The sequence below is a fragment of the Haliotis asinina genome, chromosome 4, assembly GCF_037392515.1.
Source record: "Haliotis asinina isolate JCU_RB_2024 chromosome 4, JCU_Hal_asi_v2, whole genome shotgun sequence".
Classification (NCBI taxonomy): domain Eukaryota; kingdom Metazoa; phylum Mollusca; class Gastropoda; order Lepetellida; family Haliotidae; genus Haliotis; species Haliotis asinina.
This window is the reverse complement of record NC_090283.1, coordinates 36,688,426-36,832,604: the sequence shown is the minus strand read 5'-3', so window position 1 is coordinate 36,832,604 and position 144,179 is coordinate 36,688,426.

Here is a 144,179-nt window from a genome sequence, read left to right as displayed (position 1 = left end):
TTTTTCTTCACAAGAGCACATGGGGTAAGTTCACTTATTACTTTATCTGGAATCTTAGGTTGGTCTTTATTTATTTTAAGCATTGTTATATATACGAATCATTTTGTTAGTAGTGAATTATGCTGTAAGGTAATGTTTATTCAACTTACTTGTGTACATGCCAGAGGTATAGGCCAAGTGTTTTTTTCATAAGATATATCTATATGTATATGTACATTGTGTCTGTGTAAACGGGTTAGAAGTTTCTTATGTATCATGTATGTTTGTATATTATATCGGGAATTATATAGTGTAATACGTACATACTGGCGTGGGTGTTCCATAACCTTTATCCTATTTCTTATAGTATGTTTAATTGTGTAGGTCTTAGATCACTGTACAGCTGAGATAATCCAGCCTGCATCCCTAAGACGAGGTGACATATTGGAAAGACTTCCGCCCGTATCCCCCCGAGCTTTTAATATCAGGCTATTTCTCCTTTCTGCCAAGGAGCAACTTTTCTTCACAAGAGCACATGGGGTAAGTTCACTTATTACTTTATCTGGAATCTTGGGTTGGTCTTTATTTATTTTAAGCATTGTTATATATACGAATCATTTTGTTAGTAGTGAATTATGTTGTAAGGTAGTGTTTATTCAACTTACTTGTGTACATGCCAGAGGTATATTTCGAGTGTGTTCTTCATGGGATATATCTACATGTATATGTACATTTTGCTGTGTAAACGGGTTAAAAGTTTCTTATGTATCATATATGTATGAATATTATTTCGGGATATTGCATGATGTAATATGTACATACTGGCGTGGGTGTTCCATAACCTTTATCCTATTTTTTATAGTATGTTTAATTGTGTAGGTCTTAGTTCACTGTACAGCTGAGATAATCCAGCCTGCATCCCTAAGACGAGGTGACATATTGGAAAGACTTCCGCCCGTATCCCCCCGAGCTTTTAATATCAGGCTATTTCTCCTTTCTGCCAAGGTGCAATTTTTCTTCACAAGAGCACATGGGGTAAGTTCACTTATTACTTTATCTGGAATCTTAGGTTGGTCTTTATTTATTTTAAGCATTGTTATATATACGAATCATTTTGTTAGTAGTGAATTATGCTGTAAGGTAATGTTTATTCAACTTACTTGTGTACATGCCAGAGGTATAGGCCAAGTGTTTTTTTCATAAGATATATCTATATGTATATGTACACTGTGTCTGTGTAAACGGGTTAGAAGTTTCTTATGTATCATGTATGTTTGTATATTATATCGGGAATTATATAGTGTAATACGTACATACTGGCGTGGGTGTTCCATAACCTTTATCCTATTTCTTATAGTATGTTTAATTGTGTAGGTCTTAGATCACTGTACAGCTGAGATAATCCAGCCTGCATCCCTAAGACGAGGTGACATATTGGAAAGACTTCCGCCCGTATCCCCCCGAGCTTTTAATATCAGGCTATTTCTCCTTTCTGCCAAGGAGCAACTTTTCTTCACAAGAGCACATGGGGTAATTTCACTTATTACTTTATCTGGAATCTTAGGTTGGTCTTTATTTATTTTAAGCATTGTTATATATACGAATCATTTTGTTAGTAGTGAATTATGTTGTAAGGTAGTGATTATTCAACTTACTTGTGTACATGCCAGAGGTATATTTCGAGTGTTTTTTTCATAGGATATATCTACATGTATATGCACATTTTGCTCTGTAAACGGGTTAGAAGTTTCTTATGTATCATATATGTATGAATATTATTTCGGGATATTGCATAATGTAATATGTACATACTGGCGTGGGTGTTCCATAACCTTTATCCTATTTTTTATAGTATGTTTAATTGTGTAGGTCTTAGTTCACTGTACAGCTGAGATAATCCAACCTGCATCCCTAAGACGAGGTAACATATTGGAAAGACTTCCGCCCGTATCCCCCCGAGCTTTTAATATCAGGCTATTTCTCCTTTCTGCCAAGGAGCATCTTTTCTTCACAAGAGTACATGGGGTAAGTTCACTTATTACTTTATCTGGAATCTTAGGTTGGTCTTTATTTATTTTAAGCATTGTTATATATACGAATCATTTTGTTAGTAGTGAATTATGTTGTAAGGTAGTGATTATTCAACTTACTTGTGTACATGCCAGAGGTATATTTCGAGTGTTTTTTTCATAGGATATATCTATATGTATATGTACATTTTGTCTGTGTAAACGGGTTAGAAGTTTCTTATGTATCATATATGTATGTATATAATATCGGGAATTATATAGTGTAATACGTACATACTGGCGTGGGTGTTCCATAACCTTTATCCTATTTTTTATAGTATGTTTAATTGTGTAGGTCTTAGATCACTGTACAGCTGAGATAATCCAACCTGCATCCCTAAGACGAGGTAACATATTGGAAAGACTTCCGCCCGTATCCCCCCGAGCTTTTAATATCAGGCTATTTCTCCTTTCTGTCCAGGAGCATCTTTTCTTCACAAGAGCACATGAGGTAAGCTCACTTATTACTTTATCTGGAATCTTAGGTTGGTCTTTATTTATTTTAAACATTGTTATATATACGAATCATTTTGTTAGTAGTGAATTATGTTGTAAGGTAGTGTTTATTCAACTTACTTGTGTACATGCCAGAGGTATATTTCGAGTGTTTTCTTCATAGGATATATCTACATGTATATGTACATTTTGCTGTGTAAACGGGTTAAAAGTTTCTTATGTATCATATATGTATGAATATTATTTAGGGATATTGCATGATGTAATATGTACATACTGGCGTGGGTGTTCCATGACCTTTATCCTATTTTTTATAGTATGTTTAATTGTGTAGGTCTTAGTTCACTGTACAGCTGAGATAATCCAACCTGCATCCCTAAGACGAGGTAACATATTGGAAAGACTTCCGCCCGTACCCCCCCCGAGCTTTTAATATCAGGCTATTTCTCCTTTCTGCCAAGGAGCAACTTTTCTTCACAAGAGCACATGGGGTAAGTTCACTTATTACTTTATCTGGAATCTTAGGTTGGTCTTTATTTATTTTAAGCATTGTTATATATACGAATCATTTTGTTAGTAGTGAATTATGTTGTAAGGTAATGTTTATTCAACTTACTTGTGTACATGCCAGAGGTATAGGCCAAGTGTTTTTTTCATAGGATATATCTATATGTATATGTACATTTTGTCTGTGTAAACGGGTTGGAAGCTTCTTATGTATCATATATGTATGTATATTATATTGGGAATTATATAGTGTAATATGTACATACTGGCGTGGGTGTTCCATAACCTTTATCCTATTTTTTATAGTATGTTTAATTGTGTAGGTCTTAGTTCACTGTACAGCTGAGATAATCCAGCCTGCATCCCTAAGACGAGGTAACATATTGGAAAGACTTCCGCCCGTATCCCCCCGAGCTTTTAATATCAGGCTATTTCTCCTTTCTGCCAAGGAGCATCTTTTCTTCACAAGAGCACATGAGGTAAGTTCACTTATTACTTTATCTGGAATCTTAGGTTGGTCTTTATTTATTGAAAACATTGTTATATATACGAATCATTTTGTTATTAGTGAATTATGTTGTAAGGTAGTGATTATTCAACTTACTTGTGTACATGCCAGAGGTATATTTCGAGTGTTTTTTTCATAGGATATATCTACATGTATATGTACATTTTGCTGTGTAAACGGGTTAAAAGTTTCTTATGTATCATATATGTATGAATATTATTTCGGGATATTGCATAATGTAATATGTACATACTGGCGTGGGTGTTCCATAACCTTTATCCTATTTTTTATAGTATGTTTAATTGTGTAGGTCTTAGTTCACTGTACAGCTGAGATAATCCAACCTGCATCCCTAAGACGAGGTAACATATTGGAAAGACTTCCGCCCGTATCCCCATGAGCTTTTAATATCAGGCTATTTCTCCTTTCTGCCAAGGAGCAACTTTTCTTCACAAGAGCACATGGGGTAAGTTCACTTATTACTTTATCTGGAATCTTAGGTTGGTCTTTATTTATTTTAAGCATTGTTATATATACGAATCATTTTGTTAGTAGTGAATTATGTTGTAAGGTAGTGTTTATTCAACTTACTTGTGTACATGCCAGAGGTATAGGCCAAGTGTTTTTTTCATAGGATATATCTATATGTATATGTACATTTTGTCTGTGTAAACGGGTTAGAAATTTCTTATGTATCATATATGTATGTATGTTATATCGGGAATTATACAGTGTAATACGTACATACTGGCGTGGGTGTTCCATAACCTTTATCCTATTTTTTATAGTATGTTTAATTGTGTAGGTCTTAGATCACTGTACAGCTGAGATAATCCAGCCTGCATCCCTAAGACGAGGTAACATATTGGAAAGACTTCCGCCCGTATCCCCCCGAGCTTTTAATATCAGGCTATTTCTCCTTTCTGCGAAGGAGTATCTTTTCTTCACAAGAGCACATGAGGTAAGTTCACTTATTACTTTATCTGGAATCTTAGGTTGGTCTTTATTTATTTTAAACATTGTTATATACACGAATCATTTTGTTAGTAGTGAATTATGTTGTAAGGTAGTGTTTATTCAACTTACTTGTGTACATGCCAGAGGTATATTTCGAGTGTTTTCTTCATAGGATATATCTACATGTATATGTACATTTTGCTGTGTAAACGGGTTAAAAGTTTCTTATGTATCATATATGTATGAATATTATTTCGGGATATTGCATGATGTAATATGTACATACTGGCGTGGGTGTTCCATAACCTTTATCCTATTTTTTATAGTATGTTTAATTGTGTAGGTCTTAGTTCACTGTACAGCTGAGATAATCCAACCTGCATCCCTAAGACGAGGTGACATATTTGAAAGACTTCCGCCAGTATCCCTCCGAGCTTTTAATATCAGGCTATTTCTCCTTTCTGCCAAGGAGCAACTTTTCTTCACAAGAGCACATGGGGTAAGTTCACTTATTACTTTATCTGGAATCTTAGGTTGGTCTTTATTTATTTTAAGCATTGTTATATATACGAATCATTTTGTTAGTAGTGAATTATGCTGTAAGGTAATGTTTATTCAACTTACTTGTGTACATGCCAGAGGTATAGGCCAAGTGTTTTTTTCATAGGATATATCTATATGTATATGTACATTTTGTCTGTGTAAACGGGTTGGAAGCTTCTTATGTATCATATATGTATGTATATTATATTGGGAATTATATAGTGTAATATGTACATACTGGCGTGGGTGTTCCATAACCTTTATCCTATTTTTTATAGTATGTTTAATTGTGTAGGTCTTAGTTCACTGTACAGCTGAGATAATCCAGCCTGCATCCCTAAGACGAGGTAACATATTGGAAAGACTTCCGCCCGTATCCCCCCGAGCTTTTAATATCAGGCTATTTCTCCTTTCTGCCAAGGAGCATCTTTTCTTCACAAGAGCACATGAGGTAAGTTCACTTATTACTTTATCTGGAATCTTAGGTTGGTCTTTATTTATTGAAAACATTGTTATATATACGAATCATTTTGTTATTAGTGAATTATGTTGTAAGGTAGTGATTATTCAACTTACTTGTGTACATGCCAGAGGTATATTTCGAGTGTTTTTTTCATAGGATATATCTACATGTATATGTACATTTTGCTGTGTAAACGGGTTAAAAGTTTCTTATGTATCATATATGTATGAATATTATTTCGGGATATTGCATAATGTAATATGTACATACTGGCGTGGGTGTTCCATAACCTTTATCCTATTTTTTATAGTATGTTTAATTGTGTAGGTCTTAGTTCACTGTACAGCTGAGATAATCCAACCTGCATCCCTAAGACGAGGTAACATATTGGAAAGACTTCCGCCCGTATCCCCATGAGCTTTTAATATCAGGCTATTTCTCCTTTCTGCCAAGGAGCAACTTTTCTTCACAAGAGCACATGGGGTAAGTTCACTTATTACTTTATCTGGAATCTTAGGTTGGTCTTTATTTATTTTAAGCATTGTTATATATACGAATCATTTTGTTAGTAGTGAATTATGTTGTAAGGTAGTGTTTATTCAACTTACTTGTGTACATGCCAGAGGTATAGGCCAAGTGTTTTTTTCATAGGATATATCTATATGTATATGTACATTTTGTCTGTGTAAACGGGTTAGAAATTTCTTATGTATCATATATGTATGTATGTTATATCGGGAATTATACAGTGTAATACGTACATACTGGCGTGGGTGTTCCATAACCTTTATCCTATTTTTTATAGTATGTTTAATTGTGTAGGTCTTAGATCACTGTACAGCTGAGATAATCCAGCCTGCATCCCTAAGACGAGGTAACATATTGGAAAGACTTCCGCCCGTATCCCCCCGAGCTTTTAATATCAGGCTATTTCTCCTTTCTGCGAAGGAGTATCTTTTCTTCACAAGAGCACATGAGGTAAGTTCACTTATTACTTTATCTGGAATCTTAGGTTGGTCTTTATTTATTTTAAACATTGTTATATACACGAATCATTTTGTTAGTAGTGAATTATGTTGTAAGGTAGTGTTTATTCAACTTACTTGTGTACATGCCAGAGGTATATTTCGAGTGTTTTCTTCATAGGATATATCTACATGTATATGTACATTTTGCTGTGTAAACGGGTTAAAAGTTTCTTATGTATCATATATGTATGAATATTATTTCGGGATATTGCATGATGTAATATGTACATACTGGCGTGGGTGTTCCATAACCTTTATCCTATTTTTTATAGTATGTTTAATTGTGTAGGTCTTAGTTCACTGTACAGCTGAGATAATCCAACCTGCATCCCTAAGACGAGGTGACATATTTGAAAGACTTCCGCCAGTATCCCTCCGAGCTTTTAATATCAGGCTATTTCTCCTTTCTGCCAAGGAGCAACTTTTCTTCACAAGAGCACATGGGGTAAGTTCACTTATTACTTTATCTGGAATCTTAGGTTGGTCTTTATTTATTTTAAGCATTGTTATATATACGAATCATTTTGTTAGTAGTGAATTATGTTGTAAGGTAGTGTTTATTCAACTTACTTGTGTACATGCCAGAGGTATATTTCGAGTGTTTTTTTCATAGGATATATCTACATGTATATGTACATTTTGCTGTGTAAACGGGTTAAAAGTTTCTTATGTATCATATATGTATGAATATTATTTCGGGATATTGCATAATGTAATATGTACATACTGGCGTGGGTGTTCCATGACCTTTATCCTATTTTTTATAGTATGTTTAATTGTGTAGGTCTTAGTTCACTGTACAGCTGAGATAATCCAACCTGCATCCCTAAGACGAGGTGACATATTGGAAAGACTTCCGCCCGTACCCCCCCGAGCTTTTAATATCAGGCTATTTCTCCTTTCTGCCAAGGAGCAACTTTTCTTCACAAGAGCACATGGGGTAAGTTCACTTATTACTTTATCTGGAATCTTAGGTTGGTCTTTATTTATTTTAAGCATTGTTATATATACGAATCATTTTGTTAGTAGTGAATTATGCTGTAAGGTAATGTTTATTCAACTTACTTGTGTACATGCCAGAGGTATAGGCCAAGTGTTTTTTTCATAGGATATATCTATATGTATATGTACATTTTGTCTGTGTAAACGGGTTGGAAGCTTCTTATGTATCATATATGTATGTATATTATATCGGGAATTATATAGTGTAATATGTACATACTGGCGTGGGTGTTCCATAACCTTTATCCTATTTTTTATAGTATGTTTAATTGTGTAGGTCTTAGTTCACTGTACAGCTGAGATAATCCAGCCTGCATCCCTAAGACGAGGTAACATATTGGAAAGACTTCCGCCCGTATCCCCCCGAGCTTTTAATATCAGGCTATTTCTCATTTCTGCCAAGGAGCATCTTTTCTTCACAAGAGCACATGAGGTAAGTTCACTTATTACTTTATCTGGAATCTTAGGTTGGTCTTTATTTATTGAAAACATTGTTATATATACGAATCATTTTGTTAGTAGTGAATTATGTTGTAAGGTAGTGTTTATTCAACTTACTTGTGTACATGCCAGAGGTATATTTCGAGTGTTTTTTTCATAGGATATATCTACATGTATATGTACATTTTGCTGTGTAAACGGGTTAAAAGTTTCTTATGTATCATATATGTATGAATATTATTTCGGGATATTGCATAATGTAATATGTACATACTGGCGTGGGTGTTCCATAACCTTTTTCCTATTTTTTATAGTATGTTTAATTGTGTAGGTCTTAGATCACTGTACAGCTGAGATAATCCAACCTGCATCCCTAAGACGAGGTAACATATTGGAAAGACTTCCGCCCGTATCCCCATGAGCTTTTAATATCAGGCTATTTCTCCTTTCTGCCAAGGAGCAACTTTTCTTCACAAGAGCACATGGGGTAAGTTCACTTATTATTTTATCTGGAATCTTAGGTTGGTCTTTATTTATTTTAAGCATTGTTATATATACGAATCATTTTGTTAGTAGTGAATTATGTTGTAAGGTAGTGTTTATTCAACTTACTTGTGTACATGCCAGAGGTATAGGCCAAGTGTTTTTTTCATAGGATATATCTATATGTATATGTACATTTTGTCTGTGTAAACGGGTTAGAAATTTCTTATGTATCATATATGTATGTATGTTATATCGGGAATTATACAGTGTAATACGTACATACTGGCGTGGGTGTTCCATAACCTTTATCCTATTTTTTATAGTATGTTTAATTGTGTAGGTCTTAGATCACTGTACAGCTGAGATAATCCAGCCTGCATCCCTAAGACGAGGTAACATATTGGAAAGACTTCCGCCCGTATCCCCCCGAGCTTTTAATATCAGGCTATTTCTCCTTTCTGCGAAGGAGTATCTTTTCTTCACAAGAGCACATGAGGTAAGTTCACTTATTACTTTATCTGGAATCTTAGGTTGGTCTTTATTTATTTTAAACATTGTTATATACACGAATCATTTTGTTAGTAGTGAATTATGTTGTAAGGTAGTGTTTATTCAACTTACTTGTGTACATGCCAGAGGTATATTTCGAGTGTTTTCTTCATAGGATATATCTACATGTATATGTACATTTTGCTGTGTAAACGGGTTAAAAGTTTCTTATGTATCATATATGTATGAATATTATTTCGGGATATTGCATGATGTAATATGTACATACTGGCGTGGGTGTTCCATAACCTTTATCCTATTTTTTATAGTATGTTTAATTGTGTAGGTCTTAGTTCACTGTACAGCTGAGATAATCCAACCTGCATCCCTAAGACGAGGTGACATATTTGAAAGACTTCCGCCAGTATCCCTCCGAGCTTTTAATATCAGGCTATTTCTCCTTTCTGCCAAGGAGCAACTTTTCTTCACAAGAGCACATGGGGTAAGTTCACTTATTACTTTATCTGGAATCTTAGGTTGGTCTTTATTTATTTTAAGCATTGTTATATATACGAATCATTTTGTTAGTAGTGAATTATGTTGTAAGGTAGTGTTTATTCAACTTACTTGTGTACATGCCAGAGGTATATTTCGAGTGTTTTTTTCATGTGATATATCTATATGTATATGTACATTTTGCTGTGTAAACGGGTTAAAAGTTTCTTATGTATCATATATGTATGAATATTATTTCGGGATATTGCATAATGTAATATGTACATACTGGCGTGGGTGTTCCATAACCTTTATCCTATTTTTTATAGTATGTTTAATTGTGTAGGTCTTAGATCACTGTACAGCTGAGATAATCCAACCTGCATCCCTAAGACGAGGTAACATATTGGAAAGACTTCCGCCCGTATCCCCATGAGCTTTTAATATCAGGCTATTTCTCCTTTCTGCCAAGGAGCAACTTTTCTTCACAAGAGCACATGGGGTAAGTTCACTTATTACTTTATCTGGAATCTTAGGTTGGTCTTTATTTATTTTAAGCATTGTTATATATACGAATCATTTTGTTAGTAGTGAATTATGTTGTAAGGTAATGTTTATTCAACTTACTTGTGTACATGCCAGAGGTATAGGCCAAGTGTTTTTTTCATAGGATATATCTATATGTATATGTACATTTTGTCTGTGTAAACGGGTTAGAAATTTCTTATGTATCATATATATATGTATGTTATATCGGGAATTATACAGTGTAATACGTACATACTGGCGTGGGTGTTCCATAACCTTTATCCTATTTTTTATAGTATGTTTAATTGTGTAGGTCTTAGATCACTGTACAGCTGAGATAATCCAGCCTGCATCCCTAAGACGAGGTAACATATTGGAAAGACTTCCGCCCGTATCCCCCCGAGCTTTTAATATCAGGCTGTTTCTCCTTTCTGCCAAGGAGCAACTTTTCTTCACAAGAGCACATGAGGTAAGTTCACTTATTACTTTATCTGGAATCTTAGGTTGGTCTTTATTTATTTTAAGCATTGTTACATATACGAATCATTTTGTTATTAGTGAATTATGTTGTAAGGTAGTGTTTATTCAACTTACTTGTGTACATGCCAGAGGTATATTTCGAGTGTTTTTTTCATAGGATATATCTATATGTATATGTACATTTTGCTGTGTAAACGGGTTAAAAGTTTCTTATGTATCATATATGTATGAATATTATTTCGGGATCTTGCATGATGTGATATGTACATACTGGCGTGGGTGTTCCATAAACTTTATCCTATTTTTTATAGTATGTTTAATTGTGTAGGTCTTAGATCACTGTACAGCTGAGATAATCCAACCTGCATCCCTAAGACGAGGTAACATATTGGAAAGACTTCCGCCCGTATCCCCATGAGCTTTTAATATCAGGCTATTTCTCCTTTCTGCCAAGGAGCATCTTTTCTTCACAAGAGCACATGAGGTAAGTTCACTTATTACTTTATCTGGAATCTTAGGTTGGTCTTTATTTATTGAAAACATTGTTATATATACGAATCATTTTGTTATTAGTGAATTATGTTGTAAGGGAGTGATTATTCAACTTACTTGTGTACATGCCAGAGGTATATTTCGAGTGTTTTTTTCATAGGATATATCTACATGTATATGTACATTTTGCTGTGTAAACGGGTTAAAAGTTTCTTATGTATCATATATGTATGAATATTATTTCGGGATATTGCATAATGTAATATGTACATACTGGCGTGGGTGTTCCATAACCTTTATCCTATTTTTTATAGTATGTTTAATTGTGTAGGTCTTAGTTCACTGTACAGCTGAGATAATCCAACCTGCATCCCTAAGACGAGGTAACATATTGGAAAGACTTCCGCCCGTATCCCCATGAGCTTTTAATATCAGGCTATTTCTCCTTTCTGCCAAGGAGCAACTTTTCTTCACAAGAGCACATGGGGTAAGTTCACTTATTACTTTATCTGGAATCTTAGGTTGGTCTTTATTTATTTTAAGCATTGTTATATATACGAATCATTTTGTTAGTAGTGAATTATGTTGTAAGGTAGTGTTTATTCAACTTACTTGTGTACATGCCAGAGGTATAGGCCAAGTGTTTTTTTCATAGGATATATCTATATGTATATGTACATTTTGTCTGTGTAAACGGGTTAGAAATTTCTTATGTATCATATATGTATGTATGTTATATCGGGAATTATACAGTGTAATACGTACATACTGGCGTGGGTGTTCCATAACCTTTATCCTATTTTTTATAGTATGTTTAATTGTGTAGGTCTTAGATCACTGTACAGCTGAGATAATCCAGCCTGCATCCCTAAGACGAGGTAACATATTGGAAAGACTTCCGCCCGTATCCCCCCGAGCTTTTAATATCAGGCTATTTCTCCTTTCTGCGAAGGAGTATCTTTTCTTCACAAGAGCACATGAGGTAAGTTCACTTATTACTTTATCTGGAATCTTAGGTTGGTCTTTATTTATTTTAAACATTGTTATATACACGAATCATTTTGTTAGTAGTGAATTATGTTGTAAGGTAGTGTTTATTCAACTTACTTGTGTACATGCCAGAGGTATATTTCGAGTGTTTTCTTCATAGGATATATCTACATGTATATGTACATTTTGCTGTGTAAACGGGTTAAAAGTTTCTTATGTATCATATATGTATGAATATTATTTCGGGATATTGCATGATGTAATATGTACATACTGGCGTGGGTGTTCCATAACCTTTATCCTATTTTTTATAGTATGTTTAATTGTGTAGGTCTTAGTTCACTGTACAGCTGAGATAATCCAACCTGCATCCCTAAGACGAGGTGACATATTTGAAAGACTTCCGCCAGTATCCCTCCGAGCTTTTAATATCAGGCTATTTCTCCTTTCTGCCAAGGAGCAACTTTTCTTCACAAGAGCACATGGGGTAAGTTCACTTATTACTTTATCTGGAATCTTAGGTTGGTCTTTATTTATTTTAAGCATTGTTATATATACGAATCATTTTGTTAGTAGTGAATTATGTTGTAAGGTAGTGTTTATTCAACTTACTTGTGTACATGCCAGAGGTATATTTCGAGTGTTTTTTTCATAGGATATATCTACATGTATATGTACATTTTGCTGTGTAAACGGGTTAAAAGTTTCTTATGTATCATATATGTATGAATATTATTTCGGGATATTGCATAATGTAATATGTACATACTGGCGTGGGTGTTCCATGACCTTTATCCTATTTTTTATAGTATGTTTAATTGTGTAGGTCTTAGTTCACTGTACAACTGAGATAATCCAACCTGCATCCCTAAGACGAGGTGACATATTGGAAAGACTTCCGCCCGTACCCCCCCGAGCTTTTAATATCAGGCTATTTCTCCTTTCTGCCAAGGAGCAACTTTTCTTCACAAGAGCACATGGGGTAAGTTCACTTATTACTTTATCTGGAATCTTAGGTTGGTCTTTATTTATTTTAAGCATTGTTATATATACGAATCATTTTGTTAGTAGTGAATTATGCTGTAAGGTAATGTTTATTCAACTTACTTGTGTACATGCCAGAGGTATAGGCCAAGTGTTTTTTTCATAGGATATATCTATATGTATATGTACATTTTGTCTGTGTAAACGGGTTGGAAGCTTCTTATGTATCATATATGTATGTATATTATATCGGGAATTATATAGTGTAATATGTACATACTGGCGTGGGTGTTCCATAACCTTTATCCTATTTTTTATAGTATGTTTAATTGTGTAGGTCTTAGTTCACTGTACAGCTGAGATAATCCAGCCTGCATCCCTAAGACGAGGTAACATATTGGAAAGACTTCCGCCCGTATCCCCCCGAGCTTTTAATATCAGGCTATTTCTCATTTCTGCCAAGGAGCATCTTTTCTTCACAAGAGCACATGAGGTAAGTTCACTTATTACTTTATCTGGAATCTTAGGTTGGTCTTTATTTATTGAAAACATTGTTATATATACGAATCATTTTGTTAGTAGTGAATTATGTTGTAAGGTAGTGTTTATTCAACTTACTTGTGTACATGCCAGAGGTATATTTCGAGTGTTTTTTTCATAGGATATATCTACATGTATATGTACATTTTGCTGTGTAAACGGGTTAAAAGTTTCTTATGTATCATATATGTATGAATATTATTTCGGGATATTGCATAATGTAATATGTACATACTGGCGTGGGTGTTCCATAACCTTTTTCCTATTTTGTATAGTATGTTTAATTGTGTAGGTCTTAGATCACTGTACAGCTGAGATAATCCAACCTGCATCCCTAAGACGAGGTAACATATTGGAAAGACTTCCGCCCGTATACCCATGAGCTTTTAATATCAGGCTATTTCTCCTTTCTGCCAAGGAGCAACTTTTCTTCACAAGAGCACATGGGGTAAGTTCACTTATTATTTTATCTGGAATCTTAGGTTGGTCTTTATTTATTTTAAGCATTGTTATATATACGAATCATTTTGTTAGTAGTGAATTATGTTGTAAGGTAGTGTTTATTCAACTTACTTGTGTACATGCCAGAGGTATAGGCCAAGTGTTTTTTTCATAGGATATATCTATATGTATATGTACATTTTGTCTGTGTAAACGGGTTAGAAATTTCTTATGTATCATATATGTATGTATGTTATATCGGGAATTATACAGTGTAATACGTACATACTGGCGTGGGTGTTCCATAACCTTTATCCTATTTTTTATAGTATGTTTAATTGTGTAGGTCTTAGATCACTGTACAGCTGAGATAATCCAGCCTGCATCCCTAAGACGAGGTAACATATTGGAAAGACTTCCGCCCGTATCCCCCCGAGCTTTTAATATCAGGCTATTTCTCCTTTCTGCGAAGGAGTATCTTTTCTTCACAAGAGCACATGAGGTAAGTTCACTTATTACTTTATCTGGAATCTTAGGTTGGTCTTTATTTATTTTAAACATTGTTATATACACGAATCATTTTGTTAGTAGTGAATTATGTTGTAAGGTAGTGTTTATTCAACTTACTTGTGTACATGCCAGAGGTATATTTCGAGTGTTTTCTTCATAGGATATATCTACATGTATATGTACATTTTGCTGTGTAAACGGGTTAAAAGTTTCTTATGTATCATATATGTATGAATATTATTTCGGGATATTGCATGATGTAATATGTACATACTGGCGTGGGTGTTCCATAACCTTTATCCTATTTTTTATAGTATGTTTAATTGTGTAGGTCTTAGTTCACTGTACAGCTGAGATAATCCAACCTGCATCCCTAAGACGAGGTGACATATTTGAAAGACTTCCGCCAGTATCCCTCCGAGCTTTTAATATCAGGCTATTTCTCCTTTCTGCCAAGGAGCAACTTTTCTTCACAAGAGCACATGGGGTAAGTTCACTTATTACTTTATCTGGAATCTTAGGTTGGTCTTTATTTATTTTAAGCATTGTTATATATACGAATCATTTTGTTAGTAGTGAATTATGTTGTAAGGTAGTGTTTATTCAACTTACTTGTGTACATGCCAGAGGTATATTTCGAGTGTTTTTTTCATGGGATATATCTATATGTATATGTACATTTTGCTGTGTAAACGGGTTAAAAGTTTCTTATGTATCATATATGTATGAATATTATTTCGGGATATTGCATAATGTAATATGTACATACTGGCGTGGGTGTTCCATAACCTTTATCCTATTTTTTATAGTATGTTTAATTGTGTAGGTCTTAGATCACTGTACAGCTGAGATAATCCAACCTGCATCCCTAAGACGAGGTAACATATTGGAAAGACTTCCGCCCGTATCCCCATGAGCTTTTAATATCAGGCTATTTCTCCTTTCTGCCAAGGAGCAACTTTTCTTCACAAGAGCACATGGGGTAAGTTCACTTATTACTTTATCTGGAATCTTAGGTTGGTCTTTATTTATTTTAAGCATTGTTATATATACGAATCATTTTGTTAGTAGTGAATTATGTTGTAAGGTAATGTTTATTCAACTTACTTGTGTACATGCCAGAGGTATAGGCCAAGTGTTTTTTTCATAGGATATATCTATATGTATATGTACATTTTGTCTGTGTAAACGGGTTAGAAATTTCTTATGTATCATATATATATGTATGTTATATCGGGAATTATACAGTGTAATACGTACATACTGGCGTGGGTGTTCCATAACCTTTATCCTATTTTTTATAGTATGTTTAATTGTGTAGGTCTTAGATCACTGTACAGCTGAGATAATCCAGCCTGCATCCCTAAGACGAGGTAACATATTGGAAAGACTTCCGCCCGTATCCCCCCGAGCTTTTAATATCAGGCTGTTTCTCCTTTCTGCCAAGGAGCAACTTTTCTTCACAAGAGCACATGAGGTAAGTTCACTTATTACTTTATCTGGAATCTTAGGTTGGTCTTTATTTATTTTAAGCATTGTTACATATACGAATCATTTTGTTATTAGTGAATTATGTTGTAAGGTAGTGTTTATTCAACTTACTTGTGTACATGCCAGAGGTATATTTCGAGTGTTTTTTTCATAGGATATATCTATATGTATATGTACATTTTGCTGTGTAAACGGGTTAAAAGTTTCTTATGTATCATATATGTATGAATATTATTTCGGGATCTTGCATGATGTGATATGTACATACTGGCGTGGGTGTTCCATAAACTTTATCCTATTTTTTATAGTATGTTTAATTGTGTAGGTCTTAGATCACTGTACAGCTGAGATAATCCAACCTGCATCCCTAAGACGAGGTAACATATTGGAAAGACTTCCGCCCGTATCCCCATGAGCTTTTAATATCAGGCTATTTCTCCTTTCTGCCAAGGAGCAACTTTTCTTCACAAGAGCACATGGGGTAAGTTCACTTATTACTTTATCTGGAATCTTTGGTTGGTCTTTATTTATTTTAAGCATTGTTATATATACGAATCATTTTGTTAGTAGTGAATTATGTTGTAAGGTAATGTTTATTCAACTTACTTGTGTACATGCCAGAGGTATAGGCCAAGTGTTTTTTTCATAGGATATATCTATATGTATATGTACATTTTGTCTGTGTAAACGGGTTAGAAATTTCTTTTGTATCATATATGTATGTATGTTATATCGGGAATTATACAGTGTAATACGTACATACTGGCGTGGGTGTTCCATAACCTTTATCCTATTTTTTATAGTATGTTTAATTGTGTAGGTCTTAGATCACTGTACAGCTGAGATAATCCAGCCTGCATCCCTAAGACGAGGTAACATATTGGAAAGACTTCCGCCCGTATCCCCCCGAGCTTTTAATATCAGGCTGTTTCTCCTTTCTGCCAAGGAGCAACTTTTCTTCACAAGAGCACATGAGGTAAGTTCACTTATTACTTTATCTGGAATCTTAGGTTGGTCTTTATTTATTTTAAGCATTGTTACATATACGAATCATTTTGTTATTAGTGAATTATGTTGTAAGGTAGTGTTTATTCAACTTACTTGTGTACATGCCAGAGGTATATTTCGAGTGTTTTTTTCATAGGATATATCTATATGTATATGTACATTTTGCTGTGTAAACGGGTTAAAAGTTTCTTATGTATCATATATGTATGAATATTATTTCGGGATCTTGCATGATGTGATATGTACATACTGGCGTGGGTGTTCCATAAACTTTATCCTATTTTTTATAGTATGTTTAATTGTGTAGGTCTTAGATCACTGTACAGCTGAGATAATCCAACCTGCATCCCTAAGACGAGGTAACATATTGGAAAGACTTCCGCCCGTATCCCCATGAGCTTTTAATATCAGGCTATTTCTCCTTTCTGCCAAGGAGCAACTTTTCTTCACAAGAGCACATGGGGTAAGTTCACTTATTACTTTATCTGGAATCTTTGGTTGGTCTTTATTTATTTTAAGCATTGTTATATATACGAATCATTTTGTTAGTAGTGAATTATGTTGTAAGGTAATGTTTATTCAACTTACTTGTGTACATGCCAGAGGTATAGGCCAAGTGTTTTTTTCATAGGATATATCTATATGTATATGTACATTTTGTCTGTGTAAACGGGTTAGAAATTTCTTTTGTATCATATATGTATGTATGTTATATCGGGAATTATACAGTGTAATACGTACATACTGGCGTGGGTGTTCCATAACCTTTATCCTATTTTTTATAGTATGTTTAATTGTGTAGGTCTTAGATCACTGTACAGCTGAGATAATCCAGCCTGCATCCCTAAGACGAGGTAACATATTGGAAAGACTTCCGCCCGTATCCCCCCGAGCTTTTAATATCAGGCTGTTTCTCCTTTCTGCCAAGGAGCAACTTTTCTTCACAAGAGCACATGAGGTAAGTTCACTTATTACTTTATCTGGAATCTTAGGTTGGTCTTTATTTATTTTAAGCATTGTTACATATACGAATCATTTTGTTATTAGTGAATTATGTTGTAAGGTAGTGTTTATTCAACTTACTTGTGTACATGCCAGAGGTATATTTCGAGTGTTTTCTTCATAGGATATATCTACATGTATATGTACATTTTGCTGTGTAAACGGGTTAAAAGTTTCTTATGTATCATATATGTATGAATATTATTTCGGGATATTGCATGATGTAATATGTACATACTGGCGTGGGTGTTCCATAACCTTTATCCTATTTTTTATAGTATGTTTAATTGTGTAGGTCTTAGTTCACTGTACAGCTGAGATAATCCAACCTGCATCCCTAAGACGAGGTGACATATTTGAAAGACTTCCGCCAGTATCCCTCCGAGCTTTTAATATCAGGCTATTTCTCCTTTCTGCCAAGGAGCAACTTTTCTTCACAAGAGCACATGGGGTAAGTTCACTTATTACTTTATCTGGAATCTTAGGTTGGTCTTTATTTATTTTAAGCATTGTTATATATACGAATCATTTTGTTAGTAGTGAATTATGTTGTAAGGTAGTGTTTATTCAACTTACTTGTGTACATGCCAGAGGTATATTTCGAGTGTTTTTTTCATAGGATATATCTACATGTATATGTACATTTTGCTGTGTAAACGGGTTAAAAGTTTCTTATGTATCATATATGTATGAATATTATTTCGGGATATTGCATAATGTAATATGTACATACTGGCGTGGGTGTTCCATAACCTTTTTCCTATTTTTTATAGTATGTTTAATTGTGTAGGTCTTAGATCACTGTACAGCTGAGATAATCCAACCTGCATCCCTAAGACGAGGTAACATATTGGAAAGACTTCCGCCCGTATCCCCATGAGCTTTTAATATCAGGCTATTTCTCCTTTCTGCCAAGGAGCAACTTTTCTTCACAAGAGCACATGGGGTAAGTTCACTTATTACTTTATCTGGAATCTTAGGTTGGTCTTTATTTATTTTAAGCATTGTTATATATACGAATCATTTTGTTAGTAGTGAATTATGTTGTAAGGTAATGTTTATTCAACTTACTTGTGTACATGCCAGAGGTATAGGCCAAGTGTTTTTTTCATAGGATATATGTATATGTATATGTACATTTTGTCTGTGTAAACGGGTTAGAAATTTCTTATGTATCATATATGTATGTATGTTATATCGGGAATTATACAGTGTAATACGTACATACTGGCGTGGGTGTTCCATAACCTTTATCCTATTTTTTATAGTATGTTTAATTGTGTAGGTCTTAGATCACTGTACAGCTGAGATAATCCAGCCTGCATCCCTAAGACGAGGTAACATATTGGAAAGACTTCCGCCCGTATCCCCTCGAGCTTTTAATATCAGGCTGTTTCTCCTTTCTGCCAAGGAGCAACTTTTCTTCACAAGAGCACATGAGGTAAGTTCACTTATTACTTTATCTGGAATCTTAGGTTGGTCTTTATTTATTTTAAGCATTGTTATATATACGAATCATTTTGTTATTAGTGAATTATGTTGTAAGGTAGTGTTTATTCAACTTACTTGTGTACATGCCAGAGGTATATTTCGAGTGTTTTTTTCATAGGATATATCTATATGTATATGTACATTTTGCTGTGTAAACGGGTTAAAAGTTTCTTATGTATCATATATGTATGAATATTATTTCGGGATATTGCATGATGTAATATGTACATACTGGCGTGGGTGTTCCATAACCTTTATCCTATTTTTTATAGTATGTTTAATTGTGTAGGTCTTAGATCACTGTACAGCTGAGATAATCCAACCTGCATCCCTAAGACGAGGTAACATATTGGAAAGACTTCCGCCCGTATCCCCTCGAGCTTTTAATATCAGGCTGTTTCTCCTTTCTGCCAAGGAGCAACTTTTCTTCACAAGAGCACATGAGGTAAGTTCACTTATTACTTTATCTGGAATCTTAGGTTGGTCTTTATTTATTTTAAGCATTGTTATATATACGAATCATTTTGTTATTAGTGAATTATGTTGCAAGGTAGTGTTTATTCAACTTACTTGTGTACATGCCAGAGGTATATTTCGAGTGTTTTTTTCATAGGATATATCTATATGTATATGTACATTTTGCTGTGTAAACGGGTTAAAAGTTTCTTATGTATCATATATGTATGAATATTATTTCGGGATATTGCATAATGTAATATGTACATACTGGCGTGGGTGTTCCATAACCTTTATCCTATTTTTTATAGTATGTTTAATTGTGTAGGTCTTAGATCACTGTACAGCTGAGATAATCCAACCTGCATCCCTAAGACGAGGTAACATATTGGAAAGACTTCCGCCCGTATCCCCATGAGCTTTTAATATCAGGCTATTTCTCCTTTCTGCCAAGGAGCAACTTTTCTTCACAAGAGCACATGGGGTAAGTTCACTTATTACTTTATCTGGAATCTTAGGTTGGTCTTTATTTATTTTAAGCATTGTTATATATACGAATCATTTTGTTAGTAGTGAATTATGTTGTAAGGTAATGTTTATTCAACTTACTTGTGTACATGCCAGAGGTATAGGCCAAGTGTTTTTTTCATAGGATATATCTATATGTATATGTACATTTTGTCTGTGTAAACGGGTTAGAAATTTCTTATGTATCATATATGTATGTATGTTATATCGGGAATTATACAGTGTAATACGTACATACTGGCGTGGGTGTTCCATAACCTTTATCCTATTTTTTATAGTATGTTTAATTGTGTAGGTCTTAGATCACTGTACAGCTGAGATAATCCAGCCTGCATCCCTAAGACGAGGTAACATATTGGAAAGACTTCCGCCCGTATCCCCCCGAGCTTTTAATATCAGGCTGTTTCTCCTTTCTGCCAAGGAGCAACTTTTCTTCACAAGAGCTCATGAGGTAAGTTCACTTATTACTTTATCTGGAATCTTAGGTTGGTCTTTATTTATTTTAAGCATTGTTACATATACGAATCATTTTGTTAGTAGTGAATTATGTTGTAAGGTAGTGTTTATTCAACTTACTTGTGTACATGCCAGAGGTATATTTCGAGTGTTTTCTTCATAGGATATATCTACATGTATATGTACATTTTGCTGTGTAAACGGGTTAAAAGTTTCTTATGTATCATATATGTATGAATATTATTTCGGGATATTGCATGATGTAATATGTACATACTGGCGTGGGTGTTCCATAACCTTTATCCTATTTTTTATAGTATGTTTAATTGTGTAGGTCTTAGATCACTGTACAGCTGAGATAATCCAGCCTGCATCCCTAAGACGAGGTAACATATTGGAAAGACTTCCGCCCGTATCCCCCCGAGCTTTTAATATCAGGCTGTTTCTCCTTTCTGCCAAGGAGCAACTTTTCTTCACAAGAGCACATGAGGTAAGTTCACTTATTACTTTATCTGGAATCTTAGGTTGGTCTTTATTTATTTTAAGCATTGTTACATATACGAATCATTTTGTTATTAGTGAATTATGTTGTAAGGTAGTGTTTATTCAACTTACTTGTGTACATGCCAGAGGTATAGGCCAAGTGTTTTTTTCATAGGATATATCTATATGTATATGTACATTTTGTCTGTGTAAACGGGTTAGAAATTTCTTATGTATCATATATGTATGTATGTTATATCGGGAATTATACAGTGTAATACGTACATACTGGCGTGGGTGTTCCATAACCTTTATCCTATTTTTTATAGTATGTTTAATTGTGTAGGTCTTAGATCACTGTACAGCTGAGATAATCCAGCCTGCATCCCTAAGACGAGGTAACATATTGGAAAGACTTCCGCCCGTATCCCCCCGAGCTTTTAATATCAGGCTGTTTCTCCTTTCTGCCAAGGAGCAACTTTTCTTCACAAGAGCTCATGAGGTAAGTTCACTTATTACTTTATCTGGAATCTTAGGTTGGTCTTTATTTATTTTAAGCATTGTTACATATACGAATCATTTTGTTAGTAGTGAATTATGTTGTAAGGTAGTGTTTATTCAACTTACTTGTGTACATGCCAGAGGTATATTTCGAGTGTTTTCTTCATAGGATATATCTACATGTATATGTACATTTTGCTGTGTAAACGGGTTAAAAGTTTCTTATGTATCATATATGTATGAATATTATTTCGGGATATTGCATGATGTAATATGTACATACTGGCGTGGGTGTTCCATAACCTTTATCCTATTTTTTATAGTATGTTTAATTGTGTAGGTCTTAGATCACTGTACAGCTGAGATAATCCAGCCTGCATCCCTAAGACGAGGTAACATATTGGAAAGACTTCCGCCCGTATCCCCCCGAGCTTTTAATATCAGGCTGTTTCTCCTTTCTGCCAAGGAGCAACTTTTCTTCACAAGAGCACATGAGGTAAGTTCACTTATTACTTTATCTGGAATCTTAGGTTGGTCTTTATTTATTTTAAGCATTGTTACATATACGAATCATTTTGTTATTAGTGAATTATGTTGTAAGGTAGTGTTTATTCAACTTACTTGTGTACATGCCAGAGGTATATTTCGAGTGTTTTTTTCATAGGATATATCTACATGTATATGTACATTTTGCTGTGTAAACGGGTTAAAAGTTTCTTATGTATCATATATGTATGAATATTATTTCGGGATCTTGCATGATGTGATATGTACATACTGGCGTGGGTGTTCCATAAACTTTATCCTATTTTTTATAGTATGTTTAATTGTGTAGGTCTTAGATCACTGTACAGCTGAGATAATCCAACCTGCATCCCTAAGACGAGGTAACATATTGGAAAGACTTCCGCCCGTATCCCCATGAGCTTTTAATATCAGGCTATTTCTCCTTTCTGCCAAGGAGCAACTTTTCTTCACAAGAGCACATGGGGTAAGTTCACTTATTACTTTATCTGGAATCTTAGGTTGGTCTTTATTTATTTTAAGCATTGTTATATATACGAATCATTTTGTTAGTAGTGAATTATGTTGTAAGGTAATGTTTATTCAACTTACTTGTGTACATGCCAGAGGTATAGGCCAAGTGTTTTTTTCATAGGATATATCTATATGTATATGTACATTTTGTCTGTGTAAACGGGTTAGAAATTTCTTATGTATCATATATGTATGTATGTTATATCGGGAATTATACAGTGTAATACGTACATACTGGCGTGGGTGTTCCATAACCTTTATCCTATTTTTTATAGTATGTTTAATTGTGTAGGTCTTAGATCACTGTACAGCTGAGATAATCCAGCCTGCATCCCTAAGACGAGGTAACATATTGGAAAGACTTCCGCCCGTATCCCCCCGAGCTTTTAATATCAGGCTGTTTCTCCTTTCTGCCAAGGAGCAACTTTTCTTCACAAGAGCACATGAGGTAAGTTCACTTATTACTTTATCTGGAATCTTAGGTTGGTCTTTATTTATTTTAAGCATTGTTACATATACGAATCATTTTGTTATTAGTGAATTATGTTGTAAGGTAGTGTTTATTCAACTTACTTGTGTACATGCCAGAGGTATATTTCGAGTGTTTTTTTCATAGGATATATCTATATGTATATGTACATTTTGCTGTGTAAACGGGTTAAAAGTTTCTTATGTATCATATATGTATGAGTGTTGTTTCGGGATCTTGCATGATGTGATATGTACATACTGGCGTGGGTGTTCCATAAACTTTATCCTATTTTTTATAGTATGTTTAATTGTGTAGGTCTTAGTTCACTGTACAGCTGAGATAATCCAACCTGCATCCCTAAGACGAGGTAACATATTGGAAAGACTTCCGCCCGTATCCCCCCGAGCTTTTAATATCAGGCTATTTCTCCTTTCTGCCAAGGAGCAACTTTTCTTCACAAGAGCACATGGGGTAAGTTCACTTATTACTTTATCTGGAATCTTAGGTTGGTCTTTATTTATTTTAAGCATTGTTATATATACGAATCATTTTGTTAGTAGTGAATTATGTTGTAAGGTAGTGTTTATTCAACTTACTTGTGTACATACCAGAGGTATATTTCGAGTGTTTTCTTCATAGGATATATCTACATGTATATGTACATTTTGCTGTGTAAACGGGTTAAAAGTTTCTTATGTATCATATATGTATGAATATTATTTCGGGATATTGCATAATGTAATATGTACATACTGGCGTGGGTGTTCCATAACCTTTATCCTATTTTTTATAGTATGTTTAATTGTGTAGGTCTTAGTTCACTGTACAGCTGAGATAATCCAACCTGCATCCCTAAGACGAGGTAACATATTGGAAAGACTTCCGCCCGTATCCCCATGAGCTTTTAATATCAGGCTATTTCTCCTCTCTGCCAAGGAGCAACTTTTCTTCACAAGAGCACATGGGGTAAGTTCACTTATTACTTTATCTGGAATCTTAGGTTGGTCTTTATTTATTTTAAGCATTGTTACATATACGAATCATTTTGTTAGTAGTGAATTATGTTGTAAGGTAATCTTTATTCAACTACTTGTGTACATGCCAGAGGTATAGGCCAAGTGCTTTTTTCATATGATATATCTATATGTATATGTACATTTTGTCTGTGTAAACGGGTTAAAAGTTTCTTATGTATCATATATGTATGAAAGTTATTTCGGGATATTGCATAATGTAATATGTACATACTGGCGTGGGTGTTCCATAACCTTTATCCTATTTTTTATAGTATGTTTAATTGTGTAGGTCTTAGTTCACTGTACAGCTGAGATAATCCAACCTGCATCCCTAAGACGAGGTAACATATTGGAAAGACTTCCGCCCGTATCCTCCCGAGCTTTTAATATCAGGCTATTTCTCCTTTCTGCCAAGGAGCAACTTTTCTTCACAAGAGCACATGGGGTAAGTTCACTTATTACTTTATCTGGAATCTTAGGTTGGTCTTTATTTATTTTAAGCATTGTTATATATACGAATCATTTTGTTAGTAGTGAATTATGTTGTAATGTAGTGATTATTCAACTTACTTGTGTACATGCCAGAGGTATATTTCGAGTGTTTTTTTCATAGGATATATCTATATGTATATGTACATTTTGTCTGTGTAAACGGGTTAGAAGTTTCTTATGTATCATATATGTATGTATGTTATATCGGGAATTATATAGTGTAATACGTACATACTGGCGTGGGTGTTCCATAACCTTTATCCTATTTTTTATAGTATGTTTAATTGTGTAGGTCTTAGTTCACTGTACAGCTGAGATAATCCAACCTGCATCCCTAAGACGAGGTAACATATTGGAAAGACTTCCGCCCGTATCCCCATGAGCTTTTAATATCAGGCTATTTCTCCTCTCTGCCAAGGAGCAACTTTTCTTCACAAGAGCACATGGGGTAAGTTCACTTATTACTTTATCTGGAATCTTAGGTTGGTCTTTATTTATTTTAAGCATTGTTATATATACGAATCATTTTGTTAGTAGTGAATTATGTTGTAAGGTAGTGTTTATTCAACTTACTTGTGTACATGCCAGAGGTATATGCCGAGTGTTTTTTTCATAGGATAAATCTGTATGTATATGTACATTTTGTCTGTGTAAACGGGTTAGAAGTTTCTTATGTATCATATATGTATGTATGTTATATCGGGAATTATATAGTGTAATACGTAAATACTGGCGTGGGTGTTCCATAACCTTTATCCTATTTTTTATAGTATGTTTAATTGTGTAGGTCTTAGATCACTGTACAGCTGAGATAATCCAGCCTGCATCCCTAAGACGAGGTAACATATTGGAAAGACTTTCGCCCGTATCCCCCCGAGCTTTTAATATCAGGCTATTTCTCCTTTCTGCCAAGGAGCAACTTTAATTCACAACAGCACATGGGGTAAGTTCACTTATTACTTTATCTGGAATCTTAGGTTGGTCTTTATTTATTTTAAGCATTGTTATATATACGAATCATTTTGTTAGTAGTGAATTATGTTGTAAGGTAGTGTTTATTCAACTTACTTGTGTACATGCCAGAGGTATATTTCGAGTGTTTTTTTCATAGGATATATCTACATGTATATGTACATTTTGCTGTGTAAACGGGTTAAAAGTTTCTTATGTATCATATATGTATGAATATTATTTCGGGATATTGCATAATGTAATATGTACATACTGGCGTGGGTGTTCCATAACCTTTATCCTATGTTTTATAGTATGTTTAATTGTGTAGGTCTTAGTTCACTGTACAGCTGAGATAATCCAACCTGCATCCCTAAGACGAGGTGACATATTGGAAAGACTTCCGCCCGTATCCCCAAGAGCTTTTGATATCAGGCTATTTCTCCTTTCTGCCAAGGAGCAACTTTTCTTCACAAGAGCACATGAGGTAAGTTCACTTATTACTTTATCTGGAATCTTAGGTTGGTCTTTATTTATTTTAAGCATTGTTACATATACGAATCATTTTGTTATTAGTGAATTATGTTGTAAGGTAATGTTTATTCAACTACTTGTGTACATGCCAGAGGTATAGGCCAAGTGTTTTTTTCATAGGATATATCTATATGTATATGTACATTTTGTCTGTGTAAACGGGTTAGAAGTTTCTTATGTATCATATATGTATGTATATTACATCGGGAATTATATAGTGTAATACGTACATACTGGCGTGGGTGTTCCATAACCTTTGTCCTATTTTTTATAGTATGTTTAATTGTGTAGGTCTTGGATCACTGTACAGCTGAGATAATCCAGCCTGCATCCCTAAGACGAGGTAACATATTGGAAAGACTTTCGCCCGTATCCCCCCGAGCTTTTAATATCAGGCTATTTCTCCTTTCTGCCAAGGAGCAACTTTTCTTCACAAGAGCACATGAGGTAAGTTCACTTATTACTTTATCTGGAATCTTAGGTTGGTCTTTATTTATTTTAAGCATTGTTATATATACGAATCATTTTGTTAGTAGTGAATTATGTTGTAATGTAGTGATTATTCAACTTACTTGTGTACATGCCAGAGGTATATTTCGAGTGTTTTTTTCATAGGATATATCTATATGTATATGTACATTTTGTCTGTGTAAACGGGTTAGAAGTTTCTTATGTATCATATATGTATGTATGTTATATCGGGAATTATATAGTGTAATACGTACATACTGGCGTGGGTGTTCCATAACCTTTATCCTATTTTTTATAGTATGTTTAATTGTGTAGGTCTTAGTTCACTGTACAGCTGAGATAATCCAACCTGCATCCCTAAGACGAGGTAACATATTGGAAAGACTTCCGCCCGTATCCCCATGAGCTTTTAATATCAGGCTCTTTCTCCTCTCTGCCAAGGAGCAACTTTTCTTCACAAGAGCACATGGGGTAAGTTCACTTATTACTTTATCTGGAATCTTAGGTTGGTCTTTATTTATTTTAAGCATTGTTATATATACGAATCATTTTGTTAGTAGTGAATTATGTTGTAAGGTAGTGTTTATTCAACTTACTTGTGTACATGCCAGAGGTATATGCCGAGTGTTTTTTTCATAGGATAAATCTGTATGTATATGTACATTTTGTCTGTGTAAACGGGTTAGAAGTTTCTTATGTATCATATATGTATGTATGTTATATCGGGAATTATATAGTGTAATACGTAAATACTGGCGTGGGTGTTCCATAACCTTTATCCTATTTTTTATAGTATGTTTAATTGTGTAGGTCTTAGATCACTGTACAGCTGAGATAATCCAGCCTGCATCCCTAAGACGAGGTAACATATTGGAAAGACTTTCGCCCGTATCCCCCCGAGCTTTTAATATCAGGCTATTTCTCCTTTCTGCCAAGGAGCAACTTTTCTTCACAAGAGCACATGGGGTAAGTTCACTTATTACTTTATCTGGAATCTTAGGTTGGTCTTTATTTATTTTAAGCATTGTTATATATACGAATCATTTTGTTAGTAGTGAATTATGTTGTAAGGTAGTGTTTATTCAACTTACTTGTGTACATGCCAGAGGTATATTTCGAGTGTTTTTCATAGGATATATCTACATGTATATGTACATTTTGCTGTGTAAACGGGTTAAAAGTTTCTTATGTATCATATATGTATGAATATTATTTCTGGATATTGCATAATGTAATATGTACATACTGGCGTGGGTGTTCCATAACCTTTATCCTATGTTTTATAGTATGTTTAATTGTGTAGGTCTTAGTTCACTGTACAGCTGAGATAATCCAACCTGCATCCCTAAGACGAGGTAACATATTGGAAAGACTTCCGCCCGTATCCCCAAGAGCTTTTGATATCAGGCTATTTCTCCTTTCTGCCAAGGAGCAACTTTTCTTCACAAGAGCACATGGGGTAAGTTCACTTATTACTTTATCTGGAATCTTAGGTTCGTCTTTATTTATTTTAAGCATTGTTACATATACGAATCATTTTGTTAGTAGTGAATTATGTTGTAAGGTAATCTTTATTCAACTACTTGTGTACATGCCAGAGGTATAGGCCAAGTGCTTTTTTCATATGATATATCTATATGTATATGTACATTTTGTCTGTGTAAACGGTTTGGAAGTTTCTTATGTATCATATATGTATGTATGTTATATCGGGAATTATATAGTGTAATACGTACATACTGGCGTGGGTGTTCCATAACCTTTATCCTATTTTTTATAGTATGTTTAATTGTGTAGGTCTTAGTTCACTGTACAGCTGAGATAATCCAACCTGCATCCCTAAGACGAGGTAACATATTGGAAAGACTTCCGCCCGTATCCCCATGAGCTTTTAATATCAGGCTATTTCTCCTCTCTGCCAAGGAGCAACTTTTCTTCACAAGAGCACATGGGGTAAGTTCACTTATTACTTTATCTGGAATCTTAGGTTGGTCTTTATTTATTTTAAGCATTGTTATATATACGAATCATTTTGTTAGTAGTGAATTATGTTGTAAGGTAGTGTTTATTCAACTTACTTGTGTACATGCCAGAGGTATATGCCGAGTGTTTTTTTCATAGGATAAATCTGTATGTATATGTACATTTTGTCTGTGTAAACGGGTTAAAAGTTTCTTATGTATCATATATGTATGTATGTTATATCGGGAATTATATAGTGTAATACGTAAATACTGGCGTGGGTGTTCCATAACCTTTATCCTATTTTTTATAGTATGTTTAATTGTGTAGGTCTTAGATCACTGTACAGCTGAGATAATCCAGCCTGCATCCCTAAGACGAGGTAACATATTGGAAAGACTTTCGCCCGTATCCCCCCGAGCTTTTAATATCAGGCTATTTCTCCTTTCTGCCAAGGAGCAACTTTAATTCACAACAGCACATGGGGTAAGTTCACTTATTACTTTATCTGGAATCTTAGGTTGGTCTTTATTTATTTTAAGCATTGTTATATATACGAATCATTTTGTTAGTAGTGAATTATGTTGTAAGGTAGTGTTTATTCAACTTACTTGTGTACATGCCAGAGGTATATTTCGAGTGTTTTTTTCATAGGATATATCTACATGTATATGTACATTTTGCTGTGTAAACGGGTTAAAAGTTTCTTATGTATCATATATGTATGAATATTATTTCGGGATATTGCATAATGTAATATGTACATACTGGCGTGGGTGTTCCATAACCTTTATCCTATGTTTTATAGTATGTTTAATTGTGTAGGTCTTAGTTCACTGTACAGCTGAGATAATCCAACCTGCATCCCTAAGACGAGGTAACATATTGGAAAGACTTCCGCCCGTATCCCCAAGAGCTTTTGATATCAGGCTATTTCTCCTTTCTGCCAAGGAGCAACTTTTCTTCACAAGAGCACATGAGGTAAGTTCACTTATTACTTTATCTGGAATCTTAGGTTGGTCTTTATTTATTTTAAGCATTGTTACATATACGAATCATTTTGTTATTAGTGAATTATGTTGTAAGGTAATGTTTATTCAACTACTTGTGTACATGCCAGAGGTATAGGCCAAGTGTTTTTTTCATAGGATATATCTATATGTATATGTACATTTTGTCTGTGTAAACGGGTTAGAAGTTTCTTATGTATCATATATGTATGTATATTACATCGGGAATTATATAGTGTAATACGTACATACTGGCGTGGGTGTTCCATAACCTTTGTCCTATTTTTTATAGTATGTTTAATTGTGTAGGTCTTGGATCACTGTACAGCTGAGATAATCCAGCCTGCATCCCTAAGACGAGGTAACATATTGGAAAGACTTTCGCCCGTATCCCCCCGAGCTTTTAATATCAGGCTATTTCTCCTTTCTGCCAAGGAGCAACTTTTCTTCACAAGAGCACATGAGGTAAGTTCACTTATTACTTTATCTGGAATCTTAGGTTGGTCTTTATTTATTTTAAGCATTGTTATATATACGAATCATTTTGTTAGTAGTGAATTATGTTGTAATGTAGTGATTATTCAACTTACTTGTGTACATGCCAGAGGTATATTTCGAGTGTTTTTTTCATAGGATATATCTATATGTATATGTACATTTTGTCTGTGTAAACGGGTTAGAAGTTTCTTATGTATCATATATGTATGTATGTTATATCGGGAATTATATAGTGTAATACGTACATACTGGCGTGGGTGTTCCATAACCTTTATCCTATTTTTTATAGTATGTTTAATTGTGTAGGTCTTAGTTCACTGTACAGCTGAGATAATCCAACCTGCATCCCTAAGACGAGGTAACATATTGGAAAGACTTCCGCCCGTATCCCCAAGAGCTTTTGATATCAGGCTATTTCTCCTTTCTGCCAAGGAGCAACTTTTCTTCACAAGAGCACATGAGGTAAGTTCACTTATTACTTTATCTGGAATCTTAGGTTGGTCTTTATTTATTTTAAGCATTGTTATATATACGAATCATTTTGTTAGTAGTGAATTATGTTGTAATGTAGTGATTATTCAACTTACTTGTGTACATGCCAGAGGTATATTTCGAGTGTTTTTTTCATAGGATATATCTATATGTATATGTACATTTTGTCTGTGTAAACGGGTTAGAAGTTTCTTATGTATCATATATGTATGTATGTTATATCGGGAATTATATAGTGTAATACGTAAATACTGGCGTGGGTGTTCCATAACCTTTATCCTATTTTTTATAGTATGTTTAATTGTGTAGGTCTTTGATCACTGTACAGCTGAGATAATCCAGCCTGCATCCCTAAGACAAGGTAACATATTGGAAAGACTTTCGCCCGTATCCCCCCGAGCTTTTAATATCAGGCTATTTCTCCTTTCTGCCAAGGAGCAACTTTAATTCACAACAGCACATGGGGTAAGTTCACTTATTTTTTTATCTGGAATCTTAGGTTGGTCTTTATTTATTTTAAGCATTGTTATATATACGAATCATTTTGTTAGTAGTGAATTATGTTGTAAGGTAGTGTTTATTCAACTTACTTGTGTACATGCCAGAGGTATATTTCGAGTTTTTTTTTTCATAGGATATATCTACATGTATATGTACATTTTGCTGTGTAAACGGGTTAAAAGTTTCTTATGTATCATATATGTATGAATATTATTTCGGGATATTGCATAATGTAATATGTACATACTGGCGTGGGTGTTCCATAACCTTTATCCTATGTTTTATAGTATGTTTAATTGTGTAGGTCTTAGTTCACTGTACAGCTGAGATAATCCAACCTGCATCCCTAAGACGAGGTAACATATTGGAAAGACTTCCGCCCGTATCCCCAAGAGCTTTTGATATCAGGCTATTTCTCCTTTCTGCCAAGGAGCAACTTTTCTTCACAAGAGCACATAAGGTAAGTTCACTTATTACTTTATCTGGAATCTTAGGTTGGTCTTTATTTATTTTAAGCATTGTTACATATACGAATCATTTTGTTATTAGTGAATTATGTTGTAAGGTAATGTTTATTCAACTACTTGTGTACATGCCAGAGGTATAGGCCAAGTGTTTTTTTCATAGGATATATCTATATGTATATGTACATTTTGTCTGTGTAAACGGGTTAGAAGTTTCTTATGTATCATATATGTATGTATATTACATCGGGAATTATATAGTGTAATACGTACATACTGGCGTGGGTGTTCCATAACCTTTGTCCTATTTTTTATAGTATGTTTAATTGTGTAGGTCTTGGATCACTGTACAGCTGAGATAATCCAGCCTGCATCCCTAAGACGAGGTAACAAATTGGAAAGACTTTCGCCCGTATCCCCCCGAGCTTTTAATATCAGGCTATTTCTCCTTTCTGCCAAGGAGCAACTTTTCTTCACAAGAGCACATGAGGTAAGTTCACTTATTACTTTATCTGGAATCTTAGGTTGGTCTTTATTTATTTTAAGCATTGTTATATATACGAATCATTTTGTTAGTAGTGAATTATGTTGTAATGTAGTGATTATTCAACTTACTTGTGTACATGCCAGAGGTATATTTCGAGTGTTTTTTTCATAGGATATATCTATATGTATATGTACATTTTGTCTGTGTAAACGGGTTAGAAGTTTCTTATGTATCATATATGTATGTATGTTATATCGGGAATTATATAGTGTAATACGTACATACTGGCGTGGGTGTTCCATAACCTTTATCCTATTTTTTATAGTATGTTTAATTGTGTAGGTCTTAGTTCACTGTACAGCTGAGATAATCCAACCTGCATCCCTAAGACGAGGTAACATATTGGAAAGACTTCCGCCCGTATCCCCATGAGCTTTTAATATCAGGCTATTTCTCCTCTCTGCCAAGGAGCAACTTTTCTTCACAAGAGCACATGGGGTAAGTTCACTTATTACTTTATCTGGAATCTTCGGTTGGTCTTTATTTATTTTAAGCATTGTTATATATACGAATCATTTTGTTAGTAGTGAATTATGTTGTAAGGTAGTGTTTATTCAACTTACTTGTGTACATGCCAGAGGTATATGCCGAGTGTTTTTTTCATAGGATAAATCTGTATGTATATGTACATTTTGTCTGTGTAAACGGGTTAAAAGTTTCTTATGTATCATATATGTATGTATGTTATATCGGGAATTATATAGTGTAATACGTAAATACTGGCGTGGGTGTTCCATAACCTTTATCCTATTTTTTATAGTATGTTTAATTGTGTAGGTCTTAGATCACTGTACAGCTGAGATAATCCAGCCTGCATCCCTAGGACGAGGTAACATATTGGAAAGACTTTCGCCCGTATCCCCCCGAGCTTTTAATATCAGGCTATTTCTCCTTTCTGCCAAGGAGCAACTTTAATTCACAACAGCACATGGGGTAAGTTCACTTATTACTTTATCTGGAATCTTCGGTTGGTCTTTATTTATTTTAAGCATTGTTATATATACGAATCATTTTGTTAGTAGTGAATTATGTTGTAAGGTAGTGTTTATTCAACTTACTTGTGTACATGCCAGAGGTATATTTCGAGTGTTTTTTTTCATAGGATATATCTACATGTATATGTACATTTTGCTGTGTAAACGGGTTAAAAGTTTCTTATGTATCATATATGTATGAATATTATTTCGGGATATTGCATAATGTAATATGTACATACTGGCGTGGGTGTTCCATAACCTTTATCCTATGTTTTATAGTATGTTTAATTGTGTAGGTCTTAGTTCACTGTACAGCTGAGGCACCCGTGGCGAGCCACCTCCTCGTGGTGGGTGCTGGGTAACGCCAAGAGCTCGCTGACATCCCCGTAGTGGACCCGGGAGGATATTTGGTCCACCAACCCGTTTGCCGTGGGTTGCAGCCCTGTGTCGGCGGAGGAGGGGATCCTGGTGGTTGAGAGCAATAGGAGCTTGCAACCGTGTTCCTGTTGCTCAATACACCACTTCGGCCCTGACTTCGCCTAGACGGGTGGTCGAATAGGCCCGGTTCGACCAATCGGCTGGTCATGCCAAGCCCTGTGCATGGGGCATTATTATATTTATCAATGCACATATATCATTTGGAATCGTTGTAAATTTGGACTTGACTATATAATCTAAAACATTTTGAATTTGAAGTATGTTGTTCTGTAATTTGCCTAGAGTCCTATGCCAGAAGGCGGTGGCTCATGGGCCAATCTGGTAGAATTATTAATCTCTTAATTCTTCTGCTGGAGTATATCATCCGGGTATCCTTGGTGCTGCAAGCTGGAGGCCCGCTTGCTTTAGCATTGTCCTTGTGATACTCCATGGTGGGTGGGGAGCTCGGATGATGAATCATATGACACCAATCATGGCTTATGAAATACCCCTCAAAAAAACTAAACGTCCACTTGAAATTGATCCCGTTGATACTTCTCATAGACCGTCTCTATCGATTGAGTATTGGCCACGTTTCCTCGTTATTGAGACTCCGGACAAGACACCATTGAAGTTGAACCCTTTCGCAGTATCTAAGGGCATTCAAGGTATTGCTGGGGATGTCAAGAACATTAGACGCTTGCGTTCGGGTGCATTACTAATAGAGTGTGGCAAGAAACAGCAGACAACCAATCTGATGAACATTGAATCTTTTGTGGGCATTCCGGTCACGGTCTCTGCTCACAAGACCTTGAACACAAGTAAAGGTATCGTCAGAGATCGTGATCGGTTGTTTGCTGACATGTCCGAGCTTGATATAGCATGCGAAATGAAGGATCAAGGTGTGCTGTATGTGAAGCGCTTTTCCACCCGAAAAAACAATGAAACAATCCAAACAAATACCTGTTTTCTTTTTCATTGCCAAATGCTCCCAAATCAGTAAAGGCGGGTTACTGCAATATCCAAGTTGAAACCTACATCCCCAACCCGCTCAGGTGTTTTAAATGTCAGAAATATGGACACGGTGTATCTACCTGCACATTGTCTGTTGTGTGTGCTCACTGTGGTGAGAAGACACACACAACAGAAGATTGTGACAGTGACTTTAAAAAATGCACTAACTGCTCTGGCGACCATTCATCTTCGTCAAAACAGTGTCCAATATGGAAAGAGCAAATGGCGATTAACAAAATAAAGTTCACCCAAAATATCTCTTTTTCTGAGGCAAAGAAACTGGTGAAGAGATCTGACCTTCTAGAAAGTTATGCTACAGTAGCAAAATCATCATCTGAATCCAACTCTAAAATAACAAAATCATCCACAGGATGCCAAACTACCTTGACTTGGGTCAGTTCCGACTCCCCACAGGTTTTATACCCTGCTATATCATCCCAGACTGAGGAATCACTTCCTACTACATCAAAGTCCTCTGATCATAAGTCATCTTCACAGTCACGCTCTGAGTCTCATTCAACAGCTGATAGACAACAAATTGTTAAAACTAAACCCAAACCTAAGTCTGATGCTTCAAAGCAACAAAGTGGCAGAGCTCCTAAGGGGTCACAAAATAAAATTCAATTGTTTAATAAATATGGGTCTCTTGAAGATATGGACGTTTCTGAAAACGTCCATTCTAGGGCACATAGCTTGTCGCCCTCCAAAAGAGTGCGGGGTAGATCCCCAAAAAATCCCCCCAAAAGATAGTTTATTCCAACAATATTGTACAATGGAACTGCAGAGGTTTGAGGACTAATTTACATGAATTACAGCTATTAGTCCAAGATTTCACACCTTCAGCGTTATGTCTCCAAGAGACATATTTAAAACAAACAGATGCATTTGACCTTCGCCATTTTAATGCATATCATTCTTTTTCACCTCCGGGTGATAGAGCCACTGGCGGGTCATCCGTTCTAGTCAGACAAAACGTTATTCAAAGCCCTGTATCACTTAATACTAATATGCAGGCTGTTGCTGTGAGAATTACTTTACATGTAGCGTTTACGCTATGCTCGCTGTATATTTCGCCGTCTTCGACGTTTGCCAAAACTGATCTGCAAGCTCTCTATGACCAACTCCCGAAGCCCTGTATTATAATGGGAGATTTAAATGGGCACAACCCTCTCTGGGGTAGTGTAAATATAAACGCTAAAGGTAAGTTGTTGGAGGACTTCTGTTCTGACAACGATTTATGTATTTATAATGATGGCTCCAATACGTATTTACACCCTGGGACAGGGACCTATTCTGCTCTTGACCTGTCACTCACAAATTCAGAACTACTTAATGAATTCGAATGGTCAGTCCATGATGACCTCTGTGGAAGTGACCATTTTCCTACTATATTAAAAGCTGTAACTCCATCCGATGTTCCTCCATCATCAAGACGGAATTTTAAAGAGGCTAACTGGACTTTATATGAAACACTGTGTGCTGAAAAGCTTAAACCTGAACGTTTTACTGACGTTCCTGATGCTATTAAATGTTTTTCTGATGAATTGAACTCCATAGCTGATGAGTGTATACCAAAGTCCTCTGCAGTTCCACACATAAGAAAACCATGGTTCAACGATGAATGCAAACAAGCTAGGAAGGCAAGGAAAAAAGCAGAACATTATTTCCGTTGCCATCCTATGGTGCATAATTTGAATAAATTTAAAATTTTAAATGCTAAAGCACGGCGTACTTTTAAACAGAACAAACGCCAATCTTGGCAAAATTATGTATCTAAAATAAATTCTCGGACACCCATGTCCAAGGTATGGAATATGGTCCAGAAAATTAAAGGTAAAGGTACTAAATCTACTGTCAATCATCTTAAACATGGAGATCAAGTACTTACCGATAAATCAGATATCGCAAATAAACTGGGTGAAACCCTTGCTAAACACTCTTCCTCTTCTAATTATTTACCTAAATTCCAGCAGTATCAAAAACAACAAGAAAAGAAAACTATTAATTTCAACTCAGATAATGGGGAAGATTATAATGAAACTTTTTCTATTCATGAGCTCCATACTGCTCTTGATCAAGCTCATGATACTGCTACAGGAGCTGATAACATACATTATCAACTCCTGAAGCACTTACCAGAATCCTGCCTAGAAACTCTCCTAAATATTTTTGATGATATTTGGACATCGGATAACTTTCCTTCATCATGGCGTGACGCCATAGTAGTACCCATACCTAAACCTGGACGTGATCATACCGATCCATCCAATTATCGTCCGATTTCGTTAACTAGCTGTGTTTGCAAGACCATGGAACGCATGATAAATAATCGACTTGTTTGGTACTTGGAAACAAATAACCTTATAACTGATATACAGTGTGGTTTCCGTAAAAACAGAAGTACTGTCGATCACTTAGTGCGACTGGAATCATTTGTTAAAAATGCACTGATTAATAATCAACATGCTGTGTCTATCTTTTTTGATCTTGAGAAGGCATATGACACAACCTGGAAATATGGTATTTTAAGAGATTTACATGACTTCGGCTTGCGAGGTCGTTTGCCTCAATTTATTGCCAACTTTTTAAATAACAGACAGTTTCAAGTTCGAGTGGGTTCTACCCTGTCTGATCATTACAATCAGGATCAGGGTGTTCCACAAGGCAGTATTCTGTCTGTCACACTTTTTAGCATCAAGATAAATAGTTTATCAAAAGTTTTAAACGATTCAATTGATGGATCGTTATTTGTGGATGATTTTAATATTTCTTGTCGTGGGAAAAATATGCATACCATTGAACGGCAACTGCAGCTTTGTTTAAACAAAATAAATAAATGGTGTCTTGAAAACGGCTTCAAATTTTCTAAATCGAAAACTAACTGCATACATTTTTGTCGTAGATATAAACCCCATAAAGATCCTGAACTGTCTCTAGATGGGACGCCCATTAAAGTTGTGAAGGAAGCCAAGTTCTTGGGTCTAATCTTTGATTCACATTTAACTTTTTTACCACATATTAAATCACTTAAAACTAAATGCCTGAAAGCACTTGACTTGTTGAAAGTTGTTTCAAATTCAAAATGGGGAGGGGATCAAGCTACCCTTCTCCATCTCTATCGATCACTAGTTCGTTCTAAACTTGATTATGGCTCAATCGTTTACGGGGGAGCCTGCAAAAGCAATCTTAAACTTCTTGATCCTGTCCATCATCAAGGTCTGAGACTTTGTCTTGGATCTTTTAGAACTTCACCTATTGACAGTCTCTATGTTGAAGCTGATGAACCTTCTCTTGAGCAGCGCCGTATAAAGTTAGCTTTACAATACATTACTAAATTATACTCTAATCATTCTAACCCTGCATATAACTGTGTTTTCAATCCCCTTTATGAGGATTTATACAACAAAAAGTCTTCTCTTGTCCCGCCTCTGGGACATAGAATTACACTTTTTCTTTCTGCTGCTGGGATTCAGCTGGAAAACATAGCTCCCTCCCGTCTTCTTTCTTCTACTCCCTGGCAGTTGGTCAGGCCTCAAGTAGACCTAACATTGACCACATTTAAAAAATCAGAGACTAATGAATTACAATATAAGCAAAAATATAATCAATTAAAACATAAATATAGCAATTATAAATCCTTATTTACAGATGGGTCCAAGGATGGTGGCGCTGTGGCTTGTGCCACTGTCATTGGATCCAGAACAATATCTTCTAGATTACCAGTTAGTAGTTCTATTTTTACAGCTGAAGCTAACGCCATATTAACAGCTCTCAAATATATTCAAAGACACCCTAAACGTAAACAATATATAATCTATTCAGACTCTCTTTCTTGTCTCCAGGCGATTAAAAATTTATCATGTAAACATCCACTTTTAATTGACATTATTGAATTGTATAATAATCTTGCTACTGGCCAATACGACATCGTCTTCTGTTGGTTACCCAGCCATGTAGGCATTTCAGGGAACACAATGGCCGATCTTGCTGCCAAGGCAGCACTCAACAAATCTGTGACACCGCTTCTTATTCCCTACAGTGATTACAAAGCCACCATTAGATCTTACATCCGTGATCTGATGCAAAAGAAGTGGGACACCCAAGTGGGTATAAATAAATTACATGAGATAAAACCTTACATTGGTTATACCCACTTGGGTTGTCAATCCAGATTTGAAGAGGTCATACTACGACGATGTCGTGTTGGCCACACTAGATATACTCATGCATACCTGTTGAAAGGTGAGGATCCTCGATTTTGCATCCCTTGTGATGAGAGAGTCACGGTCAAGCATATTCTGCTTGACTGTGTTGAATTCTCCATCACAAGGGATAAATATTTTACAGTTAAAACAATGAAGGATCTTTTTACCAACGTTAATTCTCATTTTATTATAGGTTTTTTAAAAGAAATTGATTTTTTGGGTGAATTTTGAATAGTATGTTTCTGTAAATAGATGTATTTTAATGATTGGTAGTTTGAATTAGTAACTTGAATTGTTGGTGGCTGTACCCTCAAAGGGGGTTGAAGTATTGTAAAATTATTGTCCTCCTGAGAGGGTACGTAAGTCCACAAACATTCACAGTAAATTTAAGTCTGCCAGGTTTTTAATCGTAGTATTCATGTTGTTTTAATTTTGGCTAACCTTTCGTACAATCGCCAGCAGCTGAGGGGATGATGTAAATCCAACTAGGGTCCATGCAGGTAGCAAAGGTACTGTAAGTCCCCATGGTCCCTAGTGTGGTGATCTACCTTCAGTTGTTGGCGATCTATAGTCTGTTTTTATTATGTATTGTCTAAATAGTGCTATTAGTTTTAACTTTCCATACTAGTTTTACTTAAAACTGTGATATGCTAGTTGTTTTACTGTCCTCCGTTGACAGATTTTTCCATATGCATATATTTAATTTAAATGTTCTCGTCACGATATGGCTGAGATATTGCCGATGTGACGTTAAACATTAACTCACTCACTCACTGTACAGCTGAGATAATCCAACCTGCATCCCTAAGACGAGGTAACATATTGGAAAGACTTCCGCCCGTATCCCCAAGAGCTTTTGATATCAGGCTATTTCTCCTTTCTGCCAAGGAGCAACTTTTCTTCACAAGAGCACATGAGGTAAGTTCACTTATTACTTTATCTGGAATCTTAGGTTGGTCTTTATTTATTTTAAGCATTGTTACATATACGAATCATTTTGTTATTAGTGAATTATGTTGCAAGGTAGTGTTTATTCAACTACTTGTGTACATGCCAGAGGTATAGGCCAAGTGTTTTTTTCATAGGATATATCTATATGTATATGTACATTTTGTCTGTGTAAACGGGTTAGAAGTTTCTTATGTATCATATATGTATGTATATTACATCGGGAATTATATAGTGTAATACGTACATACTGGCGTGGGTGTTCCATAACCTTTGTCCTATTTTTTATAGTATGTTTAATTGTGTAGGTCTTGGATCACTGTACAGCTGAGATAATCCAGCCTGCATCCCTAAGACGAGGTAACATATTGGAAAGACTTTCGCCCGTATCCCCCCGAGCTTTTAATATCAGGCTATTTCTCCTTTCTGCCAAGGAGCAACTTTTCTTCACAAGAGCACATGAGGTAAGTTCACTTATTACTTTATCTGGAATCTTAGGTTGGTCTTTATTTATTTTAAACATTGTTATATATACGAATCATTTTGTTAGTAGTGAATTATGTTGCAAGGTAGTGTTTATTCAACTTACTTGTGTACATGCCAGAGGTATATTTCGAGTGTTTTTTTCATAGGATATATCTACATGTATATGTACATTTTGCTGTGTAAACGGGTTAAAAGTTTCTTATGTATCATATATGTATGAATATTATTTCGGGATATTGCATAATGTAATATGTACATACTGGCGTGGGTGTTCCATAACCTTTATCCTATGTTTTATAGTATGTTTAATTGTGTAGGTCTTAGTTCACTGTACAGCTGAGATAATCCAACCTGCATCCCTAAGACGAGGTAACATATTGGAAAGACTTCCGCCCGTATCCCCAAGAGCTTTTGATATCAGGCTATTTCTCCTTTCTGCCAAGGAGCAACTTTTCTTCACAACAGCACATGAGGTAAGTTCACTTATTACTTTATCTGGAATCTTAGGTTGGTCTTTATTTATTTTAAGCATTGTTACATATACGAATCATTTTGTTATTAGTGAATTATGTTGTAAGGTAATGTTTATTCAACTACTTGTGTACATGCCAGAGGTATAGGCCAAGTGTTTTTTTCATAGGATATATCTATATGTATATGTACATTTTGTCTGTGTAAACGGGTTAGAAGTTTCTTATGTATCATATATGTATGTATATTACATCGGGAATTATATAGTGTAATACGTACATACTGGCGTGGGTGTTCCATAACCTTTGTCCTATTTTTTATAGTATGTTTAATTGTGTAGGTCTTGGATCACTGTACAGCTGAGATAATCCAGCCTGCATCCCTAAGACGAGGTAACATATTGGAAAGACTTTCGCCCGTATCCCCCCGAGCTTTTAATATCAGGCTATTTCTCCTTTCTGCCAAGGAGCAACTTTTCTTCACAAGAGCACATGAGGTAAGTTCACTTATTACTTTATCTGGAATCTTAGGTTGGTCTTTATTTATTTTAAACATTGTTATATATACGAATCATTTTGTTAGTAGTGAATTATGTTGCAAGGTAGTGTTTATTCAACTTACTTGTGTACATGCCAGAGGTATATTTCGAGTGTTTTTTTCATAGGATATATCTACATGTATATGTACATTTTGCTGTGTAAACGGGTTAAAAGTTTCTTATGTATCATATATGTATGTATGTTATTTCGGGATATTGCATAATGTAATATGTACATACTGGCGTGGGTGTTCCATAACCTTTATCCTTTTTTTTTATGGTATGTTTAATTGTGTAGGTCTTAGATCACTGTACAGCTGAGATAATCCAACCTGCATCCCTAAGACGAGGTAACATACTGGAAAGACTTCCGCCCGTATCCCCCCGAGCTTTTAATATCAGGCTATTTCTCCTTTCTGCCAAGGAGCAACTTTTCTTCACAAGAGCACATGGGGTAAGTTCACTTATTACTTTATCTGGAATCTTAGGTTGGTCTTTATTTATTTTAAGCATTGTTGTATATACGAATCATCTTGTTAGTAGTGAATTATGTTGTAAAGTAGTGTTTATTCAACTTACTTGTGTACATGCCAGAGGTATATTTCGAGTGTCTCTTTCATAGGATATATCTATATGTATATGTACATTTTGCTGTGTAAACGGGTTAAAAGTTTCTTATGTATCATATATGTATGAATATTATTTCGGGATATTGCATAATGTAATATGTACATACTGGCGTGGGTGTTCCATAACCTTTATCCTATGTTTTATAGTATGTTTAATTGTGTAGGTCTTAGTTCACTGTACAGCTGAGATAATCCAACCTGCATCCCTAAGACGAGGTAACATATTGGAAAGACTTCCGCCCGTATCCCCAAGAGCTTTTGATATCAGGCTATTTCTCCTTTCTGCCAAGGAGCAACTTTTCTTCACAACAGCACATGAGGTAAGTTCACTTATTACTTTATCTGGAATCTTAGGTTGGTCTTTATTTATTTTAAGCATTGTTACATATACGAATCATTTTGTTATTAGTGAATTATGTTGTAAGGTAATGTTTATTCAACTACTTGTGTACATGCCAGAGGTATAGGCCAAGTGTTTTTTTCATAGGATATATCTATATGTATATGTACATTTTGTCTGTGTAAACGGGTTAGAAGTTTCTTATGTATCATATATGTATGTATATTACATCGGGAATTATATAGTGTAATACGTACATACTGGCGTGGGTGTTCCATAACCTTTGTCCTATTTTTTATAGTATGTTTAATTGTGTAGGTCTTGGATCACTGTACAGCTGAGATAATCCAGCCTGCATCCCTAAGACGAGGTAACATATTGGAAAGACTTTCGCCCGTATCCCCCCGAGCTTTTAATATCAGGCTATTTCTCCTTTCTGCCAAGGAGCAACTTTTCTTCACAAGAGCACATGAGGTAAGTTCACTTATTACTTTATCTGGAATCTTAGGTTGGTCTTTATTTATTTTAAGCATTGTTATATATACGAATCATTTTGTTAGTAGTGAATTATGTTGCAAGGTAGTGTTTATTCAACTTACTTGTGTACATGCCAGAGGTATATTTCGAGTGTTTTTTTCATAGGATATATCTACATGTATATGTACATTTTGCTGTGTAAACGGGTTAAAAGTTTCTTATGTATCATATATGTATGTATGTTATTTCGGGATATTGCATAATGTAATATGTACATACTGGCGTGGGTGTTCCATAACCTTTATCCTTTTTTTTATGGTATGTTTAATTGTGTAGGTCTTAGATCACTGTACAGCTGAGATAATCCAACCTGCATCCCTAAGACGAGGTAACATACTGGAAACACTTCCGCCCGTATCCCCCCGAGCTTTTAATATCAGGCTATTTCTCCTTTCTGCCAAGGAGCAACTTTTCTTCACAAGAGCACATGGGGTAAGTTCACTTATTACTTTATCTGGAATCTTAGGTTGGTCTTTATTTATTTTAAGCATTGTTGTATATACGAATCATCTTGTTAGTAGTGAATTATGTTGTAAAGTAGTGTTTATTCAACTTACTTGTGTACATGCCAGAGGTATATTTCGAGTGTCTCTTTCATAGGATATATCTATATGTATATGTACATTTTGTCTGTGTAAACGGGTTAGAAGTTTCTTATGTATCATATATGTATGAATGTTATTTCGGGATATTGCATAATGTAATATGTACATACTGGCGTTGGTGTTCCATAACCTTTATCCTATTTTTTATAGTATGTTTAATTGTGTAGGTCCTAGATCACTGTACAGCTGAGATAATCCAGCCTGCATCCCTAAGACGAGGTAACATTTTGGAAAGACTTCCGCCCGTATCCCCCCGAGCTTTTAATATCAGGCTGTTTCTCCTTTCTGCCAAGGAGCAACTTTTCTTCACAAGAGCACATGAGGTAAGTTCACTTATTACTTTATCTGGAATCTTAGGTTGGTCTTTATTTATTTTAAGCATTGTTATATATACGAATCATTTTGTTATTAGTGAATTATGTTGTAAGGTAGTGTTTATTCAACTTACTTGTGTACATGCCAGAGGTGTATTTCGAGTGTTTTTTTCATAGGATATATCTACATGTATATGTATATTTTGTCTGTGTAAACGGGTTAGAAGTTTCTTATGTATCATATATGTATGTATATTATATCGGGAATTATATAGTGTAATACGTACATACTGGCGTGGGTGTTCCATAACCTTTATCCTATGTTTTATAGTATGTTTAATTGTGTAGGTCTTAGATCACTGTACAGCTGAGATAATCCAGCCTGCATCCCTAAGACGAGGTAACATATTGGAAAGACTTCCGCCCGTATCCCCCCGAGCTTTTAATATCAGGCTATTTCTCCTTTCTGCCAAGGAGCAACTTTTCTTCACAAGAGCACATGGGGTAAGTTCACTTATTACTTTATCTGGAATCTTAGGTTGGTCTTTATTTATTTTAAGCATTGTTATATATACGAATCATTTTGTTAGTAGTGAATTATGTTGTAAAGTAGTGTTTATTCAACTTACTTGTGTACATGCCAGAGGTATATTTCGAGTGTTTCTTTCATAGGATATATCTATATGTATATGTACATTTTGTCTGTGTAAACGGGTTAGAAGTTTCTTATGTATCATATATGTATGAATATTATTTCGGGATATTGCATGATGTGATATGTACATACTGGCGTGGGTGTTCCATAAACTTTATCCTATGTTTCATAGTATGTTTAATTGTGTAGGTCTTAGATCACTGTACAGCTGAGATAATCCAGCCTGCATCCCTAAGACGAGGTAACATATTGGAAAGACTTCCGCCCGTATCCCCCCGAGCTTTTAATATCAGGCTATTTCTCCTTTCTGCCAAGGAGCAACTTTTCTTCACAACAGCACATGGGGTAAGTTCACTTATTACTTTATCTGGAATCTTAGGTTGGTCTTTATTTATTTTAAGCATTGTTACATATAGGAATCATTTTGTTAGTAGTGAATTATGTTGTAAGGTAGTGTTTATTCAACTTACTTGTGTACATGCCAGAGGTATATTTCGAGTGTTTTTTTCATAGGATATATCTACATGTATATGTACATTTTGCTGTGTAAACGGGTTAAAAGTTTCTTATGTATCATATATGTATGAATATTATTTCGGGATATTGCATGATGTGATATGTACATACTGGCGTGGGTGTTCCATAAACTTTATCCTATGTTTTATAGTATGTTTAATTGTGTAGGTCTTAGTTCACTGTACAGCTGAGATAATCCAGCCTGCATCCCTAAGACGAGGTAACATATTGGAAAGACTTCCGCCCGTATCCCCCCGAGCTTTTAATATCAGGCTATTTCTCCTTTCTGCCAAGGAGCAACTTTTCTTCACAAGAGCACATGGGGTAAGTTCACTTATTACTTTATCTGGAATCTTAGGTTGGTCTTTATTTATTTTAAGCATTGTTACATATACGAATCATTTTGTTAGTAGTGAATTATGTCGGAAATTAGTGTTTATTCAACTTACTTGTGTACATGCCAGAGGTATATTTCGAGTGTTTTTTTCATAGGATATATCTACATGTATATGTACATTTTGCTGTGTAAACGGGTTAGAAGTTTCTTATGTATCATATATGTATGAATATTATTTCGGGATATTGCATGATGTGATATGTACATACTGGCGTGGGTGTTCCATAAACTTTATCCTATGTTTTATAGTATGTTTAATTGTGTAGGTCTTAGTTCACTGTACAGCTGAGATAATCCAACCTGCATCCCTAAGACGAGGTAACATATTGGAAAGACTTCCGCCCGTATCCCCCCGAGCTTTTAATATCAGGCTATTTCTCCTTTCTGCCAAGGAGCAACTTTTCTTCACAAGAGCACATGAGGTAAGTTCACTTATTACTTTATCTGGAATCTTTGTTTGGTCTTTATTTATTTTAAACATTGTTATGTATACGAATCATTTTGTTAGTAGTGAATTACGTTGCAAGGTAGTGTTTATTCAACTTACTTGTGTACATGCCAGAGGTATATTTCGAGTGTTTTTTTCATAGGATATATCTACATGTATATGTACATTTTGCTGTGTAAACGGGTTAAAAGTTTCTTATGTATCATATATGTATGTATATTATTTCGGGATATTGCATAATGTAATATGTACATACTGGCGTGGGTGTTCCATAACCTTTATCCTATTTTTTATAGTATGTTTAATTGTGTAGGTCTTAGATCACTGTACAGCTGAGATAATCCAACCTGCATCCCTAAGACGAGGTAACATATTGGAAAGACTTCCGCCCGTATCCCCCCGAGCTTTTAATATCAGGCTATTTCTCCTTTCTGCCAAGGAGCAACTTTTCTTCACAAGAGCACATGGGGTAAGTTCACTTATTACTTTATCTGGAATCTTAGGTTGGTCTTTATTTATTTTAAGCATTGTTGTATATACGAATCATCTTGTTAGTAGTGAATTATGTTGTAAAGTAGTGTTTATTCAACTTACTTGTGTACATGCCAGAGGTATATTTCGAGTGTCTCTTTCATAGGATATATCTATATGTATATGTACATTTTGTCTGTGTAAACGGGTTAGAAGTTTCTTATGTATCATATATGTATGAATGTTATTTCGGGATATTGCATAATGTAATATGTACATACTGGCGTGGGTGTTCCATAACCTTTATCCTATGTTTTATAGTATGTTTAATTGTGTAGGTCCTAGATCACTGTACAGCTGAGATAATCCAGCCTGCATCCCTAAGACGAGGTAACATTTTGGAAAGACTTCCGCCCGTATCCCCCCGAGCTTTTAATATCAGGCTGTTTCTCCTTTCTGCCAAGGAGCAACTTTTCTTCACAAGAGCACATGAGGTAAGTTCACTTATTACTTTATCTGGAATCTTAGGTTGGTCTTTATTTATTTTAAGCATTGTTATATATACGAATCATTTTGTTATTAGTGAATTATGTTGTAAGGTAGTGTTTATTCAACTTACTTGTGTACATGCCAGAGGTGTATTTCGAGTGTTTTTTTCATAGGATATATCTACATGTATATGTATATTTTGTCTGTGTAAACGGGTTAGAAGTTTCTTATGTATCATATATGTATGTATATTATATCGGGAATTATATAGTGTAATACGTACATACTGGCGTGGGTGTTCCATAACCTTTATCCTATGTTTTATAGTATGTTTAATTGTGTAGGTCCTAGATCACTGTACAGCTGAGATAATCCAGCCTGCATCCCTAAGACGAGGTAACATTTTGGAAAGACTTCCGCCCGTATCCCCCCGAGCTTTTAATATCAGGCTGTTTCTCCTTTCTGCCAAGGAGCAACTTTTCTTCACAAGAGCACATGAGGTAAGTTCACTTATTACTTTATCTGGAATCTTAGGTTGGTCTTTATTTATTTTAAGCATTGTTATATATACGAATCATTTTGTTAGTAGTGAATTATGTTGTAAAGTAGTGTTTATTCAACTTACTTGTGTACATGCCAGAGGTATATTTCGAGTGTTTCTTTCATAGGATATATCTATATGTATATGTACATTTTGTCTGTGTAAACGGGTTAGAAGTTTCTTATGTATCATATATGTATGAATATTATTTCGGGATATTGCATGATGTGATATGTACATACTGGCGTGGGTGTTCCATAAACTTTATCCTATGTTTCATAGTATGTTTAATTGTGTAGGTCTTAGATCACTGTACAGCTGAGATAATCCAGCCTGCATCCCTAAGACGAGGTAACATATTGGAAAGACTTCCGCCCGTATCCCCCCGAGCTTTTAATATCAGGCTATTTCTCCTTTCTGCCAAGGAGCAACTTTTCTTCACAACAGCACATGGGGTAAGTTCACTTATTACTTTATCTGGAATCTTTGGTTGGTCTTTATTTATTTTAAGCATTGTTACATATAGGAATCATTTTGTTAGTAGTGAATTATGTTGTAAGGTAGTGTTTATTCAACTTACTTGTGTACATGCCAGAGGTATATTTCGAGTGTTTTTTTCATAGGATATATCTACATGTATATGTACATTTTGCTGTGTAAACGGGTTAAAAGTTTCTTATGTATCATATATGTATGAATATTATTTCGGGATATTGCATGATGTGATATGTACATACTGGCGTGGGTGTTCCATAAACTTTATCCTATGTTTTATAGTATGTTTAATTGTGTAGGTCTTAGTTCACTGTACAGCTGAGATAATCCAGCCTGCATCCCTAAGACGAGGTAACATATTGGAAAGACTTCCGCCCGTATCCCCCCGAGCTTTTAATATCAGGCTATTTCTCCTTTCTGCCAAGGAGCAACTTTTCTTCACAAGAGCACATGGGGTAAGTTCACTTATTACTTTATCTGGAATCTTAGGTTGGTCTTTATTTATTTTAAGCATTGTTACATATACGAATCATTTTGTTAGTAGTGAATTATGTCGGAAATTAGTGTTTATTCAACTTACTTGTGTACATGCCAGAGGTATATTTCGAGTGTTTTTTTCATAGGATATATCTACATGTATATGTACATTTTGCTGTGTAAACGGGTTAGAAGTTTCTTATGTATCATATATGTATGAATATTATTTCGGGATATTGCATGATGTGATATGTACATACTGGCGTGGGTGTTCCATAAACTTTATCCTATGTTTTATAGTATGTTTAATTGTGTAGGTCTTAGTTCACTGTACAGCTGAGATAATCCAACCTGCATCCCTAAGACGAGGTAACATATTGGAAAGACTTCCGCCCGTATCCCCCCGAGCTTTTAATATCAGGCTATTTCTCCTTTCTGCCAAGGAGCAACTTTTCTTCACAAGAGCACATGAGGTAAGTTCACTTATTACTTTATCTGGAATCTTTGTTTGGTCTTTATTTATTTTAAACATTGTTATGTATACGAATCATTTTGTTAGTAGTGAATTACGTTGCAAGGTAGTGTTTATTCAACTTACTTGTGTACATGCCAGAGGTATATTTCGAGTGTTTTTTTCATAGGATATATCTACATGTATATGTACATTTTGCTGTGTAAACGGGTTAAAAGTTTCTTATGTATCATATATGTATGTATATTATTTCGGGATATTGCATAATGTAATATGTACATACTGGCGTGGGTGTTCCATAACCTTTATCCTATTTTTTATAGTATGTTTAATTGTGTAGGTCTTAGATCACTGTACAGCTGAGATAATCCAACCTGCATCCCTAAGACGAGGTAACATATTGGAAAGACTTCCGCCCGTATCCCCCCGAGCTTTTAATATCAGGCTATTTCTCCTTTCTGCCAAGGAGCAACTTTTCTTCACAAGAGCACATGGGGTAAGTTCACTTATTACTTTATCTGGAATCTTAGGTTGGTCTTTATTTATTTTAAGCATTGTTATATATACGAATCATTTTGTTAGTAGTGAATTATGTTGTAAAGTAGTGTTTATTCAACTTACTTGTGTACATGCCAGAGGTATATTTCGAGTGTTTCTTTCATAGGATATATCTATATGTATATGTACATTTTGTCTGTGTAAACGGGTTAGAAGTTTCTTATGTATCATATATGTATGAATATTATTTCGGGATATTGCATAATGTAATATGTACATACTGGCGTGGGTGTTCCATAACCTTTATCCTATTTTTTATAGTATGTTTAATTGTGTAGGTCTTAGATCACTGTACAGCTGAGATAATCCAGCCTGCATCCCTAAGACGAGGTAACATATTGGAAAGACTTCCGCCCGTATCCCCCCGAGCTTTTAATATCAGGCTATTTCTCCTTTCTGCCAAGGAGCAACTTTTCTTCACAAGAGCACATGGGGTAAGTTCACTTATTACTTTATCTGGAATCTTAGGTTGGTCTTTATTTATTTTAAGCATTGTTACATATAGGAATCATTTTGTTAGTAGTGAATTATGTTGTAAGGTAGTGTTTATTCAACTTACTTGTGTACATGCCAGAGGTATATTTCGAGTGTTTTTTTCATAGGATATATCTACATGTATATGTACATTTTGCTGTGTAAACGGGTTAAAAGTTTCTTATGTATCATATATGTATGAATATTATTTCGGGATATTGCATGATGTGATATGTACATACTGGCGTGGGTGTTCCATAAACTTTATCCTATGTTTTATAGTATGTTTAATTGTGTAGGTCTTAGTTCACTGTACAGCTGAGATAATCCAGCCTGCATCCCTAAGACGAGGTAACATATTGGAAAGACTTCCGCCCGTATCCCCCCGAGCTTTTAATATCAGGCTATTTCTCCTTTCTGCCAAGGAGCAACTTTTCTTCACAAGAGCACATGGGGTAAGTTCACTTATTACTTTATCTGGAATCTTAGGTTGGTCTTTATTTATTTTAAGCATTGTTACATATACGAATCATTTTGTTAGTAGTGAATTATGTTGTAAGGTAGTGTTTATTCAACTTACTTGTGTACATGCCAGAGGTATATTTCGAGTGTTTTTTTCATAGGATATATCTACATGTATATGTACATTTTGCTGTGTAAACGGGTTAGAAGTTTCTTATGTATCATATATGTATGAATATTATTTCGGGATATTGCATGATGTGATATGTACATACTGGCGTGGGTGTTCCATAAACTTTATCCTATGTTTTATAGTATGTTTAATTGTGTAGGTCTTAGTTCACTGTACAGCTGAGATAATCCAACCTGCATCCCTAAGACGAGGTAACATATTGGAAAGACTTCCGCCCGTATCCCCCCGAGCTTTTAATATCAGGCTATTTCTCCTTTCTGCCAAGGAGCAACTTTTCTTCACAAGAGCACATGAGGTAAGTTCACTTATTACTTTATCTGGAATCTTTGTTTGGTCTTTATTTATTTTAAACATTGTTATGTATACGAATCATTTTGTTAGTAGTGAATTACGTTGCAAGGTAGTGTTTATTCAACTTACTTGTGTACATGCCAGAGGTATATTTCGAGTGTTTTTTTCATAGGATATATCTACATGTATATGTACATTTTGCTGTGTAAACGGGTTAAAAGTTTCTTATGTATCATATATGTATGTATATTATTTCGGGATATTGCATAATGTAATATGTACATACTGGCGTGGGTGTTCCATAACCTTTATCCTATTTTTTATAGTATGTTTAATTGTGTAGGTCTTAGATCACTGTACAGCTGAGATAATCCAACCTGCATCCCTAAGACGAGGTAACATATTGGAAAGACTTCCGCCCGTATCCCCCCGAGCTTTTAATATCAGGCTATTTCTCCTTTCTGCCAAGGAGCAACTTTTCTTCACAAGAGCACATGGGGTAAGTTCACTTATTACTTTATCTGGAATCTTAGGTTGGTCTTTATTTATTTTAAGCATTGTTATATATACGAATCATTTTGTTAGTAGTGAATTATGTTGTAAAGTAGTGTTTATTCAACTTACTTGTGTACATGCCAGAGGTATATTTCGAGTGTTTCTTTCATAGGATATATCTATATGTATATGTACATTTTGTCTGTGTAAACGGGTTAGAAGTTTCTTATGTATCATATATGTATGAATATTATTTCGGGATATTGCATAATGTAATATGTACATACTGGCGTGGGTGTTCCATAACCTTTATCCTATTTTTTATAGTATGTTTAATTGTGTAGGTCTTAGATCACTGTACAGCTGAGATAATCCAGCCTGCATCCCTAAGACGAGGTAACATATTGGAAAGACTTCCGCCCGTATCCCCCCGAGCTTTTAATATCAGGCTATTTCTCCTTTCTGCCAAGGAGCAACTTTTCTTCACAAGAGCACATGGGGTAAGTTCACTTATTACTTTATCTGGAATCTTAGGTTGGTCTTTATTTATTTTAAGCATTGTTACATATAGGAATCATTTTGTTAGTAGTGAATTATGTTGCAAGGTAGTGTTTATTCAACTTACTTGTGTACATGCCAGAGGTATATTTCGAGTGTTTTTTTCATAGGATATATCTACATGTATATGTACATTTTGCTGTGTAAACGGGTTAAAAGTTTCTTATGTATCATATATGTATGAATATTATTTCGGGATATTGCATGATGTGATATGTACATACTGGCGTGGGTGTTCCATAAACTTTATCCTGTGTTTCATAGTATGTTTAATTGTGTAGGTCTTAGATCACTGTACAGCTGAGATAATCCAGCCTGCATCCCTAAGACGAGGTAACATTTTGGAAAGACTTCCGCCCGTATCCCCCCGAGCTTTTAATATCAGGCTATTTCTCCTTTCTGCCAAGGAGCAACTTTTCTTCACAAGAGCACATGGGGTAAGTTCACTTATTACTTTATCTGGAATCTTAGGTTGGTCTTTATTTATTTTAAGCATTGTTACATATAGGAATCATTTTGTTAGTAGTGAATTATGTTGCAAGGTAGTGTTTATTCAACTTACTTGTGTACATGCCAGAGGTATATTTCGAGTGTTTTTTTCATAGGATATATCTACATGTATATGTACATTTTGCTGTGTAAACGGGTTAAAAGTTTCTTATGTATCATATATGTATGAATATTATTTCGGGATATTGCATGATGTGATATGTACATACTGGCGTGGGTGTTCCATAAACTTTATCCTATGTTTTATAGTATGTTTAATTGTGTAGGTCTTAGTTCACTGTACAGCTGAGATAATCCAACCTGCATCCCTAAGACGAGGTAACATATTGGAAAGACTTCCGCCCGTATCCCCCCGAGCTTTTAATATCAGGCTATTTCTCCTTTCTGCCAAGGAGCAACTTTTCTTCACAAGAGCACATGAGGTAAGTTCACTTATTACTTTATCTGGAATCTTAGGTTGGTCTTTATTTATTTTAAACATTGTTATATATACGAATCATTTTGTTAGTAGTGAATTATGTTGCAAGGTAGTGTTTATTCAACTTACTTGTGTACATGCCAGAGGTATATTTCGAGTGTTTTTTTCATAGGATATATCTACATGTATATGTACATTTTGCTGTGTAAACGGGTTAAAAGTTTCTTATGTATCATATATGTATGAATATTATTTCGGGATATTGCATAATGTAATATGTACATACTGGCGTGGGTGTTCCATAACCTTTATCCTATATTTTATAGTATGTTTAATTGTGTAGGTCTTAGATCACTGTACAGCTGAGATAATCCAGCCTGCATCCCTAAGACGAGGTAACATTTTGGAAAGACTTCCGCCCGTATCCCCCCGAGCTTTTAATATCAGGCTATTTCTCCTTTCTGCCAAGGAGCAACTTTTCTTCACAAGAGCACCTGGGGTAAGTTCACTTATTACTTTATCTGGAATCTTAGGTTGGTCTTTATTTATTTTAAGCATTGTTACATATACGAATCATTTTGTTATTAGTGAATTATGTTGTAAGGTAGTGTTTATTCAACTTACTTGTGTACATGCCAGAGGTATATTTCGAGTGTTTTTTTCATAGGATATATCTACATGTATATGTACATTTTGTCTGTGTAAACGGGTTAAAAGTTTCTTATGTATCATATATGTATGTATTTTATATCGGGAATTATATAGTGTAATACGTACATACTGGCGTGGGTGTTCCATAACCTTTATCCTATTTTTTATAGTATGTTTAATTGTGTAGGTCTTAGATCACTGTACAGCTGAGATAATCCAGCCTGCATCCCTAAGACGAGGTAACATATTGGAAAGACTTCCGCCCGTATCCCCCCGAGCTTTTAATATCAGGCTATTTCTCCTTTCTGCCAAGGAGCATCTTTTCTTCACAAGGGCACATGGGGTAAGTTCACTTATTACTTTATCTGGAATCTTAGGTTGGTTTTTATTTATTTTAAGCATTGTTATATATACGAATCATTTTGTTAGTAGTGAATTATGTTGTAAGGTAATCTTTATTCAACTACTTGTGTACATGCCAGAGGTATAGGCCAAGTGTTTTTTTCATAGGATATATCTCTATGTATATGTACATTTTGTCTGTGTAAACGGGTTGAAAGTTTCTTATGTATCATATATGTGTGTATATTATATCGGGAATTATATAGTGCAACACGTACATACTGGCGTGGATGTTCCATAACCTTTATCCTATGTTTTATAGTATGTTTAATTGTGTAGGTCTTTGTTTACTGTACAGCTGAGATAATCCAGCCTGCATCCCTAAGACGAGGTAACATTTTGGAAAGACTTCCGCCCGTACCCCACCGAGCTTTTAATATCAGGCTATTTCTCCTTTCTGCCAAGGAGCAACTTTTCTTCACAAGAGCACATGAGGTAAGTTCACTTATTACTTTATCTGGAATCTTAGGTTGGTCTTTATTTATTTTAAACATTGCTATGTATACGAATCATTTTGTTAGTAGTGAATTATGTTGTAAGGTAATGTTTATTCAACTTACTTGTGTACATGCCAGAGGTGTATTTCGAGTGTTTTTTTCATAGGATATATCTACATGTATATGTACATTTTGTCTGTGTAAACGGGTTAAAAGTTTCTTATGTATCATATATGTATGAATATTATTTCGGGATGTTGCATGATGTGATATGTACATACTGGCGTGGGTGTTCCATAAACTTTATCCTATGTTTTATAGTATGTTTAATTGTGTAGGTCTTAGATCACTGTACAGCTGAGATAATCCAGCCTGCATCCCTAAGACGAGGTAACATATTGGAAAGACTTCCGCCCGTATCCCCCCGAGCTTTTAATATCAGGCTATTTCTCCTTTCTGCCAAGGAGCAACTTTTCTTCACAAGAGCACCTGGGGTAACTTCACTTATTACTTTATCTGGAATCTTAGGTTGGTCTTTATTTATTTTAAGCATTGTTATATATACGAATCGTTTTGTTAGTAGTGAATTATGTTGTAAGGTAGTGTTTATTCAACTTACTTGTGTACATGCCAGAGGTATATTTCGAGTGTTTTTTTCATAGGATATATCTACATGTATATGTACAATTTGCTGTGTAAACGGTTTAAAAGTTTCTTATGTATTATATTTGTATGTATGTTATTTCGGGATATTGCATGATGTAATATGTACATACTGGCGTGGGTGTTCCATAACCTTTATCCTATGTTTTATAGTATGTTTAATTGTGTAGGTCTTAGATCACTGTACAGCTGAGATAATCCAGCCTGCATCCCATAGACGAGGTAACATATTGGAAAGATTTCCGCCCGTATGCCCCCGAGCTTTTAATATCAGGCTATTTCTCCTTTCTGCCAAGGAGCAACTTTTCTTCACAAGAGCACCTGGGGTAAGTTCACTTATTACTTTATCTGGAATCTTAGGTTGGTCTTTATGTATTTTAAGCATTGGTACATATACGAATCATTTTGTTATTAGTGAATTATGTTCAAAGGTAGTGTTTATTCAACTTACTTGTGTACATGCCAGAGGTATATTTCGAGTGTTTTTTTCATAGGATATATATATATATATATGTATATGTACATTTTGTCTGTGTAAACGGGTTGAAAGTTTCTTATGTATCATATATGTATGTATATTATTTCGGGATATTGCATAATGTAATATGTACATACTGGCGTGGGTGTTCCATAACCTTTATCCTATTTTTTAAAGTATGTTTAATTGTGTAGGTCTTAGATCACTGTACAGCTGAGATAATCCAGCCTGCATCCCTAAGACGAGGTAACATATTGGAAAGACTTCCGCCCGTATCCCCCCGAGCTTTTAATATCAGGCTATTTCTCCTTTCTGCCAAGAAGCAACTTTTCTTCACAAGAGCAGATTGGGTAAGTTCACTTATTACTTTATCTGGAATCTTTGGTTGGTCTTTATGTATTTTAAGCATTGTTGCATACACGAATCATTTTGTTAGTAGTGAATTATGTTCAAAGGTAGTGTTTTTTCAACTTACTTGTGTACATGCCAGAGGTATATTTCGAGTGTTTTTTTCATAGGATATATATATATGTATATGTACATTTTGTCTGTGTAAACGGCTTAAAAGTTTCTTATGTATCATATATGTATGTATATTATTTCGGGATATTGCATAATGTAATATGTACATACTGGCGTGGGTGTTCCATAACCTTTATCCTATGTTTTATAGTATGTTTAATTGTGTAGGTCTTAGATCACTGTACAGCTGAGATAATCCAGCCTGCATCCCTAAGACGAGGTAACATATTGGAAAGACTTCCGCCCGTATCCCCCCGAGCTTTTAATATCAGGCTATTTCTCCTTTCTGCCAAGGAGCAACTTTTCTTCACAAGAGCACCTGGGGTAAGTTCACTGATTACTTTATCTGGAATCTTAGGTTGGTCTTTATGTATTTTAAGCATTGTTACATATACGAATCATTTTGTTATTAGTGAATTATGTTGTAAGGTAGTGTTTATTCAACTTACTTGTGTACATGCCAGAGGTATAGGCCGAGTGTTTTTTTCATAGGATATATCTCTATGTATATGTACATTTTGTCTGTGTAAACGGGTTGAAAGTTTCTTATGTATCATATATGTATGTATATTATTTCGGGATATTGCATAATGTAATATGTACATACTGGCGTGGGTGTTCCATAACCTTTATCCTATGTTTTATAGTATGTTTAATTGTGTAGGTCTTAGATCACTGTACAGCTGAGATAATCCAGCCTGCATCCCTAAGACGAGGTAACATATTGGAAAGACTTCCGCCCGTATCCCCCCGAGCTTTTAATATCAGGCTATTTCTCCTTTCTGCCAAGAAGCAACTTTTCTTCACAAGAGCAGATTGGGTAAGTTCACTTATTACTTTATCTGGAATCTTTGGTTGGTCTTTATGTATTTTAGGCATTGTTGCATATACGAATCATTTTGTTATTAGTGAATTATGTTCAAAGGTAGTGTTTATTCAACTTACTTGTGTACATGCCAGAGGTATATTTCGAGTGTTTTTTTCATAGGATATATATATATGTATATGTACATTTTGTCTGTGTAAACGGGTTAAAAGTTTCTTATGTATCATATATGTATGTATATTATTTCGGGATATTGCATAATGTAATATGTACATACTGGCGTGGGTGTTCCATAACCTTTATCCTATGTTTTATAGTATGTTTAATTGTGTAGGTCTTAGATCACTGTACAGCTGAGATAATCCAGCCTGCATCCCTAAGACGAGGTAACATATTGGAAAGACTTCCGCCCGTATCCCCCCGAGCTTTTAATATCAGGCTATTTCTCCTTTCTGCCAAGGAGCAACTTTTCTTCACAAGAGCACCTGGGGTAAGTTCACTGATTACTTTATCTGGAATCTTAGGTTGGTCTTTATGTATTTTAAGCATTGTTACATATACGAATCATTTTGTTATTAGTGAATTATGTTGTAAGGTAGTGTTTATTCAACTTACTTGTGTACATGCCAGAGGTATAGGCCGAGTGTTTTTTTCATAGGATATATCTCTATGTATATGTACATTTTGTCTGTGTAAACGGGTTGAAAGTTTCTTATGTATCATATATGTATGTATATTATTTCGGGATATTGCATAATGTAATATGTACATACTGGCGTGGGTGTTCCATAACCTTTATCCTATGTTTTATAGTATGTTTAATTGTGTAGGTCTTAGATCACTGTACAGCTGAGATAATCCAGCCTGCATCCCTAAGACGAGGTAACATATTGGAAAGACTTCCGCCCGTATCCCCCCGAGCTTTTAATATCAGGCTATTTCTCCTTTCTGCCAAGAAGCAACTTTTCTTCACAAGAGCAGATTGGGTAAGTTCACTTATTACTTTATCTGGAATCTTTGGTTGGTTTTTATGTATTTTAGGCATTGTTGCATATACGAATCATTTTGTTATTAGTGAATTATGTTCAAAGGTAGTGTTTATTCAACTTACTTGTGTACATGCCAGAGGTATATGCCGAGTGTTTTTTTCATAGGATATATATATATGTATATGTACATTTTGTCTGTGTAAACGGGTTAAAAGTTTCTTATGTATCATATATGTATGTATATTATTTCGGGATATTGCATAATGTAATATGTACATACTGGCGTGGGTGTTCCATAACCTTTATCCTATGTTTTATAGTATGTTTAATTGTGTAGGTCTTAGATCACTGTACAGCTGAGATAATCCAGCCTGCATCCCTAAGACGAGGTAACATATTGGAAAGACTTCCGCCCGTATCCCCCCGAGCTTTTAATATCAGGCTATTTCTCCTTTCTGCCAAGGAGCAACTTTTCTTCACAAGAGCACCTGGGGTAAGTTCACTTATTACTTTATCTGGAATCTTAGGTTGGTCTTTATGTATTTTAAGCATTGTTACATATACGAATCATTTTGTTATTAGTGAATTATGTTGTAAGGTAGTGTTTATTCAACTTACTTGTGTACATGCCAGAGGTATATGCCGAGTGTTTTTTTCATAGGATATATATATATGTATATGTACATTTTGTCTGTGTAAACGGGTTAAAAGTTTCTTATGTATCATATATGTATGTATATTATTTCGGGATATTGCATAATGTAATATGTACATACTGGCGTGGGTGTTCCATAACCTTTATCCTATTTTTTAAAGTATGTTTAATTGTGTAGGTCTTAGATCACTGTACAGCTGAGATAATCCAGCCTGCATCCCTAAGACGAGGTAACATATTGGAAAGACTTCCGCCCGTATCCCCCCGAGCTTTTAATATCAGGCTATTTCTCCTTTCTGCCAAGAAGCAACTTTTCTTCACAAGAGCAGATTGGATAAGTTCACTTATTACTTTATCTGGAATCTTTGGTTGGTCTTTATGTATTTTAGGCATTGTTGCATATACGAATCATTTTGTTATTAGTGAATTATGTTCAAAGGTAGTGTTTATTCAACTTACTTGTGTACATGCCAGAGGTATATTTCGAGTGTTTTTTTCATAGGATATATATATATATATATGTATATGTACATTTTGTCTGTGTAAACGGGTTAGAAGTTTCTTATGTATCATATATGTATGTATATTATTTCGGGATATTGCATAATGTAATATGTACATACTGGCGTGGGTGTTCCATAACCTTTATCCTATTTTTTAAAGTATGTTTAATTGTGTAGGTCTTAGATCACTGTACAGCTGAGATAATCCAGCCTGCATCCCTAAGACGAGGTAACATATTGGAAAGACTTCCGCCCGTATCCCCCCGAGCTTTTAATATCAGGCTATTTCTCATTTCTGCCAAGGAGCATCTTTTCTTCACAAGAGCACATGAGGTAAGTTCACTTATTACTTTATCTGGAATCTTTGGTTGGTCTTTATGTATTTTAAGCATTGTTGCATATACGAATCATTTTGTTATTAGTGAATTATGTTGTAAGGTAGTGTTTATTCAACTTACTTGTGTACATGCCAGAGGTATATGCCGAGTGTTTTTTCATAGGATATATATATATATGTATGTATATGTACATTTTGTCTGTGTAAACGGGTTAAAAGTTTCTTATGTATCATATATGTATGTATATTATTTCGGGATATTGCATAATGTAATATGTACATACTGGCGTGGGTGTTCCATAACCTTTATCCTATGTTTTATAGTATGTTTAATTGTGTAGGTCTTAGATCACTGTACAGCTGAGATAATCCAGCCTGCATCCCTAAGACGAGGTAACATATTGGAAAGACTTCCGCCCGTATCCCCCCGAGCTTTTAATATCAGGCTATTTCTCCTTTCTGCCAAGGAGCAACTTTTCTTCACAAGAGCACATGGGGTAAGTTCACTTATTACTTTATCTGGAATCTTAGGTTGGTCTTTATGTATTTTAAGCATTGTTACATATACGAATCATTTTGTTATTAGTGAATTATGTTGTAAGGTAGTGTTTATTCAACTTACTTGTGTACATGCCAGAGGTATAGGCCGAGTGTTTTTTTCATAGGATATATATATATGTATATGTACATTTTGTCTGTGTAAACGGGTTAAAAGTTTCTTATGTATCATATATGTATGTATATTATTTCGGGATATTGCATAATGTAATATGTACATACTGGCGTGGGTGTTCCATAACCTTTATCCTATTTTTTAAAGTATGTTTAATTGTGTAGGTCTTAGATCACTGTACAGCTGAGATAATCCAGCCTGCATCCCTAAGACGAGGTAACATATTGGAAAGACTTCCGCCCGTATCCCCCCGAGCTTTTAATATCAGGCTATTTCTCCTTTCTGCCAAGAAGCAACTTTTCTTCACAAGAGCAGATTGGGTAAGTTCACTTATTACTTTATCTGGAATCTTTGGTTGGTCTTTATGTATTTTAGGCATTGTTGCATATACGAATCATTTTGTTATTAGTGAATTATGTTCAAAGGTAGTGTTTATTCAACTTACTTGTGTACATGCCAGAGGTATATTTCGAGTGTTTTTTTCATAGGATATATATATATATATATATATATATATGTATATGTACATTTTGTCTGTGTAAACGGGTTAGAAGTTTCTTATGTATCATATATGTATGTATATTATTTCGGGATATTGCATAATGTAATATGTACATACTGGCGTGGGTGTTCCATAACCTTTATCCTATTTTTTAAAGTATGTTTAATTGTGTAGGTCTTAGATCACTGTACAGCTGAGATAATCCAGCCTGCATCCCTAAGACGAGGTAACATATTGGAAAGACTTCCGCCCGTATCCCCCCGAGCTTTTAATATCAGGCTATTTCTCATTTCTGCCAAGAAGCAACTTTTCTTCACAAGAGCAGATTGGGTAAGTTCACTTATTACTTTATCTGGAATCTTTGGTTGGTCTTTATGTATTTTAGGCATTGTTGCATATACGAATCATTTTGTTATTAGTGAATTATGTTGTAAGGTAGTGTTTATTCAACTTACTTGTGTACATGCCAGAGGTATATGCCGAGTGTTTTCTTCATAGGATATATATATATGTATATGTACATTTTGTCTGTGTAAACGGGTTAAAAGTTTCTTATGTATCATATATGTATGTATATTATTCCGGGATATTGCATAATGTAATATGTACATACTGACGTGGGTGTTCCATAACCTTTATCCTATTTTTTAAAGTATGTTTAATTGTCTAGGACTTAGATCACTGTACAGCTGAGATAATCCAGCCTGCATCCCTAAGACGAGGTAACATATTGGAAAGACTTCCGCCCGTATCCCCCCGAGCTTTTAATATCAGGCTATTTCTCCTTTCTGCCAAGAAGCAACTTTTCTTCACAAGAGCAGATTGGGTAAGTTCACTTATTACTTTATCTGGAATCTTTGGTTGGTCTTTATGTATTTTAGGCATTGTTGCATATACGAATCATTTTGTTATTAGTGAACTATGTTCAAAGGTAGTGTTTATTCAACTTACTTGTGTACATGCCAGAGGTATGTTTCGAGTGTTTTTTTCATAGGATATATATATATATATATGTATATGTACATTTTGTCTGTGTAAACGGGTTAGAAGTTTCTTATGTATCATATATGTATGTATATTATTTCGGGATATTGCATAATGTAATATGTACATACTGGCGTGGGTGTTCCATAACCTTTATCCTATTTTTTAAAGTATGTTTAATTGTGTAGGTCTTAGATCACTGTACAGCTGAGATAATCCAGCCTGCATCCCTAAGACGAGGTAACATATTGGAAAGACTTCCGCCCGTATCCCCCCGAGCTTTTAATATCAGGCTATTTCTCCTTTCTGCCAAGGAGCAACTTTTCTTCACAAGAGCACATGGGGTAAGTTCACTTACTACTTTATCTGGAATCTTAGGTTGGTCTTTATGTATTTTAAGCATTGTTACATATACGAATCATTTTGTTATTAGTGAATTATGTTGTAAGGTAGTGTTTATTCAACTTACTTGTGTACATGCCAGAGGTATAGGCCGAGTGTTTTTTTCATAGGATATATATATATGTATATGTACATTTTGTCTGTGTAAACGGGTTAAAAGTTTCTTATGTATCATATATGTATGTATATTATTTCGGGATGTTGCATAATGTAATATGTACATACTGGCGTGGGTGTTCCATAACCTTTATCCTATTTTTTAAAGTATGTTTAATTGTGTAGGTCTTAGATCACTGTACAGCTGAGATAATCCAGCCTGCATCCCTAAGACGAGGTAACATATTGGAAAGACTTCCGCCCGTATCCCCCCGAGCTTTTAATATCAGGCTATTTCTCCTTTCTGCCAAGAAGCAACTTTTCTTCACAAGAGCAGATTGGGTAAGTTCACTTATTACTTTATCTGGAATCTTTGGTTGGTCTTTATGTATTTTAGGCATTGTTACATATACGAATCATTTTGTTATTAGTGAATTATGTTCAAAGGTAGTGTTTATTCAACTTACTTGTGTACATGCCAGAGGTATATTTCGAGTGTTTTTTTCATAGGATATATATATATATATATATGTATATGTACATTTTGTCTGTGTAAACGGGTTAGAAGTTTCTTATGTATCATATATGTATGTATATTATTTCGGGATATTGCATAATGTAATATGTACATACTGGCGTGGGTGTTCCATAACCTTTATCCTATTTTTTAAAGTATGTTTAATTGTGTAGGTCTTAGATCACTGTACAGCTGAGATAATCCAGCCTGCATCCCTAAGACGAGGTAACATATTGGAAAGACTTCCGCCCGTATCCCCCCGAGCTTTTAATATCAGGCTATTTCTCCTTTCTGCCAAGAAGCAACTTTTCTTCACAAGAGCAGATTGGGTAAGTTCACTTATTACTTTATCTGGAATCTTTGGTTGGTCTTTATGTATTTTAGGCATTGTTGCATATACGAATCATTTTGTTATTAGTGAATTATGTTGTAAGGTAGTGTTTATTCAACTTACTTGTGTACATGCCAGAGGTATAGGCCGAGTGTTTTTTTCATAGGATATATATATATGTATATGTACATTTTGTCTGTGTAAACGGGTTAAAAGTTTCTTATGTATCATATATGTATGTATATTATTTCGGGATATTGCATAATGTAATATGTACATACTGGCGTGGGTGTTCCATAACCTTTATCCTATGTTTTATAGTATGTTTAATTGTGTAGGTCTTAGATCACTGTACAGCTGAGATAATCCAGCCTGCATCCCTAAGACGAGGTAACATACTGGAAAGACTTCCGCCCGTATCCCCCCGAGCTTTTAATATCAGGCTATTTCTCCTTTCTGCCAAGGAGCAACTTTTCTTCACAAGAGCACATGGGGTAAGTTCACTTATTACTTTATCTGGAATCTTAGGTTGGTCTTTATGTATTTTAAGCATTGTTACATATACGAATCATTTTGTTATTAGTGAATTATGTTGTAAGGTAGTGTTTATTCAACTTACTTGTGTACATGCCAGAGGTATAGGCCGAGTGTTTTTTTCATAGGATATATATATATATGTATATGTACATTTTGTCTGTGTAAACGGGTTAGAAGTTTCTTATGTATCATATATGTATGTATATTATTTCGGGATATTGCATAATGTAATATGTACATACTGGCGTGGGTGTTCCATAACCTTTATCCTATGTTTCATAGTATGTTTAATTGTGTAGGTCTTAGATCACTGTACAGCTGAGATTATCCAGCCTGCATCCCTAAGACGAGGTAACATTTTGGAAAGACTTCCGCCCGTATCCCCCCGAGCTTTTAATATCAGGCTATTTCTCCTTTCTGCCAAGGAGCAACTTTTCTTCACAAGAGCACATGGCTAAGGTCACTTATTGCTTTATCTGGAATCTTAGGTTGGTCTTTATGTATTTTAAGCATTGTTGCATATACGAATCATTTTGTTATTAGTGAATTTTGTTGTAAGGTAGTGTTTATTCAACTTACTTGTGTACATGCCAGAGGTATAGGCCGAGTGTTTTTTTCATAGGATATATATATATGTATATGTACATTTTGTCTGTGTAAACGGGTTAAAAGTTTCTTATGTATCATATATGTATGTATATTATTTCGGGATATTGCATAATGTAATATGTACATACTGGCGTGGGTGTTCCATAACCTTCATCCTATGTTTTATAGTATGTTTAATTGTGTAGGTCTTAGATCACTGTACAGCTGAGATAATCCAGCCTGCATCCCTAAGACGAGGTAACATATTGGAAAGACTTCCGTCCGTATCCCCCCGAGCTTTTAATATCAGACTACTTCTCCTTTCTGCCAAGGAGCAACTTTTCTTCACAAGAGCACATGGCTAAGGTCACTTATTACTTTATCTGGAATCTTAGGTTGGTCTTTATGTATTTTAAGCATTGTTACATATACGAATCATTTTGTTATTAGTGAATTTTGTTGTAAGGTAGTGTTTATTCAACTTACTTGTGTACATGCCAGAGGTATAGGCCGAGTGTTTTTTTCATAGGATATATGTATATGTATATGTACATTTTGTCTGTGTAAACGGGTTAGAAGTTTCTTATGTATCATATATGTATGTATATTATTTCGGGATATTGCATAATGTAATATGTACATACTGGCGTGGGTGTTCCATAACCTTTATCCTATTTTTTAAAGTATGTTTAATTGTGTAGGTCTTAGATCACTGTACAGCTGAGATAATCGAGCCTGCATCCCTAAGACGAGGTAACATATTGGAAAGACTTCCGCCCGTATCCCCCCGAGCTTTTAATATCAGGCTATTTCTCCTTTCTGCCAAGAAGCAACTTTTCTTCACAAGAGCAGATTGGGTAAGTTCACTTATTACTTCATCTGGAATCTTTGGTTGGTCTTTATGTATTTTAGGCATTGTTGCATATACGAATCATTTTGTTATTAGTGAATTATGTTGTAAGGTAGTGTTTATTCAACTTACTTGTGTACATGCCAGAGGTATCTTCCGAGTGTTTTATTTATAGGATATATATATATATCTATATGTACATTTTGTCTGTGTAAACGGGTTAAAAGTTTCTTATGTATCATATATGTATGCATATTATTTCGGGATATTGCATAATGTAATGTGTACATACTGGCGTGGGTGTTCCATAACCTTTATCCTATGTTTTATAGTATGTTTAATTGTGTAGGTCTTAGATCACTGTACAGCTGAGATAATCCAGCCTGCATCCCTAAGACGAGGTAACATATTGGAAAGACTTCCGTCCGTATCCCCCCGAGCTTTTAATATCAGGCTATTTCTCCTTTCTGCCAAGGAGCAACTTTTCTTCACAAGAGCAGATTGGGTAAGTTCACTTATTACTTTATCTGGAATCTTTGGTTGGTCTTTATGTATTTTAAGCATTGTTGCATATACGAATCATTTTGTTATTAGTGAATTATGTTGTAAGGTAGTGTTTATTCAACTTACTTGTGTACATGACAGAGGTATATTTCGTGTGTTTTTTTCATAGGATATATATATATGTATATGTACATTTTGTCTGTGTAAACGGGTTAGAATTTTGTTATGTATCATATATGTATGTATATTATTTCGGGATATTGCATAATGTAATATGTACATACTGGCGTGGGTGTTCCATAACCTTCATCCTATGTTTCATAGTATGTTTAATTGTGTAGGTCTTAGATCACTGTACAGCTGAGATTATCCAGCCTGCATCCCTAAGACGAGGTAACATATTGGAAAGACTTCCGTCCGTATCCCCCCGAGCTTTTAATATCAGGCTATTTCTCCTTTCTGCCAAGGAGCAACTTTTCTTCACAAGAGCAGATTGGGTAAGTTCACTTATTACTTTATCTGGAATCTTTGGTTGGTCTTTATGTATTTTAGGCATTGTTACATATACGAATCATTTTGTTATTAGTGAATTATGTTCAAAGGTAGTGTTTATTCAACTTACTTGTGTACATGCCAGAGGTATATTTCGAGTGTTTTTTTCATAGGATATATATATATATATATATGTATATGTACATTTTGTCTGTGTAAACGGGTTAGAAGTTTCTTATGTATCATATATGTATGTATATTATTTCGGGATATTGCATAATGTAATATGTACATACTGGCGTGGGTGTTCCATAACCTTTATCCTATTTTTTAAAGTATGTTTAATTGTGTAGGTCTTAGATCACTGTACAGCTGAGATAATCCAGCCTGCATCCCTAAGACGAGGTAACATATTGGAAAGACTTCCGCCCGTATCCCCCCGAGCTTTTAATATCAGGCTATTTCTCCTTTCTGCCAAGAAGCAACTTTTCTTCACAAGAGCAGATTGGGTAAGTTCACTTATTACTTTATCTGGAATCTTTGGTTGGTCTTTATGTATTTTAGGCATTGTTGCATATACGAATCATTTTGTTATTAGTGAATTATGTTGTAAGGTAGTGTTTATTCAACTTACTTGTGTACATGCCAGAGGTATAGGCCGAGTGTTTTTTTCATAGGATATATATATATGTATATGTACATTTTGTCTGTGTAAACGGGTTAAAAGTTTCTTATGTATCATATATGTATGTATATTATTTCGGGATATTGCATAATGTAATATGTACATACTGGCGTGGGTGTTCCATAACCTTTATCCTATGTTTTATAGTATGTTTAATTGTGTAGGTCTTAGATCACTGTACAGCTGAGATAATCCAGCCTGCATCCCTAAGACGAGGTAACATACTGGAAAGACTTCCGCCCGTATCCCCCCGAGCTTTTAATATCAGGCTATTTCTCCTTTCTGCCAAGGAGCAACTTTTCTTCACAAGAGCACATGGGGTAAGTTCACTTATTACTTTATCTGGAATCTTAGGTTGGTCTTTATGTATTTTAAGCATTGTTACATATACGAATCATTTTGTTATTAGTGAATTATGTTGTAAGGTAGTGTTTATTCAACTTACTTGTGTACATGCCAGAGGTATAGGCCGAGTGTTTTTTTCATAGGATATATATATATATGTATATGTACATTTTGTCTGTGTAAACGGGTTAGAAGTTTCTTATGTATCATATATTTATGTATATTATTTCGGGATATTGCATAATGTAATATGTACATACTGGCGTGGGTGTTCCATAACCTTTATCCTATGTTTCATAGTATGTTTAATTGTGTAGGTCTTAGATCACTGTACAGCTGAGATTATCCAGCCTGCATCCCTAAGACGAGGTAACATTTTGGAAAGACTTCCACCCGTATCCCCCCGAGCTTTTAATATCAGGCTATTTCTCCTTTCTGCCAAGGAGCAACTTTTCTTCACAAGAGCACATGGCTAAGGTCACTTATTGCTTTATCTGGAATCTTAGGTTGGTCTTTATGTATTTTAAGCATTGTTGCATATACGAATCATTTTGTTATTAGTGAATTTTGTTGTAAGGTAGTGTTTATTCAACTTACTTGTGTACATGCCAGAGGTATAGGCCGAGTGTTTTTTTCATAGGATATATATATATGTATATGTACATTTTGTCTGTGTAAACGGGTTAAAAGTTTCTTATGTATCATATATGTATGTATATTATTTCGGGATATTGCATAATGTAATATGTACATACTGGCGTGGGTGTTCCATAACCTTCATCCTATGTTTTATAGTATGTTTAATTGTGTAGGTCTTAGATCACTGTACAGCTGAGATAATCCAGCCTGCATCCCTAAGACGAGGTAACATATTGGAAAGACTTCCGTCCGTATCCCCCCGAGCTTTTAATATCAGACTACTTCTCCTTTCTGCCAAGGAGCAACTTTTCTTCACAAGAGCACATGGCTAAGGTCACTTATTACTTTATCTGGAATCTTAGGTTGGTCTTTATGTATTTTAAGCATTGTTACATATACGAATCATTTTGTTATTAGTGAATTTTGTTGTAAGGTAGTGTTTATTCAACTTACTTGTGTACATGCCAGAGGTATAGGCCGAGTGTTTTTTTCATAGGATATATGTATATGTATATGTACATTTTGTCTGTGTAAACGGGTTAGAAGTTTCTTATGTATCATATATGTATGTATATTATTTCGGGATATTGCATAATGTAATATGTACATACTGGCGTGGGTGTTCCATAACCTTTATCCTATTTTTTAAAGTATGTTTAATTGTGTAGGTCTTAGATCACTGTACAGCTGAGATAATCCAGCCTGCATCCCTAAGACGAGGTAACATATTGGAAAGACTTCCGCCCGTATCCCCCCGAGCTTTTAATATCAGGCTATTTCTCCTTTCTGCCAAGAAGCAACTTTTCTTCACAAGAGCAGATTGGGTAAGTTCACTTATTACTTCATCTGGAATCTTTGGTTGGTCTTTATGTATTTTAGGCATTGTTGCATATACGAATCATTTTGTTATTAGTGAATTATGTTGTAAGGTAGTGTTTATTCAACTTACTTGTGTACATGCCAGAGGTATCTTCCGAGTGTTTTATTTATAGGATATATATATATATCTATATGTACATTTTGTCTGTGTAAACGGGTTAAAAGTTTCTTATGTATCATATATGTATGCATATTATTTCGGGATATTGCATAATGTAATGTGTACATACTGGCGTGGGTGTTCCATAACCTTTATCCTATGTTTTATAGTATGTTTAATTGTGTAGGTCTTAGATCACTGTACAGCTGAGATAATCCAGCCTGCATCCCTAAGACGAGGTAACATATTGGAAAGACTTCCGTCCGTATCCCCCCGAGCTTTTAATATCAGGCTATTTCTCCTTTCTGCCAAGGAGCAACTTTTCTTCACAAGAGCAGATTGGGTAAGTTCACTTATTACTTTATCTGGAATCTTTGGTTGGTCTTTATGTATTTTAAGCATTGTTGCATATACGAATCATTTTGTTATTAGTGAATTATGTTGTAAGGTAGTGTTTATTCAACTTACTTGTGTACATGACAGAGGTATATTTCGTGTGTTTTTTTCATAGGATATATATATATGTATATGTACATTTTGTCTGTGTAAACGGGTTAGAATTTTGTTATGTATCATATGTGTATGTATATTATTTCGGGATATTGCATAATGTAATATGTACATACTGGCGTGGGTGTTCCATAACCTTCATCCTATGTTTCATAGTATGTTTAATTGTGTAGGTCTTAGATCACTGTACAGCTGAGATTATCCAGCCTGCATCCCTAAGACGAGGTAACATATTGGAAAGACTTCCGTCCGTATCCCCCCGAGCTTTTAATATCAGGCTATTTCTCCTTTCTGCCAAGGAGCAACTTTTCTTCACAAGAGCACATGGCTAAGGTCACTTATTGCTTTATCTGGAATCTTAGGTTGGTCTTTATGTATTTCAAGCATTGTTACATATACGAATCATTTTGTAATTAGTGAATTTTGTTGTAAGGTAGTGTTTATTCAACTTACTTGTGTACATGCCAGAGGTATAGGCCGAGTGTTTTTTTCATAGGATATATATATATGTATATGTACATTTTGTCTGTGTAAACGGGTTAGAAGTTTCTTATGTATCATATATGTATGCATATTGTTTCGGGATATTGCATAATGTAATATGTACATACTGGCGTGGGTGTTCCATAACCTTTATCCTATGTTTTATAGTATGTTTAATTGTGTAGGTCTTAGATCACTGTACAGCTGAGATAATCCAGCCTGCATCCCTAAGACGAGGTAACATATTGGAAAGACTTCCGCCCGTATCCCCCCGAGCTTTTAATATCAGGCTATTTCTCCTTTCTGCCAAGGAGCAACTTTTCTTCACAAGAGCACATGGGGTAAGTTCACTTATTACTTTATGTGGAATCTTAGGTTGGTCTTTATGTATTTTAAGCATTGTTACATATACGAATCATTTTGTTATTAGTGAATTATGTTGCAAGGTAGTGTTTATTCAACTTACTTGTGTACATGCCAGAGGTATATTTCGAGTGTTTTTTTCATAGGATATATATATATGTATATGTACATTTTGTCTGTGTAAACGGGTTAGAAGTTTCTTATGTATCATATATGTATGTATATTATTTCGGGATATTGCATAGTGTAATATGTACATACTGGCGTGGGTGTTCCATAACCTTTATCCTATTTTTTAAAGTATGTTTAGTTGTGTAGGTCTTAGATCACTGTACAGCTGAGATAATCCAGCCTGCATCCCTAAGACGAGGTAACATATTGGAAAGATTTCCGCCCGTAACCCCCCGAGCTTTTAATATCAGGCTATTTCTCCTTTCTGCCAAGGAGCAACTTTTCTTCACAAGAGCAGATTGGGTAAGTTCACTTATTACTTTATCTGGAATCTTTGGTTGGTCTTTATGTATTTTAGGCATTGTTGCATATACGAATCATTTTGTTATTAGTGAATTATGTTGTAAGGTAGTGTTTATTCAACTTACTTGTGTACATGCCAGAGGTATAGGCCGAGTGTTTTTTTCATAGGATATATATATATGTATATGTACATTTTGTCTGTGTAAACGGGTTAGAAGTTTCTTATGTATCATATATGTATGTATATTATTTCGGGATATTGCATAGTGTAATATGTACATACTGGCGTGGGTGTTCCATAACCTTTATCCTATTTTTTAAAGTATGTTTATTTGTGTAGGTCTTAGATCACTCTACAGCTGAGATAATCCAGCCTGCATCCCTAAGACGAGGTAACATATTGGAAAGACTTCCGCCCGTAACCCCCCGAGCTTTTAATATCAGGCTATTTCTCCTTTCTGCCAAGGAGCAACTTTTCTTCACAAGAGCAGATTGGGTAAGTTCACTTATTACTTTATCTGGAATCTTTGGTTGGTCTTTATGTATTTTAGGCATTGTTGCATATACGAATCATTTTGTTATTAGTGAATTATGTTGTAAGGTAGTGTTTATTCAACTTACTTGTGTACATGCCAGAGGTATATTTCGAGTGTTTTTTTCATAGGATATATATATATGTATATGTACATTTTGTCTGTGTAAACGGGTTAGAAGTTTCTTATGTATCATATATGTATGTATATTATTTCGGGATATTGCATAATGTAATATGTACATACTGGCGTGGGTGTTCCATAACCTTTATCCTATGTTTTATAGTATGTTTAATTGTGTAGGTCTTAGATCACTGTACAGCTGAGATAATCCAGCCTGCATCCCTAAGACGAGGTAACATATTGGAAAGACTTCCGCCCGTATCCCACCGAGCTTTTAATATCAGGCTATTTCTCCTTTCTGCCAAGGAGCAACTTTTCTTCACAAGAGCACATGGGGTTAGTTCACTTATTACTTTATCTGGAATCTTAGGTTGGTCTTTATGTATTTTAAGCATTGTTACATATACGAATCATTTTGTTATTAGTGAATTATGTTGTAAGGTAGTGTTTATTCAACTTACTTGTGTACATGCCAGAGGTATAGGCCGAGTGTTTTTTTCATAGGATATATATATATATGTATATGTACATTTTGTCTGTGTAAACGGGTTAGAAGTTTCTTATGTATCATATATGTATGTATATTATTTCGGGATATTGCATAATGTAATATGTACATACTGGCGTGGGTGTTCCATAACCTTTATCCTATGTTTTATAGTATGTTTAATTGTGTAGGTCTTAGATCACTGTACAGCTGAGATAATCCAGCCTGCATCCCTAAGACGAGGTAACATATTGGAAAGACTTCCGCCCGTATCCCCCCGAGCTTTTAATATCAGGCTATTTCTCCTTTCTGCCAAGGAGCAACTTTTCTTCACAAGAGCAGATTGGGTAAGTTCACTTATTACTTTATCTGGAATCTTTGGTTGGTCTTTATGTATTTTAGGCATTGTTGCATATACGAATCATTTTGTTATTAGTGAATTATGTTGTAAGGTAGTGTTTATTCAACTTACTTGTGTACATGCCAGAGGTATATTTCGAGTGTTTTTTTCATAGGATATATATATATGTATATGTACATTTTGTCTGTGTAAACGGGTTAGAAGTTTCTTATGTATCATATATGTATGTATATTATTTCGGGATATTGCATAATGTAATATGTACATACTGGCGTGGGTGTTCCATAACCTTTATCCTATGTTTTATAGTATGTTTAATTGTGTAGGTCTTAGATCACTGTACAGCTGAGATAATCCAGCCTGCATCCCTAAGACGAGGTAACATATTGGAAAGACTTCCGCCCGTATCCCCCCGAGCTTTTAATATCAGGCTATTTCTCCTTTCTGCCAAGGAGCAACTTTTCTTCACAAGAGCACATGGGGTAAGTTCACTTATTACTTTATCTGGAATCTTTGGTTGGTCTTTATGTATTTTAGGCATTGTTGCATATACGAATCATTTTGTTATTAGTGAATTATGTTGTAAGGTAGTGTTTATTCAACTTACTTGTGTACATGCCAGAGGTATAGGCCGAGTGTTTTTTTCATAGGATATATATATATATGTATATGTACATTTTGTCTGTGTAAACGGGTTAGAAGTTTCTTATGTATCATATATGTATGTATATTATTTCGGGATATTGCATAATGTAATATGTACATACTGGCGTGGGTGTTCCATAACCTTTATCCTATGTTTTATAGTATGTTTAATTGTGTAGGTCTTAGATCACTGTACAGCTGAGATAATCCAGCCTGCATCCCTAAGACGAGGTAACATATTGGAAAGACTTCCGCCCGTATCCCCCCGAGCTTTTAATATCAGGCTATTTCTCCTTTCTGCCAAGGAGCAACTTTTCTTCACAAGAGCAGATTGGGTAAGTTCACTTATTACTTTATCTGGAATCTTTGGTTGGTCTTTATGTATTTTAAGCATTGTTACATATACGAATCATTTTGTTATTAGTGAATTATGTTGTAAGGTAGTGTTTATTCAACTTACTTGTGTACATGCCAGAGGTATCTTCCGAGTGTTTTTGTCATAGGATATATATATATATATGTATATGTACATTTTGTCTGTGTAAACGGGTTAAAAGTTTCTTATGTATCATATATGTATGCATATTATTTCGGGATATTGCATAATGTAATGTGTACATGCTGGCGTGGGTGTTCCAGAACCTTTATCCTATGTTTTATAGTATGTTTAATTGTGTAGGTCTTAGATCACTGTACAGCTGAGATAATCCAGCCTGCATCCCTAAGACGAGGTAACATATTGGAAAGACTTCCGCCCGTAACCCCCCGAGCTTTTAATATCAGGCTATTTCTCCTTTCTGCCAAGGAGCAACTTTTCTTCACAAGAGCAGATTGGGTAAGTTCACTTATTACTTTATCTGGAATCTTTGGTTGGTCTTTATGTATTTTAGGCATTGTTGCATATACGAATCATTTTGTTATTAGTGAATTATGTTGTAAGGTAGTGTTTATTCAACTTACTTGTGTACATGCCAGAGGTATATTTCGAGTGTTTTTTTCATAGGATATATATATATGTATATGTACATTTTGTCTGTGTAAACGGGTTAGAATTTTGTTATGTATCATATATGTATGTATATTATTTCGGGATATTGCATAATGTAATATGTACATACTGGCGTGGGTGTTCCAAAACCTTCATCCTATGTTTCATAGTATGTTTAATTGTGTAGGTCTTAGATCACTGTACAGCTGAGATTATCCAGCCTGCATCCCTAAGACGAGGTAACATATTGGAAAGACTTCCGCCCGTAACCCCCCGAGCTTTTAATATCAGGCTATTTCTCCTTTCTGCCAAGGAGCAACTTTTCTTCACAAGAGCAGATTGGGTAAGTTCACTTATTACTTTATCTGGAATCTTTGGTTGGTCTTTATGTATTTTAGGCATTGTTGCATATACGAATCATTTTGTTAGTAGTGAATTATGTTGTAAGGTAGTGTTTATTCAACTTACTTGTGTACATGCCAGAGGTATGTTTCGAGTGTTTTTTTCATAGGATATATATATATGTATATGTACATTTTGTCTGTGTAAACGGCTTAAAAGTTTCTTATGTATCATATATGTATGTATATTATTTCGGGATATTGCATAATGTAATATGTACATACTGGCGTGGGTGTTCCATAACCTTTATCCTATTTTTTAAAGTATGTTTAATTGTGTAGGTCTTAGATCACTGTACAGCTGAGATAATCCAGCCTGCATCCCTAAGACGAGGTAACATATTGGAAAGACTTCCGCCCGTATCCCCCCGAGCTTTTAATATCAGGCTATTTCTCCTTTCTGCCAAGGAGCAACTTTTCTTCACAAGAGCACATGAGGTAAGTTCACTTATTACTTTATCTGGAATCTTTGGTTGGTCTTTATGTATTTTAAACATTGTTGCATATACGAATCATTTTGTTAGTAGTGAATTATGTTGTAAGGTAGTGTTTATTCAACTTACTTGTGTACATGCCAGAGGTATAGGCCGAGTGTTTTTTTCATAGGATATATATATATATGTATATGTACATTTTGTCTGTGTAAACGGGTTAGAAGTTTCTTATGTATCATATATGTATGTATATTATTTCGGGATATTGCATAATGTAATATGTACATACTGGCGTGGGTGTTCCATAACCTTTATCCTATGTTTTATAGTATGTTTAATTGTGTAGGTCTTAGATCACTGTACAGCTGAGATAATCCAGCCTGCATCCCTAAGACGAGGTAACATATTGGAAAGACTTCCGCCCGTATCCCCCCGAGCTTTTAATATCAGGCTATTTCTCCTTTCTGCCAAGGAGCAACTTTTCTTCACAAGAGCAGATTGGGTAAGTTCACTTATTACTTTATCTGGAATCTTAGGTTGGTCTTTATGTATTTTAAGCATTGTTGCATATACGAATCATTTTGTTATTAGTGAATTATGTTGTAAGGTAGTGTTTATTCAACTTACTTGTGTACATGCCAGAGGTATAGGCCGAGTGTTTTTTTCATATGATATATATATATATGTATATGTACATTTTGTCTGTGTAAACGGGTTAGAAGTTTCTTATGTATCATATATTTATGTATATTATTTCGGGATATTGCATAATGTAATATGTACATACTGGCGTGGGTGTTCCATAACCTTTATCCTATTTTTTAAAGTATGTTTAATTGTGTAGGTCTTAGATCACTGTACAGCTGAGATAATCCAGCCTGCATCCCTAAGACGAGGTAACATATTGGAAAGACTTCCGCCCGTATCCCCCCGAGCTTTTAATATCAGGCTATTTCTCCTTTCTGCCAAGGAGCAACTTTTCTTCACAAGAGCACATGAGGTAAGTTCACTTATTACTTTATCTGGAATCTTTGGTTGGTCTTTATGTATTTTAAGCATTGTTGCATATACGAATCATTTTGTTAGTAGTGAATTATGTTGTAAGGTAGTGTTTATTCAACTTACTTGTGTACATGCCAGAGGTATAGGCCGAGTGTTTTTTTCATAGGATATATATATATATGTATATGTACATTTTGTCTGTGTAAACGGGTTAAAAGTTTCTTATGTATCATATATGTATGTATATTATTTCGGGATATTGCATAATGTAATATGTACATACTGGCGTGGGTGTTCCATAACCTTTATCCTATGTTTTATAGTATGTTTAATTGTGTAGGTCTTAGATCACTGTACAGCTGAGATAATCCAGCCTGCATCCCTAAGACGAGGTAACATATTGGAAAGACTTCCGCCCGTATCCCCCCGAGCTTTTAATATCAGGCTATTTCTCCTTTCTGCCAAGGAGCAACTTTTCTTCACAAGAGCAGATTGGGTAAGTTCACTTATTACTTTATCTGGAATCTTAGGTTGGTCTTTATGTATTTTAAGCATTGTTACATATACGAATCATTTTGTTGTTAGTGAATTATGTTGTAAGGTAGTGTTTATTCAACTTACTTGTGTACATGCCAGAGGTATAGGCCGAGTGTTTTTTTCATAGGATATATATATATATGTATATGTACATTTTGTCTGTGTAAACGGGTTAGAAGTTTCTTATGTATCATATATTTATGTATATTATTTCGGGATATTGCATAATGTAATATGTACACACTGGCGTGGGTGTTCCATAACCTTTATCCTATGTTTTATCGTATGTTTAATTGTGTAGGTCTTAGATCACTGTACAGCTGAGATAATCCAGCCTGCATCCCTAAGACGAGGTAACATATTGGAAAGACTTCCGCCCGTATCCCCCCGAGCTTTTAATATCAGGCTATTTCTCCTTTCTACCAAGGAGCAACTTTTCTTCACAAGAGCACATGGGGTAAGTTCACTTATTACTTTATCTGGAATCTTAGGTTGGTCTTTATGTATTTTAAGCATTGTTACATATACGAATCATTTTGTTATTAGTGAATTTTGTTGTAAGGTAGTGTTTATTCAACTTACTTGTGTACATGCCAGAGGTATATGCCGAGTGTTTTTTTCATAGGATATATATATATGTATATGTACATTTTGTCTGTGTAAACGGGTTAAAAGTTTCTTATGTATCATATATGTATGTATATTATTTCGGGATATTGCATAATGTAATATGTACATACTGGCGTGGGTGTTCCATAACCTTTATCCTATGTTTTATAGTATGTTTAATTGTGTAGGTCTTAGATCACTGTACAGCTGAGATAATCCAGCCTGCATCCCTAAGACGAGGTAACATATTGGAAAGACTTCCGCCCGTATCCCCCCGAGCTTTTAATATCAGGCGATTTCTCCTTTCTGCCAAGGAGCAACTTTTCTTCACAAGAGCACATGGGGTAAGTTCACTTATTACTTTATCTGGAATCTTAGGTTGGTCTTTATGTATTTTAGGCATTGTTGCATATACGAATCATTTTGTTATTAGTGAATTATGTTGTAAGGTAGTGTTTATTCAACTTACTTGTGTACATGCCAGTGGTATAGGCCGAGTGTTTTTTTCATATGATATATATATATATGTATATGTACATTTTGTCTGTGTAAACGGGTTAAAAGTTTCTTATGTATCATATATGTATGTATATTATTTCGGGATATTGCATAATGTAATATGTACATACTGGCGTGGGTGTTCCATAACCTTTATCCTATGTTTTATAGTATGTTTAATTGTGTAGGTCTTAGATCACTGTACAGCTGAGATAATCCAGCCTGCATCCCTAAGACGAGGTAACATATTGGAAAGACTTCCGCCCGTATCCCCCCGAGCTTTTAATATCAGGCTATTTCTCCTTTCTGCCAAGGAGCAACTTTTCTTCACAAGAGCACATGGGGTAAGTTCACTTATTACTTTATCTGGAATCTTAGGTTGGTCTTTATGTATTTTAAGCATTGTTACATGTACGAATCATTTTGTTATTAGTGATTTATGTTGTAAGGTAGTGTTAATTCAACTTACTTGTGTACATGCCAGAGGTATAGGCCGAGTGTTTTTTTCATAGGATATATATATATATGTATATGTACATTTTGTCTGTGTAAACGGGTTAGAAGTTTCTTATGTATCATATATGTATGTATATTATTTCGGGATATTGCATAATGTAATATGTACATACTGGCGTGGGTGTTCCATAACCTTTATCCTATGTTTTATAGTATGTTTAATTGTGTAGGTCTTAGATCACTGTACAGCTGAGATAATCCAGCCTGCATCCCTAAGACGAGGTAACATATTGGAAAGACTTCCGCCCGTATCCCCCCGAGCTTTTAATATCAGGCTATTACTCCTTTCTGCCAAGGAGCAACTTTTCTTCACAAGAGCACATGGGGTAAGTTCACTCATTACTTTATCTGGAATCTTTGGTTGGTCTTTATGTATTTTAAGCATTGTTACATATACGAATCATTTTGTTTGTAGTGAATTATGTTGTAAGGTAGTGTTTATTCAACTTACTTGTGTACATGCCAGAGGTATAGGCCGAGTGTTTTTTTCATAGGATATATATATATATGTATATGTACATTTTGTCTGTGTAAACGGGTTAGAAGTTTCTTATGTATCATATATGTACGTATATTATTTCGGGATATTGCATAATGTAATATGTACATACTGGCGTGGGTGTTCCATAACCTTTATCCTATGTTTTATAGTATGTTTAATTGTGTAGGTCTTAGATCACTGTACAGCTGAGATAATCCAGCCTGCATCCCTAAGACGAGGTAACATATTGGAAAGACTTCCGCCCGTATCCCCCCGAGCTTTTAATATCAGGCTATTTCTCCTTTCTGCCAAGGAGCAACTTTTCTTCACAAGAGCACATGGGGTAAGTTCACTTATTACTTTATCTGGAATCTTAGGTTGGTCTTTATGTATTTTAAGCATTGTTGCATATACGAATCATTTTGTTAGTAGTGAATTATGTTGTAAGGTAGTGTTTATTCAACTTACTTGTGTACATGCCAGAGGTATAGGCCGAGTGTTTTTTTCATAGGATATATATATATATGTATATGTACATTTTGTCTGTGTAAACTGGTTAGAAGTTTCTTATGTATCATATATGTATGTATATTATTTCGGGATATTGCATAATGTAATATGTACATACTGGCGTGGGTGTTCCATAACCTTTATCCTATGTTTTATAGTATGTTTAATTGTGTAGGTCTTAGATCACTGTACAGCTGAGATAATCCAGCCTGCATCCCTAAGACGAGGTAACATATTGGAAAGACTTCCGCCCGTATCCCCCCGAGCTTTTAATATCAGGCTATTTCTCCTTTCTGCTAAGTAGCAACTTTTCTTCACAAGAGCACATGGGGTAAGTTCACTTATTACTTTATCTGGAATCTTAGGTTGGTCTTTATGTATTTTAAGCATTGTTACATATACGAATCATTTTGTTTGTAGTGAATTATGTTGTAAGGTAGTGTTTATTCAACTTACTTGTGTACATGCCAGAGGTATCTTCCTAATGTTTTTTTCATAGGATATATCTATATGTATATGTACATTTTGTCTGTGTAAACGGGTTAAAAGTTTCTTATGTATCATATATGTATGTATATTATTTCGGGATATTGCATAATGTAATACGTACATACTGGCGTGGGTGTTCCATAACCTTTATCCTATGTTTTATAGTATGTTTAATTGTGTAGGTCTTAGATCACTGTACAGCTGAGATAATCCAGCCTGCATCCCTAAGACGAGGTGACATATTGGAAAGACTTCCGTCCGTATCCCCCCGAGCTTTTAATATCAGGCTATTTCTCCTTTCTGCCAAGGAGCAACTTTTCTTCACAAGAGCACATGGGGTAAGTTCACTTATTACTTTTTCTGGAATCTTAGGTTGGTCTTTATGTATTTTAAGCATTGTTACATATACGAATCATTTTGTTAGTAGTGAATTATGTTGTAAGGTAGTGTTTATTCAACTTACTTGTGTACATGCCAGAGGTATAGGTCGAGTGTTTTTTTCATAGGAAATATCTATATGTATATGTACATTTTGTCTGTGTAAACGGGTTAGAAGTTTCTTATGTATCATATATGTATGTATGTTCTATCGGGAATTATATAATGTAATATGTACATACTGGCGTGGGCGTTCCATAACCTTTATCCTATTTTTTATAGTATGTTTAATTGTGTAGGTCTTAGATCACTGTACAGCTGAGATAATCCAGCCTGCATCCCTAAGACGAGGTAACATATTGGAAAGACTTCCGCCCGTATCCCCCCGAGCTTTTAATATCAGGCTATTTCTCCTTTCTGCCAAGGAGCAACTTTTCTTCACAAGAGCACATGGGGTAAGTTCACTTATTACTTTTTCTGGAATCTTAGGTTGGTCTTTATGTATTTTAAGCATTGCTACATATACGAATCATTTTGTTATTAGTGAATTATGTTGTAAGGTAGTGTTTATTCTGTTTGAGAGGTATTCTAGAAGTTGCTGAGATAAAGATGACAAGAATTTTTTTGTGGATGATCAACTTCTTTATTGCAGGGTAGCGACGTTTCGGTATAGATTCTTATACCGTTTTCAAGCGTGTGGGGAATGGCAGGGGGAGTACAATATATATACAGCAGAGATGAGCATGTGATGACAATACAACAATAACAGGATTAACAATAACTATTTGAGGTAACAATACATTAGAGAAATGTTGAGGTAAGCTGATAAAGGACTGAAGCCAGCGGGTGAGTTGACAGAAGCCAGAGTGAGATGAGTGGATTAATTGGTGGAAGCCAGGGTGAGTTGAGTGGACAAATTGAGACTGGGGGCCAGAGTGGGTTGATTAATTAGTGTTAATGATGCAGTTGAATGCCGGAGAGACAAAGACGCCTTGATCCCTGTTGATTGTTGGGTTGTGTCTGCGGATTTGTACTGCTTCAGCAAGTTTGCGTTGTTTGAAGTCATGTTTGTTGCTAGCAAGTGTTGTGACAGTGTCCCAGTTGATGTTGTGGTCAGGAAATTTGGTGATGTGTTCCGAAATGGCTGATTTTGTGTCACCTTTGTTTGTGGAGGTTTTGTGTTCTTTGATGCGTATGTTGAGTGGTCTGGATGTTTCCCCAATGTAGTTGCTGCCGCAGCTGCAGCTGATGTTGTAGATGACGCCTTTAGGGTGTTGTTGTTGTGTACTGTGTTTCCTACCGTTGGCCTTAATGATCCCGCTCCCATACGCATCTCACTACCATACACCGGCAAAACATCACACCACATCAGTCGCCTACTCAAGCAACAAGCAGGCATTGACACCTACTTTACAACAGGAACACCCCTCAAAACAATCATTAAGGCCAACGGTAGGAAACACAGTACACAACAACAACACCCTAAAGGCGTCATCTACAACATCAGCTGCAGCTGCGGCAGCAACTACATTGGGGAAACATCCAGACCACTCAACATACGCATCAAAGAACACAAAACCTCCACAAACAAAGGTGACACAAAATCAGCCATTTCGGAACACATCACCAAATTTCCTGACCATTTCGGTTTATTCAACTTACTTGTGTACATGCCAGAGGTATCTTCCTAATGTTTTTTTCATAGGATATATATATATGTATATGTACATTTTGTCTGTGTAAACGGGTTAAAAGTTTCTTATGTATCATATATGTATGTATATTATTTCGGGATATTGCATAATGTAATACGTACATACTGGCGTGGGTGTTCCATAACCTTTATCCTATTTTTTATAGTATGTTTAATTGTGTAGGTCTTAGATCACTGTACAGCTGAGATAATCCAGCCTGCATCCCTAAGACGAGGTAACATATTGGAAAGACTTCCGTCCGTATCCCCCCGAGCTTTTAATATCAGGCTATTTCTCCTTTCTGCCAAGGAGCAACTTTTCTTCACAAGAGCACATGGGGTAAGTTCACTTATTACTTTTTCTGGAATCTTAGGTTGGTCTTTATGTATTTTAAGCATTGTTACATATACGAATCATTTTGTTAGTAGTGAATTATGTTGTAAGGTAGTGTTTATTCAACTTACTTGTGTACATGCCAGAGGTATCTTCCTAATGTTTTTTTCATAGGATATATCTATATGTATATGTACATTTTGTCTGTGTAAACGGGTTAAAAGTTTCTTATGTATCATATATGTATGTATATTATTTCGGGATATTGCATAATGTAATACGTACATACTGGCGTGGGTGTTCCATAACCTTTATCCTATGTTTTATAGTATGTTTAATTGTGTAGGTCTTAGATCACTGTACAGCTGAGATAATCCAGCCTGCATCCCTAAGACGAGGTAACATATTGGAAAGACTTCCGTCCGTATCCCCCCGAGCTTTTAATATCAGGCTATTTCTCCTTTCTGCCAAGGAGCAACTTTTCTTCACAAGAGCACATGGGGTAAGTTCACTTATTACTTTTTCTGGAATCTTAGGTTGGTCTTTATGTATTTTAAGCATTGCTACATATACGAATCATTTTGTTATTAGTGAATTATGTTGTAAGGTAGTGTTTATTCTGTTTGAGAGGCATTCTAGAAGTTGCTGAGATAAAGATGACAAGAATTTTTTTATGGATGATCAACTTCTTTATTGCAGGGTAGCGACGTTTCGGTATAGATTCTTATACCGTTTTCAAGCGTGTGGGGAATGGCAGGGGGAGTACAATATATATACAGCAGAGATGAGCATGTGATGACAATACAACAATAACAGGATTAACAATAACTATTTGAGGTAACAATACATTAGAGAAATGTTGAGGTAAGCTGATAAAGGACTGAAGCCAGCGGGTGAGTTGACAGAAGCCAGAGTGAGATGAGTGGATTAATTGGTGGAAGCCAGGGTGAGTTGAGTGGACAAATTGAGACTGGGGGCCAGAGTGGGTTGATTAATTAGTGTTAATGATGCAGTTGAATGCCGGAGAGACAAAGACGCCTTGATCCCTGTTGATTGTTGGGTTGTGTCTGCGGATTTGTACTGCTTCAGCAAGTTTGCGTTGTTTGAAGTCATGTTTGTTGCTAGCAAGTGTTGTGACAGTGTCCCAGTTGATGTTGTGGTCAGGAAATTTGGTGATGTGTTCCGAAATGACTGATTTTGTGTCACCTTTGTTTGTGGAGGTTTTGTGTTCTTTGATGCGTATGTTGAGTGGTCTGGATGTTTCCCCAATGTAGTTGCTGCCGCAGCTGCAGCTGATGTTGTAGATGACGCCTTTAGGGTGTTGTTGTTGTGTACTGTGTTTCCTACCGTTGGCCTTAATGATCCCGCTCCCATACGCATCTCACTACCATACACCGGCAAAACATCACACCACATCAGTCGCCTACTCAAGCAACAAGCAGGCATTGACACCTACTTTACAACAGGAACACCCCTCAAAACAATCATTAAGGCCAACGGTAGGAAACACAGTACACAACAACAACACCCTAAAGGCGTCATCTACAACATCAGCTGCAGCTGCGGCAGCAACTACATTGGGGAAACATCCAGACCACTCAACATACGCATCAAAGAACACAAAACCTCCACAAACAAAGGTGACACAAAATCAGCCATTTCGGAACACATCACCAAATTTCCTGACCATTTCGGTTTATTCAACTTACTTGTGTACATGCCAGAGGTATCTTCCTAATGTTTTTTTCATAGGATATATATATATGTATATGTACATTTTGTCTGTGTAAACGGGTTAAAAGTTTCTTATGTATCATATATGTATGTATATTATTTCGGGATATTGCATAATGTAATACGTACATACTGGCGTGGGTGTTCCATAACCTTTATCCTATTTTTTAAAGTATGTTTAATTGTGTAGGTCTTAGATCACTGTACAGCTGAGATAATCCAGCCTGCATCCCTAAGACGAGGTAACATATTGGAAAGACTTCCGTCCGTATCCCCCCGAGCTTTTAATATCAGGCTATTTCTCCTTTCTGCCAAGGAGCAACTTTTCTTCACAAGAGCACATGGGGTAAGTTCACTTATTACTTTTTCTGGAATCTTAGGTTGGTCTTTATGTATTTTAAGCATTGTTACATATACGAATCATTTTGTTAGTAGTGAATTATGTTGTAAGGTAGTGTTTATTCAACTTACTTGTGTACATGCCAGAGGTATCTTCCTAATGTTTTTTTCATAGGATATATCTATATGTATATGTACATTTTGTCTGTGTAAACGGGTTAAAAGTTTCTTATGTATCATATATCTATGTATATTATTTCGGGATATTGCATAATGTAATACGTACATACTGGCGTGGGTGTTCCATAACCTTTATCCTATGTTTTATAGTATGTTTAATTGTGTAGGTCTTAGATCACTGTACAGCTGAGATAATCCAGCCTGCATCCCTAAGACGAGGTAACATATTGGAAAGACTTCCGCCCGTATCCCCCCGAGCTTTTAATATCAGGCTATTTCTCCTTTCTGCCAAGGAGCAACTTTTCTTCACAAGAGCACATGGGGTAAGTTCACTTATTACTTTTTCTGGAATCTTAGGTTGGTCTTTATGTATTTTAAGCATTGTTGCATATACGAATCATTTTGTTAGTAGTGAATTATGTTGTAAGGTAGTGTTTATTCAACTTACTTGTGTACATGCCAGAGGTATCTTCCTAATGTTTTTTTCATAGGATATATCTATATGTATATGTACATTTTGTCTGTGTAAACGGGTTAAAAGTTTCTTATGTATCATATATGTATGTATATTATTTCAGGATATTGCATAATGTAATACGTACATACTGGCGTGGGTGTTCCATAACCTTTATCCTATTTTTTATAGTATGTTTAATTGTGTAGGTCTTAGATCACTGTACAGCTGAGATAATCCAGCCTGCATCCCTAAGACGAGGTAACATATTGGAAAGACTTCCGTCCGTATCCCCCGAGCTTTTAATATCAGGCTATTTCTCCTTTCTGCCAAGGAGCAACTTTTCTTCACAAGAGCACATGGGGTAAGTTCACTTATTACTTTTTCTGGAATCTTAGGTTGGTCTTTATGTATTTTAATCATTGTTACATATACGAATCATTTTGTTAGTAGTGAATTATGTTGTAAGGTAGTGTTTATTCAACTTACTTGTGTACATGCCAGAGGTATCTTCCGAGTGTTTTTTTCATAGGATATATATTTACATATATGTATATGTCCATTTTGTCTGTGTAAACGGGTTAAAAGTTTCTTATGTGTCATATATGTATGTATATTATTTCGGGATATTGCATAATGTAATACGTACATACTGGCGTGGGTGTTCCATAACCTTTATCCTATGTTTTATAGTATGTTTAATTGTGTAGGTCTTAGATCACTGTACAGCTGAGATAATCCAGCCTGCATCCCTAAGACGAGGTAACATATTGGAAAGACTTCCGCCCGTATCCCCCCGAGCTCTGAATATCAGGCTATTTCTCCTTTCTGCTAAGTAGCAACTTTTCTTCACAAGAGCACATGGGGTAAGTTCACTTATTACTTTATCTGGAATCTTAGGTTGGTCTTTATGTATTTTAAGCATTGTTACATATACGAATCATTTTGTTAGTAGTGAATTATGTTGTAAGGTAGTGTTTATTCAACTTACTTGTGTACATGCCAGAGGTATCTTCCTAATGTGTTTTTCATAGGATATATCTATATGTATATGTACATTTTGTCTGTGTAAACGGGTTAAAAGTTTCTTATGTATCATATATGTATGTATATTATTTCGGGATATTGCATAATGTAATACGTACATACTGGCGTGGGTGTTCCATAACCTTTATCCTATGTTTTATAGTATGTTTAGTTCTGTAGGTCTTAGATCACTGTGCAGCTGAGATAATCCAGCCTGCATCCCTAAGACGAGGTAACATATTGGAAAGACTTCCGTCCGTATCCCCCCGAGCTTTTAATATCAGGCTATTTCTCCTTTCTGCCAAGGAGCAACTTTTCTTCACAAGAGCACATGGGGTAAGTTCACTTATTACTTTTTCTGGAATCTTAGGTTGGTTTTTATGTATTTTAAGCATTGCTACATATACGAATCATTTTGTTATTAGTGAATTATGTTGTTAGGTAGTGTTTATTCAACTTACTTGTGTACATGCCAGAGGTATCTTCCGAGTGTTTTTTTCATAGGATATATATATACATATATGTATATGTCCATTTTGTCTGTGTAAACGGGTTAAAAGTTTCTTATGTGTCATATATGTATGTATATTATTTCGGGATATTGCATAATGTAATATGTACATACTGGCGTGGGTGTTCCATAACCTTTATCCTATGTTTTATAGTATGTTTAATTGTGTAGGTCTTAGATCACTGTACAGCTGAGATAATCCAGCCTGCATCCCTAAGACGAGGTAACATATTGGAAAGACTTCCGCCCGTATCCCCCCGAGCTCTTAATATCAGGCTATTTCTCCTTTCTGCTAAGGAGCAACTTTTCTTCACAAGAGCACATGGGGTAAGTTCACTTATTACTTTATCTGGAATCTTAGGTTGGTCTTTATGTATTTTAAGCATTGTTACATATACGAATCATTTTGTTAGTAGTGAATTATGTTGTAAGGTAGTGTTTATTCAACTTACTTGTGTACATGCCAGAGGTATAGGTCGAGTGTTTTTTTCATAGGATATATCTATATGTATATGTACATTTTGTCTGTGTAAACGGGTTAGAAGTTTCTTATGTATCATATATGAATGTATGTTTTATTGGGAATTATACAGTGTAATACGTACATACTGGCGTGGGTGTTCCATAACCTTTATCCTATTTTTTATAGTATGTTTAATTGTGTAGGTCTTAGATCACTGTACAGCTGAGATAATCCAGCCTGCATCCCTAAGACGAGGTAACATATTGGAAAGACTTCCGCCGGTATCCCCCCGAGCTCTAAATATCAGGCTATTTCTCCTTTCTGCCAAGGAGCAACTTTTCTTCACAAGAGCACATGGGGTAAGTTCACTCATTACTTTTTCTGGAATCTTAGGTTGGTCTTTATGTATTTTAAGCATTGTTATATATACGAATCATTTTGTTGGTAGTGAATTTTGTTGTAAATTAGTGTTTATTCAACTTACTTGTGTACATGCCAGAGGTATATTTCGAGTGTTTTTTTCATAGGACATATATATATGTATATGTACATTTTGTCTGTGTAAACGGGTTAGAAGTTTCTTATGCATCATATATGAATGTATATTATATTGGGAATTATACAGTGTAATACGTACATACTGGCGTGGGTGTTCCATAATCTTTATCCTATTTTTTATAGTGTGTTTAATTGTGTAGGTCTTAGATCACTGTACAGCTGAGATAATCCAGCCTGCATCCCTAAGACGAGGTAACATATTGGAAAGACTTCCGCCCGTATCCCCCCGAGCTTTTAATATCAGGCTATTTCTCCTTTCTGCTAAGGAGCAACTTTTCTTCACAAGAGCACATGGGGTAAGTTCACTTATTACTTTATCTGGAATCTTAGGTTGGTCTTTATGTATTTTAAGCATTGTTACATATACGAATCATTTTGTTAGTAGTGAATTATGTTGTAAGGTAGTGTTTATTCAACTTACTTGTGTACATGCCAGAGGTATCTTCCTAATGTTTTTTCCATAGGATATATATATATGTATATGTACATTTTGTCTGTGTAAACGTGTTAAAAGTTTCTTATGTATCATATATGTATGTATGTTCTATCGGGAATTATATAATGTAATATGTACATACTGGCGTGGGTGTTCCATAACCTTCATCCTATTTTTTATAGTATGTTTAATTGTGTAGGTCGTAGATCACTGTACAGCTGAGATAATCCAGCCTGCATCCCTAAGACGAGGTAACATATTGGAAAGACTTCCGCAAGTATCCCCCCGTGCTTTTAATATCAGGCTATTTCTCCTTTCTGCCAAGGAGCAACTTTTCTTCACAAGAGCACATGGGGTAAGTTCACTTATTACTTTATCTGGAATCTTAGGTTGGTCTTTATGCATTTTAAGCATTGTTACATATACGAATCATTTTGTTGGTAGTGAATTATGTTGTAAGGTAGTGTTTATTCAACTTACTTGTGTACATGCCAGAGGTATATTTCGAGTGTGTTTTTCATAGGATATATATATATGTATATGTACATTTTGTCTGTGTATACGGGTTAGAATTTTCTTATGTATCATATATGTATGTATATTATTTCGGAATTTTGCATAATGTAATATGTACATACTGGCGTGGGTGTTCCATAACCTTTATCCTGTTTTTTATAGTATGTTTAATTGTGTAGGTCTTAGATCACTGTACAGCTGAGATAATCCAGCCTGCATCCCTAAGACGAGGTAACATATTGGAAAGACTTCCGCCCGTGTCCCCCCGAGCTCTTAATATCAGGCTATTTCTCCTTTCTGTCAAGGAGCAACTTTTCTTCACAAGAGCACATGGGGTAAGTTCACTTATTACTTTATCTGGAATCTTAGGTTGGTCTTTATGTATTTTAAGCATTGTTACATATACGAATCATTTTGTTGGTAGTGAATTATGTTGTAAGGTAGTGTTTATTCAACTTACTTGTGTACATGCCAGAGGTATAGGTCGAGTGTTTTTTTCATAGGATGTATCTATATGTATATGTACATTTTGTCTGTGTAAACGGGTTAGAAGTTTCCTATGTATCATATATGAATGTGTATTATATTGGGAATTATACAGCGTAATACGTACATACTGGCGTGGGTGTTTCATAACCTTTATCCTATTTTTTATAGTATGTTCAATTGTGTAGGTCTTAGATCACTGTACAGCTGAGATAATCCAGCCTGCATCCCTAAGACGAGGTAACATATTGGAAAGACTTCCGCCCGTATCCCCCCGAGCTCTTAATATCAGGCTATTTCTCCTTTCTGCCAAGGAGCAACTTTTCTTCACAAGAGCACATGGGGTAAGTTCACTCATTACTTTTTCTGGAATCTTAGGTTGGTCTTTATGTATTTTAAGCATTGTTATATATACGAATCATTTTGTTATTAGTGAATTTTGTTGTAAATTAGTGTTTATTCAACTTACTTGTGTACATGCCAGAGGTATAGGTCGAGTGTTTTTTCATAGGATATATCTATATGTATATGTACATTTTGTCTGTGTAAACGGGTTAGAAGTTTCTTATGCATCATATATGAATGTATGTTATATTGGTAATTATACAGTGTAATACGTACATACTGGCGTGGGTGCTCCATAAAATTTATCCTATTTTTTATAGTATGTTTAATTGTGTAGGTCTTAGATCACTCTACAGCTGAGATAATCCAGCCTGCATCCCTAAGACGAGGTAACATATTGGAAAGACTTCCGCCCGTATCCCCCCGAGCTCTTAATATCAGGCTATTTCTCCTTTCTGCCAAGGAGCAACTTTTCTTCACAAGAGCACATGGGGTAAGTTCACTCATTACTTTTTCTGGAATCTTAGGTTGGTCTTTATGTATTTTAAGCATTGTTACATATACGAATCATTTTGTTTTTAGTGAATTTTGTTGTAAATTAGTGTTTATTCAACTTACTTGTGTACATGCCAGAGGTATAGGTCGAGTGTTTTTTCATAGGATATATCTATATGTATATGTACATTTTGTCTGTGTAAACGGGTTAGAAGTTTCTTATGTATCATATATGTATGTATATAATTTCGGGATATTGCATAATGTAATATGTACATACTGGCGTAGGTGTTCCATAACCTTTATCCTATGTTTTATAGTATGTTTAATTGTGTAGGTCGTAGATCACTGTACAGCTGAGATAATCCAGCCTGCATCCCTAAGACGAGGTAACATATTGGAAAGACTTCCGCCCGTATCTCCCCGTGCTTTTAATATCAGGCTATTTCTCCTTTCTGCTAAGGAGCAACTTTTCTTCACAAGAGGACATGGGGTAAGTTCACTTATTACTTTATCTGGAATCTTAGGTTGGTCTTTATGTATTTTAAGCATTGTTACATATACGAATCATTTTGTTAGTAGTAAATTATGTTGTAAGGTAGTGTTTATTCAACTTACTTGTGTACATGCCAGAGGTATATTTCGAGTGTTTTTTTCATAGGATATATATATATGCATATGTACATTTTGTCTGTGTAAACGGGTTAGAAGTTTCTTATGCATCATGTATGTATGTATATTATTTCGGGACATTGCATAATGTAATATGTACATACTGGCGTGGGTGTTCCATAACCTTTATCCTATTTTTTATAGTATGTTTAATTGTGTAGGTCTTAGATCACTGTACAGCTGAGATAATCCAGCCTGCATCCCTAAGACGAGGTGACATATTGGAAAGACTTCCGCCCGTGTCCCCCCGAGCTCTTAATATCAGGCTATTTCTCCTTTCTGCCAAGGAGCAACTTTTCTTCACAAGAGCACATGGGGTAAGTTCACTTATTACTTTATCTGGAATCTTAGGTTGGTCTTTATGTATTTTAAGCATTGTTACATATACGAATCATTTTGTTGGTAGTGAATTATGTTGTAAGGTAGTGTTTATTCAACTTACTTGTGTACATGCCAGAGGTATAGGTCGAGTGTTTTTTCATAGGATATATCTATATGTATATGTACATTTTGTCTGTGTAAACGGGTTAGAAGTTTCTTATGTATCATATATGAATGTATGTTGTATTGTGAATTATACAGTGTAATACGTACATACTGGCGTGGGTGCTCCATAACCTTTATCCTATTTTTTATAGTATGTTTAATTGTGTAGGTCTTAGATCACTGTACAGCTGAGATAATCCAGCCTGCATCCCTAAGACGAGGTAACATATTGGAAAGACTTCCGCCCGTATCCCCCCGAGCTCTTAATATCAGGCTATTTCTCCTTTCTGCCAAGGAGCAACTTTTCTTTACAAGAGCACATGGGGTAAGTTCACTTATTACTTTTTCTGGAATCTTAGGTTGGTCTTTATGTATTTTAAGCATTGTTATATATACGAATCATTTTGTTAGTAGTGAATTATGTTGTAAGGTAGTGTTTATTCAACTTGCTTGTGTACATGCCAGAGGTATATTTCCAGTGTTTTTTTCATAGGATATATATATATGTATATGTACATTTTGTCTTTGTAAACGGGTTAGAAGTTTCTTATGCATCATATATGAATGTATATTATATTGGGAATTATACAGTGTAATACGTACATACTGGCGTGGGTGCTCCATAACCTTTATCCTATTTTTTATAGTATGTTTAATTGTGTAGGTCTTAGATCACTGTACAGCTGAGATAATCCAGCCTGCATCCCTAAGACGAGGTGACATATTGGAAAGACTTCCGCCCGTGTCCCCCCGAGCTCTTAATATCAGGCTATTTCTCCTTTCTGCCAAGGAGCAACTTTTCTTCACAAGAGCACATGGGGTAAGTTCACTTATTACTTCATCTGGAATCTTAGGTTGGTCTTTATGTATTTTAAGCATTGTTATATATACGAATCATTTTGTTGGTAGTGAATTATGTTGTAAGGTAGTGTTTATTCAACTTACTTGTGTACATGCCAGAGGTATATTTCGAGTGTTTTTTTCATAGGATATATCTATATGTATATGTACATTTTGTCTGTGTAAACGGGTTAGAAGTTTCTTATGTATCATATATGAATGTATATTATATTGGGAATTATACAGTGTAATACGTACATACTGGCGTGGGTGCTCCATAACCTTTATCCTATTTTTTATAGTATGTTTAATTGTGTAGGTCTTAGATCACTGTACAGCTGAGATAATCCAGCCTGCATCCCTAAGACGAGGTAACATATTGGAAAGACTTCCGCCCGTATCCCCCCGAGCTCTTAATATCAGGCTATTTCTCCTTTCTGCCAAGGAGCAACTTTTCTTCACAAGAGCACATGGGGTAAGTTCACTTATTACTTCATCTGGAATCTTAGGTTGGTCTTTATGTATTTTAAGCATTGTTATATATACGAATCATTTTGTTATTAGTGACTTTTGTTGTAAATTAGTGTTTATTCAACTTACTTGTGTACATGCCAGAGGTATATTTCGAGTGCTTTTTTCATAGGATATATATATATATCTATATGTACATTTTGTCTGTGTAAACGGGTTAGAAGTTTCTTATGCATCATATATGAATGTATATTATATTGGGAATTATACAGTGTAATACGTACATACTGGCGTGGGTGCTCCATAACCTTTATCCTATTTTTTATAGTATGTTTAATTGTGTAGGTCTTAGATCACTGTACAGCTGAGATAATCCAGCCTGCATCCCTAAGACGAGGTAACATATTGGAAAGACTTCCGCCCGTATCCCCCCGAGCTTTTAATATCAGGCTATTTCTCCTTTCTGCCAAGGAGCAACTTTTCTTTACAAGAGCACATGGGGTAAGTTCACTTATTACTTTATCTGGAATCTTAGGTTGGTCTTTATGTATTTTAAGCATTGTTATATATACGAATCATTTTGGTAGTAGTGAATTATGTCGGAAATTAGTGTTTATTCAACTTACTTGTGTACATGCCAGAGGTATATTTCGAGTGTTTTTTAAAGGATATATATATATGTATATGTACATTTTGTCTGTGTAAACAGGTTCGAAGTTTCTTATGTATCATATATGTATGTATGTTTTATCGGGAGTTATATAGTGTAATACTTACTTAATGGCGTGGGTGCTCCATAACCTTTATCCTATTTTTTATAGTATGTTTAATTGTGTAGGTCTTAGATCACTGTACAGCTGAGATAATCCAGCCTGCATCCCTAAGACGAGGTAACATATTGGAAAGACTTCCGTCCGTATCCCCCCCAGATTTTAATATCATGCTATTTCTCCTTTCTGCCAAGGAGCAACTTTTCTTCACAAGAGGACATGGGGTAAGTTCACTCATTACTTTATCTGGAATCTTAGGTTGGTCTTTATGTATTTTAAGCATTGTTACATATACGAATCATTTTGTTTTTAGTGAATTTTGTTGTAAATTAGTGTTCATTCAACTTACTTCTGTACATGCCAGAGGTATAGGTCGAGTGTTTTTTCATAGGATATATATATATGTATATGTACATTTTGTCTGTGTAAACGGGTTAGAAGTTTCTTATGTATCATGCTTGTGTGTGTATTATTTCGGGATATTGCATAATGTAATATGCACATACTGGCATGGGTGTTCCATAACCTTTATCCTATTTTTTATAGTATGTTTAATTGTGTAGGTCTTAGATCACTGTACAGCTGAGATAATCCAGCCTGCATCCCTAAGACGAGGTAACATATTGGAAAGACTTCCGCCTGTATCCCCCCGAGCTTTTAATATCAGGCTATTTCTCCTTTCTGCCAAGGAGCAACTTTTCTTCACAAGAGCACATGGGGTAAGTTCACTTATTACTTTATCTGGAATCTTAGGTTGGTCTTTATGTATTTTAAGCATTGTTACATATACGAATCATTTTGTTGGTAGTGAATTATGTTGTAAGGTAGTGTTTATTCAACTTACTTGTGTACATGCCAGAGGTATATTTCGAGTGTTTTTTCATAGGAAATATATATATGTATATGTACGTTTTGTCTGTGTAAACAGGTTCGAAGTTTCTTATGTATCATATATGTATGTATATTATATCGGGAGTTATATAGTGTAATACTTACTTAATGGCGTGGGTGCTCCATAACCTTTATCCTATTTTTTATGGTATGTTTAATTGTGTAGGTCTTAGATCACTGTACAGCTGAGATAATCCAGCCTGCATCCCTAAGACGAGGTAACATATTGGAAAGACTTCCGTCCGTATCCCCCCGAGCTTTTAATATCAGGCTATTTCTCCTTTCTGCCAAGGAGCAACTTTTCTTCACAAGAGCACATGGGGTAAGTTCACTTATTACTTTATCTGGAATCTTAGGTTGGTCTTTATGTATTTTAAGCATTGTTACATATACGAATCATTTTGTTGGTAGTGAATTATGTTGTAAGGTAGTGTTTATTCAACTTGCTTGTGTACATGCCAGAGGTATCTTCCTAATGTTTTTTTCATAGGATATATATATATGTATATGTACATTTTGTCTGTGTAAACGGGTTAGAAGTTTCTTATGTATCATATATGTATGTATATTAGTTCGGGACATTGCATAATGTAATATGTACATACTGGCGTGGGTGTTCCATAACCCTTATCCTATTTTTTATAGTATGTTTAATTGTGTAGGTCTTAGATCACTGTACAGCTGAGATAATCCAGCCTGCATCCCTAAGACGAGGTAACATATTGGAGAGACTTCCGCCCGTGTCCCCCCGAGCTCTTAATATCAGGCTATTTCTCCTTTCTGCCAAGGAGCAACTTTTCTTCACAAGAGCACATGGGGTAAGTTCACTTATTACTTTATCTGGAATCTTAGGTTGGTCTTTATGTATTTTAAGCATTGTTATATATACGAATCATTTTGTTGGTAGTGAATTATGTTGTAAGGTAGTGTTTATTCAACTTACTTGTGTACATGCCAGAGGTATAGGTCGAGTGTTTTTTTCATAGGATATATCTATATGTATATGTACATTTTGTCTGTGTAAACGGGTTAGAAGTTTCTTATGTATCATATATGAATGTATATTATATTGGGAATTATACAGTGTAATACGTACATACTGGCGTGGGTGCTCCATAACCTTTATCCTATTTTTTATAGTATGTTTAATTGTGTAGGTCTTAGATCACTGTACAGCTGAGATAATCCAGCCTGCATCCCTAAGACGAGGTAACATATTGGAAAGACTTCCGCCCGTATCCCCCCGAGCTCTTAATATCAGGCTATTTTTCCTTTCTGCCAAGGAGCAACTTTTCTTCACAAGAGCACATGGGGTAAGTTCACTCATTACTTCATCTGGAATCTTAGGTTGGTCTTTATGTATTTTAAGCATTGTTATATATACGAATCATTTTGTTATTAGTGACTTTTGTTGTAAATTAGTGTTTATTCAACTTACTTGTGTACATGCCAGAGGTATATTTCGAGTGCTTTTTTCATAGGATATATATATATATCTATATGTACATTTTGTCTGTGTAAACGGGTTAGAAGTTTCTTATGCATCATATATGAATGTATATTATATTGGGAATTATACAGTGTAATACGTACATACTGGCGTGGGTGCTCCATAACCTTTTTCCTATTTTTTATAGTATGTTTAATTGTGTAGGTCTTAGATCACTGTACAGCTGAGATAATCCAGCCTGCATCCCTAAGACGAGGTAACATATTGGAATGACTTCCGTCCGTATCCCTCCGAGCTTTTAATATCAGGCTATTTCTCCTTTCTGCCAAGGAGCAACTTTTCTTCACAAGAGGACATGGGGTAAGTTCACTCACTACTTTATCTGGAATCTTAGGTTGGTCTTTATGTATTTTATGCATTGTTATATATACGAATCATTTTGTTTTTAGTGAATTTTGTTGTAAATTAGTGTTTATTCAACTTACTTGTGTACATGCCAGAGGTATAGGTCGAGTGTTTTTTCATAGGATATATGTATATGTATATGTACATTTTGTCTGTGTAAACGGGTTAAACGTTTCTTGTGTATCATATATGTATGTATATTATTTCGGGATATTGCATAATGTAATATGTAGATACTGGCGTGGGTGTTCCATAAACTTTATCCTATTTTTTATAGTATGTTTAATTGTGTAGGTCTTAGATCACTGTACAGCTGAGATAATCCAGCCTGCATCCCTAAGACGAGGTAACATATTGGAAAGACTTCCGTCCGTATCCCCCCGAGCTTTTAATATCAGGCTATTTCTCCTTTCTGCCAAGGAGCAACTTTTCTTCACAAGAGCACATGGGATAAGTTCACTTATTACTTTATCTGGAATCTTAGGTTGGTCTTTATGTATTTTAAGCATTGTTATATATACGAATCATTTTGTTGGTAGTGAATTATGTCGGAAATTAGTGTTTATTCAACTTACTTGTGTTCATGCCAGAGGTATATTTGAGTGTTTTTTAAAGGATATATATATATGCATATGTACATTTTGTCTGTGTAAACAGGTTCGAAGTTTCTTATGTATCATATATGTATGTATATTATTTCGGGATATTGCATAATGTAATATGTACATACTGGCGTGGGTGTTCCATAACCTTTTTCCTATTTTTTATAGTATGTTTAATTGTGTAGGTCTTAGATCACTGTACAGCTGAGATAATCCAGCCTGCATCCCTAAGACGAGGTAACAAATTGGAAAGACTTCCGCCCGTATCCCCCCGAGCTTTTAATATCAGGCTATTTCTCCTTTCTGCCAAGGAGCAACTTTTCTTCACAAGAGCAGATTGGGTAAGTTCACTTATCACTTCATCTGGAATCGTAGGTTGGTCTTTATTTATTTTTAGCATTGTTATATATACGAATCATTTTGTTGGTAGTGAAATATGTTTTAAGTTAGTGTTTATTCAACTTACTTGTGTACATGCCAGAGGTATAGGTCGAGTGTTTTTTCATAGGATATATATATATGTATATGTACATTTTGTCTGTGTAAACGGGTTAGAAGTTTCTTATGTATCATGCATGTGTGTATATTATTTCGGGATATTGCATAATGTAATATGTACATACTGGCGTGGGCGTTCCATAACCTTTATCCTATTTTTTATAGTATGTTTAATTGTGTAGGTCTTAGATCACTGTACAGCTGAGATAATCCAGCCTGCATCCCTAAGACGAGGTAACATATTGGAAAGACTAGTACTTCCGTCCGTATCCCCCCGAGCTTTTAATATCAGGCTATTTCTCCTTTCTGCCCAGGAGCAACTTTTCTTCACAAGAGCACATGGGATAAGTTCACTTATTACTTTATCTGGAATCTTAGGTTGGTCTTTATGTATTTTAAGCATTGTTATATATACGAATCATTTTGTTAGTAGTGAATTATGTCGGAAATTAGTGTTTATTCAACTTACTTGTGTACATGCCAGAGGTATATTTCGAGTGTTTTTTAAAGGATACATATATATGCATATGTACATTTTGTCTGTGTAAACAGGTTCGAAGTTTCTTATACATGCCAGAGGTATAGGTCGAGTGTTTTTTCATGTATGTATATTATATCGGGAGTTATATAGTGTAATACTTACTTTATGGCGTGGGTGCTCCATAACCTTTATCCTATTTTTTATAGTATGTTTAAATGTATAGGTCTTAGATCACTCTACAGCTGAGATAATCCAGCCTGCATCCCTAAGACGAGGTAACATATTTTAAAGACTTCCGCCCGTATCCCCCCGAGCTTTTAATATCAGGCTATTTCTCCTTTCTGCCAAGGAGCAACTTTTCTTCACAAGAGCACATGGGGTAAGTTCACTTATTACTTTATCTGGAATCTTAGGTTGGTCTTTATGTATTTTAAGCATTGTTATATATACGAATCATTTTGTTAGTAGTGAATTATGTCGGAAATTAGTGTTTATTCAACTTACTTGTGTACATGCCAGAGGTATATTTCGAGTGTTTTTTAAAGGATACATATATATGCATATGTACATTTTGTCTGTGTAAACAGGTTCGAAGTTTCTTATGTATCATATATGTATGTATATTATATCGGGAGTTATATAGTGTAATACTTACTTTATGGCGTGGGTGCTCCATAACCTTTATCCTATTTTTTATAGTATGTTTAAATGTGTAGGTCTTAGATCACTCTACAGCTGAGATAATCCAGCCTGCATCCCTAAGACGAGGTAACATATTGGAAAGACTTCCGCCCGTATCCCCCCGAGCTTTTAATATCAGGCTATTTCTCCTTTCTGCCAAGGAGCAACTTTTCTTCACAAGAGCACATGGGGTAAGTTCACTTATTACTTTATCTGGAATCTTAGGTTGGTCTTTATGTATTTTAAGCATTGTTATATATACGAATCATTTTGTTAGTAGTGAATTATGTCGGAAATTAGTGTTTATTCAACTTACTTGTGTACATGCCAGAGGTATATTTCGAGTGTTTTTTAAAGGATATATATATATGCATATGTACATTTTGTCTGTGTAAACAGGTTCGAAGTTTCTTATGTATCATATATGTATGTATATTATTTCGGGATATTGCATAATGTAATATGTACATACTGGCGTGGGTGTTCCATAACCTTTTTCCTATTTTTTATAGTATGTTTAATTGTGTAGGTCTTAGATCACTGTACAGCTGAGATAATCCAGCCTGCATCCCTAAGACGAGGTAACATATTGGAAAGACTTCCGCCCGTATCCCCCCGAGCTTTTAATATCAGGCTATTTCTCCTTTCTGCCAAGGAGCAACTTTTCTTCACAAGAGCACATGGGATAAGTTCACTTATTACTTTATCTGGAATCTTAGGTTGGTCTTTATTTATTTTAAGCATTGTTATATATACGAATCATTTTGTTGCTAGTGAATTATGTTGTAAGTTAGTGTTTATTCAACTTACTTGTGTACATGCCAGAGGTATAGGTCGAGTGTTTTTTCATAGGATATATATATATGTATATGTACATTTTGTCTGTGTAAACGGGTTAGAAGTTTCTTATGTATCATGCATGTGTGTATATTATTTCGGGATATTGCATAATGTAATATGTACATACTGGCGTGGGTGCTCCATAACCTTTATCCTATTTTTTATAGTATGTTTAAATGTATAGGTCTTAGATCACTCTACAGCTGAGATAATCCAGCCTGCATCCCTAAGACGAGGTAACATATTTTAAAGACTTCCGCCCGTATCCCCCCGAGCTTTTAATATCAGGCTATTTCTCCTTTCTGCCAAGGAGCAACTTTTCTTCACAAGAGCACATGGGGTAAGTTCACTTATTACTTTATCTGGAATCTTAGGTTGGTCTTTATGTATTTTAAGCATTGTTATATATACGAATCATTTTGTTAGTAGTGAATTATGTCGGAAATTAGTGTTTATTCAACTTACTTGTGTACATGCCAGAGGTATATTTCGAGTGTTTTTTAAAGGATACATATATATGCATATGTACATTTTGTCTGTGTAAACAGGTTCGAAGTTTCTTATGTATCATATATGTATGTATATTATATCGGGAGTTATATAGTGTAATACTTACTTTATGGCGTGGGTGCTCCATAACCTTTTTCCTATTTTTTATAGTATGTTTAAATGTGTAGGTCTTAGATCACTCTACAGCTGAGATAATCCAGCCTGCATCCCTAAGACGAGGTAACATATTGGAAAGACTTCCGCCCGTATCCCCCCGAGCTTTTAACATCAGGCTATTTCTCCTTTCTGCCAAGGAGCAACTTTTCTTCACAAGAGCACATGGGGTAAGTTCACTTATTACTTTATCTGGAATCTTAGGTTGGTCTTTATGTATTTTAAGCATTGTTATATATACGAATCATTTTGTTAGTAGTGAATTATGTCGGAAATTAGTGTTTATTCAACTTACTTGTGTACATGCCAGAGGTATATTTCGAGTGTTTTTTAAAGGATATATATATATGCATATGTACATTTTGTCTGTGTAAACAGGTTCGAAGTTTCTTATGTATCATATATGTATGTATATTATTTCGGGATATTGCATAATGTAATATGTACATACTGGCGTGGGTGTTCCATAACCTTTTTCCTATTTTTTATAGTATGTTTAATTGTGTAGGTCTTAGATCACTGTACAGCTGAGATAATCCAGCCTGCATCCCTAAGACGAGGTAACATATTGGAAAGACTTCCGCCCGTATCCCCCCGAGCTTTTAATATCAGGCTATTTCTCCTTTCTGCCAAGGAGCAACTTTTCTTCACAAGAGCACATGGGATAAGTTCACTTATTACTTTATCTGGAATCTTAGGTTGGTCTTTATTTATTTTAAGCATTGTTATATATACGAATCATTTTGTTGGTAGTGAATTATGTTGTAAGTTAGTGTTTATTCAACTTACTTGTGTACATGCCAGAGGTATAGGTCGAGTGTTTTTTCATAGGATATATATATATGTATATGTACATTTTGTCTGTGTAAACGGGTTAGAAGTTTCTTATGTATCATGCATGTGTGTATATTATTTCGGGATATTGCATAATGTAATATGTACATACTGGCATGGGTGTTCCATAACCTTTATCCTATTTTTTATAGTATGTTTAATTGTGTAGGTCTTAGATCACTGTACAGCTGAGATAATCCAGCCTGCATCCCTAAGACGAGGTAACATATTGGAAAGACTTCCGTCCGTATCCCCCCGAGCTTTTAATATCAGGCTATTTCTCCTTTCTGCCAAGGAGCAACTTTTCTTCACAAGAGCACATGGGGTAAGTTCACTTATTACTTTATCTGGAATCTTAGGTTGGTCTTTATTTATTTTAAGCATTGTTATATATACGAATCATTTTGTTGGTAGTGAATTATGTCGGAAATTAGTGTTTATTCAACTTACTTGCGTACATGCCAGAGGTATATTTCGAGTGTTTTTTTCATAGGATATATATATATATATATATATATATATATATATATATGTATATGTACATTTTGTCTGTGTAAACGGGTTAGAAGTTTCTTATGTATCATGCATGTGTGTATATTATTTCGGGATATTGCATAATGTAATATGTACATACTGGCATGGGTGTTCCATAACCTTTATCCTATTTTTTATAGTATGTTTAATTGTGTAGGTCTTAGATCACTGTACAGCTGAGATAATCCAGCCTGCATCCCTAAGACGAGGTAACATATTGGAAAGACTTCCGTCCGTATCCCCCCGAGCTTTTCATGTCAGGCTATTTCTCCTTTCTGCCCAGGAGCAACTTTTCTTCACAAGAGCACATGGGATAAGTTCACTTATTACTTTATCTGGAATCTTAGGTTGGTCTTTATGTATTTTAAGCATTGTTATATATACGAATCATTTTGTTAGTAGTGAATTATGTCGGAAATTAGTGTTTATTCAACTTACTTGTGTACATGCCAGAGGTATGTTTCGAGTGTTTTTTAAAGGATGTATATATGTATATGTACATTTTGTCTGTGTAAACAGGTTCGAAGTTTCTTATGTATCATATATGTATGTATATTATATCGGGAGTTATATAGTGTAATACTTACTTAATGGCGTGGGTGCTCCATAACCTTTATCCTATTTTTTATAGTATGTTTAATTGTATAGGTCTTAGATCACTGTACAGCTGAGATAATCCAGCCTGCATCCCGAAGACGAGGTAACATATTGGAAAGACTTCCGTCCGTATCCCCCCGAGCGTTTAATGTCAGGCTATTTCTCCTTTCTGCCCAGGAGCAACTTTTCTTCACAAGAGCACATGGGATAAGTTCACTTATTACTTTATCTGGAATCTTAGGTTGGTCTTTATGTATTTTAAGCATTGTTGTATATATACGAATCATTTTGTTAGTAGTGAATTATGTCGGAAATTAGTGTTTATTCAACTTACTTGTGTACATGCCAGAGGTATATTTCGAGTGTTTTTTAAAGGATATATATATGTATATGTACATTTTGTCTGTGTAAACAGGTTCGAAGTTTCTTATGTATCATATATGTATGTATATTATATCGGGAGTTATATAGTGTAATACTTACTTAATGGCGTGGGTGCTCCATAACCTTTATCCTATTTTTTATAGTATGTTTAATTGTATAGGTCTTAGATCACTCTACAGCTGAGATAATCCAGCCTGCATCCCTAAGACGAGGTAACATATTGGAAAGACTTCCGCCCGTATCCCCCCGAGCTTTTAATATCAGGCTATTTCTCCTTTCTGCCAAGGAGCAACTTTTCTTCACAAGAGCACATGGGGTAAGTTCACTTATTACTTTATCTGGAATCTTCGGTTGGTCTTTATTTATTTTAAGCATTGTTATATATACGAATCATTTTGTTATTAGTGACTTGTGTTGTAAGGTAGTGTTTATTCAACTTACTTGTGTACATGCCAGAGGTATAGGCCAAGTGTTTTTTTCATAGGATATATCTATATGTATATTTCCATTTTGTCTGTGTAAACGGGTTAGAAGTTTCTTATGTATCACATATTTATGTATATTATTTCGGGATATTGCATAATGTAATATGTACATACTGGCGTGGGTGTTCCATAACCTTTATCCTATTTTTTATAGTATGTTTAATTGTGTAGGTCTTAGATCACTGTACAGCTGAGATAATCCAGCCTGCATCCCTAAGACGAGGTGACATATTGGAAAGACTTCCGTCCGTATCCCCCCGAGCTTTTAATATCAGGCTATTTCTCCTTTCTGCCAAGGAGCGACTTTTCTTCACAAGAGCACATGGGGTAAGTTCACTTATTACTTTATCTGGAATCTTAGGTTGGTCTTTATTTATTTTAAGCATTGTTATATATACGAATCATTTTGTTATTAGTGACTTATGTTGTAAGGTAGTGTTTATTCAACTTACTTGTGTACATGCCAGAGGTATATTTCGAATGTTTTTTCACAGGATATATATGTATATGTATATGTACATTTTGTCTGTGTAAACGGGTTTGAAGTTTCTTATGTATCATACATGTATGCATATTATTTCGGGATATTGCATAATGTAATATGTACATACTGGCGTGGGTGTTCCATAACCTTTATCCTATTTTTTATAGTATGTTTAATTGTGTAGGTCTTAGATCACTGTACAGCTGAGATAATCCAGCCTGCATCCCTAAGACGAGGTAACATATTGGAAAGACTTCCGCCCGTATCCCCCCGAGCTTTTGATATCAGGCTATTTCTCCTTTCTGCCAAGGAGCAACTTTTCTTCACAAGAGCACATGGGGTAAGTTCACTTATTACTTTATCTGGAATCTTAGGTTGGTCTTTATGTATTTTAAGCATTGTTGCATATACGAATCATTTTGTTGGTAGTGAATTATGTTGTAAGGTAGTGTTTATTCAACTTACTTGTGTACATGCCAGAGGTATATTTCGAGTGTTTTTTCATAGGATATATATATATGTATGTGTACATTTTGTCTTTGTAAACAGGTTAGAAGTTTCTTATGTATCATATATGTATCTATATTATATCGGGAGTTACATAGTGTAACACGTACTTAATGACATGGGTGTTCCATAACCTTTATCCTATTTTTTATAGTATGTTTAATTGTGTAGGTCCTAGATCACTGTACAGCTGAGATAATCCAGCCTGCATCCCTAAGACGAAGTAACATATTGGAAAGACTTCCGCCCGTATCCCCCCGAGCTTTTAATATCAGGCTATTTCTCCTTTCTGCCAAGGAGCAACTTTTCTTCACAAGAGCACATGGGGTAAGTTTACTTATTACTTTATCTGGAATCTTCGGTTTGTCTTTATCTATTTTAAGCATTGTTATATATACGAATCATTTTGTTAGTAGTGAATTATGTTGTAAGTTAGTGTTTATTCAACTTACTTGTGTACATGCCAGAGGTATATTTCGAGTGTTTTTTCATAGGATACATATATATGTATATGTACATTTCGTCTGTGTAAACGGGTTAGAAGTTTCTTCTGTATCATGCATGTGTGTATATTATTTCGGGATATTGCATAATGTAATATGTACATACTGGCATGGGTGTTCCATAACCTTTATCCTATTTTTTATAGTATGTTTAATTGTGTAGGTCTTAGATCACTGTACAGCTGAGATATTCCAGCCTGCATCCCTAAGACGAGGTAACATATTGGAAAGACTTCCGCCCGTATCCCCCCGAGCTTTTAATATCAGGCTATTTCTCCTTTCTGCCAAGGAGCAACTTTTCCTCACAAGAGCACATGGGGTAAGTTCACTTATTACTTTATCTGGAATCTTCGGTTGGTCTTTATGTATTTTAAGCATTGTTGCATATACGAATCATTTTGTTGGTAGTGAATTATGTTGTAAGGTAGTGTTTATTCAACTTACTTGTGTACATGCCAGAGGTATATTTCGAGTGTTTTTTCATAGGATATATATATATGTATGTGTACATTTTGTCTTTGTAAACAGGTTAGAAGTTTCTTATGTATCATATATGTATGTATATTATATCGGGAGTTACATAGTGTAATACGTACTTAATGACATGGGTGTTCCATAACCTTTATCCTATGTTTTATAGTATGTTTAATTGTGTAGGTCTTAGATCACTGTACAGCTGAGATATTCCAGCCTGCATCCCTCAGACGAGGTAACATATTGGAAAGACTTCCGTCCGTATCCCCCCGAGCTTTTAATATCAGGTTATTTCTCCTTTCTGCCGAGGAGCAACTTTTCTTCACAAGAGCACATGGGGTAAGTTTACTTATTACTTTATCTGGAATCTTCGGTTGGTCTTTATTTATTTTAAGCATTGTTACATATACGAATCATTTTGTTAGTAGTGAATTATGTTGTAAGTTAGTGTTTATTCAACTTACTTGTGTACATGCCAGAGGTATATTTCGAGTGTTTTTTCATAGGATATATATATATGTATATGTACATTTTGCCTGTGTAAACGGGTTAGAAGTTTCATATGTGTCATCCATGTGTGTATATTATTTCGGGATATTGCATAATGTAATATGTACATACTGGCATGGGTGTTCCATAACCTTTATCCTATTTTTTATAGTATGTTTAATTGTGTAGGTCTTAGATCACTGTACAGCTGAGATAATCCAGCCTGCATCCCTAAGACGAGGTAACATATTGGAAAGACTTCCGCCCGTATCCCCCCGAGCTTTTGATATCAGGCTATTTCTCCTTTCTGCCAAGGAGCAACTTTTCTTCACAAGAGCACATGGGGTAAGTTCACTTATTACTTTATCTGGAATCTTAGGTTGGTCTTTATGTATTTTAAGCATTGTTGCATATACGAATCATTTTGTTGGTAGTGAATTATGTTGTAAGGTAGTGTTTATTCAACTTACTTGTGTACATGCCAGAGGTATATTTCGAGTGTTTTTTTCATAGGACATATATATATATATGTATATGTACATTTTGTCTGTGTAAACGGGTTAGAAGTTTCTTATGTATCATGCATGTGTGTATATTATTTCGGGATATTGCATAATGTAATATGTACATACTGGCATGGGTGTTCCATAACCTTTATCCTATTTTTTATAGTATGTTTAATTGTGTAGGTCTTAGATCACTGTACAGCTGAGATAATCCAGCCTGCATCCCTAAGACGAGGTAACATATTGGAAAGACTTCCGCCCGTATCCCCCCGAGCTTTTAATATCAGGCTATTTCTCCTTTCTGCCAAGGAGCAACTTTTCTTCACAAGAGCACATGGGGTAAGTTTACTTATTACTTTATCTGGAATCTTAGGTTGGTCTTTATTTATTTTAAGCATTGTTATATATACGAATCATTTTGTTAGTAGTGAATTATGTTGTAAGTTAGTGTTTATTCAACTTACTTGTGTACATGCCAGAGGTACATTTCGAGTGTTTTTTCATAGGATACATATATATGTATATGTACATTTCGTCTGTGTAAACGGGTTAGAAGTTTCTTCTGTATCATGCATGTGTGTATATTTTTTCGGGATATTGCATAATGTAATATGTACATACTGGCATGGGTGTTCCATAACCTTTATCCTATTTTTTATAGTATGTTTAATTGTGTAGGTCTTAGATCACTGTACAGCTGAGATAATCCAGCCTGCATCCCTAAGACGAGGTAACATTTTGGAAAGACTTCCGCCCGTATCCCCCCGAGCTTTTAATATCAGGCTATTTCTCCTTTCTGCCAAGGAGCAACTTTTCTTCACAAGAGCACATGGGGTAAGTTCACTTATTACTTTTTCTGGAATCTTCGGTTGGTCTTTATGTATTTTAAGCATTGTTATATATACGAATCATTTTGTTAGTAGTGAATTATGTTGTAAGGTAGTGTTTATTCAACTTACTTGTGTACATGCCAGAGGTATAGGTCGAGTGTTTTTTCATAGGATATATATATATGTATATGTACATTTTGTCTGTGTAAACGGGTTAGAAGTTTCTTATGTATCATGCATGTGTGTATATTATTTCGGGATATTGCATAATGTAATATGTACATACTGGCATGGGTGTTCCATAACCTTTATCCTATTTTTTATAGTATGTTTAATTGTGTAGGTCTTAGATCACTGTACAGCTGAGATAATCCAGCCTGCATCCCTAAGACGAGGTAACATATTGGAAAGACTTCCGCCCGTATCCCCCCGAGCTTTTAATATCAGGCTATTTCTCCTTTCTGCCAAGGAGCAACTTTTCTTCACAAGAGCACATGGGGTAAGTTCACTTATTACTTTATCTGGAATCTTCGGTTGGTCTTTATGTATTTTAAGCATTGTTATATATACGAATGATTTTGTTAGTAGTGAATTATGTTGTAAATTAGTGTTTATTCAACTTACTTGTGTACATGCCAGAGGTATATTTCGAGTGTTTTGTTCATATTAAATATATATATGTATATGTACATTTTGTCTGTGTAAACGGGTTTGAAGTTTCTTATGTATCATATATGTATGAATATTATTTCGGGATATTGCATGATGTAATATGTACATACTGGCGTGGGTGTTCCATAACCTTTGTCCTATTTTTTATAGTATGTTTAATTGTGTAGGTCTTAGATCACTGTACAGCTGAGATAATCCAGCCTGCATCCCTAAGACGAGGTAACACATTGCAAAGACTTTTTTGTAATCACTCTGATATAGTGGTAGAAGTAGGGCCACACATGGTGGAATGGTAGACATGCATTAATGTTTTATGTAATAACTGTGGTAAAATCGTAGAAGCCTCACACATGGTATAGTAGTAGACATGTATTAGAGTTTTACGTAGTCACTGTGATGTAGTGGTAGAAGTAGGGCCACACATGGCTTAATGGTAGACATGCATTAGATGTGTACGTAATTACTGTCTAAAAGTTGTAGAAAAAGAGTCACACATCTAAGAACAGTAGACATCCATCAAAGTGTTATTTCATAACAGCAGCATAGTGGTAGAGATAGGGACAAAGTTGGGAGAATGGTAGACATGCATTAGAGTTTTATGTAATAACTGTTGTAAAATCGTAGAAGGATCACACGTGGTACAATGGTAGACATGCATTAGAGTTTTATGTAATCACTCTGGTATAGTTGTAGAATTTGGGCCACACATGACAGAATGGTAGACATGTATTAAAGTTTTATCTACTATCTGTGGTAAAATGGTGGAAGTAGCACCACACATGGTAGAATGGTAGACATGCATTACAGTTTTATGTAAAAACTATACAGCAGTGGTAGAAATAGAGCCACATTCAGCAGAATGGTTTACATGCATCATTGTTTTATGTAATAATTGTGGTTTAGTGGTAGAAGTAGGGCCACACATAGAAAAATAGTAGACATGCATTAAAGTTTTATATAATAAGTGGTAAAATGGTGGAAGTAGCACCACACATGTTAGAATGGTAGACATGCATCATACTTTTATGTAATAACTACAGAGTAGTGGTAGAAATAGAGCCACACATGGCAGAATGGTAGATATGCATTAGACTTTTATGTAATAAGTGTGGTGAACTGATAGAAGTATGGCCACATATGGCAGAATGGTAGACATGCATTAAAGTGTTATGTAATAACTGTGGTAAATTCGTACAAGACGGGTCCCACATCGTACAATTCTAGACATGCATTAGACTTTTATGTAATAACTACAACATAGTGGTAGAAATAGAGCCACACATTTCAAGATGTTACACATGAATTAGACTTTTATGTAAAAAACTGTAGAATAGTGGTAGAAATAGAACCACACTTAGCTGAATGGTAGACATGAATTTGAGTTTTATGTAATAACTGTGGTATAGTATTAGAAGTACGGCCACATATGGCAGAATGGTAGACATATATTAGAGTTTTATGTAATAGCTGTGGAAAGGTCGTAGAAGTTTCTTCACACAGGTACAATGGTACACATGCATTAGAGTTTTATGTAATAACTGCAGAGTAGTGGTAGAAATAGATCAACACTTAGCAGAATGGTAGACATGTTTTAAAGTTTTATGTAGTAACTGGATAGTAGTGGTAGATATAGAGCCAAACTTAGCAGAATGGTAGACATGCATTGGAGTTTTATGTAATAACTTTTCTAAAATAATAGAAGAAGGGTCACATGTGGTACAATGGTAGACATGTATAAGAGCTTTATCTCATAACTGCGGTAAAGTGGTAGAAATAGAGCCACACATAGCAGAATGGTAGATCTGCATTAGAGTTTTACGAAATAACTGTTTAAACGTCTTGAAAGAATTGCCACAGGGTAGAATGGCAGAATAGCATTAGAGTTTTATCTAGTAACTGCAGAATAGTGGTAGAAATAGAGCCACACTTAGCAGAATGGTAGACATGCATTAGAGTTTCATGTAATCACTCTGCTATAGTGGTAGAAGTAGGGCCACACATGGGAGAATGGTTGACATGTATTAGAGTTTTATTTAATAACTACACAGTAGTGGTACAAATAGAGCCACATTCAGCAGAATAGTTTACATCCATCATTGTTTTATGTAATAACTGTGGTGAACTGGAAGAAGTAGGGCCACATATGGTAGAATGGTAGACATGCATTTGAGGTTTATGTAATAACTGTGGTATAGCGTTATAAGTTTTGGCCACACATGGCAAAATGGTAGACATACATTGGAGTTTTATGTAAAAACTGTGGAAAAGTCGTAGAAGAAGGGTCACACTTGCTAGAATGGCAGACATGCATTACCGTTTTATGTAATAGTGTTAGAAGTAGGTCCACACATGGCAGAATGGTAGACATACATTGGAGTTTTATTTAATAACTACAAAACAGAGGTAGAAATAGGGCAACACATGGCAGAATGGTAGACATCCATTAGAGTCTTATGTAATAACTGTGGTATAATAGTAGAAATACGGCCACACATGTCAGAATGGTAGACATGCATTAGAGTTTTAGGTAACAACTGCAGTATAGTTTTAGAAGTAGGGCCCCACATGGCAGAATGGTAGACATGCATTAGAGTTTTATGTGATGTCTGTGGTAAAGTGGTACAAGTAGGGCCACACATGGCAAAATGGTAGACATAAATTAATTTTTATATAATAACTGTGGTAAAATCGTAGAAGAAAGGTCACACATGGTAGAGTGGTGGACATGCATTATACTTTTATATAAAAACTACGGTATACTGGTAAAAGTAGGGCCACACATGGCAGAATGGTAGACATGTATTAGAGTTTTATCTACTAACTGTGGTAAAATGGTGGAAGTAGAACCACACATGGTAGAATGGTAGACATGCATAGGAGTTTTATGAAATAACTGTGGTAAAATCGTAAAACAAGGGTCACACATGGTAGAATGGTAGACATTCATTAAAGTTTCATGTTATCACTGTGATATAGTTTTTGAAGTAGGGCCACACATGGCGGAATAGTAGAGATGCATTAGAGTTGTACGTAATAACTGTGTAAAAGTTGTAGAAGAAGGGTCACACATCTAAGAATGATTGAAATCCATCAGAGTTTTATATAATAACTACACAATAGTGGAAGAAATAGGGACAAAGTTAGGAGAATGGTAGGCATGCACTAGACTTTTATGTAATCACTCTGCTATAGTAGTAGAAGTAGGGCCACACATGGCAAAATGGTAGACATGTATTAGAGTTTTATCTAGTAACTGTGGTAAAATGGTGGAAGTAGCACCACACATGGTAGAATGGTAGACATGCATTACAGTTTTATGCAATAACTACAGATTAGTTGTAGAAATAGAGCCATACTTAGCAGAACGGTAGACATGCATTCCAGTTTTATGTAATAATTGTGCTGTAGTGGTAGAAGTAGGGCCACACATGGTAGAAAGGTAGACATACGTTAGAGTTTTATGTAACAACTGCGGTATAGTTTTAGAAGTAGGGCCCCACATGGCAGAATGGTAGACATGCATTAAAGTTTTATGTGATGACTGTGGTATAGTGATAGAAGTAGGGCCACACATGGCAGAATGGTAGACAAGCATTGGAGTTTTATGTGATGACTGTGGTAAAGTGGTACAAGTAATGCCACACATGGCAAAATGGTAGACATAAATTAATTTTTATATAATAACTGTGGTAAAATCGTAGAAGAAAGGTCACTCATGGTAGAGTGGTAGACATGCATAGGAGTTTTATGTAATAACTACACAGTGGTGGTAGTAATAGAGCCACATTCAGCAGAATGGTTTACATGCATCATTGTTTTATGTAATAATTGTGGTTTAGTGGTAGAAGTAGGGCCACATATAGCAGAAGAGTACACATGCTTTAAAGTTTTATATAATAACTGTGGTAAATTCGTACAAGAACGGTCACACATAGTAGCATTGTAGACATCCATTACAGTTTTAGGTAATAACTACACAATAGTGGTAGAAATAAAGCCACACATGTCAGAATGGTACACAGACGTTTAAGGAATAGCTGCAGAATAGTACTGGAAATAGAACCAAACTTAGTTGAATGGTAGACATGCATTAGTGTTTTATGTAATAACTCTGGTAAGGTCGTAGGACTTTTTTCACACAGGGTAGAATGGTCGACATGCATGAGAGTTCTATGTAATAAGTGCACAATACTTTTAGAACTAGAGCCACACTTAGAAGAATGGTAGACATGCATTACAGTTTTATGTAATAATTGTGCTGTAGTGGTAGAAGTACACACATGGCAGAATGGTAGACATGCATTAGAGTTTTATATGATGACTGTGGTATAGTGGTAGAAGTAGGGCCACACATGGCAGAATGGGAGACTAGCATTGGAGTTTTATGTAATAAGTGTGGTGAACTGATAGAAGTATGGCCACATATGGCAGAATGGTAGACATGCATTAAAGTGTTATGTAATAACTGTGGTAAATTCGTACAAGACGGGTCCCACATCGTACAATTCTAGACATGCATTAGACTTTTATGTAATAACTACAACATAGTGGTAGAAATAGAGCCACACATTTCAAGATGTTACACATGAATTAGACTTTTATGTAAAAAACTGTAGAATAGTGGTAGAAATAGAACCACACTTAGCTGAATGGTAGACATGAATTTGAGTTTTATGTAATAACTGTGGTATAGTATTAGAAGTACGGCCACATATGGCAGAATGGTAGACATATATTAGAGTTTTATGTAATAGCTGTGGAAAGGTCGTAGACGTTTTTTCACACAGGTACAATGGTACACATGCATTAGAGTTTTATGTAATAACTGCAGAGTAGTGGTAGAAATAGATCAACACTTAGCAGAATGGTAGACATGTTTTAAAGTTTTATGTAGTAACTGGAGAGTAGTGGTAGATATAGAGCCAAACTTAGCAGAATGGTAGACATGCATTGGAGTTTTATGTAATAACTTTTCTAAAATAATAGAAGGAGGGTCACATGTGGTACAATGGTAGACATGTATAAGAGCTTTATCTCATAACTGCGGTAAAGTGGTAGAAATAGAGCCACACATAGCAGAATGGTAGATCTGCATTAGAGTTTTACGAAATAACTGTTTAAACGTCTTGAAAGAATTGCCACAGGGTAGAATGGCAGAATAGCATTAGAGTTTTATCTAGTAACTGCAGAATAGTGGTAGAAATAGAGCCACACTTAGCAGAATGGTAGACATGCATTAGAGTTTCATGTAATCACTCTGCTATAGTGGTAGAAGTAGGGCCACACATGGGAGAATGGTTGACATGTATTAGAGTTTTATTTAATAACTACACAGTAGTGGTACAAATAGAGCCACATTCAGCAGAATAGTTTACATCCATCATGGTTTTATGTAATAACTGTGGTGAACTGGAAGAAGTAGGGCCACATATGGTAGAATGGTAGACATGCATTTGAGGTTTATGTAATAACTGTGGTATAGCGTTATAAGTTTTGGCCACACATGGCAAAATGGTAGACATACATTGGAGTTTTATGTAAAAACTGTGGAAAAGTCGTAGAAGAAGGGTCACACTTGCTAGAATGGCAGACATGCATTACCGTTTTATGTAATAGTGTTAGAAGTAGGTCCACACATGGCAGAATGGTAGACATACATTGGAGTTTTATTTAATAACTACAAAACAGAGGTAGAAATAGGGCAACACATGGCAGAATGGTAGACATCCATTAGAGTCTTATGTAATAACTGTGGTATAATAGTAGAAATACGGCCACACATGTCAGAATGGTAGACATGCATTACAGTTTTATGTAACAACTGCAGTATAGTTTTAGAAGTAGGGCCCCACATGGCAGAATGGTAGACATGCATTAGAGTTTTATGTGATGACTGTGGTATAGTGATAGAAGTAGGGCCACACATGGCAGAATGGTAGACAAGCATTGGAGTTTTATGTGATGACTGTGGTAAAGTGGTACAAGTAGGGCCACACATGGCAAAATGATAGACATAAATTAATTTTTATATAATAACTGTGGTAAAATCGTAGAAGAAAGGTCACACATGGTAGAGTGGTGGACATGCATTATACTTTTATATAAAAACTACGGTATACTGGTAAAAGTAGGGCCACACATGGCAGAATGGTAGACATGTATTAGAGTTTTATCTACTAACTGTGGTAAAATGGTGGAAGTAGAACCACACATGGTAGAATGGTAGACATGCATAGGAGTTTTATGAAATAACTGTGGTAAAATCGTAAAACAAGGGTCACACATGGTAGAATGGTAGACATTCATTAAAGTTTCATGTTATCACTGTGATATAGTTTTTGAAGTAGGGCCACACATGGCGGAATAGTAGAGATGCATTAGAGTTGTACGTAATAACTGTGTAAAAGTTGTAGAAGAAGGGTCACACATCTAAGAATGATTGAAATCCATCAGAGTTTTATATAATAACTACACAATAGTGGAAGAAATAGGGACAAAGTTAGGAGAATGGTAGGCATGCACTAGACTTTTATGTAATCACTCTGCTATAGTAGTAGAAGTAGGGCCACACATGGCAAAATGGTAGACATGTATTAGAGTTTTATCTAGTAACTGTGGTAAAATGGTGGAAGTAGCACCACACATGGTAGAATGGTAGACATGCATTACAGTTTTATGCAATAACTACAGATTAGTTGTAGAAATAGAGCCATACTTAGCAGAACGGTAGACATGCATTCCAGTTTTATGTAATAATTGTGCTGTAGTGGTAGAAGTAGGGCCACACATGGTAGAAAGGTAGACATACGTTAGAGTTTTATGTAACAACTGCGGTATAGTTTTAGAAGTAGGGCCCCACATGGCAGAATGGTAGACATGCATTAAAGTTTTATGTGATGACTGTGGTATAGTGATAGAAGTAGGGCCACAGATGGCAAAATGGTAGACATAAATTAATTTTTATATAATAACTGTGGTAAAATCGTAGAAGAAAGGTCACTCATGGTAGAGTGGTAGACATGCATAGGAGTTTTATGTAATAACTACACAGTGGTGGTAGTAATAGAGCCACATTCAGCAGAATGGTTTACATGCATCATTGTTTTATGTAATAATTGTGGTTTAGTGGTAGAAGTAGGGCCACATATAGCAGAAGAGTACACATGCTTTAAAGTTTTATATAATAACTGTGGTAAATTCGTACAAGAACGGTCACACATAGTAGCATTGTAGACATCCATTACAGTTTTAGGTAATAACTACACAATAGTGGTAGAAATAAAGCCACACATGTCAGAATGGTACACAGACGTTTAAGGAATAGCTGCAGAATAGTACTGGAAATAGAACCAAACTTAGTTGAATGGTAGACATGCATTAGTGTTTTATGTAATAACACTGGTAAGGTCGTAGGACTTTTTTCACACAGGGTAGAATGGTCGACATGCATGAGAGTTCTATGTAATAAGTGCACAATACTTTTAGAACTAGAGCCACACTTAGAAGAATGGTAGACATGCATTACAGTTTTATGTAATAATTGTGCTGTAGTGGTAGAAGTACACACATGGCAGAATGGTAGACATGCATTAGAGTTTTATATGATGACTGTGGTATAGTGGTAGAAGTAGGGCCACACATGGCAGAATGGGAGACTAGCATTGGAGTTTTATGTAATAAGTGTGGTGAACTGATAGAAGTATGGCCACATATGGCAGAATGGTAGACATGCATTAAAGTGTTATGTAATAACTGTGGTAAATTCGTACAAGACGGGTCCCACATCGTACAATTCTAGACATGCATTAGACTTTTATGTAATAACTACAACATAGTGGTAGAAATAGAGCCACACATTTCAAGATGTTACACATGAATTAGACTTTTATGTAAAAAACTGTAGAATAGTGGTAGAAATAGAACCACACTTAGCTGAATGGTAGACATGAATTTGAGTTTTATGTAATAACTGTGGTATAGTATTAGAAGTACGGCCACATATGGCAGAATGGTAGACATATATTAGAGTTTTATGTAATAGCTGTGGAAAGGTCGTAGAAGTTTTTTCACACAGGTACAATGGTACACATGCATTAGAGTTTTATGTAATAACTGCAGAGTAATGGTAGAAATAGATCAACACTTAGCAGAATGGTAGACATGTTTTAAAGTTTTATGTAGTAACTGGAGAGTAGTGGTAGATATAGAGCCAAACTTAGCAGAATGGTAGACATGCATTGGAGTTTTATGTAATAACTTTTCTAAAAAAATAGAAGAAGGGTCACATGTGGTACAATGGTAGACATGTATAAGAGCTTTATCTCATAACTGCGGTAAAGTGGTAGAAATAGAGCCACACATAGCAGAATGGTAGATCTGCATTAGAGTTTTACGAAATAACTGTTTAAACGTCTTGAAAGAATTGCCACAGGGTAGAATGGCAGAATAGCATTAGAGTTTTATCTAGTAACTGCAGAATAGTGGTAGAAATAGAGCCACACTTAGCAGAATGGTAGACATGCATTAGAGTTTCATGTAATCACTCTGCTATAGTGGTAGAAGTAGGGCCACACATGGGAGAATGGTTGACATGTATTAGAGTTTTATTTAATAACTACACAGTAGTGGTACAAATAGAGCCACATTCAGCAGAATAGTTTACATCCATCATTGTTTTATGTAATAACTGTGGTGAACTGGAAGAAGTAGGGCCACATATGGTAGAATGGTAGACATGCATTTGAGGTTTATGTAATAACTGTGGTATAGCGTTATAAGTTTTGGCCACACATGGCAAAATGGTAGACATACATTGGAGTTTTATGTAAAAACTGTGGAAAAGTCGTAGAAGAAGGGTCACACTTGCTAGAATGGCAGACATGCATTACCGTTTTATGTAATAGTGTTAGAAGTAGGTCCACACATGGCAGAATGGTAGACATACATTGGAGTTTTATTTAATAACTACAAAACAGAGGTAGAAATAGGGCAACACATGGCAGAATGGTAGACATCCATTAGAGTCTTATGTAATAACTGTGGTATAATAGTAGAAATACGGCCACACATGTCAGAATGGTAGACATGCATTACAGTTTTATGTAACAACTGCAGTATAGTTTTAGAAGTAGGGCCCCACATGGCAGAATGGTAGACATGCATTAGAGTTTTATGTGATGACTGTGGTATAGTGATAGAAGTAGGGCCACACATGGCAGAATGGTAGACAAGCATTGGAGTTTTATGTGATGACTGTGGTAAAGTGGTACAAGTAGGGCCACACATGGCAAAATGATAGACATAAATTAATTTTTATATAATAACTGTGGTAAAATCGTAGAAGAAAGGTCACACATGGTAGAGTGGTGGACATGCATTATACTTTTATATAAAAACTACGGTATACTGGTAAAAGTAGGGCCACACATGGCAGAATGGTAGACATGTATTAGAGTTTTATCTACTAACTGTGGTAAAATGGTGGAAGTAGAACCACACATGGTAGAATGGTAGACATGCATAGGAGTTTTATGAAATAACTGTGGTAAAATCGTAAAACAAGGGTCACACATGGTAGAATGGTAGACATTCATTAAAGTTTCATGTTATCACTGTGATATAGTTTTTGAAGTAGGGCCACACATGGCGGAATAGTAGAGATGCATTAGAGTTGTACGTAATAACTGTGTAAAAGTTGTAGAAGAAGGGTCACACATCTAAGAATGATTGAAATCCATCAGAGTTTTATATAATAACTACACAATAGTGGAAGAAATAGGGACAAAGTTAGGAGAATGGTAGGCATGCACTAGACTTTTATGTAATCACTCTGCTATAGTAGTAGAAGTAGGGCCACACATGGCAAAATGGTAGACATGTATTAGAGTTTTATCTAGTAACTGTGGTAAAATGGTGGAAGTAGCACCACACATGGTAGAATGGTAGACATGCATTACAGTTTTATGCAATAACTACAGATTAGTTGTAGAAATAGAGCCATACTTAGCAGAACGGTAGACATGCATTCCAGTTTTATGTAATAATTGTGCTGTAGTGGTAGAAGTAGGGCCACACATGGTAGAAAGGTAGACATACGTTAGAGTTTTATGTAACAACTGCGGTATAGTTTTAGAAGTAGGGCCCCACATGGCAGAATGGTAGACATGCATTAAAGTTTTATGTGATGACTGTGGTATAGTGATAGAAGTAGGGCCACACATGGCAGAATGGTAGACAAGCATTGGAGTTTTATGTGATGACTGTGGTAAAGTGGTACAAGTAGGGCCACAGATGGCAAAATGGTAGACATAAATTAATTTTTATATAATAACTGTGGTAAAATCGTAGAAGAAAGGTCACTCATGGTAGAGTGGTAGACATGCATAGGAGTTTTATGTAATAACTACACAGTGGTGGTAGTAATAGAGCCACATTCAGCAGAATGGTTTACATGCATCATTGTTTTATGTAATAATTGTGGTTTAGTGGTAGAAGTAGGGCCACATATAGCAGAAGAGTACACATGCTTTAAAGTTTTATATAATAACTGTGGTAAATTCGTACAAGAACGGTCACACATAGTAGCATTGTAGACATCCATTACAGTTTTAGGTAATAACTACACAATAGTGGTAGAAATAAAGCCACACATGTCAGAATGGTACACAGACGTTTAAGGAATAGCTGCAGAATAGTACTGGAAATAGAACCAAACTTAGTTGAATGGTAGACATGCATTAGTGTTTTATGTAATAACTCTGGTAAGGTCGTAGGACTTTTTTCACACAGGGTAGAATGGTCGACATGCATGAGAGTTCTATGTAATAAGTGCACAATACTTTTAGAACTAGAGCCACACTTAGAAGAATGGTAGACATGCATTACAGTTTTATGTAATAATTGTGCTGTAGTGGTAGAAGTACACACATGGCAGAATGGTAGACATGCATTAGAGTTTTATATGATGACTGTGGTATAGTGGTAGAAGTAGGGCCACACATGGCAGAATGGGAGACTAGCATTGGAGTTATATGTAATAAGTGTGGGGAACTGATAGAAGTATGGCCACATATGGCAGAATGGTAGACATGCATTAAAGTGTTATGTAATAACTGTGGTAAATTCGTACAAGACGGGTCCCACATCGTACAATTCTAGACATGCATTAGACTTTTATGTAATAACTACAACATAGTGGTAGAAATAGAGCCACACATTTCAAGATGTTACACATGAATTAGACTTTTATGTAAAAAACTGTAGAATAGTGGTAGAAATAGAACCACACTTAGCTGAATGGTAGACATGAATTTGAGTTTTATGTAATAACTGTGGTATAGTATTAGAAGTACGGCCACATATGGCAGAATGGTAGACATATATTAGAGTTTTATGTAATAGCTGTGGAAAGGTCGTAGAAGTTTTTTCACACAGGTACAATGGTACACATGCATTAGAGTTTTATGTAATAACTGCAGAGTAATGGTAGAAATAGATCAACACTTAGCAGAATGGTAGACATGTTTTAAAGTTTTATGTAGTAACTGGAGAGTAGTGGTAGATATAGAGCCAAACTTAGCAGAATGGTAGACATGCATTGGAGTTTTATGTAATAACTTTTCTAAAATAATAGAAGAAGGGTCACATGTGGTACAATGGTAGACATGTATAAGAGCTTTATCTCATAACTGCGGTAAAGTGGTAGAAATAGAGCCACACATAGCAGAATGGTAGATCTGCATTAGAGTTTTACGAAATAACTGTTTAAACGTCTTGAAAGAATTGCCACAGGGTAGAATGGCAGAATAGCATTAGAGTTATATCTAGTAACTGCAGAATAGTGGTAGAAATAGAGCCACACTTAGCAGAATGGTAGACATGCATTAGAGTTTCATGTAATCACTCTGCTATAGTGGTAGAAGTAGGGCCACACATGGGAGAATGGTTGACATGTATTAGAGTTTTATTTAATAACTACACAGTAGTGGTACAAATAGAGCCACATTCAGCAGAATAGTTTACATCCATCATTGTTTTATGTAATAACTGTGGTGAACTGGAAGAAGTAGGGCCACATATGGTAGAATGGTAGACATGCATTTGAGGTTTATGTAATAACTGTGGTATAGCGTTATAAGTTTTGGCCACACATGGCAAAATGGTAGACATACATTGGAGTTTTATGTAAAAACTGTGGAAAAGTCGTAGAAGAAGGGTCACACTTGCTAGAATGGCAGACATGCATTACCGTTTTATGTAATAGTGTTAGAAGTAGGTCCACACATAGCAGAATGGTAGACATACATTGGAGTTTTATTTAATAACTACAAAACAGAGGTAGAAATAGGGCAACACATGGTAGAATGGTAGACATCCATTAGAGTCTTATGTAATAACTGTGGTATAATAGTAGAAATACGGCCACACATGTCAGAATGGTAGACATGCATTACAGTTTTATGTAACAACTGCAGTATAGTTTTAGAAGTAGGGCCCCACATGGCAGAATGGTAGACATGCATTAGAGTTTTATGTGATGACTGTGGTATAGTGATAGAAGTAGGGCCACACATGGCAGAATGGTAGACAAGCATTGGAGTTTTATGTGATGACTGTGGTAAAGTGGTACAAGTAGGGCCACACATGGCAAAATGATAGACATAAATTAATTTTTATATAATAACTGTGGTAAAATCGTAGAAGAAAGGTCACACATGGTAGAGTGGTGGACATGCATTATACTTTTATATAAAAACTACGGTATACTGGTAAAAGTAGGGCCACACATGGCAGAATGGTAGACATGTATTAGAGTTTTATCTACTAACTGTGGTAAAAAGGTGGAAGTAGAACCACACATGGTAGAATGGTAGACATGCATAGGAGTTTTATGAAATAACTGTGGTAAAATCGTAAAACAAGGGTCACACATGGTAGAATGGTAGACATTCATTAAAGTTTCATGTTATCACTGTGATATAGTTTTTGAAGTAGGGCCACACATGGCGGAATAGTAGAGATGCATTAGAGTTGTACGTAATAACTGTGTAAAAGTTGTAGAAGAAGGGTCACACATCTAAGAATGATTGAAATCCATCAGAGTTTTATATAATAACTACACAATAGTGGAAGAAATAGGGACAAAGTTAGGAGAATGGTAGGCATGCACTAGACTTTTATGTAATCACTCTGCTATAGTAGTAGAAGTAGGGCCACACATGGCAAAATGGTAGACATGTATTAGAGTTTTATCTACTAACTGTGGTAAAATGGTGGAAGTAGCACCACACATGGTAGAATGGTAGACATGCATTACAGTTTTATGCAATAACTACAGATTAGTTGTAGAAATAGAGCCATACTTAGCAGAACGGTAGACATGCATTCCAGTTTTATGTAATAATTGTGCTGTAGTGGTAGAAGTAGGGCCACACATGGTAGAAAGGTAGACATGCATTAAAGTTTTATGTGATGACTGTGGTATAGTGATAGAAGTAGGGCCACACATGGCAGAATGGTAGACAAGCATTGGAGTTTTATGTGATGACTGTGGTAAAGTGGTACAAGTAGGGTCACAGATGGCAAAATGGTAGACATAAATTAATTTTTATATAATAACTGTGGTAAAATCGTAGAAGAAAGGTCACTCATGGTAGAGTGGTAGACATGCATAGGAGGTTTATGTAATAACTACACAGTGGTGGTAGTAATAGAGCCACATTCAGCAGAATGGTTTACATGCATCATTGTTTTATGTAATAATTGTGGTTTAGTGGTAGAAGTAGGGCCACATATAGCAGAAGAGTACACATGCTTTAAAGTTTTATATAATAACTGTGGTAAATTCGTACAAGAACGGTCACACATAGTAGCATTGTAGACATCCATTACAGTTTTAGGTAATAACTACACAATAGTGGTAGAAATAAAGCCACACATGTCAGAATGGTACACAGACGTTTAAGTAATAGCTGCAGAATAGTACTGGAAATAGAACCAAACTTAGTTGAATGGTAGACATGCATTAGTGTTTTATGTAATAACTCTGGTAAGGTCGTAGGACTTTTTTCACACAGGGTAGAATGGTAGACATGCATGAGAGTTCTATGTAATATGTGCACAATACTTTTAGAACTAGAGCCACACTTAGAAGAATCGTAGACATGCATTACAGTTTTATGTAATAATTGTGCTGTAGTGGTAGAAGTACACACATGGCAGAATGGTAGACATGCATTAGAGTTTTATATGATGACTGTGGTATAGTGGTAGAAGTAGGGCCACACATGGCAGAATGGGAGACTAGCATTGGAGTTTTATGTAATAAGTGTGGTGAACTGATAGAAGTATGGCCACATATGACAGAATGGTAGACATGCATTAAAGTGTTATGTAATAACTGTGGTAAATTCGTACAAGACGGGTCCCACATCGTACAATTCTAGACATGCATTAGACTTTTATGTAATAACTACAACATAGTGGTAGAAATAGAGCCACACATTTCAAGATGTTACACATGAATTAGACTTTTATGTAAAAAACTGTAGAATAGTGGTAGAAATAGAACCACACTTAGCTGAATGGTAGACATGAATTTGAGTTTTATGTAATAACTGTGGTATAGTATTTGAAGTACGGCCACATATGGCAGAATGGTAGACATATATTAGAGTTTTATGTAATAGCTGTGGAAAGGTCGTAGAAGTTTTTTCACACAGGTACAATGGTACACATGCATTAGAGTTTTATGTAATAACTGCAGAGTAATGGTAGAAATAGATCAACACTTAGCAGAATGGTAGACATGTTTTAAAGTTTTATGTAGTAACTGGAGAGTAGTGGTAGATATAGAGCCAAACTTAGCAGAATGGTAGACATGCATTGGAGTTTTATGTAATAACTTTTCTAAAATAATAGAAGAAGGGTCACATGTGGTACAATGGTAGACATGTATAAGAGCTTTATCTCATAACTGCGGTAAAGTGGTAGAAATAGAGCCACACATAGCAGAATGGTAGATCTGCATTAGAGTTTTACGAAATAACTGTTTAAACGTCTTGAAAGAATTGCCACAGGGTAGAATGGCAGAATAGCATTAGAGTTATATCTAGTAACTGCAGAATAGTGGTAGAAATAGAGCCACACTTAGCAGAATGGTAGACATGCATTAGAGTTTCATGTAATCACTCTGCTATAGTGGTAGAAGTAGGGCCACACATGGGAGAATGGTTGACATGTATTAGAGTTTTATTTAATAACTACACAGTAGTGGTACAAATAGAGCCACATTCAGCAGAATAGTTTACATCCATCATTGTTTTATGTAATAACTGTGGTGAACTGGAAGAAGTAGGGCCACATATGGTAGAATGGTAGACATGCATTTGAGGTTTATGTAATAACTGTGGTATAGCGTTATAAGTTTTGGCCACACATGGCAAAATGGTAGACATACATTGGAGTTTTATGTAAAAACTGTGGAAAAGTCGTAGAAGAAGGGTCACACTTGCTAGAATGGCAGACATGCATTACCGTTTTATGTAATAGTGTTAGAAGTAGGTCCACACATGGCAGAATGGTAGACATACATTGGAGTTTTATTTAATAACTACAAAACAGAGGTAGAAATAGGGCAACACATGGCAGAATGGTAGACATCCATTAGAGTCTTATGTAATAACTGTGGTATAATAGTAGAAATACGGCCACACATGTCAGAATGGTAGACATGCATTAGAGTTTTAGGTAACAACTGCAGTATAGTTTTAGAAGTAGGGCCCCACATGGCAGAATGGTAGACATGCATTAGAGTTTTATGTGATGACTGTGGTATAGTGATAGAAGTAGGGCCACACATGGCAAAATGGTAGACATAAATTAATTTTTATATAATAACTGTGGTAAAATCGTAGAAGAAAGGTCACACATGGTAGAGTGGTAGACATGCATTATACTTTTATATAAAAACTACGGTATACTGGTAAAAGTAGGGCCACACATGGCAGAATGGTAGACATGTATTAGAGTTTTATCTACTAACTGTGGTAAAATGGTGGAAGTAGAACCACACATGGTAGAATGGTAGACATGCATAGGAGTTTTATGAAATAACTGTGGTAAAATCGTAAAACAAGGGTCACACATGGTAGAATGGTAGACATTCATTAAAGTTTCATGTTATCACTGTGATATAGTTTTTGAAGTAGGGCCACACATGGCGGAATAGTAGAGATGCATTAGAGTTGTACGTAATAACTGTGTAAAAGTTGTAGAAGAAGGGTCACACATCTAAGAATGATTGAAATCCATCAGAGTTTTATATAATAACTACACAATAGTGGAAGAAATAGGGACAAAGTTAGGAGAATGGTAGGCATGCACTAGACTTTTATGTAATCACTCTGCTATAGTAGTAGAAGTAGGGCCACACATGGCAAAATGGTAGACATGTATTAGAGTTTTATCTACTAACTGTGGTAAAATGGTGGAAGTAGCACCACACATGGCAGAATGGTAGACATGCAATACAGTTTTATGCAATAACTACAGATTAGTTGTAGAAATAGAGCCATACTTAGCAGAACGGTAGACATGCATTCCAGTTTTATGTAATAATTGTGCTGTAGTGGTAGAAGTAGGGCCACACATGGTAGAAAGGTAGACATACGTTAGAGTTTTATGTAACAACTGCGGTATAGTTTTAGAAGTAGGGCCCCACATGGCAGAATGGTAGACATGCATTAAAGTTTTATGTGATGACTGTGGTATAGTGATAGAAGTAGGGCCACACATGGCAGAATGGTAGACAAGCATTGGAGTTTTATGTGATGACTGTGGTAAAGTGGTACAAGTAGGGCCACAGATGGCAAAATGGTAGACATAAATTAATTTTTATATAATAACTGTGGTAAAATCGTAGAAGAAAGGTCACTCATGGTAGAGTGGTAGACATGCATAGGAGGTTTATGTAATAACTACACAGTGGTGGTAGTAATAGAGCCACATTCAGCAGAATGGTTTACATGCATCATTGTTTTATGTAATAATTGTGGTTTAGTGGTAGAAGTAGGGCCACATATAGCAGAAGAGTACACATGCTTTAAAGTTTTATATAATAACTGTGGTAAATTCGTACAAGAACGGTCACACATAGTAGCATTGTAGACATCCATTACAGTTTTAGGTAATAACTACACAATAGTGGTAGAAATAAAGCCACACATGTGAGAATGGTACACAGACGTTTAAGTAATAGCTGCAGAATAGTACTGGAAATAGAACCAAACTTAGTTGAATGGTAGACATGCATGAGAGTTCTATGTAATAAGTGCACAATTCTTTTAGAACTAGAGCCACACTTAGAAGAATGGTAGACATGCATTACAGTTTTATGTAATAATTGTGCTGTAGTGGTAGAAGTACACACATGGCAGAATGGTAGACATGCATTAGAGTTTTATATGATGACTGTGGTATAGTGGTAGAAGTAGGGCCACACATGGCAGAATGGGAGACTAGCATTGGAGTTTTATGGAATAACTCTGGTAAAGTGGTACAAGTAGGGCCACACATGGCAGAATGGTAGACATAAATTAAATTTTATATAATAACTGTGGTAAAATCATAGAGGAAGGGTCACACGCGGTAGAGTGGTAGACATGCATCACAGTTTTATGTAATAACTACAGAGTAGTGGTAGAAATAGAGCCATCCATGGCAAAATTTTAGAGATGCATTAGAGTTTTATCTAAAAACTGTTGTGAAGTGGTAGAAATAGGACCATATTCAGGAGAATGGTAGACATGTTTTGGGGTTTATCTGATAATTATGGTATAGTGGTAAAACTAGGGCCGAACTTAGCAGAATGGTAGACATGCATTAAAGTTTTATGTAATAACTTTGGTAAAGTCCTACAAGAAGGGTTACACATAGTAGAAATGTAGACATACATAAGAGTTTTATATAATAACTACAAAATAGTCTTAGAAATAGATCCACACTTGTAAGAATGGTACACATGCATTAGATTTTTATGTAATAACTGCAGAATAGTGGTAGAAATAGAACTACACTTAGGAAAATGGTACCCATGCATACAAAAACGTTTTATCTAGTAACTGTCGTATGGTCTTAGAAGTAGGGCCACACATAGCAGAATGGTAGACATGCATTATTTTCTTATGTGATAACTGTGGTATAGTGGTAGAAGTATGGCCACACATGGTAGAATGATAGACATGCATTACAGTTTTCTGTAATAACTACAGAGAAGTGGTAGAAATAGAGCCACACATGGCAGAATGGTAAACATGCATTAGTGTTTTACCTAAAAACTGTGGTGAACTGGTACAAGAATGTTCATACATACTAGAATTGTAGACATGGAGTAGAGTTTTATGTAATACCTACAAAATAGTGGTAGAAATAGTGCCACACATGTCAGAATCGTACACATGAATTAAAGTTTTATGTAATAACTGCAAAATAGTGGTAGAAATAGAGCCGCACTTAGCAGAATGATAGACATGCATTAGACTTTTATCTAATAAGTGTAGTAAAGTGGTAAATGTATTGGTACACATGGCAGAACTGTAGACATACATTTTAGTTTTACATAAGAACTCAGTTCGACACAGGGCAGAATGGTAGACATGTATAAGAGTTTTATCTAGTAACTGTTGTAAAATGGTGGAAGTAGCACCACACATAGCAGAATGGTAGAGATGCATTAGAGTTTTATCTAATAACTGTTGTGAACTGGCAGAATGGTAGACATGCATTAGAGTTTCATGTAATAACTGCAGAATAGTGGTAGAAATAGAGCCACATTCAGCAGAATGGTAAACATGCAGTAGGGTTTGATGTAAAAATTGTGGTATAGTGGTAGAAGTAGGGCCACACTTAGCAAAATGGTAGACATGTAATTACTGTTTTAAAGTCGTACAAGAAGGGTTACACATAGTAGAAATGTAGACATGCATTAAAGTTTTATGTAATAACTTCAGAATACTGCACTACAAAAATGACTTGGTTTCCAGAATCCTGGAAACCATCCGTAATGTGGGTAATTGCGGAATCCAGTTGGTTTCCATTCCCTGAAACTCACTAACTGAGTTTCCAACTAGATTCCATTTTGGAAATGTGATTTTGGTATTTCTGTAAATGGAAACCAAAATGAAACTAAGTTCAGGGGTTTCATTTTGGTTTCCATACCTGGAATTTGCAACTCTCAGATCTCACTAAATGGAAACCAACATAAAAGTAGAAAATGTAGTTTCATGTTGGTTTCCATTGCGCTGTTGTGAACTAAGTAACATAAAATGTGTAATTGTTTACCATCCTGACATCCTGTTGGTATGCATTCAGTAAAACTGGGTGACCTAGTTTCCAAATAGAATCCATAATGGATACTCTAAGCTCCGGTGATGGAAACTGACACGAAGCTATGGTCATGTGTTGGTTTCCATTCCTGACTGAAACTTAGCTTTCACGAGGTATTATAATTCAATCTGAATGTGCCTGGGGAAGGAATAGTAGATTCGTATCATTGCTTAGATGACAAGACAACAAAAGTAAATTGTTGACGCATCATTCTGTGGATATCACAATGTTAAAGGGGCACTGATGCGGAGCAATTTCCGTGGACTGGTGTAAACTTTTGTTATTGTTTTTCTCCCGTGAGTACCCGGATGATATCCCAGAATTCGTGACTGTTTCGTGACCTCTGCTGCGCAGTCCGTAAGCGCAATTGATAGTTTAATTATAGACAGATCAACTGAGGTGAAGTCATTTGTACTTCATTACAAATGTATTATGAAAACCAATGAAACACTTTGAAGGTTAATCATCTGCCAGTGGTAGAAATGGTAAAAAACTATTAGGACGGAAAATAACGAAGCCAATGTACCTCTCTATATTTTGTCTCATAACCATAATTAGTTTATTGTCATATTTGTATGATTCTGAAAATTAATAAACGAACACACGATTTGCTTATACTCATAGTAAATTTCTAACATAACGGCAACATTTATACATTGTATAGATTGCCAATGTGGATCCTATTTCACACACATACGCGATCTAGTGTGTGTTTTCTGTCATACAGATTCTGCTGAATGCTACAACAAATAAATTAAAACAAACTGCAAATAATGAATGTAAAACAGACTAATTTTATAGCAACAATGTCAGGCTACTACCTTGTTCAGGAATGTATCCATCAATATCCACGTAAAAGAAATCGTATTCCATTCATCTGCAGCTGGTAAATAATCCTGCTCTGTGTCGCGTGTCTTACAACTGTCTCATTTTCGAAAAAGTAACACATCGTTTCACGTCTTTCGTTGGTGAAAACTAGATAAACCTCTCATTGATCTCCCAAGATAGCACACCTGGCAACTAATTGTATGATGTCCACTATTCCAAGTAATTTAGTTAACCAATATTGAGCAATCAATCAATCAACGCAAGGGTGGTTAATTCTTTGAAGGGAGGATGTTGTTTTTGCACTCACACTTTACGACAGGGTGTAGTCATCTACACTCACTGCCTTTTGACAAATCCGCTAGAAGATAAAAGTAATTAATCAATCAGTGTTTTTATCGGTTAATCCTTTGATCGATGTTTGTTTTTGTAACTCAGCTGATAAACCCTCTTGCATCACTTACATGCACATATTACATAACATACAATGCATTTGCCATTACAGACCTTAATTTATAATGTTGAGTATTTACTCCAGACAGGAGAAATGCCAAATGGGAACCTCTGTTGAGTAACCGAAGTGGTGCTACTAATTATACCTGTTATAAATTCATGAATTGACCATCAAGAGAATGATGACAAATAACACGTGTAGGTTTACACCATCAAACGCGAGTTACAGCAAGGAAGATGCAGCCTGAAAACACTTATGGGCCGAAACTGTTTTGAGGATACCAACTGAATTTCGTTACATAAGGAATACACACATGCATTTGCTGTGTACTTTGGTAAATAGGTGAAATAAGGTTTTTTTTACGTAAGACAATTTTCAGATTTCTCTACCAAAGGCAAAGTCATCGTTTTTTTGTTTACGAATTCAAATAAATCAACTGTGTGTTATATTATCATAAATAATAAACCATTGTAGCTGCCATAGCTACCAAATTTACGTATGCTATTTGCTATCACAGCTCAACCAACACTCAAAACTACCTAAATATAAAGCTTTGCAATCTTCGGTACTGAAACAAATGGCTTGCTACGTGCCTGTAGATATCATATTTTCATGTAACATGATTAAATATCGAGGTTAAAAACACAGAAATAGGATCAAATTGGATCAGTAGGTATACCATCCAAGCATCCGAAAAGAACTACACTGCTGGGATATATGGTTACGATCAGACAAGGAATACCATGGATATTTTTAAACAAATGGCATGTGATGGGCATCAACATGTTTCGTTCATAGTTATGCATCATGCACATGTCTCCTTTCAGAAGCTTTTTGATGGGTTTGGATGAACAAGATGGATCACTTAAGAAGGTGTGGGGAAAGCAGAGGCCCACGGCTTGTACGCAAAGAACGGCAAAAAATTCAGAGTAAGTAAACGTATTCTAGTCATTTTACATCTTGCAGAGATTAAAAATTTTAAGGAAACCTTTCAAATATCAAGTTAATTTAGATTCTTTCTATGTACATTCAAGGAATTTCAAAATGAACACTGTATAAAAAGTGCAATTTATCCTTTGAAAAATACAGCTTAAAAAGTTTTAAATATTATGCAGCACATTATGCTGCAGCGTATGCTTGTGACCCCATATTCATAGCTTGTCTCCTTAATGACTCAACATCATTGGTTAAGAAAATATGTCTTTTCACAATAACAGATAAATCGTGGTTCTATACTCATAATGTGCATTGTAAGTAACACTCAGAAAATAAATTATGGCTTTCAAAGGCGAATTTCTTCATGTCTCTGCACTCTATCATATATCAATAAACTGTTCTGCGATTGAAACTTTTGATGTCATATGCTCAGTTTATACTTTTTGATCTCTTCGCTTATGGGACATGGGGTTCAGTGTATTTCACCTCAAGCAATGTTTGACCGTTTTCTTTTCTCCAGCCATGGATGTCGTAGACGAATGCTTGTTTGTACTGATGGTTTGTTTTCTAAATTTCAGAAGCTGGAAAGCAGGAAGGCTGTGAAACGATTGACTGGCCGGAGGAGAAGAAGCACACAGTTCTTCCTCTCTTGGGGAAAGAGTTAACATTTTTCAAACTAGGAAGCCAAGTGATATGGGCTGGTCTACAGTGTGTACTCACTGCTAATTATTCCCTTGCTTTTGTTTCATTTACTAACTTGAATATTCCGAATATTGTTTGTTTACAAACATATTGTTGAATATAAATAAACTTTTAATGAATTTGTGTATTATTCTGTTGTTTGTCATCCTGAAGCCTTTTACCATTATGCAATTGTATAAAATACCTGATTTGCTACATGTGAGACATGAAACAACATCTTTTCCGGAGGACCGGGTAAAGGGCCCACACGAGCAAGTTTCAGTTCATGGAAACTAGGTATTAAACTAGGTTGGAAACTACAACATGGAAACCGCATTGAAACCTACAGTAAACTCACACATGGAAACCAGGTTGAAAAATACAGTAAACTCATACATGGAAACCAGGTTGAAACCTACAATAACCTCGTACATGGAAACCAACTGGATCTCGCTTGGAGGAGTGGGTAATGAAACGAACTGGAAACCATCCTGAAATGGTGCAGTTTCAGTTGCATGGAAACCACAATGAAACTATAGGAAACTCCCTGGAAACCAACTGGAAAAGTTGGTTTCCATGACGTTTCTTCTCGGTTTCAGTGTTCCGAAAACCAGCTAATTTTTGCCGTGCTGGTAGAAAAAGAACCACACTTAGCAGAATGGTAGACATGCATTAGTGTTTTATATAATAAGTGTGGTATAGTGTTCGAAGTAGGGCCACACATGGTAGAATGATAGACATGCATTACAGTTTTATGTAATAACTACAGAGTAGTGGTAGAAATAGAGCCACACATGGCAGAATGGTAGACATGCATCAGTGTTTTACCTAAAAACTGTGGTGAACTGGTACAAGAATGTTCACACATACTAGAATTGAAGACATGCAGTAGGGTCTGATGTAATACCTACAAAACAGTGGTAGAAATAGAGCCACACATGTCAGAATGGTACACATGAATTAAAGTTTTATGTAATATCTGCAGAATAGTGGTAGAAATAGAGCCACACTTAGCAGAATGATAGACATGCATTAGACTTTTATCTAATAAGTGTAGTAAAGTGGTAAATGTATTGGCACACATGGCAGAACGGTAGACATACATTTTAGTTTTATATAAGAACTCACAGTTCGACACAGGGCAGAATGGTAGACATGTATTAGAGTTTTATTTAGTAACTGTGGTAAAATGGTGGAAGTAGCACCACACATGGTAGAATGGTAGACATGCATTACACTTTTATGTAATAAGTACAGAGTAGTGGTATAAATAGAGCCACACATGGCAGAATGGTAGAGATGCATTAGTGTTTTATCTAATAACTGTTGTGAACTGGCAGAATGGTAGACATGCATTAGAGTTTTACGTAATAACTTCAGAATACTGGTAGAAATAGAACCACACTTAGCAGAATGGTAGGCATGCATTAGTATTTTATATAAGAAGTGTGGTATAGTGTTCGAAGTAGGGCCACACATGGTAGAATGGTAGACATGCATTACACTTTTATGCAATAAGTACAGAGTAGTGGTATAAATAGAGCCACACATGGCAGAATGGTAGAGATGCATTAGTGTTTTATCTAATAACTGTTGTGAACTGGCAGAATGGTAGACATGCATTAGAGTTTTATGTAATAACTACAGAATAGTGGTAGAAATAGAGCCACATTCAGCAGAATGGTAAACATGCAGTAGGGTTTGATGTAAAAATTGTGGTATAGTGGTAGAAGTAGGGCCACACTTAGCAAAATGGTAGACATGTAATTACTGTTTTAAAGTCGTACAAGAAGGGTTACACATATTGTAGAAATGTAGACATGCATTACAGTTTTATGTAATAACTTCAGAATACTGGTAGAAATAGAACCACACATGGCAGAATGGTAGACATGCATTAGTGTTTTACCTAAAAACTGTGGTGAACTGGTACAAAAATGTTTACACATACTAGAATTGTAGACATGCAGTAGAGTTTTATGTAATACCTACAAAATAGTGGTAGAAATAGAGCCACACATGTCAGAATGGTACACATGAATTAAAGTTTTATATAATAACTGCAGAATAGTGGTAGAAATAGAGCCACACTTAGCAGAATGATAGACATGCATTAGACTTTTATCTAATAACTGTAGTAAAGTGGTAAATGTATTGGCACACATGGCAGAACTGTAGACATACATTTTAGTTTTATATAAGAACTCAGTTCCACACAGGGCAGAATGGTAGACATGTATCAGAGTTTTATTTAGTAACTGTGGTAAAATGGTGGAAGTAGCACCACACATGGTAGAATGGTAGACATGCATTACACTTTTATGTAATAAGTACAGAGTAGTGGTATAAATAGAGCCACACATGCCAGAATGGTAGAGATGCATTAGTGTTTTATCTAATAACTGCGGTGAACTGGCAGAATGGTAGACATGCATTAGAGTTTTATGTAATAACTACAGAATAGTGGTAGAAATAGAGCCACATTCAGCAGAATGGTAAACATGCAGTAGGGTTTGATGTAAAAATAGTGGTATAGTGGTAGAAGTAGGGCCAAACATACCAAAATGGTAGACATGTAATTACTGTTTTAAAGTCGTACAAGAAGGGTTACACATATTGTAGAAATGTAGACATGCATTAAAGTTTTATGTAATAACTTCAGAATACTGGTAGAAATAGAACCACACTTAGCAGAATGGTAGACATGCATTAGTGTTTTATATAAGAAGTGTGTTATAGTGTTCGAAGTAGGGCCACACATGGTAGAATGATAGACATGCATTAAAGGTTTATGTAATAACTACAGAGTAGTGGTAGAAATAGAGCCACACATGGCAGAATGGTAGACATGCATTAGTGTTTTATCTAATAACTGTGGTGAACTGGTACAAAAATATTCACACATACTAGAATTGTAGACATGCAGTAGAGTTTTATGTAATACCTACAAAATAGTTGTAGAAATACAGCCACACTTAGCAGAATGATAGACATGCATTAGACTTTTATCTAATAACTGTAGTAAAGTGGTAAATGTATTGGCACACATGGCAGAACGGTAGACATACATTTTAGTTTTATATAAGAACTCAGTTCGACACAGGGCAGAATGGTAGTGATGTATTCGACTTTTATCTAGAAACTGTGGTAAAATGGTGGAAGTAGCACCACACATGGTAGAATGGTAGACATGCATTACACTTTTATGTAATAAGTACAGAGTAGTGGTATAAATAGAGCCACACATGGCAGAATGGTAGAGATGCATTAGTGTTTTATCTAATAACTGTTGTGAACTGTCAGAATGGTAGACATGCATTAGAGTTTTATGTAATAACTACTGAATAGTGGTAGAAATAGAGCCACATTCAGCAGAATGGTAAACATGCAGTAGGGTTTGATGTAAAAATTGTGGTATAGTGGTAGAAGAAGGGCCACACTTAGCAAAATGGTAGACATGTAATTACTGTTTTAAAGTCGTACAAGAAGGGTTACACATATTGTAGAAATGTAGACATGCATTAAAGTTTTATGTAATAACTTCAGAATACTGGTAGAAATAGAACCACACATGGCAGAATGGTAGACATGCATTAGTGTTTTACCTAAAAACTGTGGTGAACTGGTACAAAAATGTTTACACATACTAGAATTGTAGACATGCAGTAGAGTTTTATGTAATACCTACAAAATAGTGGTAGAAATAGAGCCACACATGTCAGAATGGTACACATGAATTAAAGTTTTATGTAATAACTGCAGAATAGTGGTAGAAATAGAGCCACACTTAGCAGAATGATAGACATGCATTAGACTTTTATCTAATAACTGTAGTAAAGTGGTAAATGTATTGGCACACATGGCAGAACTGCAGATATACATTTTAGTTTTATATAAGAACTCAGTTCCACACAGGGCAGAATGGTAGACATGTATCAGAGTTTTATTTAGTAACTGTGGTAAAATGGTGGAAGTAGCACCACACATGGTAGAATGGTAGACATGCATTACACTTTTATGTAATAAGTACAGAGTAGTGGTATAAATAGAGCCACACATGGCAGAATGGTAGAGATGCATTAGTGTTTTATCTAATAACTGTTGTGAACTGGCAGAATGGTAGACATGCATTAGAGTTTTATGTAATAACTACAGAATAGTGGTAGAAATAGAGCCACATTCAGCAGAATGGTAAACATGCAGTAGGGTTTGATGTAAAAATAGTGGTATAGTGGTAGAAGTAGGGCCAAACATACCAAAATGGTAGACATGTAATTACTGTTTTAAAGTCGTACAAGAAGGGTTACACATATTGTAGAAATGTAGACATGCATTAAAGTTTTATGTAATAACTTCAGAATACTGGTAGAAATAGAACCACACTTAGCAGAATGGTAGACATGCATTAGTGTTTTATATAAGAAGTGTGTTATAGTGTTCGAAGTAGGGCCACACATGGTAGAATGATAGACATGCATTAAAGGTTTATGTAATAACTACAGAGTAGTGGTAGAAATAGAGCCACACATGGCAGAATGGTAGACATGCATTAGTGTTTTATCTAATAACTGTTGTGAACTGGCAGAATGGTAGACATGCATTAGAGCTTTATGTAATAACTACTGAATAGTGGTAGAAATAGAGCCACATTCAGCAGAATGGTAAACATGCAGTAGGGTTTGATGTAAAAATTGTGGTATAGTGGTAGAAGAAGGGCCACACTTAGCAAAATGGTAGACATGTAATTACTGTTTTAAAGTCGTACAAGAAGGGTTACACATATTGTAGAAATGTAGACATGCATTAAAGTTTTATGTAATAACTTCAGAATACTGGTAGAAATAGAACCACACATGGCAGAATGGTAGACATGCATTAGTGTTTTACCTAAAAACTGTGGTGAACTGGTACAAAAATGTTTACACATACTAGAATTGTAGACATGCAGTAGAGTTTTATGTAATACCTACAAAATAGTGGTAGAAATAGAGCCACACATGTCAGAATGGTACACATGAATTAAAGTTTTATGTAATAACTGCAGAATAGTGGTAGAAATAGAGCCACACTTAGCAGAATGATAGACATGCATTAGACTTTTATCTAATAACTGTAGTAAAGTGGTAAATGTATTGGCACACATGGCAGAACTGCAGACATACATTTTAGTTTTATATAAGAACTCAGTTCGACACAGGGCAGAATGGTAGACATGTATTAGAGTTTTATTTAGTAACTGTGGTAAAATGGTGGAAGTAGCACCACACATGGTAGAATGGTAGACATACATTACACTTTTATGTAATAAGTACAGAGTAGTGGTACAAATAGAGCCACACATGGCAGAATGGTAGAGATGCATTAGTGTTTTATCTAATAACTGTTGTGAACTGGCAGAATGGTAGACATGCATTAGAGTTTTATGTAATAACTGCTGAATAGTGGTAGAAATAGAGCCACATTCAGCAGAATGGTAAAGATGCAGTAGGGTTTGATGTGAAAATAGTGGTATAGTGGTAGAAGTAGGGCCACACTTAGCAAAATGGTAGACATGTAATTACTGTTTTAAAGTCGTACAAGAAGGGTTACACATAGTAGAAATGTAGACATGCATTAAAGTTTTATGTAATAACTTCAGAATACTGGTAGAAATAGAACCACACATGGCAGAATGGTAGACATGCATTAGTGTTTTACCTAAAAACTGTGGTGAACTGGTACAAAAATGTTTACACATACTAGAATTGTAGACATGCAGTAGAGTGTTATGTAATACCTACAAAATAGTGGTAGAAATATAGCCACACATGTCAGAATGGTACACATGAATTAAAGTTTTATGTAATAACTGCAGAATTGTGGTAGAAATAGAGCCACACTTAGCAGAATGATAGACATGCATTAGACTTTTATCTAATAACTGTAGTAAAGTGGTAAATGTATTGGCACACATGGCAGAACTGTAGACATACATTTTAGTTTTATATAAGAACTCAGTTCCACACAGGGCAGAATGGTAGACATGTATCAGAGTTTTATTTAGTAACTGTGGTAAAATGGTGGAAGTAGCACCACACATGGTAGAATGGTAGACATGCATTACACTTTTATGTAATAAGTACAGAGTAGTGGTATAAATAGAGCCACACATGGCAGAATGGTAGAGATGCATTAGTGTTTTATCTAATAACTGTTGTGAACTGGCAGAATGGTAGACATGCATTAGAGTTTTATGTAATAACTGCAGAATAGTGGTAGAAATAGAGCCACATTCAGCAGAATGGTAAACATGCAGTAGGGTTTGATGTAAAAATAGTGGTATAGTGGTAGAAGTAGGGCCAAACATACCAAAATGGTAGACATGTAATTACTGTTTTAAAGTCGTACAAGAAGGGTTACACATATTGTAGAAATGTAGACATGCATTAAAGTTTTATGTAATAACTTCAGAATACTGGTAGAAATAGAACCACACTTAGCAGAATGGTAGACATGCATTAGTGTTTTATATAAGAAGTGTGTTATAGTGTTCGAAGTAGGGCCACACATGGTAGAATGATAGACATGCATTAAAGGTTTATGTAATAACTACAGAGTAGTGGTAGAAATAGAGCCACATTCAGCAGAATGGTAAACATGCAGTAGGGTTTGATGTAAAAATTGTGGTATAGTGGTTGAAGAAGGGCCACACTTAGCAAAATGGTAGACATGTAATTACTGTTTTAAAGTCGTACAAGAAGGGTTACACATATTGTAGAAATGTAGACATGCATTAAAGTTTTATGTAATAACTTCAGAATACTGGTAGAAATACAACCACACTTGGCAGAATGGTAGACATGCATTAGTGTTTTACCTAAAAACTGTGGTGAACTGGTACAAAAATGTTTACACATACTAGAATTGTAGACATGCAGTAGAGTCTTATGTAATACCTACAAAATAGTGGTAGAAATAGAGCCACACATGTCAGAATGGTACACATGAATTAAAGTTTTATGTAATAACTGCAGAATAGTGGTAGAAATAGAGCCACACTTAGCAGAATGATAGACATGCATTAGACTTTTATCTAATAACTGTAGTAAAGTGGTAAATGTATTGGCACACATGGCAGAACTGTAGACATACATTTTAGTTTTATATAAGAACTCAGTTCCACACAGGGCAGAATGGTAGACATGTATCAGAGTTTTATTTAGTAACTGTGGTAAAATGGTGGAAGTAGCACCACACATGGTAGAATGGTAGACATGCATTACACTTTTATGTAATAAGTACAGAGTAGTGGTAGAAATAGAGCCACACATGGCAGAATGGTAGAGATGCATTATCGTTTTATCTAATAACTGTTGTGAACTGGCAGAATGGTAGACATGCATTAGAGTTTTATATAATAACTACAGAATAGTGGTAGAAATAGAGCCACATTCAGCAGAATGGTAAACATGCAGTAGGGTTTGATGTAAAAATAGTGGTATAGTGGTAGAAGTAGGGCCAAACATACCAAAATGGTAGACATGTAATTACTGTTTTAAAGTCGTACAAGAAGGGTTACACATATTGTAGAAATGTAGACATGCATTAAAGTTTTATGTAATAACTTCAGAATACTGGTAGAAATAGAACCACACTTAGCAGAATGGTAGACATGCATTAGTGTTTTATATAAGAAGTGTGTTGTAGTGTTCGAAGTAGGGCCACACATGGTAGAATGATGGACATGCATTAAAGGTTTATGTAATAACTACAGAGTAGTGGTAGAAATAGAGCCACACATGGCAGAATGGTAGACATGCATTAGTGTTTTACCTAATAACTGTGGTGAACTGGTACAAAAATATTCACACATACTAGAATTGTAGACATGCAGTAGAGTTTTATGTAATACCTACAAAATAGTTTTAGAAATACAGCCACACTTAGCAGAATTATAGACATGCATTAGACTTTTATCTAATAACTGTAGTAAAGTGGTAAATGTATTGGCACACATGGCAGAACGGTAGACATACATTTTAGTTTTATATAAGAACTCAGTTCCACACAGAGCAGAATGGTAGTGATGTATTCGACTTTTATCTAGAAACTGTGGTAAAATGGTGGAAGTAGCACCACACATGGTAGAATGGTAGACATGCATTACACTTTTATGTAATAAGTACAGAGTAGTGGTATAAATAGAGCCACACATGGCAGAATGGTAGAGATGCATTAGTGTTTTATCTAATAACTGTTGTGAACTGGCAGAATGGTAGACATGCATTAGAGTTTTATGTAATAACTACTGAATAGTGGTAGAAATAGAGCCACATTCAGCAGAATGGTAAACATGCAGTAGGGTTTGATGTAAAAATTGTGGTATAGTGGTAGAAGAAGGGCCACACTTAGCAAAATGGTAGACATGTAATTACTGTTTTAAAGTCGTACAAGAAGGGTTACACATATTGTAGAAATGTAGACATGCATTAAAGTTTTATGTAATAACTTCAGAATACTGGTAGAAATAGAACCACACATGGCAGAATGGTAGACATGCATTAGTGTTTTACCTAAAAACTGTGGTGAACTGGTACAAAAATGTTTACACATACTAGAATTGTAGACATGCAGTAGAGTTTTATGTAATACCTACAAAATAGTGGTAGAAATAGAGCCACACATGTCAGAATGGTACACATGAATTAAAGTTTTATGTAATAACTGCAGAATAGTGGTAGAAATAGAGCCACACTTAGCAGAATGATAGACATGCATTAGACTTTTATCTAATAACTGTAGTAAAGTGGTAAATGTATTGGCACACATGGCAGAACTGTAGACATACATTTTAGTTTTATATAAGAACTCAGTTCGACACAGGGCAGAATGGTAGACATGTATTAGAGTTTTATTTAGTAACTGTGGTAAAATGGTGGAAGTAGCACCACACATGGTAGAATGGTAGACATGCATTACACTTTTATGTAATAAGTACAGAGTAGTGGTAGAAATAGAGCCACACATGGCAGAATGGTAGAGATGCATTAGTGTTTTATCTAATAACTGTTGTGAACTGTCAGAATGGTAGACATGCATTAGAGTTTTATGTAATAACTACAGAATAGTGGTAGAAATAGAGCCACATTCAGCAGAATGGTAAACATTCAGTAGGAATTGATGTAAAAATTGTGGTATAGTGGTAGAAGTAGGGCCAAACATACCAAAATGGTAGACATGTAATTACTGTTTTAAAGTCGTACAAGAAGGGTTACACATAGTAGAAATGTAGACATGCATTAAAGTTTTATGTAATAACTTCAGAATACTGGTAGAAATAGAACCACACATGGCAGAATGGTAGACATGCATTAGTGTTTTACCTAAAAACTGTGGTGAACTGGTACAAAAATGTTTACACATACTAGAATTGTAGACATGCAGTAGAGTTTTATGTAATACCTACAAAACAGTGGTAGAAATAGAGCCACACATGTCAGAATGGTACACATAAATTAAAGTTTTATGTAATAACTGCAGAATAGTGGTAGAAATAGAGCCACACTTAGCAGAATGATAGACATGCATTAGACTTTTATCTAATAACTGTAGTAAAGTGGTAAATGTATTGGCACACATGGCAGAACTGTAGACATACATTTTAGTTTTATATAAGAACTCAGTTCGACACAGGGCAGAATGGTAGACATGTATTCGACTTTTATCTAGTAACTGTGGTAAAATGGTGGAAGTAGCACCACACATGGTAGAATGGTAGACATGCATTACACTTTTATGTAATAAGTACAGAGTAGTGGTATAAATAGAGCCACACATGGCAGAATGGTAGAGATGCATTAGTGTTTTATCTAATAACTGTTGTGAACTGGCAGAATGGTAGACATGCATTAGAGTTTTATGTAATAACTACTGAATAGTGGTAGAAATAGAGCCACATCCAGCAGAATGGTAAACATGCAGTAGGGTTTGATGTAAAAATTGTGGTATAGTGGTAGAAGTAGGGCCACACTTAGCAAAATGGTAGACATGTAATTACTGTTTTAAAGTCGTACAAGAAGGGTTACACATATTGTAGAAATGTAGACATGCATTAAAGTTTTATGTAATAACTTCAGAATACTGGTAGAAATAGAACCACACATGGCAGAATGGTAGACATGCATTAGTGTTTTACCTAAAAACTGTGGTGAACTGGTACAAAAATGTTTACACATACTAGAATTGTAGACATGCAGTAGAGTTTTATGTAATACCTACAAAATAGTGGTAGAAATACAGCCACACATGTCAGAATGGTACACATGAGTTAAAGTTTTATGTAATAACTGCAGAATAGTGGTAGAAATAGAGCCACACTTAGCAGAATGATAGACATGCATTAGACTTTTATCTAATAACTGTAGTAAAGTGGTAAATGTATTGGCACACATGGCAGAACGGTAGACTTACATTTTAGTTTTATATAAGAACTCAGTTCGACACAGGGCAGAATGGTGGACATGTAGTAGAGTTTTATTTAGTAACTGTGGTAAAATGGTGGAAGTAGCACCACACATGGTAGAATGGTAGACATGCATTACACTTTTATGTAATAAGTACAGAGTAGTGGTATAAATAGAGCCACACATGGCAGAATGGTAGAGATGCATTAGTGTTTTATCTAATAACTGTTGTGAACTGTCAGAATGGTAGACATGCATTAGAGTTTTATGTAATAACTACAGAATAGTGGTAGAAATAGAGCCACATTCAGCAGAATGGTAAACATGCAGTAGGGTTTGATGTAAAAATTGTGGTATAGTGGTAGAAGTAGGGCCAAACATACCAAAATGGTAGACATGTAATTACTGTTTTAAAGTCGTACAAGAAGGGTTACACATATTGTAGAAATGTAGACATGCATTAAAGTTTTATGTAATAACTTCAGAATACTGGTAGAAATAGAACCACACATGGCAGAATGGTAGACATGCATTAGTGTTTTACCTAAAAACTGTGGTGAACTGGTACAAAAATGTTTACACATACTAGAATTGTAGACATGCAGTAGAGTGTTATGTAATACCTACAAAATAGTGGTAGAAATAGAGCCACACATGTCAGAATGGTACACATGAATTAAAGTTTTATGTAATAACTGCAGAATAGTGGTAGAAATAGAGCCACACTTAGCAGAATGATAGACATGCATTAGACTTTTATCTAATAACTGTAGTAAAGTGGTAAATGTATTGGCACACATGGCAGAACGGTAGACATACATTTTAGTTTTATATAAGAACTCAGTTCGACACAGGGCAGAATGGTAGACATGTATTAGAGTTTTATTTAGTAACTGTGGTAAAATGGTGGAAGTAGCACCACACATGGTAGAATGGTAGACATGCATTACACTTTTTTGTAATAAGTACAGAGTAGTGGTAGAAATAGAGCCACACATGGCAGAATGGTAGAGATGCATTAGTGTTTTATCTAATAACTGTTGTGAACTGTCAGAATGGTAGACATGCATTAGAGTTTTATGTAATAACTACTGAATAGTGGTAGAAATAGAGCCACATCCAGCAGAATGGTAAACATGCAGTAGGGTTTGATGTAAAAATTGTGGTATAGTGGCAGAAGTAGGGCCACACTTAGCAAAATGGTAGACATGTAATTACTGTTTTAAAGTCGTACAAGAAGGGTTACACATAGTAGAAATGTAGACATGCATTAAAGTTTTATGTAATAACTTCAGAATACTGGTAGAAATAGAACCACACATGGCAGAATGGTAGACATGCATTAGTGTTTTACCTAAAAACTGTGGTGAACTGGTACAAAAATGTTTACACATACTAGAATTGTAGACATGCAGTAGAGTTTTATGTAATACCTACAAAATAGTGGTAGAAATATAGCCACACATGTCAGAATGGTACACATGAATTAAAGTTTTATGTAGTAACTGCAGAATAGTGGTAGAAATAGAGCCACACTTAGCAGAATGATAGACATGCATTAGACTTTTATCTAATAACTGTAGTAAAGTGGTAAATGTATTGGCACACATGGCAGAACTGTAGACATACATTTTAGTTTTATATAAGAACTCAGTTCGACACAGGGCAGAATGGTAGACATGTATTAGAGTTTTATTTAGTAACTGTGGTAAAATGGTGGAAGTAGCACCACACATGGTAGAATGGTAGACATGCATTACACTTTTATGTAATAAGTACAGAGTAGTGGTATAAATAGAGCCACACATGGCAGAATGGTAGAGATGCATTAGTGTTTTACCTAAAAACTGTGGTGAACTGGTACAAAAATGTTTACACATACTAGAATTGTAGACATGCAGTAGAGTTTTATGTAATACCTACAAAAAAGTGGTAGAAATAGAGCCACACATGTCAGAATGGTACACATGAATTAAAGTTTTATGTAATAACTGCAGAATAGTGGTAGAAATAGAGCAACACTTAGCAGAATGATAGACATGCATTAGACTTTTATCTAATAACTGTAGTAAAGTGGTAAATGTATTGGCACACATGGCAGAACTGTAGACATACATTTTAGTTTTATATAAGAACTCAGTTCGACACAGGGCAGAATGGTAGACATGTATTAGAGTTTTTTCCAGTAACTCTGGTAAACTGGTGGAAGTAGCACCACACATGGTAGAATGGTAGACATGCATTACACTTTTATGTAATAAGTACAGAGTAGTGGTATAAATAGAGCCACACATGGCAGAATGGTAGAGATGCATTAGTGTTTTATCTAATAACTGTTGTGAACTGTCAGAATGGTAGACATGCATTAGATTTTTTTGTAATAACTACTGAATAGTGGTAGAAATAGAGCCACATTCAGCAGAATGGTAAACATGCAGTAGGGTTTGATGTAAAAATAGTGGTATAGTGGTAGAAGTAGGGCCAAACATACCAAAATGGTAGACATGTAATTACTGTTTTAAAGTCGTACAAGAAGGGTTACACATATTGTAGAAATGTAGACATGCATTAAAGTTTTATGTAATAACTTCAGAATACTGGTAGAAATACAACCACACTTGGCAGAATGGTAGACATGCATTAGTGTTTTACCTAAAAACTGTGGTGAACTGGTACAAAAATGTTTACACATACTAGAATTGTAGACATGCAGTAGAGTTTTATGTAATACCTACAAAATAGTGGTAGAAATAGAGCCACACATGTCAGAATGGTACACATGAATTAAAGTTTTATGTAATAACTGCAGAATAGTGGTAGAAATAGAGCCACACTTAGCAGAATGATAGACATGCATTAGACTTTTATCTAATAACTGTAGTAAAGTGGTAAATGTATTGGCACACATGGCAGAACTGTAGACATACATTTTAGTTTTATATAAGAACTCAGTTCGACACAGGGCAGAATGGTAGACATGTATTAGAGTTTTATTTAGTAACTGTGGTAAAATGGTGGAAGTAGCACCACACATGGTAGAATGGTAGACATGCATTACACTTTTATGTAATAAGTACAGAGTAGTGGTATACATAGAGCCACACATGGCAGAATGGTAGAGATGCATTAGTGTTTTACCTAAAAACTGTGGTGAACTGGTACAAAAATGTTTACACATACTAGAATTGTAGACATGGAGTAGAGTTTTATGTAATACCTACAAAAAGTGGTAGAAATAGAGCCACACATGTCAGAATGGTACACATGAATTAAAGTTTTATGTAATAACTGCAGAATAGTGGTAGAAATAGAGCCACACTTAGCAGAATGATAGACATGCATTAGACTTTTATCTAATAACTGTAGTAAAGTGGTAAATGTATTGGCACACATGGCAGAACGGTAGACATACATTTTAGTTTTATATAAGAACTCAGTTCGACACAGGGCAGAATGGTAGACATGTATTAGAGTTTTTTCCAGTAACTCTGGTAAACTGGTGGAAGTAGCACCACACATGGTAGAATGGTAGACATGCATTACACTTTTATGTAATAAGTACAGAGTAGTGGTATAAATAGAGCCACACATGGCAGAATGGTAGAGATGCATTAGTGTTTTATCTAATAACTGTTGTGAACTGTCAGAATGGTAGACATGCATTAGATTTTTTTGTAATAACTACTGAATAGTGGTAGAAATAGAGCCACATTCAGCAGAATGGTAAACATGCAGTAGGGTTTGATGTAAAAATAGTGGTATAGTGGTAGAAGTAGGGCCAAACATACCAAAATGGTAGACATGTAATTACTGTTTTAAAGTCGTACAAGAAGGGTTACACATATTGTAGAAATGTAGACATGCATTAAAGTTTTATGTAATAACTTCAGAATACTGGTAGAAATACAACCACACTTGGCAGAATGGTAGACATGCATTAGTGTTTTACCTAAAAACTGTGGTGAACTGGTACAAAAATGTTTACACATACTAGAATTGTAGACATGCAGTAGAGTTTTATGTAATACCTACAAAATAGTGGTAGAAATAGAGCCACACATGTCAGAATGGTACACATGAATTAAAGTTTTATGTAATAACTGCAGAATAGTGGTAGAAATAGAGCCACACTTAGCAGAATGATAGACATGCATTAGACTTTTATCTAATAACTGTAGTAAAGTGGTAAATGTATTGGCACACATGGCAGAACTGTAGACATACATTTTAGTTTTATATAAGAACTCAGTTCGACACAGGGCAGAATGGTAGACATGTATTAGAGTTTTATTTAGTAACTGTGGTAAAATGGTGGAAGTAGCACCACACATGGTAGAATGGTAGACATGCATTACACTTTTATGTAATAAGTACAGAGTAGTGGTATACATAGAGCCACACATGGCAGAATGGTAGAGATGCATTAGTGTTTTACCTAAAAACTGTGGTGAACTGGTACAAAAATGTTTACACATACTAGAATTGTAGACATGGAGTAGAGTTTTATGTAATACCTACAAAAAGTGGTAGAAATAGAGCCACACATGTCAGAATGGTACACATGAATTAAAGTTTTATGTAATAACTGCAGAATAGTGGTAGAAATAGAGCCACACTTAGCAGAATGATAGACATGCATTAGACTTTTATCTAATAACTGTAGTAAAGTGGTAAATGTATTGGCACACATGGCAGAACGGTAGACATACATTTTAGTTTTATATAAGAACTCAGTTCGACACAGGGCAGAATGGTAGACATGTATTAGAGTTTTTTCCAGTAACTCTGGTAAACTGGTGGAAGTAGCACCACACATGGTAGAATGGTAGACATGCATTACACTTTTATGTAATAAGTACAGAGTAGTGGTATAAATAGAGCCACACATGGCAGAATGGTAGAGATGCATTAGTGTTTTATCTAATAACTGTTGTGAACTGTCAGAATGGTAGACATGCATTAGATTTTTTTGTAATAACTACTGAATAGTGGTAGAAATAGAGCCACATTCAGCAGAATGGTAAACATGCAGTAGGGTTTGATGTAAAAATAGTGGTATAGTGGTAGAAGTAGGGCCAAACATACCAAAATGGTAGACATGTAATTACTGTTTTAAAGTCGTACAAGAAGGGTTACACATATTGTAGAAATGTAGACATGCATTAAAGTTTTATGTAATAACTTCAGAATACTGGTAGAAATAGAACCACACATGGCAGAATGGTAGACATGCATTAGTGTTTTACCTAGAAACTGTGGTGAACTGGTACAAAAATGTTTACACATACTAGAATTGTAGACATGCAGTAGAGTTTTATGTAATACCTACAAAATAGTGGTAGAAATAGAGCCACACATGTCAGAATGGTACACATGAATTAAAGTTTTATGTAATAACTGCAGAATAGTGGTAGAAATAGAGCCACACTTAGCAGAATGATAGACATGCATTAGACTTTTATCTAATAACTGTAGTAAAGTGGTAAATGTATTGGCACACATGGCAGAACGGTAGACATACATTTTAGTTTTATATAAGAACTCAGTTCGACACAGGGCAGAATGGTAGACATGTATTAGAGTTTTTTCCAGTAACTCTGGTAAACTGGTGGAAGTAGCACCACACATGGTAGAATGGTAGACATGCATTACACTTTTATGTAATAAGTACAGAGTAGTGGTATAAATAGAGCCACACATGGCAGAATGGTAGAGATGCATTAGTGTTTTATCTAATAACTGTTGTGAACTGTCAGAATGGTAGACATGCATTAGAG